The 121896-nt window shown below is 42.8% G+C and overlaps 1 protein-coding gene across 9 annotated transcripts; it reads left to right on the plus strand.

Moving 5' to 3' along the window:
• The first annotated feature begins 32230 nt into the window (after positions 1-32230).
• EYA2 (EYA transcriptional coactivator and phosphatase 2) lies at positions 32231-121682 on the plus strand. 9 transcript variants are annotated; one of them, XM_038158495.1, is made up of 17 exons: positions 34192-34314; positions 71175-71293; positions 73184-73228; positions 74987-75035; positions 75636-75778; positions 78863-78979; positions 91339-91406; positions 93343-93520; positions 95208-95335; positions 95803-95886; positions 107990-108079; positions 113544-113602; positions 114405-114565; positions 115534-115648; positions 116228-116349; positions 117132-117232; positions 120779-121682. In XM_038158495.1, exons 1-17 carry the CDS (start codon positions 34250-34252, stop codon positions 120857-120859), a joined length of 1725 nt encoding a protein of 574 aa, XP_038014423.1. In that variant the 5' UTR covers positions 34192-34249; the 3' UTR covers positions 120860-121682. The 9 variants fall into 9 exon arrangements, with proteins under 9 accessions (XP_038014418.1, XP_038014416.1, XP_038014417.1 ...); XM_038158490.1 differs by lacking the exons at positions 34192-34314; positions 73184-73228 and adding an exon at positions 32231-32326; XM_038158488.1 differs by lacking the exons at positions 34192-34314; positions 73184-73228 and adding an exon at positions 32825-32964.
• Positions 121683-121896: the final 214 nt, after the last annotated feature.

A 121896-nucleotide genomic window follows, 5' to 3' on the forward strand; every position in this document is an offset into this window, starting at 1 on the left:
TTTTGCAGTAGCCTCATAGTTTTGGTGAAAATTTAGTCTTAATTGTGCTGCTTTGCAGATACACTCTGGGTGTAGGAAAGCCTGAAGGAATTGAGATGGGGCCTAAAATTGAGCAAATGTTAGACAGCTGCATGCATCTTTCTGAAGTAAAACAGATACTGAATGTAACTGCTTGGAAATGAAGATTTTCTGCTTCTGCTATGCTTGTCATCCTGCAAGTTCTTCTTGTTTCATTTATCAGTTTGGATGCACCTGACCTTGTCTGTTCCATCTTGAAAACCTCCTTGTGCAGAAACAGCAGCTGGGCACCCATCCCACTCACAGCCCTGAGCAAACCAGCCAAATGACCCAAAAAGTCTGTCCATCTGTTTGTTTTGAATATTGTTTAAGTAAAAAAGGAGGAGGGAACTCAGTGAGGTTCACGAACCCTCCCCAGGAGACATGCAGAAGGAAAGAAATCCCTCTGGGTTCTCAGCTCACTGCCATTGCTGCCCTGTGGCTCCCTCTGACCTGACCACCCTGTCTCCTTCCTCCCAGCTGTCCTTACTCTGATGGAAAATAAACTCATCTGGGGAAAGAAAACCCTAGAGAAGGAAGGAAGAAGTCACTCTTTGTACAAATTTCTGTCCTGCTGATGAAAATGTGAAATGAAAATGCATCTCCTCTTCAGCCATGGGGTGGTGTCAAGGACTCAGTCTCTTCTCCCTGCCCTGCTCCCTGCAGTGCCTGTGGGGTGATTTGGGGAGCTCTCCCCCAACCCAGTGGGAACCCAAAGGAGCTGTGGCTGCACACCCCAGCCCTACCCTGAAGAACCCTCTCACTGCTGCCAAATCCTCACCAGGGGACTTGGTGTCCCTTCAGGCTCCCTTCAGGGATTGGCATGCATCTTCATTGACTTCAGCTGAGAACAAGAAGAGATCCCCTTGTATCCAAACTCTCCCAAGCTGCTGAGGAGTGCTGGCCTGGCTCTTCCCTCCTCTCTTGATCTCCAGGCTGGTGACACCATGCACCTGTGAGCTGTATCAGGAGAAATCCTGGTCTTGTGCTCTGCCTTCTACATGTACTTGGATGGTGAGACTAAAGAGCTTTATTTCATCTGAAGGAAAAAGGGTTGGTGCCCTGGGCAAATGCAGAGGTCACTCAAAGGCAGAGGCTCCTGGCCCTCAGCCCTCTGGAGATCTGGCTCCATTCAGGACCTCTGGCCTTGCAGAGATTGAAAATTGAGGTTGGACACCCTCCCATGCTGTCCTGTCCCCTGAAGCAGTGTGAGTGATGGACCAGGGTCATCCCAGCCCTGGCCCAGCCTCAGCCACAGCCCCAGCCCCAGCCCTGTACTCTGCAGGAACCACAGCTGCTCATCTCCTGTCTGTCACCACAGGACAGCATCACTGGGGCATCACTTCTCACCTGCCCTGCCATGTGGGCTTTTACACCGGGGAAAGGGCCTGCAAAATTTATTTAGAGCAGAATAACAACAGCCCACATCTACCATACAACAGGGAAATGAAAATGTGAGCATTGAAGAAGCCAAGGATCAGTCCTTTCCTACACAGTAAACAACTTTCCCATCTTCAGGATCATTTCTTGGCTCCTCTCTCTTTAAATCATCAGTGTCACAGTGGAAAAACCAGAAGGATGCAGTCCCTTAAAGCTCTTTCCTCTTTTTGCCTGTTGTTTAATTAAATTATCCTATAATGAAATCTTTCCCTAATGAGTCAGTTTTTAATAATTTATTAGCCACTGAAGCCCTGCTTGGAGTCTCATCAATTATGTATCACAGCACCAGGCACTTTCAATCTCTCTTTTTTCATTTGTCATTCACTTTATTAAAAGCCCCAGCCTTGCTGCTTCTGGGTTTCAATTCACTTGCTCGGGCATGGAGGTCAGTTCACTGATACCAGTTTTGCCCAGTGCCCACCAACAGATGTGTCTGCATGTGCTGCTGGGCTAAAATTACACCTGGCATCTGGGTACACGTCTGTGCACAGGTGGGACAGAGGTGGGTACCTGCCTTTCTGCCTGGGAGCAACAATGAGCATTTATCTCAGATTTACAAAGATTGTCATCTTGGTGCACACGTAAATGTGTTTGGAGGTGTACAAAATCTGTTAGCTCTTGTGCAGCTGCATCTGTAAGGCCAGATTTGCTCACATATCTGTGAGGAGCATATCAATACTGGCATTCCTTCCTGGGTCAGCATGTCAGCACACCCTTCTAATTGCAGGGAATTCATTTGTCTTATTCTGCCATCTTTTTTTTTATTTTTGGTGTACTTTAAAAATGCACAGATAACCCATAGGAATCAGACAGGAAAAACTCATGAAAGACAAGGAGTTGATAGCTACTGAAGAGATTGGGAAGGGATTACCAAGCACACATTGCTGCAGTACTGACTGCCACCCATGGGGCACTTTGGGGAGAGGAGCTGGCTTTTTAATGAGGTTTCCCATCCCATTCACTATCAACCTTCTGCACTAATCTTTTATATGGACCAAGCTCCTCCAATGACACACAGGTAATTCTGGAGTCACTAACCCAGCTAACTGTTTAACCTGGATGCATTTTTCTGTGAAGAATTGTAAAAAATACACTGCCATTAAAAAAACCCAATAAACCCCCCAAAAAACCCCAAAAACCAACCAACCAACCAAAAACTAGTCCAGGGGAAGCTTTCCTAAAGTATTGTTGGCCTTGGAAGAGTTATTATAAAACATTCCCCTTTTGCTCCAGCTTGTTTCTGTGTCAGATTTTTTCATCTAGCAGAAAAACATAATTAGTTTAATCTCCATTTTGGGAATGGAGAGTTGCGCTCAGTCGTGTGAACTCATGCAGTGTCCTGGGTAACCCTGGTGTGTTGGAGAGCTGGGGCAGGAGAAGCACCTGGCTCCACACAGCAGTGCTGGGAGCACAGCTCAGTGGCACTGGCAGTAGAAGAGCAGATCTGGTGTTCAACTTACACTGTCCTGCAGAGGCAGAGAGTTCTTTGGTTTCTCTTCCTGAGCAAAGCCTTGCTTAGCCCTCCCTGGATCTGAGCACGTGGAAGCACCACTGATTTATCCTGGGTTGGGATTCTGCAACTGCAGCAGGTCTGAGGTTTTGGGTTCAGAATGATGCTTTTTACATTGGCCATTTGAAGAGAAGAGCAGAGCAGCCACAGTGCTGGCTGCCTTTCACGGGGTCGGATTCTGACTTTGTCCAGCTCCCCAGCTAAGCCAAGAGAGAGGCAGACCCACACCACCTGCACTGGGTCACCACACACTCCCAGTGACCAGGAGGAGCCAAGGGCAGAGGGGATCCCTTCTCCTCTACAAAACCAGCACAGCCTGGCTCTGCTTCACCTGGCACTGCCCCTGGTAGATCAGGGCTGCTGCTCCTGTCCCTGGTGACATGAGGTGGGGTATAAGTGCTGCTCCCACAGTTCCCAAGGATGGGAAAATCACAATCACTCACACATACATGCATTTGCATTTTGAATACTTAACTAGACAGCTGTTCATGGGAAAGATTTTTTGATCAATTTATACCCTGAAGCACAAAATTTGATTTTCCTCTTAATTATCTTATCAAGCAGTTCTAGAAGAGCTGTTTGCTGTAACAATCTCATCAGGCCATTCAAAAAACCCACTGTGGTCTTGGAGGAGCTTTCTTTACCTAAAATTGCTTCTTTCCAAGTGAACACTTCCCTGTGACCATTGCAAGAGAATCTGTAGCAAACACCAATATAATGCATTTTACTAATTAAATCTTAAAAAAAAAAAAAAAAAAAAAAAGGATGCAGCCCTCCAAAACAACCCTGTATTGGTGTCTTTGAAACCCTGTGTTGCTTGTCAGTAAATATTCTGTGTCAATAGGCCATTAACTATTAATCCCAGTGCTGGCCATTTGAGAACTTTACATCAACAGTCTTGTTATTTTACACATTGCTTCTCATCTTATTAAATGGCTTGTGCATATGGACAAGGGCACAGGCTCTCAAATGAGCCCACATCAATAACACTCGGGACACCACCTCCGATAAGGAACGGAGAGAATCCCAAGAAAATGAATATGTCTGGGGCTATCATGGGTATTTATTTACACTGAGAAGAAAGAGAACCTGTTCTTGAAGAGCTTATTGTATTACCTAAGCTGAACTTCCAACATATGTTCACTCTCAACCACATCCTGGCTTCATTTTTTTTTTTTTTTATCCTTAAAGCAAATTTGGTGTTAGTGAAAGATGCCAGACTGACAGGCAGAGCTCCCTGTTCGCCATGCAGGCTGCTGCCCAAATGTGCTCCTCTCCTGCTCAGCTCCCTGCTGCTGCTACCTGATGCAGAGAGATGATTTCCAGGGTGAGAACTGAGCTTGCTGATCCCATCCTACACTATTACCAAGGACTATCACCTCTGGGAATGTGTGCTCCAGAAAGAGAGATAACAAGGGGAGAGTTGAATTGCTTTGATTCTCACCCTTTTCTTCAACATTATCTTGCATTAAATGCATTAAATGCAAAAAGCAGGAGCAACATTTTAATAATGAAAAATGGTGCATCAATTAACAGTGTTTTTTTCAAATTATTTCAGTATGCTGGACATTGTTCCTCCCAACAAATTTTCTCCAGGCACCTAATTTATGATCTCAAATCAAACCCTGACCTGCTGATTTTAACCTGACTCTTCTGTAAGTCACCCCAGAAATATTTTGATTCCCCAACTGGCTTTTCACTTCCTTCCAAGTAAGAGTCATGCAAGTCCACAAAGCTACTCCAAGCAATTATTCAACTGGACAAACTAAGAAATACAATATCCTGTATCCAGCTACTAGAGACGTCCCCATAGTATTCCTCAGGCTGTTACAGAAGGTGACTGACAAAAGTTTTGAAAAGTCCTATTAGTGACATATGTAGTGAGACTGAAGGGGAAAAAATACTCACTCCTGGTTTTCACTCTAGCAGAGAAATGGAAGTGAGGGATAAGCGAGGAACAGAGATTTGCAGTAGGTGTCAAGAGCATGTGGCAACATGGCAGCCAGAGGAAGGTGCGCACACGTGCACAGAATTGAATAACATTGACGTGGCAATTGCTGCTCTCTGATTGCATGGCTCTAGTTCCTGCCATTGAGCTGGCCAGAGCTCAGCGGGAATCGGTGTGTCTTCGACAGACAGAGATGATGACATTGCAACAGCTGTGCTCTCCAGTAAAATGTGCAGTGATACTCAGGTTTTATGGCTCTCTGGTTTGATTCCCAATAGCAACTCTCCCATTATCCGTGGTCCAGACAGGTTAGCACCTGCTAAAAGCAATTTCTCATAAATTAGTCTGTGTCAGCTCGGGAATGGCTGACGCCGAGGCCGAGGCCTGCGCGTCCCGCGGTGCAGATGGCCGTCCCCCCACAGCTGGGCTGAACAATCGGGCCCTGTGAGAGCCCTGCCAGGTTGTGCTGGCCCTTGTGGGGACCCACACCTGTGCTGGGCAGATGGTGCTCATGCCCCTTCCCTCTGGGGGCTGCAGAGGAGGGGCACACGGGGTGGCTGTGGGCATCTAACGCTGGGGATGCCAGCAGCCATGTGCAGGAGAGGGGCCAGCGGGCCTGGCTCACCACAGCAAGCAGAGCCCATGCTGTGCATGGGGTCCCTGAGCAGCCCAAGGGAATTGTTTGTGCCTGGCCCTGGGAAACGGCTCATCTGTCAGGAGTCAGCAGGTCCATGGCTCAGACATGAAGTGGGCCCCACCCGTCCATGCTAGATTAGTCATTATTTTTACATATTTCCAACCCAACACTTGAAGGTAGATTCTTTACCAAGTTGCCAAACTCAGCCCTAAGTCCATTGTGCTGTGAAGGGTTGAGAGCAAAATTTGAATCACTCAGCTGTAGAAATGCAGGTCAGCCCCCAGTTCCCCCTGTCCTTTGGCTGCTAGAGACCAACATGTGCTTTGTGCTCTCTGCACAGACCCAGAGATATCGATTTGTGCCCACTTCACATGCACATCCAGAGATGGCAGCAGGGAAGTTGACCCACAAGCAGCAGCTCTGTGGGCTGAGCTGCCAGTGTTGACCTTGGTGGGGACCGGGTGTTTGCAGGATGGCACAGATGGAACATTTCCTTGACACTGATATTACACAGAGTCCAGTAGGTCACTGTGAGTGCTTTGGATCAATGAGGCATCTCACAAGAGCCCATGCAAGCCCCCGGACTGGGGTGAAATCTGATCTCGTGGCTCAATGTGTTAGAACAATTTTTCAACTGCGTTGAAAACAAGAGGCTACAGGGAAAGCAGTTGTCTCTCTTGAGGAAATAGCAAGGAAAGGATGAGGTTTACATGAGGCATGTTCAGGATCACCAAACAATAAGTAACAGTTGTGAACAGTGGGGAGCAACAAAACCTGATGCCAGTGAGCTCGTCTGACAGTGGTCAGAGCGTGGATGATCAGCACAACCTGCAGTCATGGCCATTTCATTGGCCTGGCATCACGGAGCAGCATTTCCTGCAGATGCCACAATCATCACCTTGCAGCCCATGGAGCCTTGTTCCACCTGTCCTGCTGGGCTCCAGACCTTGCCTGTCCCTGGCCAAAGTCTCTCTCAAGCAGTGAGCACTGCAGGAAGCTGACAGAGCCTGCCCAAAGGAGGCACAGGGCTACTGGGGGGCACCCCCTTTCCCCACATCCATTACCACACTTGTTTTTACTCATTTCATAACTCGAGACTTCCTTTTATATTTCTGACAGTTTTATTACTTTTTTTATTATTATTTCCAGGGGATAATTTTATTTTTTCATTTTTTTTCCTGTGTATCTCTTCCTCCTACACAGTGTTTCTTGTTTCTTTTCCACTCAGTCCTACCACCACCTCTGCTCTGGAAACTGGACATTTCCACAGCTCCTTCTTTCTCTTTATTTGTGGGCAGCTTTTATTTTTAACTCAGCAATTTCTTTAGCTATTGGACAATGTACTAAACCCTACCAGAGATTTAGGTTTCTATCCATAAGGTAGGCTGAGCAGTTTTTTCACTCTTCTTTGGGGGCAGTGATAGCATGACACACTTTTCAGGCACAACATGGACGTAAGCAGTTTCAAATTCACATTAGCTAACAACTAAACTGACTGGCACACCTTCACCCACAGTCCTGACTCTTGAGAAAAACATTAAATGTCATTTTAAACAGTGACCACAGAGCAGACCTGAGCCCTGTTTTGGTGGTGTGGATATGCACAGGTGCAGAGCCCCAGGCAAATCTCCCCCCCTCAAAACCATATTTGCAGCACATCCAATTTCTCAACTGTTGAAACACAGTGACAGCAAAAGCCAGAAAGCAGACAGCACATATGCTCCAGAGTTAAATAGTCACAGGGACAGGTGCACCCACCACCCAGGACAGCGCTTGCCATGTCTCTGAACAGCAAAAAGTTACATGGAAAGTTGGAAAAAGCCAGGAAAGTCAATACAGGAAAGTCACGGTCAGCAGGAGCATAAAGACCTTGGTTTACAGCACCAGACAGGAGGAGGAGAAAAAAAAAAAAAAAAGGAAAAAACCCACCAGAGTCAACTTCATCTGTCATAGGCAAGCTGCAATCAATAGACACTTAATGGTCTCTCAGAGTCCCATCTGGGCAATTAGCAATGGCATTAGGCAAGCAAAGACGTATTGTAAGTCTGTTCCTTCAGTGGAAGTGACAGAAAATAGGAATAAGAAACCAAATTACAACTTTAGATCCAAATTCTTGTCTTATTAATACTGCATGAAACCCACTGTCACAGTCAAAAATGGAACAAAACTCAAGAGTTTTGTTTTCTTCCTGCAATTTTCTGGTGCTTTTTTTTATTGTTGTTGTTGGTAGTGGAGGTCTGTTTTAAATTCAAAAAATTCAATATCAGTTTCAAACTGTAATAAAATCTATCAAAGTTTGGTGATAATTATGAATGCCAGTGAAAGAAAGAGTGGCCTTTGAAGCCATGTTTATCAACAAATAAAAAATAATTATTTTGAATGCCCCAGATTTCACTGAAATCAAGGAAAATAATTTATATTTTCACTCTTTCAACCCTCAAATGCAGCAGGCATCCTTCCAGGCCTTCTGAGGATAAAAATCAGCCCTAGCAATAACTGGAAAAAGTAAAGTTTTCTGTACATCTTTTATTTCGTTCACAACAAACACTGAGGAATAACTTATTAATCAGGCAGAAGTATTTAGTGTGCTTTCAATTTTATTAAATATGACACTGATGCACTATAGATGACAACATTATATACTACAAGTCCTGCAACTAAATTACTGTCTCCCCTGTGATCTCAGGACACTTTTCCTGAGAAATGGAGCAGATCCTGTATCCTGCACAATTTTAGTTGATTATCCCAAATTTTTCTCTAGCAATTCAGCTGACACACTATTGTGCAAATTTTGACCTGTGATTTCATAGAAAATAAAGACTAAGGTTGTTGTTGGATTGGAGTAAAACTTTCTGTTGTAAGTTGTGTTCTTTTATTTACTATCCATCCAGATCTTCCAAAAATAACAGGGAAAGTCAATTATGAGTATGGGAAGTTCCTGTGTGAGATGTGCTTAATATTGCACAAGCAAAATGGGAATCTGTGCACACAGCCAGCAAACTGGGTGCACTCTTGCATTACAAGTAATTACCTGGTTTTGTGTGCCATCAGTGAACTTATACAGATGACACAAATTATCCTACAGAAGTCAAGTCTATAATGGAAAAAAAAATTTTGAAAGCTTTTTCTCAGCTCAAGACTTCAGAGAGTCAGTCAGAGTTAGACTGGAGTGTTAGACTCCACAAATTTTGGCAAGTTATTAGCACCTTTCTGTGTCCAAGTGGGGCTACCAGGATCAAATTTGCAGCAGATGCTTTTAACTTCATCTGTGGAATTTTGCAGACAAAACAGACAAATTACAGAAACGTATGTCAGTTTGCCAATGGAAAGTCATATCCTGTCTAAATGTAAGTTCTTTGGAGTGATTCAAAAGGACTGGTGGGAGATGCATTCCTTCTGCCTTTGCTTTGTGGCACAGCTCTGAACTGAAAATGGTAATCTCAGAATGATGGAGCAGGAAAACTCCCCAGCTCTGAGCATGCTGGCCCTGTACTGTGATAACTTTCTGCATCACTTACCAGTGTAACAGAGGCTCCTTTCAGCTCCGTGTTGCCCCTCTAAGAATCAAATTACATCTTAAACCTGCAGTGCTACTATTTTTCTTATCTTTGACCTACTGTAGGAAGCAACTTTAAATCTGCCCTTCGTGGACCTGTTTTCAACACACTTTTAAACTTTTGCACTGGTGGTGAGCTCTGAAGTCCAGAAGCAGAAACTCACTTGTAAAAGCTTAGTAAATCACTTTATCTGAAACAGTGGCCAGTGAGATAGAGCCTGTGTTTCTTTGCAAACTCTTATCTTAAAAAAGGTTCTTTATAAATGCTTTATTAAATACTGCAAGAGTGACAGACATAACAACTGAGCCACAACCAGATGCCAAGAGTCTGGCCATGGTAGCAATTATATTTGGCAAGATAGGTTGCTGAAATGCTTCTGGTCATTGAATTTCTTCTTGCAAACCCCTTCCTTTCCTCTGCCATAATGAGTTTTGCAAACATATATAAAAGATGGCACTGAGACAGCTTGTAACATATTGACTGGGTTAACCAGGTCTGCCTAGAAGGGTTTTCAGTAGGAAAGTGATACTGGAAGCAATCCTGAATCCTGGCTGCTCGCTCCTAATTGATTTACATAAATGTTTATGTGACTCCGATTTCATAAACATTACATGAAATGCTAAGGGATTTGTAGGACAGATTTCTACAGCTTTCCATTTGGTCTCCATTTATCAGCAGAGACAGAGATCAGACTGAGAAAGGCCAGAAGGAGAGGCAGAAAAGGACCAGGAGATCTAGTGTCAGAGGTACTATACATCAGCTTAAGTTCATAATTTTTAATGGGCTGTTATTAAAAGTTTCTGGGCTCTCCAGTACAACAGAGATATGGTCATACTGGAGGGAGTCCAGCAGAGAGCAAGAAAGGTGATCAAGGAACTGGAGCATCTGACATCTGAAGAGAAGCTTAGAGCCAGGACTGTGGAGCCTGCAGAAGAGAAGTTTTTTTGGGGAGCCTTATTAATGTGTACAAATATCTGATGGGAACTTGATGAGAAGATGGATCAGTGATCCCAGTGGTAGGACAAGAGGCAATGGGCACAGAAACAAACACAAAAATACCATTTCAACAGATGAAAATCTTTTTCTACAGTGAGAGTGGTCAGAGTTGCCTGGGGAGGTTGTGCTGATATCCACAACCTGGCTGGACGTGGCCAGAGAAATCTGCTCTGGCTGACCCTATCCTGAGCTGGGGCTGGATGTCCAGGGATCCCTCCCACCCTCAGCACATTTGGGTTCTGCTGTATGGATGGGCCTGAGCAGCAACAGCCACATTATGCTGACTTACACCATTGGAAAGGCTGGATCTGTACATTACCCTGCCTTACACCATTGGAAAGGCTGGATCTGTACATTACCCTGCCTTACACCATTGGAAGGGTTTTACCTGTACATTACCCTGCCTTACACCATTGGAAAGGCTGGATCTGTACATTACCCTGCCTTACACCATTGGAAAGGCTGGATCTGTACATTACCCTGCCTTACACCATTGGAAAGGCTGGATCTGTACATTACCCTGCCTTACACCATTGGAAAGGCTGGATCTGTACATTACCCTGCCTTACACCATTGGAAAGGTTGGATCTGTACATTACCCTGCCTTACACCATTGGAAAGGCTGGATCTGTACATTACCCTGCCTTACACCATTGGAAGGGTTTTACCTGTACATTATCCTGCCTTACACCATTGGAAGGGTTGGATCTGTACATTACCCTGCCTTACACCATTGGAAAGGTTGGATCTGTAGCAAGACACTGAAGGAAGAAATTATTTTTGTTACATTCTTCGTCCTGTAGATTAATTTGGTGGCATGCAAAATATGTTATAATTTATCATTTCTTGCTGTCAACCACTGTGGCAGCACTGGAGATAATTTTTTTTCCCTGAACATGCTGCGGGTGTCTGTATGTTAATTACAATATCCTGCACCTGGGTATAATTGTCATTATTACTACTGATGTAAATGAAATGTTAATTCTTGCTAATACATCAAATGATGAAATGCTTTAAGAGCAGAATTCCTGTAATAAAAGCAATTGGGCTGTTTCTTTGTAATTTGATGGCCCACAGAAGTGCAGAAACATGTCTTATGGCTTTACAAATCTGTGATAATTTCCTTCAACTTTTCCTTTTATTGCCTCGTCATTAAATTCTCATTGAGTTCTTAAAACAAAAATGTTTAAAACAGATGTGGCTGTTAAAGTTACAATATGAATTTTACAACCTTAAATTTTATGACACTGAAAGAAATTTCAGCCACCAAACTGACAAGAATGGAAGCAGAAGGCAGCTCTAAGGGTGATAAAATTCCATAATTGCCAAAAAACTTAAATTAATATAACACACAGATCATAATCTAATTGTGTAAATCAGTATTCAGAATGAAAATTATCCAAACCCTCATGAATTACCAGAATTGAAGAGCAAAGAAACAAGAAAATAAAATTTAAAAAAAAAGGGAAGAAAAAATAAAAAAGGGAAAAAATAAGAGAAAAAAATTCTCAGTTCTACTTCTGTCCTTTATCAGTTTCCTCCATGGATCTAATTAATTTGACCTAAATAGTTCACTTCACAGTGATCCATATAGAATTTTTCAAGCAATCCTAGGGCAAAGATTAATTTTTTTTAAAAAATTAGTCATTTTCATTGTATTTTGGAAAGGAAATTCAACTTCCATTTAATCTATCTATAAAAACCCTGATATCTGATTTCACCAGAAGTCTCACTATGGGTAGACAGACAGAAATGTAGACATGGTCTCTTTATGTCTTAAAATAATTCCCAACAAGTGCAGGAATGACCCCTCGCAGTATATTATCCCACACAATATGTTTTCTGAACTTTTATGTGAATTGCTCCATGCTAATTCCTCATTTCCTGGATTTAAGTCGGCGTGCCACAACCCTTCACCAGTGTGTGCATGTTTCCTTTGCTCCCTTTCAGCAAGAAACATCTTCCCATGCTGAATATTCTTTCATGTTGAATATTCTCAGTCAGTTCAACAGGATTACATCATGACTATCCCAAGTGAGAAAGGTAAAATCTGATTTCAGACTTCTTATTTTTTCTTTCTCTCAATTTTTTTCGCCTTTCCAGTTCTAAGGATGTCTAAAGCTTTGATCCTCCTAGCAACTGCATTTTTATTCTTTCCCAAGGCAATTAATACTAATGGTCATTTGCTAAAATTAAAGTCCACATATTTCAGATACAGACTAGATAGCTCTCTTTACAACGAAACATCCATAATTTGGTTTAAAACCTGTCTTCCTTTTGCTGTTTATCAACTTCTACACACTTAAGCTTTGTAATCAATTAAATAGTTTTAGTGAGGGTTTTAATCTTATGTTTAGAGAAAATGAAAATTCAGCCCCAAATAATCTTTAGTAAGACTGTATCATCTCCCTGTGTGCTGCAAGAACAACTGTGACGTTTTCCTGTTGGGTTTCAGTGGGATAGGTATTTAAATAGAGGCTGGTATCATCTAATTAACCCACGTAATCAAGTTGCTACAAAGACTGGTGTTTATTTATATAGTACCCAGGTTTAATGGCTCAGTTTTGTTCTTTAACCCCTGTCAGCAGCAGTGTCCCTGCACCACACTGCTCCGTATTTCTTCTCTCCAGCTCTCCTGCAATGAGCCCTGCAGACTTTTCCTGTTCCCCAACTCCCTGTTCTTGCCTGTATTTTGCTCAGGACTGGGCAGAGGCTTTCCAGCTTTGTTCTGGTCCCTGATTTACTGCTTTTCCTCCCGTGCACTTCGCAGGGACTTCCCCATGCTCCTTATTCCCATAGCATCAAGCACGTTCTAGGAAAGGCAGCTCTGTCAGTCAGCCACATGATGACGTACACTTTTGGCTTCAGCAGAGCAAAAACCTTCACCTCTTCCAGTCAGTCCCAGCTCCAGCCCCTCTTCCCCAGCAGCCACATTACCTCACGGTTTCGGCAGCCCTCCCTCTGATCTTCCCTTCTCCCGTGACTGATCTCAACGCTGGCCAGGTAACTTTCCATATTAGCAGCTAATCTCTCTGCTCCCATATGGCTGGGGTCAGTCATCATTTCCATGACTTATTTGTTTCAATATCCGTAGAAAGTGAGGAAGTCCTTGGCATCAAGTAGCTTTAAATGATGTCAGGGGTCAACTGTGCCTTTGTTCCAGCACCGTGGACGTTCCCCCGCGCCTGTGCTCCCCTCTGAGCACTGCCCTGCAGTGAGCAAAGGGGTAGCACAGGTGCCCTCCCATCTCATTTAATTTACTGCAGACATTATTATTTTATATCCATTGTGGTTCAGTTATTAATAATATGGTCCCTTTTCTATCCGCCAAGCATGAGAAACGTCTGTTAGGAAGGTGAGTCTGGGGCTTACAGGGAAATCTGATAAAATACTGACTCGCTTCCAGAATCACCATGTCAGCAAGACTCAAATCTGTCTCAAAGTCTGTATCATCCATGCAAGGTCACAAAGACAAAAGAGGGGAAAATAGATATCCAAAATGATCCTTAAAAAACCCAGAGATCTGAGCTCCCAGAAAACAGAAGCTCTGTTGCTAAGGGAGGATGTAGCTTGCTTTGACAGTCCAATTTGCTCAGCTCTATTAAACTTCACCTGTTTTTAAATTATTTTCTTACGATTTCTCATCCATTGCTTTGTAAAGGTGTTTAAGAACTATATATCCTTTTAAAAATAAAGTATATCTATCTGCCAGCATCTTGGCTCCTCAGTCCTCTAGACATGTTCAGAGAGGGATTGAATATCTCTGATTAATGCAAATGCTTGATTAGTGAACTAATGCTCTCATGGATGGTAGCAAGCCACCACATAGACAAAGTGCTACATGAAACATTTAAGAGACTGGAATAAGAAGATGATCTAATAGGCCTCTTAACATTTTGTTTTATTATTTATTGTAGCTAATTCATGTGCAACCTGCATACTATAGTGTTAACATGATTTGAAAAGTCATAAATCTCTTTTATATTAAGAGACTCATGCACATATATACAGAAATTTTTTAACTACTCTCCAGACATTTACAACCCAGCTATTGCACGTAGCTTCAGAAAAGGCTTTTTTAATTTTTTTTTTTTTGGGAAGTATCACCATCAGTTCCCATGCACAAATAGTTTGGTCATGATATAATGACAACAGTGCTTCAGCCCAGGCAGCCCCCAGATTTCACAGATGTGCTGTGTAACTGGCTGCCACCCAAGTGGTGATACGCTCCTGTCAGAGCAGTGCAAAGAGATTTCACCCAGACAGTCAGGCCAGCTTTTCCCTCAGACTGCAGAGTGCGAGCTGTGTTTGTCAGCACTGACCTGCATGTTTTCAGCAGCAGCAGAAACAGATGGGGCATCATCCACAAGTAGTACCAGCTGGGGGATCCTCTGAGACAGAACTGTTTCCTTTTGTCCTTAGGGAAAAAGAAATACACAAAGAAACTACGGGAATAAATTCCACCTGCCATTTAAGGACATTTCAAGAGCTAATTAAGGCTCTTCTAGTCACAAGCCAGAAGGAATCAAACAGGAGGAGGAGCTGAGGGTCTGTGTAAGGTTTTCCTCACATTAGGAAGCTCCAAGTGCTGCTATTCAGATCCTGACATCCTGACCCACCTGGATGATGTCTCTGAAGCTCAGAAACACTGTAAAAATAACCACCTCACACACATTTCACTGAGTTTTTGCCTGCTCCCATCTTTTCAGCAAGGGCTTGACATTTGCTGGTGAGGGAATGCCTGAGGTGCCTGGATGTTTTGCAGGCCCCAGTGTGACTACAGCTCTGCCTGTGTCTAACTCAGGCAGTGCAGAATTGTTGGTCTGCAAACACTCATCAGAGGCTTGTGGAAGCTGAGTGTCTGTCTTCTCTGCTTAGCTGTATAAGGGGGGTAGTAATAGGATTGGCTATTGCAGCATTGATGCAAAGGTGAAGTAATTGATTTTGAGAAGCATTCAGATAGAACGGTGATACCATGGGAATGTACACAACTATATTCACTTTCATATTCCAGCAGTATTGGAATAATGTACAGTACAAAACATCTGGGACCATGTATTAAAAGTGGTTAAAAAGTCCTGAATAGCCAGTGAGCTTCCAGTGGATGAAGCAGGACAGGATGATGTAGTTATGATTTAACTGAATCAAGCATAGGGGAAAAAAGTTCTGTGTTAAAGTTACAACATTAATTCCTATTCTCATTTTTGAGTGCTTGAATGAAGAATTTCAGCATATTTTGAGTAAAGTAATATAACCAATTTTGTGCATAGCTTAATGGCTTCAGTGGAAGTGCATGTAGGCTTGACTAGGCCGTGTATAATAGCCCTGACACTTCTCTGTTACACTACAGCTGAGAAAGTAGAGATATATGTGAAATAGATACAAACAGGCATCCATTTCACTTTCCAGCTCTGGCATTTAGAAGTACCTTGGATCTCAGCTCTGCTTCAAAGTTCCTGTGGAGCAGCTTCCCAGTTTTTGCAGCTTCCCTGATAAATGCACTCACAGAAAATGCCTGTAAGAAAACTTGATATTACGTGAAACTAATCTGGTTTCACATTCTGTCAAAGCCTCCAAACCAAGTACCTCCTACTGAAAGATTTGTGTACCTGCGACCCACTATTGTGCTGCCACGAAAACTGAGCAAAGACAGGAACAGATGCTTTAGACACACAAATGAGATGATTATGACAGTTTAAGCTAAGCTTAACCTCTGGATTTGGGCCACATAGTCTGCAGCTGAGTGATAGCCAGAGTAGACACTCTCTCACACATATAAACTGGGAAACATTTCTGCAGTGTCCTGGGAAATGAAATACAGAGCTGTAACTGGAGTCTTCTCCACTCCTTCTCGGTATGGAGATAACATCCCCAATGCCAAGCAGTGCATAAAGCCTGTCAAACCTGGCTTTGGGATGTGTCCCTGCAAACAGACCCTACAGGCTGCTGAAATAGCCTGGACTTTTGCTATGAGCATGCAAAATGGAGCCACAATTGCAGAGATTTTATTCTCACACATTCATCCTGCCTCCCTCACCCATGAAGATGGTCACTGACCCCTGCACAGCCCCTTTGACATGAGCAGCTCAGCAGGCAGCAAAGAGGGTGACCAAAGTGATCATTCACTGATGTGTTCATGGCAGCACTGGCAAACAGCCTTCCTGTAATTCCCTCTTGGCTACGGCAGAGAGCACATCTCCCTGGTGTATGTTCCTGATTGTCCCTTCTCCTGCCATCCCATGTCAGACCTGGGGACAAACACACCGTGTTCCTTTACAATGGAGCAGCCCAGCCTGGGCCAGGCTGAACGACTTTAATGGAGAAGATCAATTTTTTAGTTAATTTTCACTTCCTGTGAGGTGTGCACATGAGAACCCATCAGTGTGGCAGCGGAGGCAGAACAAGTTTGGTTCTGTTTGGCCCTGAAACACCATCATGGAGTGATGGTGTTTCCTCCTTCTCACTTTGCTTTCCATAAAAAAGCATATGTAATATACAAGTAAATACTGTAATAAGATTTGCATTTTCAAGACTATAGTCTGGTCTGTGTGTGTGAGTTTCTTCAGCCCTATACCTTTATCATACATTACTTTGTGTTGGTTAAATTAGAGTCTCAGCAATATTTATGGTAGCCCACTTCCTTAATGAGTTTAAACAGGCAAATTCAGTGAACTTGGATTTGGATCATTCAATCTCAGTTTGCTGATTCTCCACTGGCTTTTGTTCTTTCAGGCTAAGAAAAGTAAAAATCAGTAAAAACTTATTTTTGGCACTAGAGACAGCGGGTCTGACTGAATACAGAAAAACAGGAGATTGACTGAAATGGTTCCATTATTACATGGTCATTTTGAATGTTGAACTTCACTTCAAGCCAAAGAACATGCTAAAGAAAATAAAGCTTGAATATATTGTTCCCACATTTGCAAACCACTAACATAGGAATATTTTTGAGCATCCTAAATATTCACCATTTTTGGCTATGACTTTATCTCAGTCACCATCTCCAGTGCCAAGTTTATTTTTAAAGAGCAGTCTAGTTCCTGCTCCTTCAGGTTTCTGCAGACAGCTGTTTTGTTTTGCTCTTCCCATGCTATGAAAAATCTGTCATTCAGTATTTAATTCTAGCACCTAACTGCCTCTCTTGAGACAACAGAGGAGCCTCCAACAACTATGAACCCATCAAGATTCCCAACCAGGATAAAAAACCCCAAAGTGAAGGTTAAAGCAAAACAGCAGGTCAGGAAGCTCAAAGGCTTGTAGCATTGATTTCTTTGGCACAAAAACCACTGGGTTAGTCCAGTCTGTCCTCTGATTTAAAAGGAATTATCCTGAGGTAAAAATAAAGGAATGCAGTGGTGAATCGGGCTCATTGTCTGGGTGTAGCACGGAGCTGAGATGAAGGCGCTGGTGCAAGGTGAAAATGAACAACGCGTGAGCAAGGCCTGATCTGTTCCTTATGGCGCGTGCAAAACTCCTCTCAGATGCTCTGCTCCTCTGCACAGCTCCTCAGGCCACACAACACTCATCTGTTTTCTAATAAAAATATTGAGCTGATTCATCAAGACCTTGAAAAACCATTGGAGCCAATGCAATGAGACTCCATCATTTCTCTGTCAAAAGTCACTTTTCATTTGTGAGGGTTTAAGGTTGCAAGCTCATGTTTGTCAACATGTACTTGGAAGTGGTTTGCTGTCCTTCTTCTACTACTTCTCTGTGATTGCCCAACAGCTACATTTTAAATTTCACCCCTTTTGAAGGTTATGGGGCTGCTTCTGCTGCTGCTGCTTCCCTCCTCCAAAGCAATTGCTGTTTTCTGCCCTGAACAACCTGCAGAAAGCAAGGCTTTGGCTGGCCAGTCACACAGACTGCAAGGATTCCTGTGGGGAGAGGCTGTGGGGAGAAACCAAGCTGGGTAAGAGCAGAGCTCATAAAGTCCTTAATGTGGCTTTCAACAAATATTGCTCCACTGTGCTTTATATCCCTCAGGAAAGCTATTGGCAAGTGACACAGCCTGAGTCAGGCTGTGCTAAACTCTGCTCTCTGTGTATCACACATGAGCAAGGGGCTTATCAGACCTTCTGGGTGTCCTGCAACAGGACTGTTGCACCCTCATGGTACAAAAGCTTGTCAATTAGACTGGCATTTTTGAGAATTGCCTCAAACAGTTTTTTAAGAGGGGCTCTCAAGACAGAGATAACCAGAGAAGCCCCCACAGAGCTTTTCCCCAAACATTGCAGTGTTTGGAGTGCTGTTTAAAGCACCAGCCCTAATGGTCTGGCTCTAGATAATGAGATGTGGCTTCATGTGAAATACATAGAGTGCATCAAACATCCTCACAGCCATGAGGACAGTCTAAACCCCCAAAAGCTCAAAGAGCACATCACAATTGTTTTAAGCATCAACTGATCATTCCTTACACTGGTGAGGGAACCTCCCTGTGGTGCTGGAGCTGTGGGATTGGCAGCATAGCCTGACTTGCAGGGACCATGACCTGGGTGCACCCAAGACTCCCAGAGAGGCAATGACACTCCTTGAAGCAGCTTCCTGCCTTTACAGAATTCCTCTTCTGGAGATTTTCATATCTCACTATAATCTGGCTGCATTTTAAACAGAAACTTAGGTGAAAAGGGGCTTCTCACTGTGTTTCACAATAGCTGGCACTGGTTGTTCCAACAGTGAGCACAAACGCCCTAAGAAAAACACTAGTTCAGCCATAATTTCCTGTCTTTCTGTTTCTGCTTTTCGGGGTTATGCATACCATTACCCAGGGCTTAGAAGTGTTGTGAAAGACACTAACCAAGTGTAATGACTTGGGGAATTCAGCTCACTTTAGAGTTTCCAGAAATCTTTCTCCCCCAAGAAGATTTTCCAGCTATTTTACAGGCAGCAGAAGGAAAAACAGTTTGCCCAGACAGCAGCAGCGTGAGCTATCTTTGGATCCACGCTGTCAAATGCAGAAGGCATTTGCTGGGCAACTCTCAAAGTGTGCATACCACAAGATTTAATCAAGGAAACTCAAGTTCATGTCCTATTTTGCAAGAGGTATATTCCCCAAAAGGGCTGGGCACGCCTCCAGAGAAAACTCATCACTGCCACGGAGCAAAATAGAGATGGCAAATGCTTTAAGGTTGGAAACACCCATGTGCTGCTCCTGCACTGCCTGGTGACCCCTGGCCTGCAGAACTGGGACCACAAACTGTGCCTGGGCTTTTGCAAATGGTGGGGCGCTGGAACTGCTCTCAGCATGGTGTTCCTGGCAGCCGCCCATGCAAAGTCCCTTGGTGCATCATCTAAAAACACAAGAAAGCCATTCAGATTTGTGAAAAGTTGTGACAAGTGTTTTTTCCCTTTGTTAGGCAGATAACTTTGATTTTAAAATGCTTTTTTAACTCAGAGACAGATTAATTTGGGAAGCCCATTCTGTCCCACAAATGACATTGGGGTTATACCAGCCCAGCTAGAAAAACTCTCAACAACCAAGACAGAGAAGAGCAGACAGGTTCTGTTATCTTTGCTCACCTAAACTAACAGTTCTATAAAAATAACCCCATGGAAACAGACAGTTATTGAACAAGAAAAAGATTAGTATTAAAATAATATTCAAATAGCATGAGAATCCCTCTTTTAGAATATAAAAAATTAATGTCAAGTGTGATAACAATCAAAACTAATAAGGAGCAAAATGGGCTTCTTTTTAAAGGGAACACATCTGCTCTGCTTTGTTTTTTCCCTGATCACTGTGAAAATAGTAGGTTTTGCCTCAGGAGGTAGAAAAGGTCTCATTCCTCTAGCAATGCCTTCATTTTTCTTCTGACCCCTTGGATCATTTAATTGGGCTCCTTTTAAAGCCAGTCTGTAGGTAAACTGCATGCATAATTAGCCAGCTGCGTCCCCTGCCAAGAGTGTGTCATTTAGTATCTGTGGGTGCCAGCAGGGTCAGGCGTGACACATGGTGCAGCTCTGAAAAGCAAACAACCTTCGGGTCCCGTCCATAAAACAGGGAACACGTTCAGGGCTCTTTCAGCAGTTTCTCATGCATGACCAGAGGTGTGGATTTTATGTGCAACTCATAAAGAAAACTCTCCAATTTGCACGCCACAAGCACTAGCAGGTGATGGCTCAGGGTAGCACAGGAGGTGAAAAAAACTTTGGCAAAGACATTAAACTGTGTCTGCATGTAAAGAATACTCTTTTCCATTTAGTGCAGGCAGCAGTTGCCATGTGATGGCTTAAGCAGCTAAGCAGCAAGTTAGAAATAGCTTTGTGAATCACTTCTTTGTATCCCAGCAGGACTAGCCCAGACCCTTTGAAAGGTGAAATTTCAGGAATCTACCTGTAAGTGCATTTTAATTTTAATGAAATGCTCTGGCAGGACCTACCCTTTGCTTTCAGTGCCAGGGTGGTGCTTTGCTCAGCTGGCAGAGAGTTAATGGTGCCTTGGCCACACGGTGGCCCACCCTGGGTGGATCTTGGAGAGGGTTGTGTGTAAATTGAGCTCCAGGCATCTCTGCAGCCACTTGGAAAGCCCTTGTAGTACCAGAGCTGCAGTACACTGTGCTGGGCATTACCTGTGACTGTAGGGTCTGCAGCAATGAGACACACAGAGATTTATCTGGATTTGATGGACAGAGAGTTTCCTGACCACAGCAGAGTAATCTCAGCGTTATTATACCACCACTTCCATCCAATCACTCTTCCCTGAAGTATCTGCCTTGCCTTCCATTCATTTCCTTCCAAAATCCAAGTGAGACTCACACAGGTGCAGAAGTGTTACCTGCCTGCACACAGCGTGGAGCCATCAGACACCACCTACGTCAAGAGGTTCCCATTTTCATCAGTCACCTCTGTTCACCCTGGGTCAGCTGTGACTCTATGAGACTCTAACAGGAGTTACCCATTCCTTGAGGGTGTCTTGTCAAGCCCTTTTTTCCTAAACAAATGCATTTTTTGATGAGGAGAACTTTCACACTTCATGCAGGAAACGGAACATGGAAATCACTCATAAAACCAGTGATTTAGGTATGTGGTGACATTCTTACCCTGCTCAGGACAGACCCCAAGTCAAGCCCCAGACGTGGATCCCAGCAGTTCTTTACTTGTTAAGCCCTCACCTTGTGCCTCTTCCCAGCCTTGCAGCAGCTCTGTAAAACACCCACCCACCACCTGTGTGATTCCAAAGAGCCACAGGTGAGGGATGAGCAGGAATTCCTGAAGCATGCCAGCATCCCAGGATGCCCACACCACCTCTTACCACTGACAGTTCATTATTGAGGACACTTGATAGGCCACTGCTTTTATTTTCTGAGGGATGGACAAACTTGCAGATTCAAAATAGAAAGACCTGCCAGATCTGCCGAATCAGGAACTGTTACTTCTTTGTATTTTACTATTTGAATCTTTCAGAGTCTAATTCCTGAGCTTTTCTCCCCAAGCAGCAACACCAGTAGCTCATCTGTGTGCTTGCTTATGTAAAATACATGGAAATGCTGACAAATTCATTGATTCCAGAAGCTGGAGATTCAAGAAAAACACCCGGTTTTGTGAGACTCTCAACAGTCACAAGACTTTGATGTTTTGAATGATGGAGTTTCCACCACTTCCACTGGAGACTAGTCCAAACCAGGCCCTTGTATACTCATGTTGCTGTTACTCAGCAGTTTTGTATTTTCACTACAAAACCACTCCTTTCATATCATTCTTGACATCCCATACAGAGGAAATCCAGAGAATGGAGGTTTCTCAATCCTTCAAAACACTTAGGAATATGAGATTAATACATTCATGTGGTCCATTTAAGGTTATCACGGTTATTATTGTCTTCAGGAAATGAAAGGGGCAAGAGCTTTCATACAGTTTTTAAGCATATATAAAAATAATTATTGAAAAAAAAATCTCCAATCTTCCTGTTTAACAAAGAAGATATTGTTTGGAAGATAGAAAATAAATTAATTTTCTACTATGACCTCATTAAGATTGGATTTAAGTTCCAACCCAAAAGAATTTTAGAACAACATTAGTCTCCTGCCCTTAAATCTCCATCTATTGAAGCTGGTCTATTTATTAATTTCCCTGCTGGAGAGCATATTTTGACTGGCCTGCGAGCTGAGCAGACAGTCTCTCCCCAAAAGCTCACACATGAGGGCCATTTCCTTATTCATTTCTTCTCAGTAAAAGGGTGTTTCCAGCCATATCATTTTTAATCAAAGCACTCTTGACTCAGACACAATTGTTCACATTGATGGACAGATGGGGATTTGATCCAGACCCAAGAAAACAAAAAAGCAGAAAGGGCAGTGCCTCTCTTATCTTCAATGAATGAACAAGATTAACCATAACCTGTTCTCTTCTCACCATACAACAAATCCAGTGTGTGCTCCCAGCACGGCCACAGATTCACATCTTGTAATTTTTAATACAAGACATATACAGCCTGAGGGAACAAATTACTCTTCTGTATTCAACATGCTTCAGTGCCTTCAGAGGACTGTGCTTGAGAAATACAGTTACTTGGCTTGGCAGAAAAAGCCTTTGAAAACAAAGGAGAGGGCTCTCTGTGATGAAAGTCAAGTTCATCCCAAAAGCAACAAAAGAAAGCAGTTTGGGAAGTTGGACAGGCTGTGGTGGAAAATTGTCCAGACACGAGTTCACTTTCTAAGTGGCACTGTGCAGCAAATTGGTTTTCTGTGCAATCCCAAAGCATGACTGTCTTTAAAAAACCCCAACCAAAACACAAAAACCACAGCTCAAAATGGGCCAGGCTCCATATCCCAGTTTTCCTGTTGGGACCCGGAGCTTAGCTGATGGAATGAGGGAGCCCTTCTCTTCCTTCTCCCCTCATCTGCCTATCTTAAAATCTCAGCTCCTCAGGAGAGGCACTGTGTTCTCATGTGAAAGTGCAGGAAGGCTGGGATCTCAAATGCTACTGAAATAAAAATTCCAGAGGGAAATGAAAAGCGTGTGGGTCTCTATAAATAAGCCTGAGTGGGCTCATTGGCTGCTACCTCAGCAGCTGTGCCAGCCCCGGGGGCACTAAATCACTGCAGGGCTGCCTCCACATCACATTGTGACACTCACCCCAGAATCATCAGATTTTAAATTCAGCATGAGTTGGTTTGAGCTTATGAAAGCCATGAAAACTAGAAACTTGTTCCATCTCAGAAACAAACAGAAAAAATGAAAAAAAACCAAACAAATCAAAAACCAAAGAAACAAAAAATGAAAAAAACCAAACCAAAACCCCCAAAACAAAAGCCAAAGAAACAAAAAGTGAAAAAAACCCAAACCAAAACCCCCAAAACAAAAACCAAACAAACATACAAACAATAATAATAAAAACCAACAAAAAAAAAACCCAAAAAACCCAAGGGAAAAAAAAAAGCCAAGAAAGAAAAGAGATTTGTCTGTAATGGCCTGACTTCAGAAACAAAACCCCACAAACAGTAAATTTTTACTGACCAAGGAAATGGGAGCCTTTTTTTATATTGAATATCTGACCAATCACATCAGATGCTCTGTTCAAATTTTTTTCCCCCAGGCTTTTCCACATGAAAATTTCTATAGGACTGCAAATGTCAAATACAGAAAATGCTTCTATTTCTCTGCCTGCACTACTCCTCACTAACCATTCTACAATACTTCTTTTTTGAAAGTGCTCTTCATAAGAATATTTTTCAAGAACAATCCAATTACAAAGACTGCAGCTTTTCTGTTTCCAGAACTGTTTTCAAATATGATATAATTCTATTTCCATTCTAAATGGTCCAACTGAAAATATCAAAATATTGCTGCTTTATACTGCATCCGTTCAGAATATAATTCTAGGTTTTGGCAACTGAACATTTTTGTTTTCCACCTCTGTTGGCAGGGCAGGAGGGTTTCCAATTTCCTAACTTTCTCCCTCTCTTCAAAAAAACCCCAACCAAACCAACAGAGCTTTTAAGAGGCATGAAAAGAGAAGTAAAAAGGTTAAATAGAAGAAAGAGTGATATTGCTTTGCCTAGGGGATGCAAATGATGTTTATTTACCCCCTTTGTCTCTAAAATCTTGATAAGATTTAATAAGAATGACATTTTCAGGAACAGCTTTTTTTAAAATTACTGAATTGAGATTTTCTTATGCATTAAAGTCCAACATTCAAGTCCAAACTACAGTCCTGTTATCTCTTAAAAAATGTAGCTAGTTCTAGATGCCTCTCTTCTTAAACAGTTCCTCGGGTTTGGGAACAATGCAGGTTGTATTTTCCAGTTTACAAGTAATAAAGTGTAACTTCCAGGAAGGAAACCCAGGATAAAGTATCCTGTCATCTCTCTGTGCAGTGTCTGGTATATTCATTTGCAGAACAAAGTATGCAAAAATATAAAGAGACCAAATCAAATGTCATTTTAGTGCAGACACAATTGCATAGGGAATGATAATACCTTGTTAGTTTGTGGATGTGCTACTTTTTCTCTAAGTGCAATGTTTCTTAGATTCTGAATTCTGAATTCACATACAGCCAAATTGCATTGAGTATCTTCCTTGCTAATAATTATCATAACAACAAAGAAAAATACATATGCAAGAGTTTACATATGCAGTGCCTATTAACACAGAGTCTAAAAAAAGAAATATTGCAAAATTGTATATATGCTCCCTGCAGTGGATTTGATTTTGTCTGGCCTGTAACTAAGGTCCCTTGATACTCCAGTTTTATGAGGGTGTGATGTAGTGGTAAATCAGGGCCATACTGATGATCTAAATCAGAACAACCAGCATGTTTTTCATTTCAGAAGAAAAAGAAAAAAAAGAGTTTGTGAGAGAAAGTTTGCCAGTTTCAGCACTTCCTGGCCGCCAAGAACATTTACTGAAAATCAATGGTCTGTCCAAAACCTAATGTGAGCAGGAGTCGTAGTGCAGCTGTTCAGAATCTATACTGCTTCCTAGGCAAAGTTTCTAAGCCCTTTCAGTCCTTTAGAATAATAAAAATGATTAATGGTCTCAAACACTGTGAACCAAGTGTTTTGAAGTGTAACCTGCTACTTGTAATGCACTCAATATTTCTGATCTGTATTGTACTGGCATACAGCGCCTCTGGAAGTTAATGTTAGAATGGGCAACATTTGAAATGAAGGAAGAGAGGCTCATGAAGCCTCATGGCAAAATCATTTTCTCACAAACCAAGATATTATTTCCCATCAGTTCATAAAGGCAAAAAAAAAAAAAGTGACTATAAATATATAGAAATACCCATTATTTTCTATAAATGTGCTCTAAGAGAGCAATGTGGGTATCTCACAATGCAGAAGGAAAATGATCCATCTCCTTCAGTGCTCTAAAGAGGCATCAACTCGTTTTGGAGAAAAACAAGCTGGGTCTTCGCACAGCCTGCGTGCAGCAGAAAGAGTTTCAAAAACTTCATGGAACAACTTCCTCCATCTGGGCCTTCCCTATTCCTGCCCCAGTTGGGCACAGCCCTTGCCATAAACACAAGCCAGTTAGGTCCATGCCAAGAGTTGGTGGAGTCACGTAAATAAGAGAACCCAGTGAGGCTCAGAAAGTCGCTGGTGGCCAGAGCCAGCCGGTGCCTGCAGGGCAGTGACACAGGTCACCTGGGCACTGTGCTGGGCACAAACCCATCTCCAGCTGGCACACACCTGCCTGCCAGCTCTGCCTGCCCCGAGGCTGCCGTTGCACAAGAAGCTCCCTCACAAGGGCTGGAGCCAAGCCCAAGCTGTCGCTTGGCGCTCTGTTTGTCCCGGCCTGTTTGCTCATGCCCTGCACCAAACTCCAGCAAACAAACAGATTCATTTGGACCACAGCTATTTCCAGATATTGGCAGCACCCTGGAGGTGTGGAGTCCTTAACTGCTCCGAGCAGCCTCACCTGGGCCTCCACCCACAGCCCCTGCCCATGGCCCAGGAGCTCTGTTGAGGCTCAGCCCCAGGGTACCCAGCCCCTGTCAGGGCTAGAGGCATTTGTGTGTCCAGCCTGGAGCCCTGGGGGAGCGTTGCTCCTGTGCTGTGGGTGGTTTATCTCTGGTGTCCTCTTTGCCCCCTCCTGTCCCCACCTGCGTGGGCTCCCTGGATGGACCCTGGTTCATTGCTCCTCACCTCTGGGGTTCTAAATGGGCCCCACTGCTGGCACCCATCACCGCCTGGGCTGCAGCCACACTTGGGTCCTGGGCGCCCTTCCCTTAGGAATCTGTTGGCATTTGCTGCTCCCTGAAAAACATGACATTGAAGTGAACAGTTGTTAGGGAAAATACCTACCAAACAAGAGAAAGCTTGTCCACTGGATTGCCACTTCATCCTGGCTACCTGTACTCCCCTGTCTTCTTGTTGGGTGCAATAGAAGCTTGGGAAAGCATTTTTAGGAACACTCAGTTAATGTTTACAGAGAGGTAATGTGCCAAGTTCTTTTATAAAACTTTCAACTCTAAATTTACAAGCCTTATATGCTATATTATTTTGGGGACAGCATATTGTATTCATTAGATATTTAAAATGGTATAAACAAGGCAGTAGAAGTACTCAAATTGCTGCAAGCCAGATGGAGATCTTATCATAATACCTCCCACAATTTGGAATAACTTCTTTTTGAACGTTTCTCTGCTCACAACCTAGCAGAGGAGTGGATCTCCTGGGCCAGCACTGATCTGGGCTGTGTAGGGCAGACAGTTGCCTGTCTCCTCTCTGCCAAGGAAGGACATGAAGTGCTGCTCCTCTGCACTAGTACATGGGAGCAGAAGGGGAATGTAGCCTTAAACAAAAACTAAGTAAAAAATTAGATCATGCAAAGTCACATTTTTGGAGCATACGGGAACATTTTAGTCCAATTATCTTCTTGAGCACAGAAAGAAAAGGAAACATTTTACCAGAGTCAGTTTTTGAAAGAATTATCCTGGGTAAATTGATCTGCAGAGAATTGCCCCCAAAACTATAAATCATATTGATTTTCTTGCTTTCCACTCCTAAAGGGTGACCAGTGAGTTATTGGAAGGATGCATGGAGCTCTTGGCATCAAAGATTGAGGATGGGGCTTATTCCTGCCTGTAATATGGATTAGCAAGATGCAAATTATCTCTGTCATAATAAAGGGAAGGGAAGGGAATTATTGTATGCTTGACCAAAAAATTGAGAATACACTATTAGTGATTTCTTAGCACTGACTGACTAGATCTGACTTTCTTGAATTTCGCTGTTTTTGCATAGGAGTTAGGAAAGAGCACTTACTCTTTTAATTTGGGGTGGATTTTTACAGTTTGTAATCCCAAGCAATATGAAATGCAGCACAAGTTGCACTGTGGAAGCACATCTCCCTTGGTACATTCCACTTCTTCAAGCATCTGCCCTTTCCTTAGTTTGTAAAACAAATATAAAAGTCCAATGACTACTAATGATGGGAAACTGGCAAAATGCTCTTAGGCATCTATTGTATTCTCAGATTGTTTCAAAATACTTAACAGCCATGGTTTGGAGCAATTTTTTTAATATTGTGTTAAATTTCTAATTAAAGTTTTGCGGCAGCCAGAGTGGCTTATCTGAACAAAGCCATTGGTTTGGCAGAATTGACTCATGGTCATTCTACCTGACAGCATTCCCTTTTGTGGGAATGTAACTCTTACTGTGAAAATGTTGTACTAAGCAAACCTTAGTTCCGCTCGTAAATCAGTTCGATGAAAGGTTTGAAAGCCTGTTTCTATGGTGCAGCTAAATTACACTCAAAGTACAACTGAATTTGCCCCTACTTTTCCATCAAGTATAACGTGATTTAAAGAAATGTTCTTTAAAGACGGACAACAGTTTAGAAAGCCAGATGAGAATTCCTGAATGAAAGTGGATAGAATTTAGGTAAACATTCTCCAAGTTTAAAATAACAGACTGAAGCATTTGTCTTTGATTATCAATTTTAATGTACATAATAATGAGACTCATTCCCACTAGGATAGGCATGCTAAAAAAGTTTTGGAGTGCTTGCATTCCAATTCCTAAAATCAAACTCTTCCTTGCAGTCAAAATCAAGAAGAATGGCTTTTGATTCCTGTGTGATTTAACTTTCAAAATACTTGCAGTTCTACAAGATAAATTAGATGAAATATTTCAGTGAGACTGCTCAGGCTCTGTGTCCCAGCAATGCTGCTGAGTTGCTGCTGCAGCTGCAGCTAGGGCACTTTGATGCTGTTGCATCAAAAGCCAACCAGTGTCTAATTTGGAGCCCACCCAAAATTCAGCTTTTTTTGGCTTACTGAAGCATCAGCTGCCTAGAGAGAGATACAACTTTATATGGGTCAGAGGCAACTTCCAATTATGTTTTGCCTCATGCACACTGCTCCAGTCATGATGAAACAGAGCCAGAAGTTGTAATTCATGAGGGGGTTTGCCAGCCTATGGAATTCATAAGTCTTCCCTGAAGAGGAAGCTGATATCTACAAAATATTTCACCTGAAGTGTAAAGAAAAAAAATTTTTAAAGCTAAGGACCCATAAGAAAATAGCTGCTCAAATCCCTTCCGTTTTTACTCACAGCTGCAGGAGTGGACCATGTGTCTTCTTTTAAGATCACCAATGCATATTAGATTCAAAGGGAATGTGCTTTTATTAAAAGTTAATATAGATTTTATTCATCTGGCTTTTGATGCACACATTGATTAGAATTGAAAATTGGTCATTTCTCAGCTCTGCTCTAGTGTAAAAAAATCCCCCCAATCCTGCACCTCCTCTCCAAATGAATCAATGCTCAAATTCTTCCCACTGATTTTTTTTTTTTTTAATAGCTGGTAATTGAAATAACATCAAACCTTAACTTTAAAATATCGCTTTAGCTCAGGGGCAGGTTTTCAAATCTCTCCTGCAGACCATCATTCCTTCCACCAGCAGAGCCATGGCATTTCCCATATTCAGATCTGGCTTCGTAACTGCACGTGGCAAAGTGAGTCAGCAGGAACCGTGTATTTGCATACAATGCTCCATGCAGGCAGCACAAGACAAGAATTTTAGTCTCACATTATGTTATTAAAAGAGGTCTTGAAAAAAAGCTCATGAAGAAAAAGACCAAAATGGTCATAATACTTATTTTTCATTTTAATACTTTTCTATGCAAACTAATTGTTTTTCAGCTGTGCTCAAAGCTGAAATTTGGTGTACTCCTATTGTGAGAAATGCCTGCAGTAAGAGTGGAGGATCCCAGCCTGAAACAAATCACACATTTTCTGTCAGTGGATGTTTTATTTGTGAAGTTGCATTGTCTGCACAGTCCAAAACATTTTTCCGCTAAAGCATGAGGAAACAGGAAGGATGGAGTAGAGGGATCTACTGTTTCTACAGGAGAAATTCCAAGCAAAATAGTGGGAGAGTATTGGAAAAAAAATAAAAAAGGGAAAAATTCTGGTTTTTTTTCATTTCAATCCAGTAGTGGAAATTGATTAATGAAGCCCGTCTGCAGCTGGTACAAAGGGCCAAATCTTCAGCTAATATTAAATAGCAAGCTTCTGCTTTTGAAAACCAGAAAGAGGAAGGGGACATAAAACTAAAAAACAAACAGGCATACTTGATCATTTAGTGGTGAATAGATCAGGCACTCCTCAGTTGCAGGGTTTTATTTTTGTGCATTGTGTCAATGATTAGAAACCATATGTTTTAAGACCAGCTTCAATAGTATCAGTAGCTACAGTCCTGCTCTCAGATTACTTTTTACTGCCTGCCTAATTTTGAGCTTTAATAGCTAACATGCACTTTGTTTATCAGTTACAAATGTTCTGAATGTTGATGAAACAGGCTAAACAACACATATTGGCTTATCATCAATACCAAAGACTGAGATAAAATGTGTTAAATGTTGTGGCCTGTGACTTTGCAAACAAAGAGTTCTTAGGAATAAGAAGAATAATCTCAGAAATGATGGCTCTGGTTCTGAATGTGAGATGTTAGCACTCAGATCCTGACACAGCTCTTGTTATCCACAGAAGAATCCATCCTACAAGGAGGAGAGCCTTTTGGCCCCAAAAACACAACCAAGTACAGCACAGTTAAGCCCCCTCGGATGGCACAGTCCCTTATGAAATGCTTTATTGCACTGGGGGCAGTAGGGTGGCATTCAAATGAAATATATTTAAAGTATTTCCAGAATCAGACCCTTGGTATCTTGCAGGCCTGAGCACTAATACATGAAATAGGTCATTTTTACATAATTCTGTTTAGCTGCACAGCAAAGAAATTCTAAATAGTCTCTAGATTATGTTATTTGTCCTCTAATTACTTGAGGACAGGGTACCTCTGCTCTGTTTTTAAATTACTGCATAAATTAACAATGTTCCAACAATAGCAGCAGCAGCAATTCAGGACATTTACCAGAGAGAAAGCAACCATTAGTCTTGAGAATGAAATTTCACTGGAATCCACAAAATATTGTGTTAGGAAGTATTATGGTTGCCAACTTTCGCAATTTTGTTGAAAGTCTTCTAAAATGTGAGGGTTGGGGTGTTTGGGGTTTGTTTTTGTTTTTTTTCCCCACAAAGCCTGAGCTCTGGCATCATGTGAAAACATGAAAATGTGAGATTCTCAGTTTTAATTTTAGAAGACAACCAAGTTACTCAGCATTGTGGTTGCAAACAGAAATTGAAAACATGAACCCAAGGACCAGAGAACAATTAGGAAGAGCCCAAAATGCATTTTTTTAAATTCTTACACTTTGTAAAGCGATTTCTGACTCGGGGTGTTTCTATGCTCAGGGTTAACCATATTCAGTACCCCAATAAATCCTCTGCATCCTTTTCGAGGACTTCTCACCTCGGTGTGTGACAGAGGGTGACATCACATCTGAATTGTGAAGGAGGGTGATGAAGTTCAATACTGGCTAATTTCTTGTTTTTAAAAACAGAACCAGTTGTTTGTATTGATGTAGTTCTCTTCATTTTGACAATGAGGTCAACAGCAGAAATTGGTAGTGTTTCCTCAAGGGAAATGCATTTCCATAGTAACTAAAATTTGGGATCTAGCTCTTCACTGTCTCCTCAGAGAGGCTGAGGTGTGGCTCTCCCACACTATGGGATAAACCCTCTGGATCCCAGGGTCTGGCAGAAGACAGCTCCCCATATTCCCTAAGGACAGGGTACTGTCTGCCTGCTCAGATGGCAAAGGAGGACCATTATCTCTTAAATCTATGCAGGACACTGGCACCCAGCCCACGACTAGGAGCATTTCCATTTGGAGCTTTCTGCACCGTTTCCATTTAGTCTTTGAGTTTACAGTATGTGGAGTGAGCACAGAGTAACCAGTCAAGCAAACCACCTTCTAAACCCACCTTGGTTTTTGACCAAAAAAAAAATCCACTGCTCTGAGAAATCCCTGGCACTGTATGGCTAATGATGCCCCAGCTTGATGAAATTTGAGACTTTTTATCAAGTCAACTACAAGGAGTGGCTCCTTGTCTGTCACCTTGCAGCCTGTACCCCATGCAGCTGTCTGACCCGTGCACACCAACTCACAGTCCCACTGATGGGGCAGAAGCCATACTATTCCCTTGCCTTTCTAGATGGCTTTTAAGATCTGCAGGTATTTTCCTGGATACTAACAATGATGAAAATACTTAAAATACCGAATTGAAAAAAATATTCTTTATCTTCCTCTTTGCCCACCCTTTTCCCACTGTGCCTTTATTACTTTTCTAAATATTGCATTCAATGTTTTCGGTAAATAAGAAGGATATTAGAGTAGACAAATAATGTTTACTCACCAGCTCAAGAAAGGTGTTTCTGGCACTGATTCACAAGTTACTCACAACTTACAGAAATTACTTATACTGAAAGGGACAAGGAGTGTCTTTTTGTGTGCAGGTTGCTGAACAAACAATGAGGTCCTGGTCCCTGCCTGGCTTGCCGTGGCATTACCACAAACAATACTAATTCTTAAATACCTGCCTGACTTTAAGCACTTAGGTAAATAATTGTATTGATTGTTGTAGGCCTATTCACATGCATAAAACTAAGCATATATTCAAATATGTTGTGAAATCAGGGGTCGGGAGAATTTTGCAAACAAGGCATTTTTAGATATGAAAATTTACTTGTTAAAACCAGCTTCAAAAGGAGCTAATGTGGCAATCAGGCTTTTGGGCACGGCAGGTTGAGGAAGGAAAAGATTTATTTTCAAGATGGATCCAAGGACTTTCTTGCACTTCAGAGACTCCTCACCAGAACCCCAATTACAGGTGAGAAAGGCAGCGAGGAAGTCCCCCCAACCAGTGAGTGCTCAGAGTTTAGTGTGAGAGCAGTGTAAACTCAGAACTGCAGATAATCCATGGGGAAATCAGGGGGTTAGTGCCGAGAACTGATGGGGGATAACAACTGAAAGAGCTTTGGTTTTTCTAGGCTGGCGGGAGGTAGCTCATGCTAGGAAGCCTGCCAGCTCCAAACTGATGCTGGGAGCTTTGTCTCCTTTGGATTGTAGGAACACACTTTGCAGTCAAACTGATCTGAGAGATTTTGATAGTAAAAACAGCTGTCTCGTTGCAATGATGTTTTTGTTCCATTGTCAAAATTTTGAGTTAAATCCATGAGTGGGCTGCAGCTTGTTCAAACCCTGAACTCAACACCCTTTGTGCTCCTTTGGCTTTTCCACTGCGGTTCATGGGATATCTCCTTCCTGAGGAAAGGGCTACGTGTAATAAAAGCTGTCAGGACAAGGAATTGCAGGTCTCCCCTGATGCCTCCCCAGTGCTGGAGAGACAGAACTGGAGGACTGCAGTCTGTCCCAGACTGGTGAGGAGGGGAATTAAGGAGGAAGAGCAGGGTGTGGAAATGAAACACTCCAATGCTACTGTGGCCAGGCTGCATCCCCAGCGAGCAGGTATGCCAGTGGAAGGGGGAAACTGTCTGGTACCTGAGCAGGGACAAGGCCAGCATGGGCAAGGGGAAGCAGTTTGTGGGGTGAACAGCACAAGGGGATTCAGGGAAAGGGTGTGCAGTGGGATGTCCCAGCCCCATCTTCCCAGCATAAACCATCTGAAGGTGCCTCCTGCCACTCTCTTGGATGTGCAAACAAGCAGATGAGGTGTCTGATTGAGGCATCCAGCACATCAGGCAGGAGCGCAAGGGGCACATGCCAGATTGCCTCTGTTTTTGTGCTGACATGAGAGACAGCACAGCACCTCTGCACGGCCACAAATCCATTCTGTGTCGCTTGAGGTGATGGGGACTATGGGCAGGGTTTCACCCTCTGGGGCGCCAGGAGTAGTGCGATGCTCTGTGACTGCAGAAGGGTGGCTTGTGTGAGCGATGCTGTTTCTGCAGGACCCATGGCTCTGCAGCACTGTGCATGTTAAGACAAAATAGATGTCAACAAAAGCCTTTCCTTTTAAATTGATATTTAAAAATTGTCACTAGAGACCCGTAACACAAGGACTGTAGTGAAAGTGACTGTTTTCATGGAAACAGATGCTACAGACAAGGTGGTATTCACATGGTATTCAAGGGTCCAAGTTCTACCGGAAAAAATTCTTTCAAGGACTTGCAGCTCGATGAAGGCTGATAGCGCCAACATACAACCATAGCCACGGGCGGGAGCGAGCGCGGCCGGCGCGTACCTGCCGCCGGTGAGAGCGCAGCCCGGCCCGCGCCCGGGAGCGGCGGCTCCGCGCTCGCTGCGGCCCGGGGGGCGCGGGCAGCTCCGTGATAGTAGCGGGGGGCTGCCGGGCAGCCCCGGGAGCCGCGGGAGGCTCCTCCTCCGCCCCGGCACCGCGGGCAGCGCGGCGCTGCGGGCGCCGGGACGCGCCGCGGCCCCACGCGTGCGGTAGGTGCGCCCCGACGGCGGCGGCACGGGGGCAGCCCCGCGGCGCTGCGAGGCACCGGCGGCCCCGGGCTCGGGCTGCCGCGGGGGGCGGAGGGCCGGGTGTGCCGGGCGAGCAACAGGGCAGAGGAGCCCAGGGCAAACCCCCCGTGCCGCTCCGTGCCGTGCCGCGGTGCGGTGCGGCCGTGCCGCTGCGCTCCGCGCCCCGCGCAGCCCGCGGGCGGCTCCGGCGGGAGGCGCGGCGGGGAGGGGGCGGGTGGGCGCGCCCGGGGCGCAGCGCGGGGCGCGGAGCCGCCGCCCCGCTCCGCTGCGCTCCCTTCCGCGGGCATGCGCGCCCGCCTCGCACATGCTCACTGCGCCCGCGGCGGGCGCGCACACTCCGCAGCGCCGCGGCTCCGCGCTGCACCGCCGGTGAGTGGGGCTGGGGTCCTGCGCGCCCCCGGGGGTGCGGGCCGTGCGGGCTGTGCGGGCTGCCCGGCGGGGCTCCGCGGGCGAGAGCGCTGCGCGGGTGCGGAGCCCCGGAGCCCGTCGGGGGGCGGCTCCGGCGGAGCGCGGGCGCGGAGCGGCTCCGGGGCAGCGGCGGGTCCTGCGTGCGGAGCCGCGACCCACAGTTAGCGCGGGGAGTTCATTGCTGCGCAGCGTGCGGTTCGGTTTTACCGTCCAGCGAGCCGCGCTTATTCACGATTCTAATAGCTGGAGCGTGCGTTTAAATAAAATGAGCCACTGCGCTTTCCCGCGGCTGCTTCCATGAGGAAAACTTGTATGTGATTTATGCAGTTTAAGTAAACTTTTCTGAGTGTTAAATTGTGCTTGAGCCCAGTGAATGGCCTCTAAAGGAAATTATTCACGGTATACAGCTACTGTTGTTCGGACATTTCAAATAATGATATATTCTGTTTGTATAAAGTTGTGATTGCTAAAATACATGCAGTGAACCAATAAACAGTTTATTGGTCTGTATCAAATATTAACAGAAATTTTGTTCAGCGCGATATCAAATCCACGCATCCCTGAGCGCCGTTAAAAGCAGTGGCAGGAATGGTTTATTGTTTTGTCTCTCTTGTGGACTTCATTAATTTACTGAGAATTTCTTCTCTCTGCAATGCCATCCATGGAAGGGTCCCTCCCCTTCTTCTCCCCCAGTTTATTGAGAAAGTATGTCTAAATTTCTTCGTGCTAGTCCACATCTGTGTGTATTAGGGCAATGTGGTCCACAAAAGATGGCATACATTTAAATTACTAATTCTGTGTCTAAAGTAATGCTTCTTAGATAGTTTCATACATTTAGCATTGCAGTGTTTTGTTACTTGTTGCTTCAGACAGGATAAAGTCTTTCTCATCGTCCTTTTTAACGTGGGGAAACTGTTTCCATTCTGTAATAAAGTTGAATTTTTTATTTCTGCTTTGAAATTGAAGGCATCGTGTGCCCTCAGATGTAACACAAGCGACTAAGAAAGACTCGCAGTACAAATGCCTTGAAAATAATCAGTACTCGTAACGTTGGAGGCATTCCAGAAACTTTTTAAGCATGTTTTGAAAATGTACTTGAAATGGTACAGCAGCTGATAACTTGACTAATTGTTCTAACTTAAAACTCTTAATTTAAAAAAAAAAAATCTAAATTTATGGTGTAAAATTGAATTGTGTAGTTACAGACTCAAACTGTCCACGTAATTCTTGTGCCTCTTCTACTCACCCACCAACAGGTCAAAACATTTGGCTAAATAACAAGTGGTGTATGCTTTTGGTTTTACGCTCATCGATTTGTTTTGCTTTACTTTGCTTAGCCCACTCCCCTCAGCTCATTTTCTTTTAAAATAGTACATGGAGACTCGATTCCCATGACTCGCTAATCTTATCACCATTATTTGGTTGAAATTTTTGAAACGGGTTCCTGTTTCAAATACCTCACAGCATTGGCAGCCTTCGGTTCCATTAGAAAAGCTTCATTAGGGAGAAATAAAAATGTTGTTGATAACTCCCCCTCCAACAATAAGCCCCGTATTCAACTCCACGGTGTGTGCGGATATGCCTTGAATTATAAGAAGGAATTAAACTCAGGTATTCACACAAAGAACTTGATCTCAGAATATCACTTAAAGAGTCTCGTGTGTTGCTGTGTTGCTATGCATAGCTGGCTAATATGCTTTTCTTTTTTTTTTCTCTTTCCCTGAAAATGTAATAATTTAGCTATTAATCCTGCAAATATTAGTTGCATGTTTAACTTCAAGCCTGCGAGGCGTCGGGCTGAATTGGGCTGAATTCTGCGTGGCTGTGTTTGTGTGTCAGTGTGTATGTGTACACAGTGCTGACAAAGAAAACAATTAGAGACGTTACTAATTTTCTGCTGTCTTCCCAACTGTTATTTATGATGTGTAGTAGTACAACAGCTATTCTGAAATCAGCTATAATTCTCTTCAGTAAGATTTGTTTCTTCTGTGCCAAATTTTGCAGTAACCAGATGGTCTTAAGGTGTCTTCAGTCGGAGACCAAGCATGAGCAGTGCTGAAGACTAATTATTCCTTGCAGTAAATTCCTTCTGCAATAAATTCACAGGTTGTTAGACCTAATCTGTGCAAATGATTGTTAAGATTGCTTATGCAGTGAAAAATGCTTTTATAAATCTGTGAAAACTAGGAGAAGTTCTTTGAATGCTAAGAAAATATTTTTGAGTTAATTTTTTCCTGGCTGGGGTAACTTTTATTCGGGACAAACTGTTAAATCAAGTTGCAAATTCAAAAATCCTTTTCATAAGCCATGCAACACTGCAGTTTTAATATGAAGATTTTGAATGTATCCTGTCAGTGGAGGGGTCATTTGGTAGACCATGTAGGGAAGGAAATCTCATACAGCCGTTCCCAGTTTAAAGCTAGTTTCCCTGTACCTGTGTATTTTTCACAGCAGTAGCAATTTACATTTGGTTAGTGCATGGAGGAGCGTCCTGGATTAACAATCATGTTATTTTCATTAAATTTCACATTGTACTGCACAGGACAGAAAAATAGTTAGGAACAAAAAATATATTCAGAGTTATAAACAATGGTGTATATAAAAGTAAACCCAATGGTGTATATATATATATATATATATATATATAAAGTAAAGCCATTCAGGCTTAAATATGTCCTCCTTTTTGGTGGCTTAATTTACAAAAAAAGACAAGATATTTTAAAATTGTTTTTTAGTATATGTGTATAAAAAAATGTAAGTACTCAAACCTCTTGGCATTTTCCTCACTTTGATATGAGTAGGGAGAACTTGTCAAATCTCTTTCCCTTCCTGTTCTGCTGAAAATCCTGGTTGGGACTGTTCATTAAGAGATCCCATCAGAAAACAATTGTTTCGTGGCAGTCAAATTCTTAAAACAATACTTCATCTTTATTTGCAGATCTTAACGCAAGTAATGATGTTTAACAAACACCTTGTTTTAATCAGGTGAGGATAAGCCCTTCAATTAGGATGCAAATAATTGCTCCTCTTGGTTGGGTCATTTGGGGCCTGGAGGTGCTGCCATTTGCAGGTAGATTTGGTGCTACCCAAGGTTTGAAGCAGGAGAGAGGAGAAATCTGGAATAAGGATTTAAGTCTCGTGCAAAATATTTTTTTATTGCAGCATTCAAAACCCGATCCAGCTCCCTTCTTTGTCAGGCTGCTCAGATGATCTTGATTTACTGCTGCAAGAGGTGTGAGAGGAAAATTGGAACCAAAATAATGTTCACTGCAGAGATGGTTCCGGTGAGCGTGTCACAGAGTGAATATTTAATTGAAAATAGTCAAACCTCTTTTCACTCAATCTTTCTGCTTGTGCTTTAATTATGTATTTTAATTATTTCAAAGATGTGTAAAATGAGATGAGAAAGATTACGGGGGCATAATCCTTCCCATTTAAAATTATTTGTCTGCAGCTGCCTAAGTCCTGGCATTAGGAGTCACATACAAACATGTTTATTTAACATCAGCGTTATCTGTTAGATTGTACATGGTTCATTAACATGGAGAGAATACTTTTTGTTTAGTAGTGTGTGGGAGCTGCCAGAGGTCAGGAAGGGTTGTTTGCCTGAAGTGGAGATGGCATCTTGGCTTTGCTCTCCTTGTGTTTGTCACCTCTGCTGTGTCCGGAAGACGCTTCCTTAGTGCCGTGCTGAGGTATTTTCCCTGGTGTTGGGGTACAGAGGCTCTGTGCAAAGCCAGAAGTCTGCTGCAGGGTTGTGGTAAGGTTTATGGGGAATTTCAAGGGAGGTTTGTTGTAATTTGTGGGGGATTATTGTAGTTGGGGTTCGGTTAGGAAAAGCAGCTTGGGAAAGGATGGAGCGGGAGGGGACAGAGGAGCCTGGGATGTTGTTGTGGTGCCCACAGAGTGTGTGGCTGGGACGGAGGGATTTTACAGATTTGGGGTGATGGCTTGGGAAATTGAGAGTGTTTTGTGTGCCAGTGAATAATGTTTGGTTGGTGTGGCTGGGTCAGAGCTGGACTCAGGACAGCACCTGGTGATGGTGCTGAGCTGCAAGAGGTGGCAGCTCCTCTGCAGGGGCAGTGCAGGATGGGACCCTTCTCTCTCCACAGAGCTTGTGGGGGGTTCTCACTCTTTCTACTGCTGATTAGAAACATGCTTGGACATAAAACCATATCAGGGACTCCAGAAATTCAGAATTACCCGTGGCCTCAAGTTTAAAAAGGTCAATTAAAATGTTTTACCGTGACTTCTGTATATAAGGTAATAGCCATGCACTGCATGCAGTATTGGAAGAGAGATGAGCACACCCATCTCCATGCACAATTTTAATTTTCATTTCAGCTTCTTGAAAATGTTTCTGAATGTTTCCTACAATTTCTCCACCCTCATTTGTATGATGGGGGCTCTTTGGGCTTTTTGTGCCTTGGAGGGAGAAGATAATTTAAATTTCCATTAGAAAAAGGTAGAAAATTGCCTTCTTTGATTTTTATCAAGCAAGGATCCCTGGTAGATAATAACCAAAAGGCGTAGAATACAATGAGCGTTATTGTAGAATTTAAAGTGCAGTGGAAGATGCAATGTGACTGAAGCATACCGCAAATGTGCAGTTTTTAAAAAGCATAACAGTAAAAATAGAAGGGCTTAAAAAAATAAGCTGAACTACTGTGTTGATTATAAGTTGTAGCTGAATGACTCTTAAGGCCTGGATATTGTTTTTTAAAAGCCAGCAAAACATCTATTTCTAAAAAAATAGCAAGTTCCCTCAGAAGGGGGGAGAGAGAGAGAGAGAGAGAGCAAAAGTGTTATCTTGGAGGAGGGAATGTCTGGGGTAGGGTTTTTTTCCTTTGAATTATTTTCAACAAGTACTTACTCTGTTCTGTATTTTTAAGAAATTATGTGGACAGCAATTTTGTTGCTTTACCAAGGCAGTGAAAACACCAAGAATCCTTTTTATAATTTGGAAAGAATGTCAAAAGAATGAAGTAGTTAAACCTAAGTGTATTAGATCATACGCCTTAAATGCATAAATAAGCATAGCTGCAATCACAGAAACCAATGTTAAAACCACCAGGAAAACTCACCCACAAACCGTAATGACTTAAAGGGAATGACCTCAGCCATTGTGAAATTTGTGCCTATTTGTTGACTGACATTTATTTAGTAGAAGCAGGGTGTGTGTTTTGTTGGGGTGTGGGATTTAGTTATTTGCAAGACCGCTGGGGTTTTTTTTGTTGTTGCTGCCAGGTTTGAATACAAAGAGTGAAAATGGGCTCGAGGCTTGAGAGCCTGGATATCGTTTGGGCCGTAGCAGTTTGAAAAGCAGGTGAAGGGTTTGTTCCTGATGCACAGAGTCTGGTGAAACTGAAGTTTGTTGTTCAGATGTTAGAAACTTCCTTGATGATAGCCCACTTCTAACTTATTCCCAGCTGGTCTTCTGTTAAGGAAATGAAGGTTTAAAGTATTTGGTTACAAACCTGAGATTTCTTCACGTCCATGTCTTTGCGTGAGTGCTGCATGAAATGTTGCTGTCGTTCATCTCCCCTTTGCTTTTTGGAGAGGAAGCTGATGCATGGTAGAACCTCAACTTGCCTTTGCTGCAACACCACTTAATAATTCAGGGAAATGGAAGTCTTGAATTATTTTAACTATAATAGATTTCTTCAGGAATGTTTTTACATAAACCAGCATTACAGACTTCAAACTTGACCAGAGCCATGTCTCTCTGCAAACAGGATTTCTCACTGCTGCCTGCTCCTGGCTGTAGGCTACTACTTTTATGGGCTGCAATAATCAAAGAAGTTCCAATTTTAATTGTCCCTTCTTAGATGTGCAGAGAGATTTGAGAAAATGGGTAAGTTTGTGCTGTTGGCTTGAACACCTAGACATTCAGTCTCGTTGTGCAGAAATTCTTGTTTGCCATCCCTGCTTTTGAGAAGGAAAGTGGCCCAGCTAAATAAAAATAATCCTAAATAAAGAAAATTATTTAATACTGGTCAGCCCAGATACTAATTGGTCAACCGGTGAAGAGTTGGTGCCACTGTCTGTGCTGAAAAGAGCAGAATTCACAGATAAACTCAACCAGAGCAGGACTTCCAAAGACAGGGGGACGTGGGGAATGTTCCTTAAACTCAGCAAATGCCTTAAAAACTGGACATGCTTCTAGGATTACTCAGGCACCCACAAGAAACAGTGAGGGGAAAGTGGGGCAGGCATCTGAAATGTTTTTGTTTTTTAAATAGGTTGAGTAAGCAAAGCAGTCTGGGGGCCCCAGTTATTTACAGCTCTGTCTGTGCACCACGCAGAGAGCCTCATCAGCTGTCTCAAAGACAAGTTTTCCATCTATTGCAAATCGTGTCTTTTGGTGACACGTTTGATTTGGCTGTTTGCTGTGTAATTGTCCTACAGCTACTTTGGAAATAACTTTGATCAGTTTTGAATATAGATCTGTATCGCTAGTTTTGATTCCCCTTGCGACTGCTCCTCTGTGCTCAGTTACCATCCGTAGAGTTTAATTGCAGCTATCTGACAATTCTTTGTTTCTAAGACAAGTCAAAATGTATTTACAAAATACTCTATCCTTCGTTAATGTTGACAGTGAGTACTTCATTTTTGTAAGCTATGTAAATTTATTATTTTTCCCCACTACTGTGGGTGAAACAAGACAAAATCTTGTCTAAAATTGAGCAATACTTTTATTTGAAAAAGAGAGATTGTTTTTCCACCCCTTAACAAACTAAAAAGCACCATTTTTTACTGAAAGATGACACTTTTTTAAGTAAAACATGTGAATGTTATTTTCACTGTATCCAAATTTTCCTTTTTATTCTTCTTTTGTAGGCTGACTTTATTTTTGAATTTATAAACCCATGCTTTTTGCTAGCTTACATTTGATAAGTGCTGTGTTGATACTACCCCTCTTCACTGAGATAGAGTTAGAAGTAAGTCAGCCTTAATGCTTGTAGCAAAATAGATAAATTTTCCCCTTCCTTGTGTTCAACTGTGCATAAATGTATTAGATCCAGTTGTGCTCTCACTGCAGTTCCCAATAATTTCACTCAAGTAAGGGTTGAACCCTTATTTAGTGGGAGCAGTTTTAAACCTTCTGTACTTGTTGCAAAAGTGCATTTTTAAATTTTTTTAAATGCCATCGTAACTGCTGCCAATGCAAGTCCAGCTGTCTTCTTCAGTGCCTGAACCTTGCAAAACCAGAGTGGGAATCAACATCTTTCTGTGCTGTCCACCCTCAAATGCCTATTTGCAAATCAGCAAAGTTTCCAGCAGTAGTTAAAAAGCTGATAAATCTGAGTTGGGTGGAGAGAGGGAGGTACCACAGCCCTTTTGGTACCAGTGGTTGTAACCTCCTGTACCAGATTTGCAGAGATATGACTCAGTCTGTATCACATCTCTGACCTGGTACTCCTAAGTGTATTGATGGAGTTAAATGTGCAGCAGGAAAATAAGGCAGCCACCATTTTTCTTTTTATTTAATCAAATAAAATTATGAAATCCTTATTCTGTGTAGCCTTGGTGGCCTGTTGTGTAAATACCTATGTTAGAGGAATCTTGTTTTTAATAAAATTCATTTCTCTCTGAATAAGAGGCAAGCTTAGGTCTCTGGCCAGAAACACATAATCATTCAGCAATGCTGTAAATGTGTGTAACCCTGCACAAGGCAGTGTAAGATTATGTTCTGTATAGCCACTTTCATAGACCTTTGCTGTCTTTCCCTCTTCAGTGGCTCTTCACCTGAAAACTCTTAAGTTGTGGTTTGAAGGAAGGCGTGTTCTGCCTATTATATATGATTTCATATTGTTTGTTTGGCAGCCATCCTTCCTGTTCACTGCAGCAGATGAATATAATTTGGGCAGGAGAACTGGATGGGGAGGGGGCTGAGGAAGCCAAGTGAGTCTGCTGTAAAATATTTGAGATGCAGCAAAACTTCTGGGCTAGATTAGTTCTGAAACACCAGTTATGCCCCCCCTGGAAATTAGGGCTGGGGTGTGGAGACAACTGCTTGGTTTCTAATTGAGTGTAATAAAGGATGCTGCTGCTCAAAGTCAGAGGTGTTGATGTTGGAGCTTGATGCTTTCCCTCTTAAAGCCCAGGGCTTCTCCTTGCCCCGGCTGCCTGCCACAAATCAGCATTATTCAATCCTAGCAGAGGTTTAACCATGTCTGTGGTGGAGCAGGGTGGTTACTGGGTGATGCACAGAAGCATTGTGCCCTGGTTTAGGAGGGGAAGTGGAAAATGAATATTGTTTTGAACTTGAACTCTGGGAGCAGACAGAAGGTAATTATTGGAGCTGGAACTCCCCTGGGAGAGGCGGGGGAGTGATGCTCTGCACTTGTAAGAACACTGTGGGATCTTAAATATCTCGTAATGTTTAATGCTTTGGTTTTACATTTCTGCTTTTTAATTGATCCTCTGCTCTTCTCTTTTCTTGGCAAATAGAGGAGGAAACAATTGAATGTAGACTTAGTGTGCTGTATTTGTTGATAGACACACTTCTGCCCTCCTTTTGCTGGTGAGGCAGGACTCTTAAATTTCAGTCTTGGTGTTACTTTCTGTTGTAAAATTAACTCCTTTGCTGCTGGCTTACTTAGTGGACCCATTATAATTTGAAAAATTAATTAATTGATGATTAAAAGCACATAAACGCATATGAAGCCATTTAATTAGAAGCTGTAAGCCACTTGTGTAGTATTTAGCTTTGGTTATAAATTTATCTGTCTTATGAAGTACAAAACTCCACTGAAATGACACAAAATCTGCGTGGCTGTAAAGTTAACATTTTGAGAATCAACTTTTTAATAACATATTACTACTAAAATAGTAGTAGCCTTCTAGAAAAAAAAAAAAGAGGTAAATCTCTGCCTTCACTGAATATTTTGCTGTATTTCAGTGGCCTGTGGCTTCAGTAATCTACCTAAGTGTTTTTACGTTTTTTCCCCCCCTCTTTTGACCTCTACTTTACAAGTTCTTCAACAAAGAATAGTGAGTGCAGTATTTCTCCCTTTTTTACAGACTGTGTGGGGTCTTCTGGAGGTTTTTTTAATACTGTTCCTTATTAGATAATTAAACAAGGGAAAATATTTTTCTGTTAATTTCTACCTATGGTAGTACATAGTTTTTCTTCTCAGAAAGGAATAATTCCATATTTTAAAAACACCATTTAAAGTATGAAAGTGAAATCACATTAATTTTCAAAGTATAATTAAATACATACTATTTACTATAAAGTCCCCCTGACCAAGTTCAGAAGACTATTTCAATGGTGATGAAGTTTTAGAGCCAGTAAAATTTAGTCACTTTAAAAGAAAATTGTGTGATGATTTATTGTAGCAGAGCAGGTGAAATTCCTCTCGAGATTTTAATATCTTCCACCTGGTATAGAAATGAAAAGAAAATACTCTTTAGCTGGTGACTAATTTGTCACTAATGCCCAGGGGTTCCTTCGTTACAATGCAGAGATGTCAGTTCTAAGAGAAACGTACAGTGAAAAAACAGAGTGCAACTTCCCGTTGGAGACAGTTACAAAAAGAAGGAAAAATAAAGGTCTGGAAAGCAGCCGAAGTCGTGTGAAGGAAGGCTCAAAAGCTATCAATCAGGGCAAAGTGCTTGGGGAAGGATTTTACCTGCAGGCTTCAGTGGAATTCATGAGGACACGTTTGAGGAGGGCAGTCACTGGACAGGACTCGCGAGGAGGAGCTCTGGCACGCGGCTGGCGCTCAGTTCTGCTCCCAGCCGCTCGTCCTGCATCCTGGGGATTGCTGGAGGAGGAACTGGATCGCTAAAAACCAAAAAAAACACACTCTGCTTACTGATGGCTTTTATTCTTTATCACGGTGTTAAATGAATTGAATCCAAGGCTTGGGTGAAAAAGCTGCTAGAGAATATCTGCAGCTCGAACCTTTCAGCAGAGAGCGCGGTGTTCCTGCCGCATCAGTGTTTTGACAAGTCACTTTTCCCAACAGAAAGTTACTCCAGTGTTCAGAGACTGGTGTGGTGTCCTCACTTTGCCTTTTGCTGCAGTAACAAAATTTTAACTCCGCTCTTGTCCTTCCAGTGCTGTCGTTTCCAACAGCTTGGAGTGAGGGGGATCATGAGCCAACGCAGTCCCAGGGGAGAGTGAAGTAAGGGTTTCAGTCTCTCTCCCTTAAGAAACAAGCTGCTGACCCTGCAGCAGCAGCACTCTTGCTTCTTGAGGGCTTTCTGGTTTAGTCCAACTCAAAAAGTTTGTGGGGAAGATTGTTTGCAGTAGATGTCTCTGACAGAAGTGGTGATTCAGTGTTAGGACTCCAGTGGTGGTAGAGATTTGGGAAGGAGAAGTGAGTGCTGCACCAAACAACAGGAATGTTGGAAACAACCTGCCCAGCAGCTTTGTGGTGGAGGTGTTTATGTCACAGGGGGAGCCCTGGCATGTCCTGCAGACTCCAGGCCATGGTAACACAGTTCTGTTTCTCACTAGGAAGATTTAATCTCAGCTGTTCTATGGTTAGTTGGAGAAATGGAAGATTTTCTGTTCTGTCAGAAGGAGATTATTGGAAAGGAAATTTATGGGATTTGCTGCATTTCTTCCAGTTATAGTGTATTCTTCAGTCAGAGCACTGAGGTGAGTAAGAAACACTCTTGCATGTGTGCTGGGTTGATGGTGGCCAGATGTCCACCCAGCTCCTCACCCATGCCCCATCCTCAACAGGTCAGGGGAGAAAATATGAAAAAAAAGGCTCATGGGTCAAGATAAGAACAGGGAGATCACTCACTATCTCCCATCACAGGCAAAACAGACTCGGCTTGGGGAATGATTTTGATTGAAAATGTAGTTGTACTCATATAGTAACATGCTGGCTGTGAAATGTGTTGTCTTTTACATGAATTCCTGAACTAGGGACACTTTTTTTTGCACGTTCAGGATCTTATATTTCCTAGATACATTTTCTTAACTGTGTGTTTTTTGATTTTAAGTTGCCAGAAAATTTGTAACTGCTCTGAAGACTGGAAAGGTTCCTCTAGGGGACTTCTCCTCTTCTCTGCCTCTCCAAAGGCCAAATCTTCTTTAGTGTTTGGAGGTTTTTGCCTGTATTCTATTAATACTCATATCTAAAGTGTAGAAACAGATGAGATGGTCTTGCCAACAAATGGTGGACATCCTCTTGATTTTAATCATGTATCCAAGGCTTAAATAATATATAAATTTTTCTTGATACATTTGGCTTCAGGGCTTTTCAGTCATTAACCTTAAGCTTGCTTGGCAGCATTTTTTTACCTTATTTATGCTCCAAAGGAAGGCATGTTCAGTCCCTTAAGAGCCACTTGTCATTCCTGATGGTGATGGCAGCTCTGTGCCTAGGAAGAGTCTGGAGAGTGCAGGGCAGAGGTTTTCTGAGGAGGTTGAATGATCCTGCTGTTCTCAGTGGAATTAGATTTACTTTGAGAGGGATCTTGCTGAAGATTTGCCTGTAGCTGCTAACAAGGTGGTAATGAAAGTGCTGCTGGTGTTATCGCACGTATGAATGTGCCAGATGCTCTGGCAAGCTAACATTTTGTTGTGCTTCTTTTTTCTCCTCATGATAGCCTTACATTTATGTTCTTGATCTGGGAAGCAAGTTAGAAAAGTCATTTGAACACCAGTGAGCTCAGGAGAGAGCTCTATATAAGCATTTTTGTGTTTAACCTGACAAGCCAAAGCCTTGCCCCAAAATGTTCTCTGCTGCTCTCCAAAGGAGCTGTCAGCCCTTCATTAATCATTTAGTGGTCCTTCAGCTGCACAGTAAACAAAACCCACCAGGCCTGTGTTGTCCTGCTTGCAGCCAATTCTCTTTTGCTCAACACCTCATGGAGAACTTGGTTTGAAACCCAATCTAGCGAGGTGCAGCCTTCCCCAGCACACTGCTCTTAATGGCCCAGATGTCCCCTTAATGAAAGGGTTTTGTTGTGCCAACACGATGCTCTCTGTCTTTCCTCAAGTGGATGCTCTCATCCTTGATGCAAATACCATTACCAGAAGAAGTAGAATGGAACCTGCAATGTTGTAGTCTCTGGAACTCAAAATTTTGTAATTACTCTTGGCTTATACTCGGGGAAGTTATTTCATACAGGCGTTTGTCAGCATCACTGAAAAGCAAGCTCCAAATTTTCTCGTGTTTATTTCTGTAGTGCCTGAAGTGGCTGATACACCCTTGTGACTTTTGGAAGTGCAATTTGGATTCTGCAAATTAAATGTTAGTAAAGAAGAAATAGCTGGGATGTGATTTGTTGAGGTGTTTTTCACGTGGTCCCCTGACAGCGAGCAGTCGGGTGCTCAGATGTTGGTGTATTACTTATGCAAAAGGAAGTCAGAGTTTAGTTGCCAAAATCTGATTTCTTTAACTTGTGAGTGGGTGGAATATAGGTAGGCTTTGCCCTGAAGCCATAGCCTAGAAGTTACACAGCAGTTCCCAGCACGGTAAATTTGAAGATTTCCAGGCTCACTTAAGTGCTGTCAGCCAAGGCTTGTGTTCAGTCTTAAGCATTTTTCGCTTCACTTAGGAGAGCCCAAAATAATCAGTGCTTGGAAAGGAAGCTGTGTTATCCTGACATGAGTTTAAAAGAAATATTACTCCCAGATTGCATATGTCTAAAATACACTTCTCAAATTTCTTCTGCTGAATGTTAACTTACAATGGTGAAGGTAAGTGACTGTGAAGATAATTTTCATGTTTAATTAGTTGTGTGCATGATTCATGTGTGTTTTATTCTCATTTCAGTTTCTTGCCAGCCTTGTATTTTTATATTGCTGTAAATCTGTGAGTGTGTATTTGGAGGCAGTGCTTGTGAAGTGATGGCCACCAGCTCTCATCTTGAATGTACTAAGTGCATTTTTAATCTGAGGATTTTAACCCTCTAGATACTGACAAGGCAGATTTATTTTTTTCTAATACAAAAGAGATACAATGCATTAACAATGCATGTAATCTCAGAAGAGTAAATCCCAATGCTTATCCCTTAAAAAACTCTTCAGAGAAAGAATTGCTTGGAGGAAAGAACCTGCTAAGCTTTCTTTGGCTTAAAAATGCTTGCAAGTACCCTGAAGCCAGCCACTGTGTTCACTGATACTAAATGTCAGTGAGCAACCTCCCACCCATCCCTAAATGCAATTTAATTTTCTAGTTCTCTAGTTGAACTTTTGGCTCTGTTTTTAACTGCAGTAGATGGCTGTCAAGCTGTAAGCATGACAAGAAGTAAACACCCAAAGTGCTGCAAATACCTAAAGTAGATATCAAATAGGAATTGCTTAAAAGTCTGTGTATGATTATAATTTATGGATTGTGTGGTATGGGCACAGTCCTCAAAGCCATTAAATTGATCTGTTTGTCAGGTAATATTATAATAGTAAAATTGGTGCCAACATCAGCTGTGTTGGAGTATTTAATTGTAATCCTGTGTTTACAGGGAAGTGCAGGTAGCTGTCACCTGAACAGGGGGGTAATGTGGGTTTGTCTTAGGTGGCAGTGGAGCCACAGTCACCCCGTGGGCAGTGGGACTCTCCTGAAGCAATAGTGTTGGATAGATCCCATGTATGACAAAGATAGATCACAATTCCAGACTGGATTATCTGACTGAGAGCTGTGTCCTGCTCAGCCTGGCTGTGTGTTCCTGTCTCCTCCTCAGTGATGATGCCATTGATGAGCTGCAGGCTGATCAACTTGCTGATCCAGCTGAGCAGAAAAACAGTAAAAGATGAGTTTGTTGTTCACTGCAGGAGGTCGTGGCTGGCCCACGGTCAGGTTGTGTCTTTGGTTAGTTGTAAAGCCTCTGAATGTTTGCCATCAGTGGGAGTTAATCAAATCCCAGGATAGATGATGATACAGTTTTCCAATTAGCCTTGATAGCTGAACTTCCAGGCAACAATTTGGGAAAGAAGCCCATTTGCAAATAGTCATTGTAGCTGTTGAGGATTGATCAGCTTAATACTTCGGTTTACATGGGGGTTTTAATGTTCTCTTTTATTCACTTAGTTTATAAAATTTCAACCTTTACCTGGCTTGAACTTCCAACAGCATGTGCCAAGTCCTGTCCTGTTCATTCACCTGTTTCCCAAGGGCAGTGGTAGGTAGGTACTTTTGAAATGTGCATCTTAAACACATTCCAGAGGAGGTTCAGAGGAAGATGTGAAGTTTACTGCTGCTTTCTTTTGTAGCAACTGGAGAAGCTGGAGGAGAATCATGGTTATGTGTTGAATGAGAGGAGTGCTTGCTCCAGTCATAGGAAGCCCAGGACAATTTCCTCCAGGTGCAGGCTGTGTGAGACATCCTCAGTGTATAATAGTAACACACTGATCCTTATTTAATTCCCATTTGGAATCTTGTCAGAAGTGGCTTGCCCAAAATCTGACACCGTATTAGTAGGACAGTGATGAAAACCAGGTATCTTTAATTTCTGAAGTCATTGGTGCATTACCTACTTAAGACCTCTCTGAAATGAGCTGTAGCAATCCCAGGTTTTTTGTTGCAATTTGTGAATTGTATTTTAAAATAGCATTCTCTCTTCCTTCAAGGGGGGTTTATAGGATTGACTGACAAACCATTTTAATTACTGCATATATACAAGGAAAACTTCTCTCTGACAAAAACATATTATATCTTGGCTCTTGGTACTAACCAGCTTAACTTAAATTTCACATCTTGCTGCCAACAGCTGCCTTACTGAGACACAGTGCTCATAATAAATGAAATTTCATGAAAAAGAAAAATGAAAACTTTGTTCCAGCTGGATTGTAAAGGCAGTTGGAGCATTTCTATCATGCATATAAAGCTGCCATCCACATAAACATTGCAAATTAGTTTTTCATTTTTAATAATCAGGATCAGACCTTTTCCTATTATTGAGGCAAATGCAAGCTATTAGAACCATACCATTTCATTCGATGTCCATTAGCTTTTGAATCCTGTCCAGAGTTAAGTGTTGGAGTGTTTGGGGAGAAACTCACCTTTTAGTTTCAGGTTTTCAGGTTTCTGACAACCTACTTGGATGAAGACCCTGAAATGAGCAGGCTGCTCTGGCCCTGCTTGGTAGCACTCAGAGGGGTGTTAGTTACATCATTTGTTCTTGGAGCTGTTGCTGTGCATTGTTGAAAGCCCTGCAGCTGGTGAGTGCTTGCCCGGACTACCAACGGGAATCTCAGCTGAATTATCACACACCCTCTCTGCACATGGAAGAGATTAATTCTTATAGCCACAAACAGAATGAACACTTTGTACTTAGTACCATCATGTAAGTTCATGCTGAAATACAGTGCCAATAACCAACTCTTTAACCAATAAAATCACAGTTCTAATAACCATGTATTTTTACAGCATCCTCATCCCAGAGGATCAAAGCAACATTGATTTATTTAGCTTTGGGTCCCATCCCCTGTTGTTCTCACTCCTTCCCCTTGCTCCCCATGAGCTCAAAAGAGCCATATATGAGCTGGAACCCAGCTGCTGGTGTGTAGCCCACAGCAGGGAGGGGACACTCTGCAAAACCACACCAGAGAACATTTTAGCCAGTAGAAGTGACAGGCAGTGTTGTGGGCAGACAGAACACAAACACGAGAGCCTGTTTTGGCCGGGGGTCAATATCCCACAAGACCAAACTGCTATAAAATTTGTTATTGACAGTAAATGGATTAAAAGTTTTAAAATTCAGCCTTTAAAAAATTACAGTGCATGTCATGTACAACTTTGCCTCTGTATAGAAAAGTTTGTTAAAGACAGAGCTGACCTCTGCAAAACCTGGTTGAGGATGCCACAAACAGTGTTAGTTCAAGACACGGGAGGGGAGAAGTGTTGGTGTGAGTGCCTGTGGCTGCAGGTATACATTGTGCACTTGGGGTGCCAGCAGCAGAATTTTGTCCTTGAGTAAGAAAAGGTGAATAAAGCTGTCGAGGAGCTTTGCCACCCCATGGCTGAGCTATTGGTAATGGGATCATGCTGCTGCAAGGGCCCCTTGTCCTGCTGCAAGTGTGTGCTGAGCCATGGGGTAACATCTCTCCTAAGCAGTCCCTGGGGGGCTCTCAGGGCTTTTTACCTCAAGGGTTTCCACAGTTGCAGGGCTGGTTGAAGTTCCTCATCAAAAGGCAAACTCAGTACAAGAAGGTTTCTGCAAAATGGAGTGGACAGAACTATTTAGCATGCAGTGCTGAGTCTACATGACAGAGTTTTGTGGTTCAGTGTGTGGTGGTTGTTGATTACAGCAGCAGGTAGAGGTCCAAGACCTACTGTGAACGTAGATGTCATTAAAATGCTTCTTGCTTCAGAGTACTTATTTCTTATGATCAGAGAAAAAACCCATGTGGGCACAAGATACAAAATTGCCATGACCAGGTCACTATTTTGTTGAGAAATAAACCAAATATTTGGGGTTTGCCTCTGAATTATAGATCTTTGGAAAAGCTTAATAATTCCTAATGGCTGAACATTCTACTTCTAAGCCTAAAAATTCTGCTTCTGACTAAAAATAAAATCCTCTTTTTGAAAAAGAACCTGTGGCTGTACAGCTGCAACTTTCACTGTTTTAAATGCTTTTCCATCCTACCTTAGATGAGTGCATGAAATAGGTTGCATGCTGGCCTGTGGGTCTATCAGAAGTGGCAGTTTGTCAGGGAAAAAGAAATTGATACACTGCACAAAAACCCTGTCAGCAACTGGAGAACCATCCTATTCTGACATAATTCTTACTCCCAAGATATTTCTGCTGCTGGGGAATATTGTCACCTTGAGCTGTGCCTTGTTTGCTGCTGCCTGGGGTCTGTAAAATAGAGATTGCAGCCAGTACTTGGAGCAGTGTCAATTTTTGTTACCAGCAAGAGTCAGTGTTGTTGGGAGAGAGGGAAAGATTATGTTTCTGTGCTCAAAACTGTGTTTCTTAGGTGTTTGTGGAAAGAGAGGGTCCAAAAAGTGTTTGCTGCAAAAATGTCACTACTTTGTGTCTCTGTGGATGAGAATGGCAGAATTACTTACATGTGTCTGTTTCTAGGGAAAGAATAATTGTTGGAAGTATTTGAAAATGAGAATGATTGAGTATCTAAAACTGTTCCCAACACAAAGTACAAATCTTTTTTTTGACATTTGATGTACAGTGTTCATAGATCTTTTATATACACAGAGGGATTTACTGCTTTGTAATCAAGCTGCTGAAGAAAAACGTTGTCCTTTTATTCGCTGGGGATGACTGTAACAAATTAAAATGGTTTCCCATTAGCCTTCCCTACTTAGCTGAACCACTTAAAATTACTTGGGACTTTGCCCTTTTCCGACCTCCTCACCTTTGCTCAAGCATTTCTGCTTCCAGGAGTGCAGCAGTGTTGGTCCCACGGCCTCACCTCTGTGCCTGGAGTTACAGTTCATGCTGGGCTGCGAGCAGAGAGCCAAGACAGAGCCCAGAGTGAAAAGAAATGTTTCGTTTTCAAAGCCTCATGCACTGCAGGTGATCTCTGACATCAGAGGTTGCTGATGGTGTCAGGAGCTAATTGTAGCTTGAGTGCATGTGTATTTTTCAGTCAGACTGTGCATGCAGATGAAGATAGGTTGTTTTGATTTTAGGTTTCTGTGGGCTCTTGGGTTTGTTTGTTTGTTTGTTTGTTTTATTGCTCCTGCAAGGTTTCTGTAGCAATAATGGTTTTACCAGCTTGTGGGCAGAACTGTAGAGCTGAAACAACCGAACCTCTGAGGCTTGTCTGAGCACAGAAGTACATAAGTACATTTAAACAAGTATATGTAAAATTATCTCTTTCTCACGTTTATTAAATGCAACCAGAGTTACGCTGATTTACAAAACAAGCTGCAGGTTTGAAATGGCTTTTCTGTCAAATGTGCAAGTCTTGTTTTATAACTGACAGTACCCTAATGTTAAGTGCACACACAATAATCGGTTTTTATGATAAAGTAAAAAGAAGGCCAATATTTGGGTAGTATATATGCAGTTCAATTCCAGATTGCTCCAATTATTATAGAAATGGAAGGTCTGAAATTCATAACAAATTCCTAAATCTTGTTTGCTCCTGCCTGTTACTTCTCTTTGTACCCAGGTTCTAAATTCAGATTTTATACCTCTCACTGGCTTGTAGTAGTAGCTTGGAAGTGATGTGAAGTTGTCTTAGTGCAATGTCCTAATCTGGAGAGCCTTAGAGAAGATTCTACACTTGGAACAGGGCAGAGAAATACATGGCATTACTGAGTTGCTTGTTTGAAATATTTCAGTGACACAAATGTGCACGAGGAGTAGGGACAGGACCGAGAAGTTTTTTACCAAATAAAAATCACTTGTTTATGGAAAGAAGCCTGAGCAGATGGACTTGTTTCTGTGCTGGGAAAGAATGTAGGGCCGGCCTGGAGTGACCCCAAGTTTGTGGCGTGCAAGGTGGTTCAAACATCTGACTTTGGAGGCACCACGAGTGGAAAATCCCCCTGGCTAACCCTGGGCATGCACACCCCGAGGGATGGCATGCTGATTAATGCCTACAAATTAATCTCTTCTTTTAGAGACAGCAAAGCTGGATAGAGCTCCAGCTCTGTCTCAGCACAAGTAAATGCAGTGGGGAGAGAGGCGGCTGCACCCTTTGGAAACAGAGCACTCTTGTGGGAAGGCAGCAATGGGAAAACAAATGGAACTCAGCAGAGGTGTCTCGTGGTAGCCTGCTGTTACAGGAATTAGTAGCCAATGCCAGCCCTTAAGGTTGAGGAAAAGTTCCAAAAACTGTCCTATCAATCCCAACTGTTCCAGTTTTGAAGTGTTTTTGTTAAGCAAGGGCTAACTTGACAGAACAAAAAGAGCAGCTGTAGGATTCTTGGCTGGTCGTAGCGAAGATCTCATATCTTAAATATTTTCAGCTATCTGTGGTTATTCCACATAGGTAAAAATAACTTAGAGTCTGCATAAATGTGGAGAATGAACACAAGGAAACACAAGCTGTGACTGCAAATGTTGCTTGTAAAAGAAAAAAACATCATCTATGTCATTGATCAAAGGAATAAAATCATAGCTGAGGGCAGTTGGGTATCACTAGTGTCTTCTGGTCAAGGGTGTGCTGGGATTTGAGTAACTCTTGGGGTGTTGTGGGTTTCAGGTGGGTTGTACAGCACAGGCAATGTTTGGCAAAGAAACATGAAAAACTTCTGAAGTTTCTGAGACTGCATTTGGATTCCCTACTCTTGTATCTCCGGCCACTGGGGTGCCAAGGACAATATTTTGAGCAGTTGAGAAAAGGAAACGTTGCCTAATTTTGCAATTGCTGGTGAGTGCTTGCATCCTGGGAGGAGAACAGCCCAAACAGAGTGTTTGCCTAGTGAGGCTTGTCCCTGCTCCAAAGCACACTCTGAGCTTTTTACATATGGAAGTATGCAAGAATTCATAATCTGACCCTCTCTTTTATTTGCGTGTATACATAACCTGCAGTTCATTACAGAAATCCTTGCTCTGCCCTGCCCTGTCTGAGAGTGATGCACAGTCTAGAATGGCCTTAGAAATTGCAAGAGGTTTCATACAAAACCAAGAGCTTATCACTGGTGAGAGAATGATCTCTGGCATTTCATAAATCATCAGCAGGACTAACGTGCTGTTTGAAGATTTGTATCCTTAGCAAATTAATCGTGCTCAGGAACTCTTGGGTAGCAATGTTGGATGAGACTCTGTGCAACGCCTCTCTGCCAAATAAACTGCAGGGAGAAGGGAGAAGGGCCTGGGGGATGGGAGGTGGAGAGGAGCAGCCAGGCTCAGCTTTCACATTACCTCAGTGTTGTCCTTGATAGCAGTCTTTAAAAGTATCAGTCTTTAAAAACTGTTAAGCAAAATGACAGTGAAAAGCTTCTCAGCAACTTGCCTTGCTATTGGCAGGATATGGAGTGATTTCTGCTTCTGATACCATCAGTGTCATTCCTCACAAGAGTTATCCACGGGAGGTTTTTCAGTTGCCTCCCAAGTGTGTAACATCTCAGCTGTCCTCCAGCCCTGGAGAACGCACAGTCATCAGGATGAGTGGAGGTGTTAGGAGGTGCCACAGGAAAACCTCTTTTTGGAGTGAGGAAAACCTCTTTTTGGAGTGAAGCTCCCCTGGAATTCCACCCACCTGAGTGCTCATGTCAAAAACCATAGAGCTTTTCTTGGCATGAACCCAAAGTTTTGGTGTGACCAAGGGTAATTTTGCCAGCCTTTCTAGAATTTCATTTATATGCTCAGTTATTAATAGATTCTTGTGGTATTCACACAACTGTTTTTCCCTTGAATTCACCAAACTTGACATTTGAACTCTGACCCAATTAGCAATATTTGCCATACACTGCAATCTCAAATGCATACTTAGATGTAAGTTTCCATACAGCTAAAGATGCTGTTTATCTGTCTGCTTCTCTGATGTTATCTCCTTTGCCCTTTAAAAATAAATACAAATATATACCAGGATCCAGAAAAAGTGTTGGGCTATTAAATCATGCCAGTTTTTCAGTTGCTGTGTGTAGCCTGCAAATTCATTTCTCTAGCAATACAGAAGACTAATAAACCCATTGTGTGCACAGGTATTTGATAAACTGACCTGTATATAGCCTTTATTGGCTTTTTTCTTTGACTCCACTTTTTTATTAACCAGACTGGAATGCTTCCACTAAGAAGCAAAGCAATTAATTTCAGCATCCTGGAGCCAGGACTGTATTTTGGGGGTTGCCATACATTGCATTAATGTAGAGACCACCACTGCTCACTCAGTGTTCTGGTATAAGTCAGATAACTACAGCTAATGACTAAACCCTCGGTATAAATCTGCTGTGTTTCCAGACAGCTGTTAGATTAGTTCTCTCAATTCTTCTGCTGTGCCAGTGGATGCCAGCAAGTTCCTGATTTAAATGCTTTTTAATGCTTTGTGTAGCACTGGACACATTTTATAGAGCTGAGTAGGAGATATGCTATATTGTGCTTAATAAACTATTCTTTAAAATATCCATGATTCAGCTGCTTGCATGGAAAAATGTATGCTTAGCTTTGAGAAAAATCTTAACTCTTACAGCTCTCACTGCCAGGCTTAAAACTTGGACTTTTGCTTAAGGTGTGTGTACGTGCTTTTTGTAGTATTTGTCTCACATATTTACTGGCAAAGTGGCATGTGGCAGGACTAGGAAAACGTTGCCTTTTTCAATTAGATGTTAACTTCTCTTCAACAAGCCAGAAACTCAGGTTTTTGTGGGCAGTCCGCAAGAATTAGAGGGAAATAGATGGAGTGTAATTCTAGCAGAAACTTGTTTTGTTTGTTTAGAAATTGTACTGAAAGTTTTTGTGGGTTTTGTTTGGGTTAGTTTGGTTTTTTTTTTTAATCCAGTGCAGAGAAAGGTTTCAGAATTTCTGTTTTTCAATAGTACTCCACAGCATTTCAAAAGGCTTTTCTCAAGCCCACATCCCAGGAGCTTTTTTTCTTCTGTGTCATACATTCTTCTTATTTTGTGCTATTTGCCTAATGAGTTTTGTCTTTCTTAGCTTTCACCCACTGGTGCATGAACACTAAGGAACAGTTCCTGGATGAGTTTGGGAGATGGAGGTTCTGGCACATTTTGTCCTCCCCTGTGAGACCTTGCAGTTTGGGATCTTTGCACCCATTTACTCTGCAATATCTGTTGCTGAAAATGCACCCTGTGAACCTTCAGGAACTGTTTGACGTGCAGGATTTTAAGACATCAGATGATGCCCCAGTGCTAGTTTGTGATTAGAAGCCAAACTAAGCAAGGCCATTTCTCTTAATTGCGATGTTTCAATTCCATGCTTACATTTGCAGCTGAACTGAATGAATGCAGTTGCTGGGCTCCTAAAGAATCAAACCCCTCCAAGCAGGCACACAGGCAGTCTTTGTGATGACAGCCTGTAAAACCAGCAGCTGTCCAGGGGTTAGCACATTGGCCATGCTCCATGTGAAGCACGGCAGGAGATGCACAAACCTGGCACCTCCTGCTCCAGAGAGGAGCAGACCAACTGGAGTGACGTGACTGGGACAGAAGAGTTACACAGCCAAATGTGAATTAAAGGCAGAGTTTAACCGTGCAGAAGTTGGGTGCTGGAATGAGGAGGGATGATATGTGGTCCAGGAGGAGACAGGAATGTGAGACTTGGGCTTCTGTTTGGTGCTGACAACTGCAGGCAGTGCCTGCTCCCTGCACAGTCACAAGAGCAGAGAAAGGGTCTGAAGTGGTAAGCAGAAGCCAGAAATATGGCTGGTTTCATGGCATTTTTCATAGGTGTAGGGCTGCTTTTCTGTCTTTGGTGTTTATATGTTTTTCTTCTTCATATCCTTGTGCTGATTTACCTGAGTGCTGCACATTGTCTTCATAATTTTGAGCTCAGCATGCTCAGAAGTGGAAAAATGCAGAAACCCCTGTTTTACAGAGGAGGGGAATAGAGGCAAGCAGGTTACATAGGAGTTGGCTTTGTAAAGCAGTCTGGTAACAGGAAGCCTGTGGCTGACACAGGACTGAATCCAAGTCTCCCTTATGAGAGCCCTGGCCACTGGATCATGGCATCAAACTTGCCATTTCTGACAATTCCACTCAAGAGAAATAAAGTAAATTGTTTTTCTAACAGCAGTTCTATTTGTGTTACTATTTTAAGGTGGCTCTCTAATTAGTCATTGAGGGAAATTAATGTAGAACTGTAATTGGCTTGAGCTCAGATACCTTTGCTCCAATTTATGTATTATTCCTATCTATGCACTAATTAAAAAAAAGACAAAACACAATCTGAAATTAGACACAGTCTCCTTTTTCCTTGTTTTTTTCACTAGAGTTATCTGATTTTCTGTGGATGGTAAAAAGGTGAGCTGCTGTATTTCTTTTGGAAGCCAAGCACTGCATTCATATATTTTGCACTGTTGATTTTATTTTTTAATTTTCTGGTAGCTCATTGCTGCAAACAGTTGGAGTCAGCAAGAGCATCTTTTCATGCTGCTTGTGAGTGAATTGGATGTATCTGTAGTAGCTGGAGGCAGGAAATGACTTTGGTTCTTTTGTCTGTGCTAGAAGTTACTCCATAAAAGTGTCAGAGAGAAGCTACACTGAAGGTGATGAGCTGAAGTTAATCCAATGTCAGGAAACACATCCACTCTTGAACCAGGCTGTCAGGCTGCTCCTCTGGGCTGTGGAAAGGTGAGGGCCTTTGAAGTCCTGTGTGTGAGAGTGAAATTTGCCTTTAGGCTAAGGAAAATGCAGATCAAATCTGAGTTTTAATTCTAAGGCAGTCACCTTGTCCATGGCACATGTGAGCTTGCTCTCAAATATCCAAGCAGTGAAAGTTGGCTTTTACTTGCAGCTGGATTTTTTAATCTGTGCCGATGATAAAACTCTTTTCTTAGATTATCTGAACGAACTCCAGGAGCTGCCATTTTCTGTTCCTGCAAGGAATTATCTGGAATTATCTGTGAATGACACAGTTGCCTCTTGCTGGTTTGGATCCCTCTTTTTCCCAACAGTCCCAAATTGTGCTCCAGTGGTTGCTGTTGACAGGTGGCCTCAGAGGTGATGAGCTATGTCACAGAATAGCTCGAGAGTTCCACTGGGGCTCCCAAGGGTAATATGGTGGAGGAAAGCACTCATTAGAGAAACAAAATGGGCTTTAAGATGCTAGTTTTGTCACTGAAGCTGTGAACATCTAATAAAAGTTACTATGGTTTGTGGTCATTGAAAGTTGCCCTTTGTTTTTGAATTTGACAGGATTTTTGAAGAATTTGAAGCCATCAGAAAATAAGTTAGGTCATAGTAATCAGACCCTATTTCTTTTCATTTTGTTTGATTTTTGGTAGTGAGGGGGGAAAGTACATTTTCACCTTGAAACAAAGCTGCAAAAGGAGTCTGTAACTTGTGTGTGCCTCCCTACACAAACACCATGCTGGCTATCCCAGCTATCCCATTAGGAGTGCTTGTTGGTACTGCTGGGGAAAGTTACTGCTTGAAATCTGCCTTGAATGTTCTCACATGTTTTAGTGCTAACCTAGTGACAAAAAGCTGTTACAGCACTACACATGCTTCTGACTTTTACCTGACAGGTGAAGGTGGTCCCTTATTTGAGAGTTGGTGCTTAAAGATTTTTTTAAATTTAGTGAAATTTGGGGTGGAATATGGAGTTCTTCTGCTAGGTAATGAGGTTTCTTAAGGAAAAAAAAAAGAAGTAGCAATTGAAAGATGCTGCTATTACACGGCTGTCTAGTTGTCTGTGTGAAATAAGCTGGTGGCATCTGTCCAGTTGCAGACAGATGTCCACATCACAAATCATCAGACTCCTTTTATAGAGCAGAGAAAATCAGCCCACGCTCACTCAGTTGAAGCCAGGAGGGATACAGTGAGGAAACCTTGCATTTCTCCTCTGTTCCATCTGCATTTAAAGAAGAAAAACACACACATGTGCCTCTTTCCAGAGAGCTGTTCCAGCATTGCTGAATGGGAGCAAATGTCCTCCCGGGAAAGCATAACTGAAAAGTACTGGAAAGAGAAAATTTGTTGAGACAGATGTGCTCTTGCATAGATCAAGTATTTTTCTTTGAATAATCTGGTGGAACTTGCAGTTGTGCATGTTAATTCTCCTGGCTGACAGGTAGCTGGCTGGTGGGTTTTGTAGGCTCAATTTGGTGTGATGGACAGATGAAAGGCACTGTTATGTTACACTTTGGTCCCTGCTACTGCTGCTAATTTTGACATGCCATTGTAAAACTCTTTACTTTTCATATATGAGAAGGTGTTAGATTAAGTGGTTGGCTAATGGGCATCTTTGTTCCAGTTACAAACTCACAGTCTCTTTCAGCACTTTTCCACTTACTGCCCTGACTGCTGTTTATGGCAGCAGTGGCAAGAGCAAGGCTGCCAAATTTATTTTAAAGATCATGGTGCATGGTGCCAACCCTAATCTCTCTTGGTGCCAAACTTGGCTCCAGCAGCAGTAGCTCTACATTGTTATTCTTGTGCAACACTTGCATTGCATCATGGTGAAAGGAGGAAAAGAGATTTTAAAAATTTCAGTTATTCAAATGCAGTATTCACAGTGGGGAAAAACAAGACGGAAAACGAAACTCCTGCAGTTCAAATGTCAGTGTCCCTCTGTACTTTGTTAAGTTATTTGAGGCCTGTTTAATATCATAAAATGGCACTTCCAGGAAGTGTTTTTCATTATCAGATCAGGCTTTGCAAAGGAAAACAGGGACATTTTGTGCATGGCATTGGGTTGGTGCATTTGTTTTATTTGGGCTTTTCACTACTGTGCTGTCCTCCAGAGCATCAGTGACTGGGTGGCAGGATCTCTGTGACTCCTCTTTGTTAATATCCTCTGGTTATCCCTGCAAAAATTCCTTCCCTCTATCTTGAAAATAAACCTAACAGCCAGCAGATTGGGAAGTCAGGCCCAGTTTAACTTTCACCTGGGCTTAAAGAAAAAAGCTTCAGCCTGTTGTCCCAGCAAAACTCGCAGGAAATCAGACCTTGGCCCACCTGAACATACAAAGTGAATCATGCTGTCCCATTTGTTATTCCTCTGTTGTTATTTTAGCCTGACTTTCAAATACCCACAGAAACAAATTATTAATGGAGTTAATATCAAGGAAAACATTGTGAGCATTTGCTCTGAGTAGATTCCTGTTCCCCTTGGCTGTTTCCACACTATTAATTGGTATGAGTAACAAAGTGCACTTTGCTCAAGCATTGCTTTTGATTATTGTCCTTTTTTCTCCTAACATCTCCAAGATGAGTTGCAATTACATTTTGCTACTTTGCTCACTGCATTTGTGCTGTAGCTCTTTAAAAGAAGAATCTGCTGCACTTTTATCTATAAACTGCCACTGTCAGCCAACCTCTTGATTCAGTTTGTCCCTTTTGAGCCTTCTAGTTTTAGACAGAGGAATAAAAAAATTGACATTTCAGTATTCCTACTGGTGAGTTAACCAACTTTCACTACAGAAATATTATTCAAAGTAACAGTTGATTTTTATTTTATTACAAGTCAAAAACTGAGGGAAAAGGTGGCTTTAGTTGTATCTGGGAAGAGGAGGAGGGAAGGATAATTTCTTGAAGTTCAGCTGAGTGACAGCCTCTCTTCCAGGACTATCCTCTGCTCTTCTCAAAGAGGAAGGATTGTGACTAAGGGAATGTTAGAAGTTCATTAATTTGATTTATGCAACCACATATTCACTAAATCCAGATTGGTAACCTGACTTCCTTGGTATCTAAACAGGGAAGGTGTATCTGAGTAGAGTTGGTTTTCCTCATGCAGGCCATGCATTTGGGAAGCAGCTTCGGGGTTAAATGGTATTGAGTGAGCAGCTGGATTTGCAGTGCCCTTCACAGCAGCTGCAGCAGTGCTGGACCAGCCTTGCCTGCAGCACTTGTGGACAGGAGTGTGTTAAGCAGTATCCAAAAGGAGGGGAGCAGCTCTTACTGTATTATAAGGATTAACTGGTTTGGCTCAACATGTTTGAAGATGACCCAGCCAGAAATTAACTGTTGATCACAGAATGGTCCAAACTTTGTGAACCTGGTATTTCCATAAATTTGTAGCACTGACAGAGCAGTTCTGTTCAGAAGTGCCATGGTCATATCACCATCACTGCTCTTTTATTGATAAGGAAAACGAGGCATTTAGAGATTCTTCAGCCTTCTACACACACAACAGCTCTTTGCTCTTCTCTGCTTGGAGAAAGTCTGATTTGAGGGATTTAACCAGGGAGAGAGTACGTCATTCTCACTCCAGCCTCACCTGTACTGTTATCCTAGACTTTTCCCTCACGTCCAAAGTCCTTTTGCTAACTTACATTTCATAGTTCTTTTCCCATAGCTCTTTCTGAATTATTATTCCCCAAGTGCTCCTCCTTTACAGGCTGAGAACGGAGGTGCTGACACAGGCCTGTTATAAAGGGGCAGCCCTACCTTTCTTAGTGGGTTGCTGGAGCCATTGCAGGACTCTGACAGCTTTGAGAAGTAAATCAAAATGGTGAAGAAATTCTCATAGTCTGGGAATGGAGAGATTTTGGACCCAAAATGAGTGAGAGAACATGCCCTGAAGGACAGGTCTCGTGCCTCACCTCCTTCTTGGCTGTCTCATGTTCAGGTTGGTCATTATTCATTGGCATGGATATCAATACTCCAGCAGTGGAACAGATTCCACCTAAAGATTTCAGAGGACTTTCCAGCCCCTAAAAAGAGCTTAATTGGCAATTTATACTGTAGTTCCCAGTTTTACAGAGGCCTTAATGTAGTCCTGAGAAACTTGCCCAATCTCATAGAGATTGGAAGAACTCAGCAGTGTTCCTTCAAGGTAAACTGCAGCCCTAGGGAAAACTATACATACATACATACATATATATATATATCTTTTGTTACTGCAGTTTATTTAATGCTGCAGTGCCTGGAGGTCTCACAGAGAGCAGGACAGCATTGCACTGGTGAATGCTTCACTTGCATAAAGAGGAACACTTGTCCTGCAGCTTCTCCAGGGAAGACACAAAGGGCAGGAAGCACAGTGGTGGCACAAAGAACTGACCCAGGAATCAGCTGAGTTACCAGGGGGAAACCAGAGAGAAAACCCCAGGTTTTCTGAGTCTCAGACCAGGGTTTGATCTGCTGTTTCTCTGTGACAGAGTTAATCTCATTGTGTCCTCTGTGAGAGCTGTTCCTGTGTGAGTGAGCACCACTTTTTCTTGCACACACCTGTGGATTTTAATAAGAGCATCACATGAGCAAGTATTTTCTAATACATGGATTTTTCTCTGGGAACTTCATGGAATCATAGAATGGCTTGGATTGGAAGAGACCTTAAAGATCATCTTGTTCCAACACCCCTGCCACTAGACCAAGTTGCTCACACTCTGAGGCTTAGGACAGCTTCATGAATGGTGCATCACTGCCTTTTGAATGAGGAGGTTTTTGTTAGGATGTGGGTGGTATAAATGTTCTAAACTTTCTGGAAAATGTTTTCCCTTGGCACTTGTTCCAGCTGATGGCCAACTTTCACTGCATTAAGCTGTGCAGGGATAGAATTCCTGCTGCCCTGCAGCTCCAGCTGTGTGCTGTGTGAGGTGCTTTCCCTCCCAAGCCCTCTGCAGCTTGGGATGATTTGTCTTGTCCTGCTGCATTAAATAGAGTTTCAGAGAAGTTATTACTTGCCTCATTGCATTGAATAGTTAGTTTTACAAAAATGATTTCCTAGAAGTAGTTTCTCTCATGCCACTGGGCAGGTTACCCAAGGCTCCACAGGTAAGCAAGGAAAGCTCTGTTCTCTATTTGTGATTTTCCACTACTTTTTGAAGCAGATGGTTTTTTTTCTGTGGTGTTCAGTGCTTTATTGTCTCTGCTTCATCCTGGTATGGTAGTAGAGCTGAAGTAGTTTCTGGATGTTTAATTTTGCTTATGTAACTGCTTCATGTTGCAGTGTATTGATGATGTAAATGTTTTACAAAGCAGGCCCTGCAAACACACACACCCGAGAAAGAGTGTTTGCCTGGGAACACCAGAGTTTCATGTTCCAGCATAGATGCTGCTCTTTGCTCACCATGATGTGAGGAGAAAGCAGAAAACTGAGGGGAATAAACTCTAATTTCATAGATATATATATATATCTATTTGTGTCTTTAGTCCTTGTGATTCTGAGGAGGAGTAAAAAATGTAGTTCTTCAAAATGAAAAGAGGTGCCTGAACAGTGACAATTGTCATGAGCTGGGCTCTGCAGCCCTTGGTTTGGGAAGCTCTGACTCTGGAAGCAGGTTTTTTTTTGCATGAAGGGCCCTAACTCTGCAGCTGGAGCTGCTGGAGTGGTTTTCTGCAATCACATGCAGCCCTTGCGTGCCTGGGGGATCTGAATAGGAAGAGGTGTGATGAAATTAAAAAGCTTGTGAATGTCAAATAGGAATGTGGAAGCTGAAAGAGATTATTTATGTACTTTTGTATGTATGCATAACATACAGCTTTATATTTCAAATCACTGTAGGCTGATTGAGCTCACAGTGTTTCCTTATCAATGTATCCTGTTCTGTGTGGTACTTGCTTGTTCACAGTAAGAAAGCTGAGTAATTTTATGCTTTGGGAAGTAATATCTTTGCAAGGGTTGCTCCACTTAGCAAATAGATCCAACAGACCAAAAAAAAAGAGGCATTGTGAAAAATTCTACTTTCTCATTTTGACTCAGAATAAGTGAAATACTGTTGTTGAAATGAATTTTAAAAGATCCAGTGACTCCAGCCAGTGTCATGATGTGTTTCTGGTCAGGCTGCCAGGCTGAAGCTCTGTGGTGTGAACCCCATCATGAGCTCACTCGAATTCTCCAGCTGCCTCTCAGGGTGTGCTTTCAGAATGAATGGTGAAGGTGCCTTGTCCGGGGTGGTTTTATGGGCACTGAATCCCCTTTACTGTGGACTGTTCAGCCAGAAAAGGCTGCTGCTCCCTCTGCTCTATCTTCCTTCAATCTCTCCCATTTTAATTGCAGGGAAGGCAGGGGAATCCCAGCCCAGCTCATGCCCTTTTTTATCTCAGTCTGCTGTGTCTGCAGGGGGGATCAGGAAAACAGCACCGGAGAAGGCAGTAGTGAAGCCCTGCTAGGAGGAGGAAGAACATTTATTTATATGAAGGCACCCTACTAATTTTTTTTTTAATTAACAGGTCCGAGCCAAAAAAAAAAAAAAAATACTGTATTTAAAGAAAAAAAAAAGCAATAATATATTTAAAGAAAAATCAATGAAAAGCAGACTGGAATAGCAGGTGATGAAGTCTGGTGAAGCAAGTCAGTGCTTCTGGAAATTCAGGACTTCCAGGGAAACAAGGCATGCAATTATTTGTGCCGGTTCCAAGCACTGAAAAATCTTAAGGCTGACTTTCCTTCCAAAAAAGAAAGAAAAAAAAAGTTAATGTGGCTCAAAAAATTCATGAGACAGGAATTTTCATCTGTTTTTCACTGTCTGGTCTATGGGTTAGAGCAAGACAGAAAACTTCCAGTGAAAGTAAAATTTTGATAAAAAAGACTGTCTCATTTAAAGAAAAAAAAGACAAAACACAGAAACCATGTGGGGAAAGATTTTAAAGCTGATGGAATACTTTGGTTATTTTGAAACAATAGCGGTTTCAGAAGTGTGAAAGAATTGGTCTATTTTGTTATTTTTTCTCAGTTATTTTTCTTAAACTTGTTTAGAATTAACACTTTAAAAAAAAGGCAGAATTTGAAAATCTCACTGTTAACCCCAACTATTTTTTTCCTTACCTATCAGATAACTTTTGTCTTGTTTCTCTTGGTTTCATCCTCAGCCTGAGGTAGCACATGCTGGAGTCCTTTTTCTTTTGTGTCTGAAACAGGCTGGGCAATGATAAATCCAGACAGGTACTGCTGCTTTTATTGTGCAGTTACATTGGTAAAAAGCAGCTCTCAGGAGTATAAACAGCCCAGGGCATCTGCCCTGGAGGTCACCTTGAAAGGATATCTTGTCATCGAGGCTGTGCTGTCAGTCTTGGACATGAGCGTGCCAGCCCAGGTTTAACTTCGTGCCTGTTCAGGCTTTTCCTGCATGCATCTATCAGATGTGCTTGTGGGTGAACTAAGACTCATGATAAAAGAGAAAATAGGGTCGTGGCTTTCACCTGCTGAAGCATTTCTGAGTTTTTGAAATGGAACAAAGAAGCTATTATAGATCGAGAGAAGAACGGCCAAACAGTGTGGGGAGGAATGTACTGACAGAGGAAATGAAATTACTTTCCTCTGCTTTTGAAATGTGTGGATAGAAGTAGCCAAAATCTTGTGTGGGAGATTCCCTATGATTATACCATGTGGAAGGTGGCTGCAAGATAATACTGTTTTCTTTGCTCATGAATGATTCCTTTATTTTTGTACAGGAGCAAAGCAAAATTGGGAGCAGAATTTTGCTACCAAAAGTCCTGGCAACGCTGCCTAAGCTACTATGCTTCCCATGGAGTTAAAACAGTAGAAGTTTTAATTCCCAATGAAAATTAATGAGGCATAGCAGGTGCTTTTGAAAATTTTATCCATATGGGGAAAAAAAAATTAATCTTGCATTTCCTAGGAATGAATCGAACCCAAACTTTTTAGGACTGGGATGGGTTTTGTTTGTTTTCTCTGAATCAGAGAGTGACAAAGCCATCTTCAGATTTTTCTGCATGTGATTCACTTCTGAAATGAAGTGGGGCTGTCATCTTTTTAATGATGAGTACCACTGGAATCATCAAGTATTTCTTAGCAATCTGCACCATTTTTTAGCGGGGTAGAAAGATGAAAGCCGTTGATCGACTAATTAAAACCAGATAAAGTCACAGAAGCAAGACAAAAATGTTACTCTTGCAATTCTGCTGCAATCTCTGTCTCTACTCCTCCCCTTCCCAGCAGAGCTAAAAGCAGAGGACTTGGCTTGTACCACTCCTGCCTAGGGCTCTGTGTTGGCATATGCACATGTTTAGGAAGACCTAGTGGTTTAAGCTTGTATTTGGCCTCCATCCAGATACAAGTAAAAATTCTTGAGAAGATCATTGCATGGGATTGTTGCAGGGAGCATAATTTCTGAGAACCTTTGCAATTTCTCACTGCCTTGAAGTCCTTATCCTTTCCACTGTAGGCTCTGGCAGGTTTTTCCCGAGGGGAGGAGTTTTGTCTCTTTCACCTGCAGGGCTCCCACCTCTTCAGTTCCTTCACTGATGGCAGATGCAGAGCTCATTCTCCTTTTTCCCACACCCATGCCAGCGTTTCCCCCCTTAGTGTCTTTTACTCCTGACTGTCCTTTCTGTTGCTCAGATGCCCTCCTGCAGACTGCTGTCATTTTGGGGAAATGCCCTGCTCTTCCTTGCACGTACTCCCTCTGAAATCTCTCAATCACTCGGCCACTGAGTTTACCCTGGTACCTCATACTACCCAGGTGTCTTATTTGCTGAAAATGCCCTGAAAGCTCTCCTTTGAACATTTTTTTTTTACCATTAGGGAACATTTTGAAGCTGGAATTCTGCCTTCTCACCCCAGAACTGGAGTAGAGATGAGTGAGAAGTGCAGATTCCCAGGCACAGCCCCACTGCCTGCACGGGGAGGGTGGAAGTGCCCTGAGCTGCCTTTAGTGTGTTGTGGGGAGGATGCTAATAACAAGTGGGAGCAGGCTGAGAGAGGATTGAGGTTCTGCCTGAGCAGCAGAGCTCCGAGCTTTGGAAGGAGACTCCTTGATCTGTTGCTGGTGCCTTCTGGCTTGCCAGCTGTGCTGGGCAGAGCTGTGGTGAGGTTCATCTGCCCACGGTGCTTTCCTCTTCCACCCTCTCAAAATACGATCCATGGAGCTCTCCTCACCTTGCCCGCCTGATGCCTTGAGAGGCTACCTAGAACACAGGCTAGGCAGTGTTTAAGGAGTAAAGTAGGGATTTATTAAAAGGCCTTCACAGGATACTCCTTGGGCAGTACAAGAGCCTGGCCACAGCTCCATCCAAGGTGGATGAAGGATCATGAGTTTTCACACTTTTATAAGTTTTGTTCCATTTCCATATTGGGGTCAATTGTCCAGTTACAGCTCCAGGTTCTGCAGTCCCATCCTCCCAGATTGCTCTCCTCAGTTTGCAGTTGTTTGCACTTTTTGGGCCTGAAGCTGTAATAGTGTCCTCAGTTCTCAGGCTGGAAAAGGATTGTTTTGTGTGACTGAACTGTGAGGAGAACTTGCTAACACTCTGTGTGAAGTTCAGAGTTATGTACTAAAGCAGAAAAGAATCTGGAAAATATGAAAGCTAAAACTTAAGGCATCATACCAGGTCCCTCCATGGCACTGGACACCCATTTGTGAGTATTTGCTGGAGAGAGATTAGGTCACTCAGGAGTTCTATCTTCAGCACACATTTGACTGCTTGACTTGGAGTCTGGAATCACTGCCTTCAAAACATCACTGTAAAAGAATAGAGGACTTGCCAGTTGCCCCAACACCTCAGTCAAAAATCTGAAACCTTAAATTGTTCAATCTGGCATTCCTAGCTTCATAATGACTGAAAAGAAAAAAAACAAAACAAAACAAAAAACAAACCTTACATTTCTATTTTTTCCTTCCTAAGCATTAGAAAAAAGTTTTGGCAGAGATTTTGTGGGCTTTCAGGGCAAAGTACTGGGGTTTGAGTAGGGGGTTCTAATGGAAAAGCTGAGCAACAAATTCACACAAGGTTCTTCTTAATTATAGAAGCCAAAAGCTCTTCCAGATGTCTGTCAGCCCTGGATGCTAGATGCTGCCATCACTGGTTTTAATAAAAGCTCATATTCAGCAAACTTTATTACTGATTTACTGTACACTGCTTAAGCCAGAAAATGTTTTTTCTCTAAAAGAAAACAAAGACCTGATATTTTCATCAGTTGCACTCCAGCATGTCATTTACTGTGTTAAATACCAGCCCTGTTTCATTATTTGACTGTTTTCTGTAGCTTGCCATCATTAAAACTGGAATTTCAGAAACTCTTGTCAAGAAGTCCATAGGCAAGAAATGCACATGAATAAATCAGTAAATGGTGCGTGCAAAACAGGCAAAGCCACTAACAGCACTCAGACGTGACATGCACAGCCAGCCAGGCAGTTCTGTGAAAAGTTACCTGTTTGTACATGCAACTAATGCAGACTCTAAACTAAAATGAGAGCTGAAAAAACCAGGAAAATATGATGTGACTTTGTGAATACAAAAGTGAACAGAACAAAACCAGTAGAAAAACCATCAGGCAGAGAGTAGCTAATGAAATCTCTGAACAATGATGTAATTAAAGTGCATTAATCACTATAAAAGATCATTTCCCTTTAAACATCTGCTCCTGTTCACTTGGCAACAGCCTGGGCAGTGTCATGAATGATGGGGGTTTGGATTATGCTGAAGGGCATGTGTTATCTGAGAAACAAGGTGGAAGAGCCCCAGCTTGACAGGATCTGGGGCAGCAGTGCTTTCCCTCAGCTCAGGGATAGCGCTGAGGAAGCAAGGGGAAAAGAAATGAGATGGTGTACAGAGTGGAAAGGAAAAGCTTGTATAAAATGGAACCCCACCTTCTCAGCCATGCAGACAAAATTTAATTGGGTGCTAGTGGATTTGAATAAACGAATTCCTTAAGTCCTCTGGGAAACGAGCCCCTGCCCACCCTGCTGTTTCCCAGAGAGCATTAGGAGCCATAGCTCGTACCTTGTTCCGCCCCACTGAGAAGCACCACAAAATTCTCCCCGAGCCCCTTCTCTGTGGCAGCCTGGCTGTGCCAGCAAGAGAGTGCTGGCTTTTCTGCTGGAAAAGCTCTGGCACAAGCTCAGTGTGCAGAAGAAGGGTTGTGACCACCCCTTACTGCCCTGCAGGCTGTGCATCAGTATCTGATGGAGCAGAACGTCCTGCAGTGCTGAGTGAAGCCTCTCATGAGCTGTGTTCTGAGCTGAGTGAGGAGTCGTGGACTATTTCAGCTCTGTCACTGGGCTGTGTCCCTTGGGCAGGATTTTTTACACCTGGGGAGTATTTTTTTGTATCTTTGCACTCATCTGCCTCCTTGTTGCATGTCCAGCTGTTGGTGGCTGGGCACTGGCTGTGGGCACAATTGGTGGCCCTGTGCTTCTGCATTTTCAGTTTGTCTGTATCTAAGGCAGGGAGGGGGAGCCTGCTGTGCTCCTCTTACAGGGACACATCTGAAGGTGGAACCCTGTGAGACCCACTAGCAACAAAGATGCAGCTGCAGAGCACGGCTGATTTTTATGCTGCTCTGGTTTCCTTAGCAGATCTGTAGCAGGTAGCGCTTGGGGACAAAGGGATGACACAAGGATTGCATCCAGAGCATTTCTACCACACTGGTCATTCATAAGGTCTCCTTCACGGCACATACTTGGGAAGCCTTTAGCAGCCTCTGGAATTGAGGCTGTGTTGGTGATGAGATACCCACATGGATTTCCAAGGAAGGCAGACAGATCCCACCTGGAGAGAGGAGGATTGGGGTTGTGGGCACTGGACATGGTTATGCCTCTTCATGCCTATTTTTGGTAGTTCCGTGAATTCACAGAGGGTTCATGTTTTTTTCTGTCTGGGCAGCTGTCAGGTGAGAAAGTGAAAATTAGTTTGGCTTTGGTTTTGCTTAGTTACAGATGAAATAATCTGGTTTGTGCTTGTTCTTAACAAGCTTGTCCTCCCTCACAGGCACTCGCAGGCTTTATAAAAGGGATTGAGAAGGTTCTGATAAAAAGTATGTGGTTTTCTGTTTCTCAAAGCTGGTAAAGCCATACAGGGGTATTTAAACAGAAAATCAAAACAAACCTCTTGGCTTCTCCCAGCAGCACATAGATGGGTATTGCAGAAGCCTGACGCTTTCAGCTTTATGTGCTGCTCTCTGTAACTTTGGGATGTTTTAGGTGTGCTGTGGATTGTCAGCAGCCAGGTGCTGCCTGCATAGTCCAGCTCGGGGAGGTGCCAGCCTGGGAGCAGGGATGTGCCAGCTGCCTTGGCAGGCACATCCAGTGATGAGGGAAGGGAGCCTGAGCAAGCTGCAGCCAGATCCACTCACCACCAGGTTCCCTCTCCCCCATCAGCTCTTGCTCAGGCCCTGCTCTGTCCAAGAGCACAGTTTTGCTTTCCCCTAGCAGCCCTAATTCCATCCAGTGACTTCCAGGGAACAGAACTAAGGTTGTGCTCTGTGTGGCCATGGAAAGCAAAGAATAGCAGAGAATCTTTGAGTTCTCTGTTCATCATCTGTTCTGGGCTTGAACCAAAAGCTGCAAGTTTAGTCTTGGAAAATCCAAATAGGTTTCCATTGCATTGTGTGTATTTAAAAAGAAATAAAAACAATTAGTTGAGAAATTTAGCTCCAGGTTTTCCTTGCCCAGTGGGTTCTTCAGTTCTAGACACAGGCAGTGGTTGCACAGGGAGCAAGGGGAGAACATGATGGGAGTAAAGGTTTCAAGGAAACCTGCCTTGCATAAAAGGAGTTGTGCAGGGATCAAATGTAGCAGACCTTATTGTACTCACCTCACTGTCTTCACCCAAACTTGCAAATGTAGGTGTGTAAATCTGTGCACTTAATGACATTTTGTACCCATCCAAAACATGCAACACTTCTAAGGGAAGCAAGCAGCTGCACAGGTCTGTAGTTGCAGGTGGGCACATGCATTGAAAGTGGTGGTGTGTACAGGAATAGTCCTATTGATTTTATACATGAGGTCTGAAATAAGGATTTCTTTTCCTTCTTTCTGGACTGTTTATGTAATGCAGAGGTTGTAAGCTTTCATGGTGGTGTGGGTCATGTGCACACATGAAGATGATGTTTTTCTTCAGAGATGCAAGTCCTAGATGTCGTTAATTTGAAGTTTTTGGTTGCATCAGAGAAGGTTGCTCAGGTGAAAGGGACTGTCCTCGTATCACTGCCACCTAATGGCCAGGACGTTGTAGTTGGGTGTCTGGTTTGGGTGTCCCCTGAAAAACTGATCCTGTCACCAGTCCTGACTTTATTACCGTGTAAGACTCAATAATGAGCTTACCTGCCCTCAGCTTCATTTCCAGCCCGTTACAGTCTGTTCTGCAGCCTCACTGGACACTGGTGTGTGTGTGTTCTTGCTTTGATGGCATATGAGAGATCTGGAATTTTGTTTTTGTGTGGCAAAATCCAGGAAGAAAGGGAAATCATTAATCAGATGGGTGTAATCTCCAAGGAAGCAAGTACTGCATTTTAATTCAGCATTTCCCTTTGATGAAAACTTTAGTGAATGTTATTATGTGGAATTTATATGAAGCCTGGGTTTAGGTAATCAGCTTTAATATTTATACTCTTAGGGAAAAAAAAATTGAATCATTAGCAAGCATGCATAATTAATGAATAAATTGTATTTTTCCTTTGTTTTCCTTCAGGTATAAGGAAATGCTAGATCTAGTGATATCACCCAGTCTGACTGTAAATAGAGAGTGCCCTGACAGACTGAAGCTTAACCTTTCTCACATTTATGCCACAGCTCCAGATGACATAGAAGGTAGGCTGCTCTTCTTCTTGCTGTTTGCTGCTTTAACATAAAATATATGAATATATGTTACCAAAGGGAGCTGGCCACTGCAAGGCCTCTGCTTCTGGAAATTAGTTCTACAGTACAGTGAGCAACTGAGATTTCTGAGTTTGGTTTTTTGGTGTTTTTTTGTTTTTGTTTTTTTTTTTGTATATTTGCCAGTTGTGGTTGAATCCTTTAGTTCGACAATGGAGCTAAATGATTGAATGCAAGTGGAATAGAAATATTTCATATGTAAATATATATCTGTGTATAGTTGATGCCTGCATTTAAACACATGCATGTGTAGATTTTTGTTCCGCTGGAAGAATTGCAGGTGTAAACTGTATTTTTTGTAGACCTGGTAGTTTTTGCTGGAGCGCCAGTGGTGATGTGAATGCGAGCCCTGGGCTTTGGTGGCTGTGCTGCTGCTAAGGTGGGGGCTGTGGGAGCTCCCAGGCCCAGAAATGTATTGAGCAGCCTGAAAACCTCCTGCCAAAGCAGCTCTGTGCCCCAGTTTGCATCACTCTGAGCCCACTGCTGCCATCCCCAAATGGTTAGCCCTGCTGGCCTCTGCTCTGCAGTTTCACATTTGGCAGGTACCAGGGACAAATTCTTTCAGTGGTTGAGGCTCTGATGGAAATTTATCTGCTCTCCTCCTTCTCCCCCCTGCCCCATCGTACTGTTCAAGTGAAGGAAACAGAAGAATGTTAAATCTGCTAAAAAAATTATTGGCAAGTGATGCAGCTGAACTAGTTCTTGCTAGTACAATCCCAGCTATTGTTTGCTGCGGTCAGGATCTGTCAGCCTTCCTGTTAGAGGGGAGGTAGGAAAAGGCACTGGCTATTATGTTTGAGTAGTATGTTTAACCCTTCATTTATAGGCTCTTAGAAGGCCAGGAGATGTTTTGTTTGCATGTTTGCTCAGGCATTAGGAATTGCGTGGTTAAAGCACGCCCATCGAGGCTGCCTATTTACAAGAGCAGCAGAAGGGATAACAGCCTAAAGGAAACATCCTTTTAAATGTCCCTGTTTGCAGAAAAGATTAGAGCTAGAAATGATTTTTAGGCACATCATTTTGTAAAAGCCTTGGTGCAGGAACTGTTTTTGTTACGTGGAATAAATACGAGCCAGCACAGGAGCTACTGTTGGACACCCCTTTGCCAGTGACAGCTCACGTTGATTTGTTTCTTATAGAAATATTATGGTGTTTTTTCTACAGAATGATCCTCTGTGCTACCAAGATTGTGCTCTTTCCCTTGAAAATACCTGTGGTTAATTTGAAGAACAGGAAAATACTTATGTGTTTGACAGCTCTCAGACTGACAGAGCTCTTCATGTAATAAATGCACACAAATTTATGCTCTTACACATAAAGTATTAAATTTAGCAAGTCTAGTCATAGTACTTACTCATTTAGATGTCCATGTAGCTGTCTGACCTGTTGTTTTCATGGGTGCTTGTCATGAAATGTGCAGTTATATCAATATAATTTTCAATATAATTGAAATATTATATATCTAATGTATAATTTGCACATTTTGCCAATAGGATCAACTTTGCCTTTTCTTGTTAGTGACAGCAGCATATTGCATATTCACACACAGTGAATTCCTACTTGACGTTCTTGGCAAACTTATTACTCTGTACCAAAATAAAAATTTGATGCTGTGGTGTTTTTCAAAGAGAAAAGAAATGAGGCTTGTGCTCAAACTGTTCTGTTGGTTTTTTTGATGTAAAAGCCATTAAGAATTAAAGAAATGAATTGTAAAATGTCTGTTTCTTCAGTGCAGTTCTGTTTGGTAATGAGGGACAGACAGAAATGGTGTAGTTCTTGTTTTCACAGTCTGAAAATCTAATTTTCTAAACTGTTGTCTTTCAGGTAAGTCAAAGCAAATTTTTCATAGTGAGTTTGAAGATGACTCAGGTAAGCCCAGTTTTGGTTTTAAATGCAGTCTTTTTTCTGTGGATGTGTAAGTGAATAGATATGTGTGCATAACATTATCCTTTGCCAATAATATGTGCCACTGTCCTTTGTCAGTATTTTAAACTAAACATCTCTACCTGTTTCTTGGGTAATAGATTACATTTTATAATACATTTTATAGGTTCAGAAACCAAGGTAGGGTTGCATGTGGGTTTTACTTTTCCAAGGTGTGGGAGTGTTGCAGGGGTTTGAAGAAAGAGTCTTTCTGGTTTTGTTTCTGTCAGTGATTAGGATGATCCCTGTTAGTGATTAGGCATGTAGAGGTTTCATCATTAATTACATAAATTAGCATTCTAAAGAAAGAATTATACCTAGTAATTAGTATTTTTAGTAAGGACTCATGATGATGCAATTTTTATTGAAATTTAGTCTAAAAAGTTACCAGATGAAATGGCAGTGTTTTTTAAAAGTGTGGTGTAATCTCCATGTTATAGCATAAAATGATCAAGCCACGTAAAATGTTGTGAAAAGGGGTTGTGTGTGAAAGAACAATTTCAAGAGAGATCTAAATCAGGGAGAACAAACATTTGATATGTGAGCATGTTGGATCTTTTTGGTCATTCTGTCCATGTTTACGGCACGAATTACCCAAACCCATAGAGCTGTTTGCATGCATTTAGACTTTATATGTACTTGCTTATTTCATTGAATGAAAAATGGTTTAAATGTTTAATTTGCCAGCTGACCAATGTCTGAACAAAGGAAATTGTGCTGTTTTGGTCACTGGAGGTGGGTGCAGAAGCCGTGTGCAGTGAGTCTGGTGTGTGCATTGATGCAGCCAGGAGACAGAGGCTGAATCAGTTGTGACTTGTCATTATTGATGATTGTGAGAATGTTTTGGCATTTGTAGTGCTGAATTAATGATAGCTCCAGCCAGGAACCAAGGAGAAAGTTTGGATGGCACTGTGGAGGCAATCTGCAAAATGTGCATGGTGGTATTTTGGTATAACATTTTCAGTACAACTTGCAGGCAACTTGCAGGTTTTAATTTAGCTTTTTTTGTTTGGTTGGTTTTGTTTTTTTAGTTTTTAATTTGGCAAATGTAAATTTATCTCTAAATAAAGCTGGTGGCACATTTTTCTTTGGTAGTGTTACAGAACACAATTGCTTGGTCCATTAGAAGGCATCTTGCACATATAGCTTGCACGATAGGTTTTCTACTGATGTAATTTTTTGATTGCTGGTAGTTCAATAAGGTATGCTATAGTTAACTTAAAAAATTCAAATTACGGAGATTTATGATGTTGTATTTTTAATATTTACAATTATTTGATATATTTTAATGGACATTAAAGAAAGTGAGTCATGGTCTAGGAGAGTACCAAAAAAAGCAAAAGATCAAAATGTGCAGTGAGCTTAAATCACTTCAGCAATCATAGTATTGGCTTTTATAGCCTTTAGCATATGAGTCATTGCTTCAAAGCCCAGCTTCATGACTGGTTATCAGTCCCATGAGAAGAAGAAACTGGTAGTTCAATCAACTGGTATCACCCTCAATTAAAAACTAAATCTATATTTGTTGTTAAGCAGAGAATATCTTTCTTACCTATCTCAGCTTGGGAATATTAACTAAAAAATAAAAAGTCTTTTGATTCCTGTATATTTTTCTCAAACCAGCAGTGGTAAAAACAATTGTATCAGCTTGGCCACAGAACAGAACACAATGAAAATCTAAGACCCTTTAATTTTGTTTTCCAGGCAGCAGCAAAGCAGCACCGCAGTGTCCTCTCCATCTGTACACCACAAAGTGAGTGCTCGTGCCAAGTGCTGTAATTTAAAATCCCTGTTTTGCTGAACAGCCATTTTGTGCAGACTTCTGTCACCTTAAAAAACATCTGCCCTAAGCCCATCCACCTGTTCCCCCACACGTCTCTGGCACAGGGAAGTAGCTGGTTCTTAATCTTCTTGGATATGGAGTGAAATAAGGTTAGAGGTACTGTGAACTGTGTTTTTGTACCTCTGGGTATCCAAACCTTATCAGTTTAACATTGTTGTGTTTATGAGTAACCACAGAGGGGATGTGTCGAAATGTCTGAGGTTTCCCTCTCACTCACTTGTTTAGCAAACTCAAAAGGAAACATGAAAAATCAGTGTTGATTTTTTTTTATTTTATTTTTTTAACTTGCATGTATTTTGCACTGTCTTAAAGTCACCATGCATTTAGCTGGCTTAATCTGATAGTTCATAAAACACACTTCTGCTTCGGTCCACTCAATTCCAAGTTCCCAAAATGTTCAGCATCCTGTGTTGAGCGTTATTTTAGCAAGATGTCTAGAACTGTTCTGCTCTGGAAGATCACATGCAGTAACTATTGCCTTAAACCCTTCTGTTTCCTTGTTCTGAATAGACATTATCCCCATATAGTGGCAGTCCCGTCCTTCCCCACGATGGCAGCCTATGGACAGGCTCAGTACAGCACGGGAATCCAGCAGGCTGCTGCCTACACTGCCTATCCCCCCCCGGGGCAGCCCTACGGAATCCCCTCCTACAGTGAGTACCCAGAGTCCTGGTGCCTGTGAGGGCATCGTCCTCCTGCTGCTGGCAAAATAGGTTTGGAGTCTTTAAGTTTTACACTGAGGTGTCATTTGTGTCTCAGCAACGTTGTCTTCTTAGGCTTAGAGGAAAGTCTGACTTTAATTTGGGTTTCCTTTGAACTACATCAGCTTTAAACCTAGCAGCTCGTCATACCATGGGTTATGTTTTTGCAGACTAGGAAAGTTTGGAGCCAGTCAGTAGTAGACTATGAGAAATTCAGCTTCAGTAGGATGTGCCACTTAGGAGTAACAGCTCGTGAGTGTTCCCATGATTCACTGTCAAGACAAAGTACGGTAAATATGATATTTATGAAAACTACACTTTGCCACCCTTGATTCTTCCTGAGGTTTCAATAACACAAGCTACTTTGAGAAAAGATTTGTGTATATTGTTACAGAAGAACCAAAATGCAGAGCAGAATTAGGCACGGGTGAGACGTTACAGAGTACCTTGGTTTTGGAAGGCAGTTTGTGTTTAAATGGGCACTTACTGGCTATATGTGCAGTCAGCATTTCTAACCCCAGTCAGCTTTGTTCCCTGCTTTTCTGCACAGCCTGGCCAACAGCTGTGGGGAGACAGTGCTGGGCAGGAGCAGCTGGGGGATTCGCACAGGGAGCTAATTAAACCAGCACTCCTGACACAGGAATGCCTGCTAAACCCAGCCTTAAGAGTCCTCAAGCCCTGCATGGGATACCAAGCTCTTGAGGAAGCTGAAATTTCTTTCCACTCCTAAAGACCAAAGAGATGTTGCTCTTGTTTAGGTGCAGCTCCTCCTTCTGGCTGCTCCCATGAGGGCTGAGTCTTGCACCATTAAAATGGTTTCATAGTTTTGTTTCCACTCCTGTTTCCTCTTGTGCTCCTTAACACCTTTGTTTACTTGGCAAGTACATTATCTCTTCCCAACAAGAGGTTTTTATTCAGACAAAGCTTTTACTGAAGGGAAGTTTAGTGCAGCGCTCTGGAAGGCTGGGGAGGTGGCCTTGGCAGAGCCAAAGCTCTACCAGGATGATGAGAGGAACGTTTTGAGACCCTTTCCTGGAGCTGTTTGTGTGTTTGCATCAGCTGGCTGACTTCCAAGGAAAACTCTGAACAGTTGTCCTGTTAGAGCAGGTGAAAGCAGAGCCATTTGCTGCTGCCTAGAGGCTTTAGGGCATGCATGTGTCAGGCCCATATGCTGCTTATAAATCCTGTGGGTGACCTCTTAGCATCCTTGAGCACTGATTTCCCTCCCCCAGCCCGTACACCCTCTCTAAGATACTCAGTACAGCATATGAAAAACTCCACCTGGCTGACAACCAAGAACAATGAAGCAGTATTGTTTTTAGGCACAAAAAATAAAACTCGGCCAGCTCCTAGACAAAACAGAACATTATGTGGAAATTAATTTGGTGCTAAGGTATTTTGCTGTCTGACAACAATTTTTAGGCTTCCAAAGAGGCCCATTTGCTGAAGATTAATTGTAACTGGGGTGGGCAGGTTGACTGCTGGCCTGTGGAGTGCTGATGGAATAGAAAAGCACGGGATGTTGGGAAGAGGGGCTTCTCTGCACCCTCTTCTCTTCCCCAGCAGTGATGAAGTCCCACATTTGCACCAGAATTTGTCCCTTCACTGTCCAAATCAACTTCCTACCCTTCACAGTCATCTTGTTATGAGCTTGTGCTCAAACTGCATCACAGTTCTTCTCACCTAAAGCTATAGTAAGTGATTTTTATTAGAGAAAACATTATCTGGGAGAGCTTACTCCAAACCTGAGCAAGCTCAGACTTGCTGCTTCTAGTTCAGCTAGAAATGAGCCTGTTTGGAGTAAGGCACCTGAGTTCAACTTGTCTGCAAGTGCTAAAAGATGACAACAGCATGGAAAGTGTGTAAATCCAATGTCCAAACATCAGCAGGGTCTTTTTTTTAATCCCAGCACCCAGGGAGTGTCCATTGGCCATCTTTTGTTGTGCAGATAGGATGCAAAGGAGGGAAGGATCACGCCCAAAGGGTTCATAATATGTTGCACCTTTGAGCTGTTTATTTTAATAATACAGCTGTACAATCTCAGCAGCATCTCAGAATAAAATATCAACTCCTTTCATTACCAGCAAGGGTTTCATCTTGCAATGTTTAATTCAGCTATTGCCGTTCCCTCTGTAAATTGTCAGTTTAATTGCCTGGTTTTAGAAATGAAAAGATTTTTGTGGCTTCAGGGCTTACCTATTGTTCCTGAACTCTATGTTATATCCAACTGAGTAGATGATAACCCTCCTGTAGGACTTGCCAATAAATGTTTTGATACCAAAGCTGAAAATGCAATGCAAGTAAAAAATAACTCTTTTGAGAACAGAAATCTTGAGGTTATTTTGCTGAAGGTCCTGTTCCATTGTTAATCATTGCTTGCATCTGATAATTCTTCAGGAAGTTTCTGTGTCAGTTTCTTCAATTCTATAACAAGAGTTTCTTCAATTCTATAACAAAACAATATGTTCAGAAATTGCTTTTGAGAACAGTATTATTCATGGTTGTTTACCCATCGTAGCAAAAGTGCTTTTGGTTGTGGATACGGGATGTAGCTGACTTAAATAAATTAATAAATCACAAAGAAATTTGTGATGAATTTGTTTAGCTGTCAGGAGACCTGTTTGGGTAATGCAAATAATTAAACACACACACACATATCTATCTATCTATCAATCTATCTATCTATCTATTTATCTATCTATCTATCCATGTGTGTGTTTGTTTTATATATATATATATATATATATATATATATATATATATATCCCATATACATATCAGATAGATAGATATATCTCTAATATGTATATATGTGTGTGAAAGTGTAAAAAAAGAGAGCTTATTAGGTTAAAATCCAGCTGAAAAATCATTAATGTGCCTCATAGTACATGCTGCAGACACCTGTGTTGGATGTGGCACCAAAAAAAAAGAAAATAAAAAATTAAAAGGAAGCCTGTGGGTTTGGGGTTTTGGATCACCTGCTTTTTGTCCATCTTTACATGCCAAGCACTCATGTTTTGCTCTTGGCTCCCCAAGGCATTAAGACAGAGGACAGCCTGAGCCACTCTCCAGGGCAGAGTGGCTTTCTCAGCTACGGCTCCGGCTTCAGCGCGCCCGCGGCGGGGCAGGCGCCCTACACCTACCAGATGCACGGTGAGTGATCAGGGCTGGCAGCGTCACCTGGGGCACTCACAGCGTCACCTGGGGCACTCACAGCCCCACAGCCCCGTGCTGGACCCATTCTCCTCCTGCAAGTGCTGTGGAAAGCTTCTGGTGCAGGCAGTCAGCACAGGGAAGGAGGTGAAGTCTCTGCTTGATCTGTTTTGCTCATCAAGGCATTGGTTTCTGGCTGAGGGACTGGATTTAACAGGGTTATGTCCTAGCAGAATTTCACCTATGATCAATATGAGCTTTGTCTTTCTGCAGAAACTGTGTTTTCTTTCTCTTAATTAGTTCTGTGACTGCATACCTGGGATTGTTGTGTTGGTGTGAGTTCCTGCATTCTGATGGAAGCAAAACAAAGGTGGTTTTACACTTCATGCAAACAGTCCTGTCAGTATTATGCTTCTTTCTGCCTTATGCTGACCTGAACAAACTGCTCTGTGCCTAAACTGCTGCATATTCTCCCTAATAGTATTTATTTAACAGCCTGATACTTTGATACTAAGAAAAATGAGAGTGGCTCTTCTTGAGGAGAGACGAGTGCATGAGGATAAAGCTCTGCACTTGCTTTGTCCATCCCTCTGAGATTTTCCCAGGGTTGGGAAACCAAAGAGGAATTGCATGGCATTCCCAAACTCTTGTAGAAGCTGTTGAAGAGGAGAGAGATCACTTTGCTTTTTGATATTGTTGAGGGGTTTATGCAAAAGACCCTTTTGTGACATTATGCTTAGCTGTTCCCATTGCAAAACTTTTAGTTCTTCTCAGTCCTGAAAGGTGAGCATACACATCCACTTTTATTTGAAGTATGAGACCAACTAAAATCCTAAACAGTTATGAAAAGACAGAAAACAAGGTAAAATTCATTTTATTCCAGATATTATCTAAGAAAGCTGAAGACTAAGAGTTGACCCTTGGCTGAGACTTCACCTGCTAGTTTTGTTAGAGCACATTATCTCTATCACTGAGGTGGTTTTGGGGGCTTGAATACCTCATAGCACATGCTGAAGACACCTGTGTTCCTGTGTTGGATGTGACACCAAAAAAAAAACAAAAAAAGAGAAAAGGAAGAAGGTAAAGGAGGCCTGTGGGTTTGGGGTTTTTGGTCATCTGGACTTCTACCTACTTCTGCTCCTACTTCCATATGTGTTCTTTTGAGAAGACAGACTCTTGACTTTATTTGGACTGAGGTTTTTAAGGTGTCCCCATTTTCAAGAGGTTTAGACAAGCAAATTTTGTGCATCAACACTTGAAAATGTTACACTTGCAAGCAGCAGTGACACAGCCATGAGTTGTACCGAGACAGGCTGAGGAGAGCTCTGTGTGTGAGCATGAACATGCCCTAGGGCCGTGCTGTGCTATTAGGAAAAATCACTTCTCTTCACATATTTATTCCAGGAAGATCATTTCAGCCAGATCAGTAAGCCTTTAACAGAAAAGAAAACAGTTTCTGCAAGTGGCAGGTGCTTTGTCCAAGGCACAGGGAGCAGGAGTAAATGTGTCTTCCTGTAAACAAATATTTCCACTCTTCCTCTCCTGGCTTGTGAGAGGAGCAGTCTGAAGCTCCCTGACTGGATGGTTTATTTACCTTGCTGAGTGCTAGTGAAAGGTTTGAGAGAGGAGCCAGGAGCTTTCCTGTGCTGAGTGCTACTGAGGAATGTGGGCTCAGGGCTTTCCCACGCCACAGCACTTGGGGGTGGGGAGGTGATCACTGCCTGTGCCACCCAGCTCCAGGGCCACTGGGGCTTTGCTGGGGATGGGCTAAACCAGCTGAAAAGGGCAAACTTTTATCTATAAGTTTTTATTAAAAGTTTCAGGAGGGCTTTAAGAGTCAAGTTTCTAACTCCCAGTTCAAGGGCAAAATGTTTTTTGCATCATGTGGGAAGAGAGATCGTGAAGAGGGTGATGGTCAGGGGCTCAGCAGGAAAAGGTACCTCCAACTGCTGCTCAGTTTTCTATTAGCAAGAGCAAGGAAAAAAATTATTTTTTAAGCTATTCTCTGCAGGTACTGTAAAGAGTTCATAGCTCAGGTACAGAACTGAAATAAGTTTGTATTGTTTGCTTCCACTGAGGACCAGCTCCCAGAGCAACATAATGAGCTCGTTCATCTGTGGGTGAGGGTGGGTGGTCAGCTTGCTCAGCCCTCGTGATTCCTCCTCACTGTCCCCTCAGATATGAGTTACAGCAGCAAATAAGTGCCCACTGTAGGTGTTACACCACTCACCAAGGAATAGACAACCTCTTGGGTGACAAATTTTTGTCTCAAGGCTCTAGGATAAATGCTGTCCTTCAGTAAGAGCAGCATGGTTGGTGCTGGTTTGTTCCCTCTGGTGTTTGTTTGGCAGCAGCCCTGGCAGGCTGGGGTGCCTGTGAGCAGTAAATAGTACCTCTGAAGGCAGATTCTGCTCTCTGTTCAGGTGTGTTTGTTTGCAGTACAAACACAGGTGATGCAGGTGTAAAGGAGCAGCATTCAGCTTTTCATCCTGAACTCCAGCTGTCAGTTGGATCCAGGTCCTTGAGCAAGAACAGGATCCACTAAAGATCAAGAATGAAGACATAACATCCTTTTGGTCAGTAAGTGGTAAAGAGCTATTTTACAGCCAGCCAGAAGGGGAAATCTATTTTCATGCTTCCCTAGCATGAAACTAAATTGATTGTGGAAGAGTTTGTTAGCCAGATAGCTAATGCAATGTGTCACACTTATACACAAATATAGAAGACGAGATTAGCAAGTTCCATAGCTCATAAAAATGACACAAAACCATATTGCACAGGTTGTGGATTGAAATAAAGATTTTAATTGCCAAGTAACAGTGGATGTATCAGGCTTCAACTAACATTCAGACTGAAATCTGGTATTCATGTATTTGCTCTGAAGGAGTGACTTTTTTCCTCTCTTCTTTTTCTTTTTAACCTGTGCTGTGTAGAGGGTTGTTCCATGTCTTTATTGCATTTAGAAAATTACTTGTTTCGTAATGAAGAGATCTGAAATATGCATGTGGCAAGTCTGGGGATGGCACTCACTTTTAGAGTCATGAATCTGGAGAGGAGGTAACAGCTTGCATTAGGCTTTTGCCTTTAAAGTGGTACATTTGTCAAGCTGGGAAAGAAAGGTTTCTTCAAGGTTCATTTCATTTCTTAATCAGTCCTCATGTAAGTGTTCAATTATAGCTCCAAATCACCAAACACTCTGGGCTTGATGTTAGAAATGTATTTTTGCTTTTTTTACACATTTTTCTAAGTTTACATTTTCTGACAATTTAGCCATTCAGTCATTTGCTCAGACTTCTGGTAAAATTATTATTCAATGATAGAAATTGAACAGGAGACACAAAGATTATCTTCCAGTTTTGCCCCCAAAAACTTACTGTCTTAACTGGCAACTGAGGAAACTGCTTGTTGCTGAGGGTGGGGGAGAAATCTTCGGAATATAAGAAACTTAGCATTTAGTGAGCTATGTAAAATACAAAGAGAAAATTGTGCCAGCACATTAGCTAGCCCAGAAACCCATCAGCTCTGCAGAGAGTGCAATAACAGCCAGCTTATAGAGCTTTTCCTGTGGTTGCAAGAGCATGTGCTACCCCTTGATTGCACATTAGGCCATCTCTTCTCAGCTTGTCATTAATTCCTAGACAATGCCTTGCTCTTCAGTTATAATTGCTGAAATGACAGCTGGCATGAAACTATGGAGTTGCACAACAGTTTAAACTGTGGCCAAAGACCACTGTGGATGCTGTTGTTGGGCAGGAAAAGACTTGACTGCTTTTTTGGGGTTTTTTAATATCTAAATCTATCTACCCACAAAATACTTTTTACATTACAAAGGAAAAATCAGTTATGTAACTGGGATAACTTTCCTTTGCCAAGGAATTGCAGAACAGTGTTGAGCTTGGGACAGACATAAATTTGGGACCAAAGACCTATGCAGTGAAATTCTTTGCTACTGCTGAACATTTGTTTTCTTTGCAGAGCCCTTCTGATGAGCTGTGAAGTAGTGAATGAATAGAAATTAGCATTTCTTTTGTGCAACACTGATTTAAAATGGATTAATTATATATATGTTGCTTATGTTTGTGGAATGAATGGGTTATGAATTGTTCTCCTGGCCTGAGAACAAGTAAAATCTGAATAATTAATCAATTAAAATGTTTTCTTATGCTGAAAACATTTTGACCCTTGTTGATATCTGGATAATGTAGACAAATTTTTTTCCAAGAGATGCCAGAATTTCTTGCAATTATGTGCCAATTTGTGACTTAAAAATTCAATATGAGGTCTTAAATACCAATTTGGTATGAACAGTTACCTCTGCCTTCATGAATTTTGCCAAGGAAGTCCATGTTTGGTTTTAAACTTGATTCTTGAAGTACTTGGTGATGAAAATAGTGATGAAATTTCAGTCTACACCTGAGAAATGTGGATCACACTTTGGCATACAGATTGTGAATCCATGTGAAGTCCCAAAAATAAAGGAAAGTGAGAGCATGTTCTCAGCAGACTGTCACTCAGATGCCTTAGATTGATAAAATTAAAACCTCAGTAGAAAAGGAGCAGCCTCTTTCAAAAGCTTCTGCTTGACAGCTGGTTTGCATTAATTGCAGTCTCAAAGCGTGGCAGTAAAGCTGTGCTGCACTCCGTGGTGGGTTCAGCAGGGAGAGGCCTCTCTTCAGGAGGGGGTCAGACCTCACTTTTAGCAGTGTAAATACAAGGTTCCTCAGAATAACAGCACAGTCTCCCTTTCAAAGATTTTTAAACACCAGGGGCTGACTGTGCTCCATTTACTTTGTTTTAAAAGGAGCTGACTTCTAGGAGAGGGGAAGTCCGTGGGAGAGGCAAAGGTGTTGACAGTGATCACTGTGGGCTGCAAGGATCTGTGCTACTGCTGCCCAGGGGGAAAGCTCTTCCCTGCTCTACCTCTTGCCATTTAATGGAAATTAAATATTAACTGGTGCAGTCAAAACAGGAATCTTCTCTGAGGCAGAGCTTTTATTTTGGAGGTGTCTTGTGTCTCCTTCAGAGTTTGGTGTGACTTTGTCAGCAGGCTTGCAGAGGTGGCACTGGGGAGATGGGAGCAGCTGTGGCAGAGAGAAGCAGTAAGATAGGGGCAGTAATAAAGGGAAGATAAGGAAAATGCAGAGAAAAGTTTGTGTTGAGAAAGAGGGGATCTACAGAGAAGAAAGAAGTGACATTTCCCTAACATGCCGCTTAACTGCCTTGGGAGCATTGGTGGAAATCAGAAATCTCAAAATGTGGATTAATGAGCAAAATCAGCACAGAAAACTGTCACAGAGATGTTTGGATGTCACAGAGACTTCTCCTTGTGGATTTTATTTTCATTGCTTCTGTAGGATATAAAAAAATCCAGAATCATAGGATGGTAACAGCTTGGGAAATCATGAACTTGGCCTTGATTATTCAGCTTACAGTGCACTTGGCAAAGAATATGCTAAAATGTTATGGGAGCTTCACTGAATAATTGATTCCGTTTACCTAATGATTTTGAAAATGTCTAGAAGGCAATAGAAGAACTAGTGTAAAATTACACATAAAAATCTGTATCAAGGAACATCATACCTGCATAGTCAAGCATTTGAAAGTTAGGAAACATCAGATTCATGATGCTGAGCAGTGCTGGTACTGCTTTTGTTGTATCTCATCTCCAAGCACTGTGTGAGGTAATGCTGGGGTGGAAAACACAGAATTCAGTCACTGGATGAGACTGGGATGATGTTTGTGGACAAGTTCAGCCTGACCCTGCTCGAGTCAGCACAGGCTGTGCAGCTCAGGAGTTTTTGAACTGCTCTGCTGCCAGTGGTTAACACTCTTGCTGGGCCTTTTTATGTGCAGTTTGGATGCCCCTTCTGTTTATATTGGCAGGGTTTAAACACTGACATTTCTGCACTGCAGCACTGTGACCTCTGGAACTGGGAGAATACCTGCACTTTCTGAAGAGGAGCCCACTGAATTATCACAGATAAAAAGAGGAGGATGAAAATTTGACTTAGAAAGTCTGTAACTGGCAGTTTTATTGATGCTGACAAGTGATTACCAGGACAAGGATCACTCTACTGTTGTCAAGTGTCTGACATTTTTCTCTGTTGTGGCTCTTCTCCTGGAGCCCCTGCAGCACTGAGGCTGGAAAAGCCTCAAGACCAGTGCCTGGATCTAGAGTACTCAGTTGGGACTTACAGGGATCCTAAGTAATGAGTCAAAGAGTGGAGGTGTGCTAACCAGCTCCCTCTTTTTCACTGTTGTTTGGGGATTACTTTGCTCAAGAGGAAGAGAATTGCTAAATAACAGCTGTGCTGACAGGGCAAGTTTTTATCCCCAATGGCATGACAGTAGATGTGACGAGGCTACTTAGATTTGAATGGTGACCTGGGAACTGGAGGTTCATGGCCACTAACTAGCATAGGAGGTGGCAAATCCAGATTTCCTTTATCATGTCTTGTTATCCGTCAGTGAAGGATTGTGTCCAGGATGAAACTGCAGCTGGGGGAATCTTTATTCTTTGGTGTCACCCAAATAAAGTCAGTTTTGCTGGTTGTTTTTTTTTTCAACAAGAAAGAGTCTACATCCTTACTGTAAGGATGTTCACTTTTTGGCCAAAACATTTCCTTGTGATTTGTTTTTGAAGACAGACCAGTGTGATTTCCTTCTCTAGCTGTAGCATTGTTAGAGAGAAGTGGTTAAAAACACTTTCTCAGAGTACAGTAAAATCTAACTGCTTTCCCATGGTTCAGATCCTGAGAGTAACTGTAAACCATCCCAGCACTTTCAACACCATTGTTGATCTGGATTGAGCTATACAGATGACCAAGCTCCAAAGGATGGTAAAAGCCAGGCTCTTTAAGCTGCTTTGGTCATCACTTATTAAAGCTCTTTGGGTTTATTAAAGTTCTTTGAGGCTCTGTGGGTTGAGTGCTCCCAGGAGCAGGGGAAGAGCTTTGACTCAGAAAAGCTGAACTGTGCAATGTGCTTTATATCACCATGCAGAGTGCCCTCAAACACCTGGTCAGGCTGACAGGACTGCATGGGATTGTGGTGGGAGACAAATGGACTTATTTAGAATGGGGTTTGTATCTGAGAGTGTCATCTGCAGGAGGTGTTCAAATGCTTTTGGGAGCAATGTCCTTTACCAGACACTGCAGATGTCAAGTGGTGTAACACTGCAGAATAATACTTTTCATCTAGGTTAATGCAGTGTGCTCTTCCCTGCACTGTCTGAGCCCTTCCAGACAGAAATACAAGACTTTCTGGGGAAGGGTTCATTACGCCTAATGGCAAACAGTTGAGCAATCTGCTGCAAAGTACATATGGGTTGAGTTTTTCTTCTCCTTTAACAGGTCGGATAGTCTTGAAATGCCTCCACAGCTGACAACCATGCAAGGTTTTATGAGTCTTCTTGCCCAGTAAATGCAGGCAGATGTTGTAGGATTTGGAACCTTACAAGGCACTAGAGTATAGCTGGTGGGAGGTAATTTTGATGAGTGCTTAACCTCTCACTAAAAGTGTAGCAGTCTGGAGAAGGCAGTATTTACTGCAGGAAACATTAGCTTGTCAGAGAGCTAAAGCCCTGCAAAGAACCTCTCTGAATGACCATGGAAGCCTTCAGGCAGATGTTGTTCGTAGCACAGAGTAAAGCACACTGTGCAGGGAGGAGGACTGGGGCTTTGCCTTCATCACCCACAGCCAGCAGTGCTTCCTGCAGGAGAGCAGCCTGATGATGTCAGAGCTCACAGGCCATTGTGTGCAGGCTTGTAAAACACCATGCGATTCAGCTGACCCCTGCAGGCATTTATTTTATTAGTCCTAAACGGTCCTAAATCCTTTGAGAGAACTCTCTGTGGAACCATTGTGCGATTCATCTAAGAGTCAGAGGAAATACTTAGGTCTGAGCTTCCTCATTCTGTTTTTTGGGAGTTAAATCATGACTCAAACATACCCAGAAATGCCCGTGGTAGCCTCCCTCAGTGTTGCATCTTTTCAGTGTTCCTGGGCTCACAGTTGTTGCTGGCTGCCCAGAGAGCTGTGATAAACACTGAAACTGTCCAGCTGTGTTGAACCTGGCCATCTCCTCCTCTGACTGTTGGGTACTTCATTGAATGTTGGAAGTGCAAACCATCTGTTCTTCTAAATATAGCAGCTTATTCTCTTTTGAGCAGTACAGGAGGCTTAGAGAACACCTCCCTGTTGTCAGGGCCCCTCTGACCTGTGAAAGACGAGGACACAAACCTGATTGTCAGAGCTTGCTGTGGTTTTGATCTGAGCTGCACCACAGGCCCACCCTGTCTTCATAATCACCACTCCCTAAGACACCAGTATTCCTGTATCATTCTGTGCATTCATGAGCTGAAAAAAACCATTTTTTTTCTTAGCAAAGCCAGCACTTAGTTCTGAACAGACTGAAAATAACCATAAATATTCCTTTCTTTTCTTTACTTGCTCATACCTGGCAAGGAGGGGAAGAAATGCAGCCTATACTGCAGTGACTGAAAGACAGATGCAGAGGGTGAGAAGCTGGTATGAAAGTTTTTGCAGGCCAGATCACGCACCATTGAAATTATCATTGACCATGGCATAGGCTTTTTGGGAATGCTCGAATTAAAACGTGAATGAAGGGAAAACAGCAAATGAAATCCATCTGTTTGAGAGCAGGAATAGAACATTAATCAGCTCACAAAGAGTTTTTCTGTACATGTTGCCCTTGGACACTCCCACAGAGAAGGGCCACATCTACTTATCAAGGGGAAGTCGTGGCACTGGCTCTGCCTGGCATGTGGACGCCTTTCATGCGGTGTCTTTCCATGGGAGTGTGTTTGTGATAGAAATACTTCACAGGAACGCTTACAGTGCCACACATCTGAAGAGCTGTTCTACTTCAGAGTTCAGATTGTTTTATTATGAGCTAAATGTTCTTTAAGCTACCTGTGAATGAGGGCATTGTGACATTTAGCAACTGGCTTGATTGAACACAGATGTGAGCCATATTCCATATGGAGAAGATCCAAAGGGGGAGATCCTGGGCTTGTTTCTGATTTGCAGGGAGTTTGGATGCAATTACTTGGCATTGGGCTACCAGGATAGATGGAAACAAATCGCTTGCTCCTACCTCTACAGTACTGCAAATGTAAAACCAGCCTCAGCTTGAGAGTGTGTGTTGCCTTCAGAGGTCCATGGAAAAAAGCCAGTATTTGTGAAAGCAAAAGTCCTGTAGAGCTAGGCAGAAATGAGAGGGGGCCAGGCATTCATGCACATTGCTTACCAAGGGGCTTCCTAGAAGTGCCCCCTTCCACATAGCACCACTTTCAAACTTCATTCCAGTCTTCCTCTGAATATTACAAGAAGTGCTATTACCTGGGAAAGTGTTTGAGGGGGGAAATGGTTACATGGGAAATAGGGCTAATTTGCAATATCTGTTGATAATTTTCCAGTTTCTTGAGTGTTAAATTTACTGATGCAAAACTGAAATTGCACCTGGCAGAATTAATTTTGTTGTGGAAGTGTTTATTTCCTACCAACAACTTACTGAGGAAAAGCAAACATTTGGGGCTGGTTCTGGTATGTGTTCTGAACTGCTGAACTCTGCAAGGCTGCTCACAGAAATTGTGACCTGCAGGCCTCATTCTCTGTTTATGGAGGGAGAGGGTTTATCTCTGTCTCCATTGCCTGTGGCACTTGTTTGTTTTCCTGCCATTTGAGCTGAGGCTGTGTCATTGAAAACGAGGTCTCTCCAGTCTCCCTGTGAAGTGGAACAGGGTCTGAGCTATAATAGTTCCCAAGACAAATATTGCTGAACCTGAATCTTTTAAGAACTTTCTTTTCCATGCAGATAATTGATTTTTTTCCTCCCTTCTTTTCATCCTTGTTCAGCTGGGAAGAAATTCCAAGTGTTTACTGACTTGGGTTGTCCCCAGTGTCCTTATCTGTAATTATTCTGCTGTGTCACTGAGCTGCCAAGACATCCTGAGCTCAGCAGCTCTCAAGGTGTGCTGTGGGAGGGGGTTCAAATCTCTGAATGCACTGCTGGAGGGCAAGGAAAAGGTGGTGTTTGTTCTCAGTTAGACAAACAATGTTGAGATGGTAGTCCTCCTTGGTCAGGATACAGTGATGGGAGCCAGAAGAGAAAAGCCTGAGTTGACAGGCTGAACTTCAGTTTATAGGGAATACCAGTCTTCAGCACTTTCACAAATATTTAAGTATGTGGGCAAAAGATCTGTCCTTCCTTTGGAAAATCCCCTGGGCAGAGGGAGCCAGCCTGCAGTGGCCTGTAGGGACACCTAAACTTGGGTAGCTCAGCCAAAGTGGCAAAAATATAATTTACAAAACCCCAGTGTAAAATCATCCCACTGGATCCAGTCTCAGTGCACTGTGGGAAGCTGGGGAGTCATTCCCCATCCTCTCATCCCCCCATTCCTGCCGTCTTCTCCCTGCTCACTTACCTGGGTCTGCATGGACACACTCACTCCTCGCAGCTGGTACAAAGTTCTGAGTAAGTTCTGAGTAAGTTTAATCCAGCTGTGTGAATCTCTCCTTTCCTCACTCTCTCTGACTGTTTGGAAATCAGGAAGCTGCAGTATCATGTGCAGGTAGCACAGCAATAAACATGTTCTCATCACAATTTACACACAAAGCGTGAGTCCCTCGAGGTAACTCATCCCCCTCCTGACAGCTTTAATAAAGGATGATGGATTGTTTCTAAATGACAGTTTAGGAAAATCAAAAATTCCCCCCTGTATTGTTTCGAGCTCTGGTGTACAAGAGCTGTTTTGTCTTCTGTGGAAGTTGTTTTTGCCTGTAAGCACTGGGGCTCTATTACTCTCCTTCAGAGTGGTGAGAAATGCTGCTACCACAGGAATATGTTCCTACTGCTGCATGCCTGTGACTTTTGGCACACCTGCAGAAGCCTGTCACGGGTGGGAAGTGGGGAGATGCCAGGAGCTGGATGTGTTGCTGTCTTTGGGATGCTGCTCTGGGCAGTCTCCCCATGTGGGTTGTTGGAAGCAGGAGGGATTGGACACTGATCCACACAGAGCTGCCTCCAAGGCAGGAATGCCAGGAGAGGGCATCACCAAGGCCACCTGCGCTGGCTCAGCTCCCAGCCAGCACATTCTGGGCACTGGGGAGAGCCAGGCCTCCAGGTACCTGGCAGTCACCTGCACTCTGTTTTCTTCCTCTCTGCTATTTTCTTTTTAAAGGCCACATGTGGCAACAAACTAGTTCAGGAGGGCAGAATACTCTCTCTTGTTTCTTTTTGGCTTGAGATTTATTTCTCAGTGCATGTGCTTTGTAGCTGCACTTGGCAGAGTGGAGTTTGTTCAGCTGTCCATTCCCCAGCTAATCTGGTGTCCTAAAATAAAAACAAGCAAGGGGAACTTTGGAGGATGGTTGCCACATGAAGACGTGCAGAGTGTCACATGGTTAAAACAGCACTGCTCAAAGTCATTCGCACGGTGAGAAACCAGATGAGAAAAAAAGGCCAAAGGTCTGATTAGGGCTCGGTCTGATGGGACATCGAGGTGACAGAATGAAGCCAAGATGAGCCCAGTGCAGCCAGGCAGCCCCAAAATCATCCCTCTTTGACACACCATGTGAAATGAAAAATGCTGAAATCAAAACCAGCATAGAGCGAGGTTAAATCGAGGCTAGAACTTGAGAGGGGAGCAGAGCTTCTGGCTCTGCTACCTCCGGCCTGATGGGAGGCAAAGACAGACCATTCCTGTAGATCTTACCTGGACATTTACTTCTCCAAACAAAATCTTTGTGGTGGTGCTTCCTCCAGCTGAGGGAGCCTGGCTGAACATCAGCTGCTGTGCTTGGGACAGAACCATGTCTATCCTTTCTCTTCCTGATGTCCCAGAATGAAGAAATATCTTTGCTGTCCCAGAAATCTCAGCAATATTGTTCTCACAGTGGGAATAGCAGCACCAGGGAACAGATTTTTCTTCTGAAAACTCCTGGGTACCTGATCAATTAGGACAGATACCCGTGCATGAAACAGCTCATGTGGGAGGATGTCTATGTAATCTGAGGAGTTTCCTACAGGAGGAGAAGATAAAAAAATACTATTCCATTACTTACTGTAAAAAGAAGTAACTGAACTTTAGATTTGGGCTGAATCCTTGTGTTCCAGCTGTGTTTCCCAGCCCAATAATCAATGCTTTAGTGCATATAATGAATGCCTTCAGTCAGTAAACCCCAGTAACAGCCCAAAGTTTTTACAGCCTCAGATTTGTGCCATACTTTTTTGTAGTGAGCTGGTCCTTTACTTCCTGTTGGAAATTCCTTGAATTAACATACCCTGTTACTTTGGTTGCTGGTGGAGCTTATGACTGTGACTCTCTTTCCCTCAGGCACAACAGGGATTTACCAGGGAGCCAACGGGCTGACAAATTCTGCAGGATTCAGTGCTGTGCATCAGGTATGGTTCAGCACCTATTGCTGGCAACCCTGTCACTTATTTTAAACCACTTGGAAGATTTATAGATCAGAGAATTTATCTTAGTGTTCACATATATTTAAGGAAGGTACTGCTTTGTGTTTTGCTGAACACCATTCTGCTCTACTCCTTGGGCTGTCTGTTTGCTGGACTTCAGGATATCCTGGCTAATTTTAAGATGTGTCTCAGCACACACACACAGAGTGCAGTCCTTGCAGGAGCAGGGTGCCCTGGCAGTCTCTGGCTTGCTGCTGTAGCAGTGCCAAGAGTTTCCTCATTCCTCTGCCATCCTACAGCTTTCAGCTATGTTGTGCATCCTCTCCAGAGGGGATGGCATCTTAGAGTCCTGTCATCCCTGTGCTGGCACTGTGCAGTAAGTGTGAACTGTCTGAGAGAGGCCTTGGCAGCTCCTGGTGGATGTTGAGCCATCTGAGCTGTCTGTGCACTTCCCTCTTCGAGAGCACACCTGTCTGTGGGCTCCATGCCTCAGATACCTCGGTAAATGTGTGTGGATAAATAAAACACCAGACAGATGTTTTCCAGTAGCAAATGGCCTTTCTTGTTTGGAGCAAACAGATGACTACACTGTCCCAGAAAATGTGTTTTGGTTGGCCAGTAATTTCAGTTCCTTGTTTATAGGGTGATTGTTGGCTTGTATTTTTAATGGCAACAGTGGGCGATTTCTTTGTTGCTTCAGTTTGGGCTTCAAACATCAGCATTACTGACAGAAGTGCATTTGACTGAAGTATGGAGGTTGCCTAAACAGGGGGAAAAGTTGGGCTTTTTTCATTATTTTGTAATCTTCTGGAGGAGAAAACAGTGAAATTATCTCATTTCTTTTTCAGTCTAATTGTTCTTATGACAACTTGAGTCTTTGTTCTTGAGAGCTCCCTGGTGACTGAAAGTTAATGAAATAGCTGTCACAGACAAAGATGTAAGCTGTTAAGGAGGAAAGTGCTTTTAGTCTTTCTAAAGACTATTTATTATTTAATTTCATTTAATACCAGAGGCTAATTATAATTTCTGAGGAAATAAAAGCCTTCTGCTCAAAGACAATGCCCAGAGCATGAACACAGTTCTCTGTCTGGAAAAGCAAATTCAGTGGACAAGGACAGGAGCTGCAATTAAAACAAAAAGAAACAAATTAAACCTTTTATGCTTTGATTGTTCAGAGATGCATTTTATCACGTTTTCTAGTGTCCTGCTTTTCACAATGCACCCACCAAACATCCAAGGATAATGGTATGGGGTTTCTCTGGGTGCCTTAAAATCAAGGCAAAGAGTTTTGTGATACCTCAGCTCCCCAAGGTAACTTGCACCTCATATTTTTAGTTCATTTATCTGTAGGTAGGCAAGATCACTCAGGCATTTATTTATTGCTGAGATAGTTGGGCAGACTGTCCTGAGCATTGCTGCAAAAAATTGCTACTTTCTTTTCATTTTTTTAGCCTAACAGCTGATCAGAAGACGTTGCTGGTCATGGGAAAATGCAGCCTGTTTTGCTCCTTCCCTCGCCCAGTTATTCATTCTGTTCTTGCAATTTCTTAGGTATTTTGTTGTTTGCAAAGATTATGTGTTCCATCATGGCCCTTTTCAGAAAGCTGCCCACTCTTACATTAAATTGTTAAACTCTGTAATATAAAATGTGTCAGCACTGATAACTGAAATCCTATCAAAAAACCCAGAACTTGCCAGATTTCTGACCTCTTGTTGGTTATTCTATCAGAATAAAATAGGAGTATATTTGTGAGAAGCAGAAATGTTATTTCCTAAGTGAATGCAATGCAGTTCTTCAGTGAAATATTCCCGAGCCGAGACTTGCTGCGTGCACAAGTAACACAGCTTTTGTGGTGGCTTACTTGTTTGTAAGATAAAACCAGATACATGCCAGTTAGATGTTTCTTTTTCTCCCTCCAAGGAATATTCCTCGTATCCCAGCTTCCCTCAGAGCCAGTACTCTCAGTATTACAGCTCGTCCTACAACTCCCCGTACGTGTCTGCCAACAGCATCAGCCCCTCGGCCATCCCCACCTCCACCTACTCCCTGCAGGAGTCTTCCCACAACATCACCAGCCAGAGCACAGAATCACTCTCTGGTAGGTGCCTCTCTTGTGCTCCCAGCCTGGCAGCCTCAGCTATCTAGAGATAGAAGTGCTGTCCTCTTGTTGTTGGAGTTTTTTAAAATACGTATTGATTGCTGAGATTTTCTAGCACTGAACAATTCTTACGCAGGGGTTTGGGAAGAGATTGGAATGTCCAAGCTCTCTAAAACCATTCTGTGTTGGTTTTGTGGGTATTTGAGGTTTGATCTCCTCCAAGGTAGTGCAAAATGACAATGACAATGACATACCAGCCCCAGAGCAGCACTGAGGGCTGACATGGGTGGCCATGAATTCAAAACAAAGAGCCATACTCTGAAAAATTCTGTTTCCTCAGTGTCTGATGACTTTTTAGCCCATATCTTTGTCAAGGATTATATTCACCTGTTACAACAACATGTAATATTGTGCATTCATAAACAACAACATTCATGAACAGCTTCAAGAGAAAGTCCCTCTTTAAAAATCTACACAAACTGTGTGTCTAATATGAAAGTTCGAGATGAATTCCACGCCAAAAAAAGGCTTCAGATTTTGTGTCCTCTCTTTGAATGCCTAATTTTTAAAGTGTCAAAGCTTGAGTAGTTTGTGGAATTACTGGTGGATTATGATCCCCCAGTGTCCTGTTCAAGAGCAATCTCCAGATATCACTTCCCTGCTAGTTTTCATTGGCGTGCAATAACATTTATATAAAACACCACACAATTTGTGGATGATCACAGTACACACCCACTGAAGATCTGCTGTCTTAAAAAACAAATCTGAACATCTGTGGTTGCTCTAAAAGAAAAATAAACTAGTATTGTTATTTAAAAAGAAGTGATCACAGACTGCTCTAAAAGCAGTTGGAGGATTTTCCGTTCCTTAGATCTTATCTCAGCCTTTTTGGGAAAGGATAATTTCTAAAAGGCTTCCTAGGCACAATCCCAGCTTCTCTGAAGAAGAGTGTGCTTATTCTAGGAAGTTGCAGAGGCCACAACTTAGCAAGGTGTAAAGAAAAATATGTTTGAAAAGGATTTGTAATGTAAGGTGAGTGAAACCCAGACAGATCTGTGAAACTCAAGCCAATCAAAACAGATACTTTATACATGGGAAGTTTGCTTTTAACTGTGTCTTCTCAGTTATTTCTAAAATACTATCCTCGGAGAAATGGGGTAAGGCTCAACAGGTTAGTTCTGTAATTTTAAATAAAAGTTGATGTTGAAAGTATATTTTCAATCTTTTGCATTCATTAAATTAAAAAAAAAATCCAAAAAGATTTGAAAAAAAACCTCAGAAGTCTGTAATTGGACTTTCAGAAGTCTGTAAATTTCAGAAGTCAAGTAATTGTTCTTGGATTCTGTTTCTATTGCCTTTCTAATTTCTGTCTTTGAAAAGAATGGGGGGGAATAAAATTCCAAAAGTTTTTTCTTTCCAGTGAAAATTTTGGTAAGGTTTTTTGAAGTGACATGTCCTTTTTTAAAACATTATATATGCGGTTTTGGTGATTCTTGAAATTGTTTTAACGAATCTTAGGAATTAAAACTTTCTTCTCTTACTCTGTTAGGTATTGGTGAAAAGAGTAAGATTTTCTCATGGTGTTTTCACAGTGTTTCTGTTCCTTTTCAATAAAAGGTTGCATGCTCTAATTACAGTGATGCAATGCAAAATTTAGGTTTACAGTGGAATTTCTTTCTCCTAATAGGGGAATATTCAACAACACCAGCAAAAGATGTAGAGACAGACAGACATCACAGAGGGTCGGATGGCAAGGTACGAGCCCGCTCAAAAAGAAGCAACGATCCTTCCCCTACTGCTGACAGTGAGATTGAGGTAATAACTTTAATTTATATTCCTTTGGTACACCAGCAAAGATGAACAATTGCCTCTCTTAGCAAATCTGAGAGACAGAACAAAATTAGTAATACAACTGGAACCTGCAGGCACGAGTAGTCAAAACAATTGCTCAATTCCTGTGTTATCAGCATCTCAAACTGTTCTTCATACGTACTCCTTTTTTTTCCTTTGGGCTTTCTGTAAGTCTGATGTTTTGTTCCCCTGACTTGATAGGCAACAGGGGATTTCTGTGGTTGTTAGGAGAGCAGGCTCTTGGGATGGCAGTTCCAAAATTCCTGATGTTTCATTTTGCCTGCTTTCACAAAACATCCAGTCAGTGCTCCAAATGGCTTGAGATCTTAAAAATCTCTAGTCCAACAGGACATATTTCCTGACTGAACCTGTTCTTGCAGTTGCTTAATATGTAACTATATTTCTTTTTTCCACCCCATCTGTCATCACAGCGTGTGTTTGTATGGGATTTGGATGAGACGATAATTATTTTTCACTCCTTACTCACGGGAACCTTTGCATCCAGATATGGGAAGGTAAAATTTAATTTTTTTAGCATTACTGCTTGTCCAGCCAAATTGCGTCGGGAACTGTGGGGGCAGCTAATGAGCCAGCTTTTCAAACAGATGCTGCCTGTTTTATTCAGACATATTTGTATAAATGTGTCCTGTGGTATTTCCTCCCAACATGTGAAAATTTAATTTATCTCCCTTTCATGTTGCAAGTAGCCCCTTGTTTTTCCAAAGCTTGTGTTGTTCAGCTGCCACTTGCTGGGATGTTCTTCCAGTGTCTTTTGTCTGCAAGAGGGAGCATCGAGCAGCCAGACTCCATTAACTCCAGCCTGAATAAGCTGACACTTTTTTTTGTTAGACCAGTGTTTTCTTACAAATCTCAGACAATTTTTGAAGAGAGATTTTGTGTTCCTCTGTCTGGGTTGCCATGAAGAACTGGCTGTGCTTCCCGCATTGCTGCCCGAGCTCACATTTCTCAGGGGGCTTCAGAAACATGTTCAGCTGACCATACTTTAGATACCCTCTTTGAAATACAGGCAATTCCATTTTTTTAGATAACTGTGGCTGAGCAGCCTGAACTTGGCTGCTAAGGAGAAAACACTGGCTTTCAGATTTAGTACCACATGCTTCAATTTCTTCCTAAGGCAGCTTTTTATGATAAACACCTAAGTCACTCTGCATTACAGAATGTCAAGCACTTTTAAATGGGTAGGAAAAAAGACAATATCATTACCTAATTAGAGGTGGATGACATAGTTGGCAGCTGTTTCCACACATGGCTTTGAGCACTCAGCTTCATCAGGAGACTGGAAAATAACCCAGCTTCTCTCCAGAAAGCAGAAATATGATTTGACATCATTTCATGGCTTTACCAGCTGTACTTTTTTATGATGGTTATAACAAGCTGAAGGTGTAATTAGTAAGATAGATTTATTGTTCACTGTTAGATGTGCACAGTTGTAAAGGATATAAAATGGTGTTTGTGGTGTGGAAGTCTACTGCAGCACTTGGAATGCTGCTAACACTTCTAGCAGCACCCTCTGAAAACCAAGCACGTGTTTCCAAGCAGGGATTTACCCAGAGCCCTGTTGTACAAGGTAATTGAAGTGGTGACTTTTCCCAGAGAACATAATGAACGAGGTGTGCATGTGTAAGCTCAGACCTACTGCCTACAAACACCAGAAAGAATTAGGTAGGATCAGGAAACAAACTCAGGGTGTGCAGATCTGCTCTGTGGTCGAGCTCAGCCTCGGGTAGGGGCTGCTGAATTCATGTGGAGAATTCCCTTAATGGGCTGGCTTTGTCCTAGCACAGAACCTCTGAAGCAGATGCCTTCACCTGCTGCCTCCTGCACATGTTTAGAGGGTGTAGAGTTGGAATCTGCTGTGTGGGGGCTTCTGCTGGCTGTTTCCTTTATTCTAATTTAGAGAATTACATAAACAGGAATATTTTTTTGGAAGAATCAATCACCTTTTCTGTTGAGTTATGATGGGTTCCTTGAGAAACTTCTCTAGAAGGACTTTTTTCTTTGCAGTTCTTCATTTCTTTCATCAGTATTAAATTCCTCAGGACTCTCCTGTAAGGGAAATGGTTTATAATACTTATAAAACTATTATAGGCTGGTGGCTTGATCCAAAGACAACCAGAGGCTTTGGTGGGCTTTGGAACAGACCTTAAACCAAGAGGGAAATACAGCACACTCAGACAGGATGTCCTGGGAACTGTTAAATAGCAGCACAATTCAAAACCATCAAGTACAAGTGAAGCAGCCAGAGGTTAATAGTTTCAGAATCTCTTACTTCAGTAGTGTAGGAAGTGTTAATCTCCAAGTAAATTAAGTATCAAAACCAAAATTCTCCATAAAAGAATTCACATGCCTGTAATTAGACATGCATGTGCTTATAATTAAATCTCACACATGGAGATCTTGGTTCACTTTGTCTTCCTCCAGAAAAGGTGTGAGTTTATGTGATCCTGACCATCCCCTGGCCAACGTTTATCTCCCAGTATCATCCTGTCTGTTGCACTGGTGGAGCTGCAGGTGCTCAAAGAATTAGTCTGTAAAGTTGTTCAAGAAGAAGAATAACACTTCTTTCTGGGGTGATTTTTCTTGAAAGATGGGAGGAGTAACACCAACCACAGCTTCAGAGATTTGGGTGTAAATTCCTGTGTTCTTTAGCTACTTAATCACAAATGGTTGTGTCTCTTGCCCCTTTGTGATGGCAGCAACAGGCAGCTGTCCAAAAAACGAGAAAAAAAGAGGAGAAAAAACTAAAAAAATGTCATGTTATTAATGGTTGATGTTTCAATGCATGTTTTCTGACCTAACTTAATGGGAAATTTCTCTTTGTTTTCTCTGTGGCTCTTAACATAGATATGGCCTCCTCAGGGCATTGAGACTTACTCTCAGGTGTTCAGAAAATACTTTGCCCACAGCACCAATAGCAGTTAAAACCCAAAATTTACTAAAACTTGAAGCATGAATGAATAGCCCAGCCTAGGCTGTTCCTTTTTTGTCCTCTCTTCCCAAACCCGTGCCCAGGAATTGCAGAGTCATCAGAAAATTGGTGTTGATGTCTTTGCCATAGGGTGACAAGAAAAGGCAACTCCCCAGAAGTTCCCGAGGCAGGTAACCCTGGGTATTGTGTTCAGGAGGGCTTATGAAACCTGTTCTGCAGGTTTCTGATCACTGAATGGTTGCAGAATATTTACCATGTGCCTGCAGACCTCAGCAGATGTGGCTTTTTGTGGTGTCCACGGAGCCTTTTTAATCCCCTAGGTGTGTGTGATGGAGCTCCTGCTCCACGGGGAGATGGCTGCAGGCTTGGCCATGCCAGCAAAGATCATTGACTGAACATAGTGGGGCAAAATGGCTCAGAATCCATAACAGTGCTGCTGGCCTTTCACAGGAGTTGGGTAAAGGTCAGGGGGCTTGTTTGACACAGCAAGGTGAGCACAGAAAGACTCGTTTGGTGGTAGTAATTCAGAAACAATATGAGGAGATTGCATGCGGTCCTGTGCCAAAAATAATCATGACTCTATTCCTCTTTCCCCAGCTGGGATATTTGCAAACTTGTTCCATAACCTGTGCTGTCTAAGCCTTAAAATTTCTCAGACTGAAAGAGATGCAGAAATTTTTTGTTCAAGTATTATACTGCAGTTTCATTCTCATGCTTTTCAAAGGACTGGTATCAACAGGAGTAAATAATTCCAGCCATTTGATTACTTCAAAAAAAAAAAGGGAGCAGTGGGTGTGTTGTTTTCCCTAATTTGAGGGAGTTCTCTGAAGCCAATACCTTTTCTTAGTATTTTGTATTTTTCCAAGAATGTGTATTCTTGTTCTGTGTTGCATCCCCACTTCTTGGGATTGAAGTGGCCAAATTACTTGTGAGTAAAGTAAAAACTGGAGTTAAAATTCATCTTTACATGAAAGATACTCCAAAATCCTTGAATCAAATGACAAGGATCTAATTTTAGTCTGGACTTAGAGATTTGAACACATAGGACAGTCTAAATTCTTGAATTGTGCTGCATCTTTATCAGCACTTTGACAGTGCCTGCTGATACCTGGGAGTTCAGATCCATAAAATTCCCTGCAAGAGCCATACAATTTCTGAGACTGTTCAGCATTTGGAATTAGCTCAAACTGAGAAATAAACATACTGCAAAAATGTGTTAAGCACATCATGTCCTGGTTTCGAATCATGCAGAGCCATGCTCTGGGTGTTGGTTAACCTTCAGTGGAAGGGGGGTAGCTCCCCTGTGTGACCCTGTCCCCAGGAGCTGGGGCTGTGTGGTTGCTTTATGGGGAGCAGCCACTCTGCATTCAGGGAGGGCTTGCACTGGGCCTCAGAGTTGCTTGTTTGAAGCAGAGGCTGGTTTTCTGTGACAGCCACATTTTTTTAATGCTGTTGTGTTTCAGAAGTGGCAGCATGAGGTTCACTCAAGCCGTGAGCAGACAGGTGGGGGTGACACAGGAGATGCCCTGAGCTTTCCAGCCTGTGCAAACATGGGCTTGGCCTCTCTGATGAGAGACTTGCAGTCACCCAGGAGAGGGTCCACCAATCATAGCAGGACCTTTTGGAGAGAGCAGCAAAAGTTTCTGCTTAGCCCAGTTGAGGACAGGACATAGATATGATTTTCTAGCATTGGAACAAATGTTATAGCTGCTGTATGCTGGCTGTGAACTGGACTGTCTTGTTCTCACCAGAAATGATGTTGTGGATCTAAGAAACCTTATTCCTCAAAAGTTTTTTCACTGGTTGTTACATGTTCTTATGAGAAGTTTTCCTTTGAATGAATTATAATTTCCAATTTTAAAAAAAAGTCATTGAAAAGTTCCTCCTTGGCTCTACTTGAGATCCTTGTAAAACCCTAGGTTTGATTTTTTTAATTTCTTTTTTTTTCCCCCTTCCCTGGGGTTTCACTGAATGCATCAAGTAGCTTGTGCTTTTCCCTGCTTTGTTCTCTCACAGGACCCTAAAGCCAGGACCTGATTGAAACACCATGGGGATTTAATCAAATCTGCTGGTGATTCATGCTCCTAATGGCCGAGCCTGTCCTTTACTACTTTACAAACTGAGAAGGAATAAAACCCCATTTTATTGCTCGGCTGTTAAAAACTATTTGTAGAAGTTGCTAAGGTTCAAATCAAAAGGGGCCTCCCCTGAGAACTATTAGTTAATTCTAAGTGCCAGGGCATCGCTTTTTTCCCCTTCCCTCGCTTGAGATGTGGCCTTATATCATGACTGCTGTTCAAACATCTGAGAGTTTTCCATTCCTTTGACAAACATGAGCCAAAGTGCTTAAGGACATCTGTTTATTTTATTTCTTTAATGAGAAAACCTTCCAATTTCTTACTGGCTCAGCTGTGTTTATTTACATTTTGTTAGTCATATGTGTGGGGCACCTTGGGACGTTCAGAACCTGCAGAGGCCTATGCTGAGGGCTGCTAGCAGGCATCCCGGGCAGAAAGGCAGAATAAGCCCTTCCTAAGGAAAACACAGCCCTTGGAACTCCATAAAGTAGATTTTCAAAACAAATAGAGCCTAATTCACTCAGTAGATCATGGATTAAGTCAAGATGAATACAATTTGGAAAGGATTTTCTGAGGAAGTTGGAGATTTTTTTACCCACTGGAGGCTAAACCTTGGGTTTAATGCCTTTTTAAGTTAAATTAAAGAAGCATTCAATCACTGCAGGTAATAAAGAAGTCTGTTACTTTAGACATGCTGCTATATCAATTATTTAGCTCATTATTGGAGAGAAGGGAGTAAATAATTCCAGCCATTTGATTGTTTCAAATGTGTATTTCGGGAGCAGACATCTGTGTTTATCATCTGGATGAGAAGCAGCAGCAGGAACGGCAAAACCAGATCCCAGCAGGCTGGAGGTGGGCACAGAGATGCTCTGAGCTCCTGTGGATGTAACCTCTTGTCCTGGAGCTTAGGGGAGCAGGAGGGCTCTGAGCAAGCTGCACACGTGGCATTTGGGGCTATTAAAGGATCATTTTTGACATAAAATAAATAGCAGAAACAATGCTGGGTTATTAAACGAGCTCAAGGAAAGGGAACCTGCTTTCCAGTGTGGTTGAATTGGGACTGGAGTTTTAAGGGGAAAAGTTTGAAAAACCAAGGGGACATGACTTTTTTTTAGGAAGCTGCGTGTGCAAAATATGTCATTGTGCTGAGGATTACACTCCATGGTGTGTTTCCACCAAGCTTTCCAGAAGTTTTGTGTTTTTCACAGGGCTATCAAGGGCTTTCATACAGAAATACAGTGACTTTCCTGTGCTGAGGGGAAGGAAATGAAGATTAATTTGGTTGAAATTCCACTCCCTTTTCTGAAATGCACGCCACGTACAGTAAAAAGAAATTATTTGTAGGTTTTTTGGTCATGAACCTTTTGTATTACTAAAGAAAAATAATTCCCATTTATCCTCAAGCATCATGGCCCAGCTTTTAACCTGTATTTAAGTACATATTCCCACAGGACTGGAATCCACTTCAGGCTTGATGGGTTCAGACCCTGGATAAATTAGTGTGGTCCTTGCTGCCTGTCCATAAACAGAGTTCCTTTGGAGAGGGAGGAGAGCCTTTTCACCCTCTGTGTGACCCTAAATGTGAGGATTTAGTGACCTGTGTGCCCACTTGGTTACTGGAATAATTTCCAACCATTTGTGAAGAGACATGACAGTAAAAGGAGTTGTTCAGTAGACACTAAGAACATTTAGAAGTGCCCCTAAAATCACAGGAAGGGTGAATATGAAAAGGTATCTGAAGAAAAGGGTTCAGTTATATTTGCTCTCCATCATGGCCTTCCCACAAGGTCACCCTGTGCTGTCTTATGACACTGATCATTTAAATTCAGTAAATTGTCTAATAAACCTGGATGTATCAATGTTTTCATAAACAATGACTTTATTTTGGAGAGAAAAAGTTTGGACCCTGAAAAACTGAGAGAATCTATTTGAAAAGGGGTGGTCCTTTTCAAAAAAGCCTGAAGTGTAGTCCCTTAAGTAAATCACTTCTGAAAATGGCTTTTGGGTCCTCAGCTACTTTCATTACTTTAAATAACTTTTCTCACAAATACTCTCGCTGGGAAAGCTCTGAGAAGCTCAGTCTGCTGTAGCCTGTGTTATTAAAGAGATAAAATTGCAAGCTAAGCTACTTAGGTGTAGTTAGTAAAAGAGTGAAATGTGGTTTTTTCCTGAAGAAGACATGAATTTACTTGAACTAGAGCTCATGCACATGGTTAATTTCCCATTCTTCTGGGAAAGTCATGTTCACGTCTCAAATTTTGATCAAGGTATAAAATGTTACAACGAAAGGATGATTATTCTCACAGACTTTTTTTTGTTCAAACATGTGGCCCTGGTATTTGTATCTTTGAATTTTTTTGATTATTATTTTTTTATGCTACAACCGAGCTGGTCCATTTTCCAGGCGTTTCCACGTAATTAAACCCAATTAAAACTATTAAATTCTTTCTTTTGGTGACAACTTTGTTATTAACAGATAACCACAAGGAGGAGATTTAACTTGGAAGGCCCTTGATTGCACACTAATCCGTCTCTCACCTCTGGCTGACACCTGTGGCAGATAAACCCTATAGAATGGGAGGCTGCTGAATACTCTTAATTAATACTTTCTTCCTTGTAGAAAAGTAATTATTTGCTCACGGCATAAATAGGTATTTGGCAGGGGTTTAAAAGGACTGATTAGTTTTAAATACTGGGGCTTTATTTTTGGTGGGGTTTTGAAGGGGAGGTGATGGTGTCTGAATCCAAGATCCACGCTCAGAATGACTTTGTCCTGACAATCCCAATGTCGAGTTAATTGTCACGTTGCTGAAGAGAAGCAGAGTCAGACAAGAAGCAGATTTGTTATCTGTCTCAGAGGAGCCAGCTCTGCCCCTTTGCTAATGGCCTGCAAGTCTGAACAGGGAGCCTGCAAGGCAGAGGCTTGGAGAGGGCTTTGGATGCAGGGCTGGAGTGACTTGCACTTGAGAGATTGCCAGAGATAAGTCTGCTTCCCTCTTCCTTTCCGAATCACAGTGTGCAGGAAGGGAGAGCTGGCTGTGGACATGCAGCTTGGATCAGCTGCAGGTGTTAACAAACACTGTGTCTTTTTAGTGCATGTTCCTAGGGCAGGTAGAAGCAGTGCGTGACAAATCAATCGCTGTGTTCCAGGAGATCTGGGGAAGGTGGTTTTCATGCAGAGCCCTTTGGAAGGGTGCTGGTGGTGCAGTTTGTGTGACTCAATGCCCAAGGGCTGCTGGGGAGGTGGAGCCAGCACTCTGGCAGTGAGGGCTTCTGTGCAGGTCAGCTCCTGGAGGGGCTCTGGGGACCAGCACAGTGCACATTGCAGCATCCTGGCAGCAAGTGAAGCTAGTTTGGGTGTGCATGCACGTTCTGCATTCCCTCTGCTCTGCTGAAATACAGAGTAGTGGGAGTTTCATGTGGTGTGAGCAGATCTACCTTCCCACTGCTTGCTCTCCTCCAGTTTTCATGGAAATTGCCTTCAAAACAAACTGAAGGCTGTTCAACAAGCTTTTAACAATCTTCTGTCATATTATTACTTGAAACAAAGGTTAAAAATGAAAACTGAAACAGAAATTAATTTTGGGTGAGGTGTTAGTAGCTGGGAGAACACAACTGAACTCAAATTGTAGTTTTTAAAACACAGTTCACTTCAAATGTAGAGAACTAGTTCAAGGGTTAGAAACGGTGGCCAAACTAAGAGCAGCACTGGCAACCAATATGAAAGAAAATGTGCTCCTTGCTAAATGGACGCTTTAGTCTTCCTTTACAACATGTTCCACAGGCTGCTGCTGCCCATGTTTTCCTCGAGCAGGAATATGTGCTGAACAGGCAGCAAAATTCCCCCAAGGAAGTGGATGTGGAGCTGGGGCTGGCAGTGCCTCACTTAAAGTGAAATTGCCTCCCTCACAAGGGGTGGCCAGTGCCAGCAGTGGCAGTAGCCCATCAGAAACAGCAGGGACACGTCCAAGGATGCTCTTTAGAGAAAGCATTTCTGATCAAAATGTTGAAAAGGGCTGACTCTTTGTATGTTTTGATCACTTGTTGTTTATGAAGCAGCAGTATGGAGTGGGGGCTTTTTTACCTCTTGGTTCTCTCGAGGTGTGCCCTGAGGAGAAGTGGGCAACTCTGAAACTGTGACTCCTGGTCTTTAGAAGTGAGAGCGAAGGGTGTGTTGAGAAGGAATGAATAATTCAGAATGATCCCTTCCCTCCTGATGCTTGTCTCCCCCAGGCTTCCATGGCAGGCAGCTGCTGATGCAGTGCATGGGAGGATCAGGAGTGCTTGGTCTGCCGAGTCTGAGCACCAGGGGCTTGCACTAAAGTAATTTGTGGGGCTGTTTCATTTTGACCCTGAAGGAAACTCCACCAATGGAGCATGGCAGAGATGAGGCGTGTGGGGATACTCTGTGCTGCTGTAAGTGTTATTTACAAAAGGAGTTTATTGCCTGTTTTCCACCCCTGCCTCTCATTGTCCTTGTTTGTGAAAGCATGACTCGTAGATTAGCACAGGGAGGACCTCGCTCTTCTAAAGTTACTAAACAAGCACTGAGGGTTGAGTTTTTAGATTAATCTGTTTTCACTGCAAAAAGTGGTTCCTGGAGGAGATTTGATTTCAAGCTGTCTGTGGTCCTTGGGCTTCACATGCATCAGGAAGCATTGGCTGGATGTGTTAGTCAGGAACTCGTTCCCAGGGCTCCTGGGCACACTTTCCCTACAGAAGGATGTTAGCAGGGATCACTGGGAACTTCTCACTGCTCCTACATGGCCACCACTGGCAGCACAGAGATGTCCTTTAGTGGCACAGGGTTTCTGTGACTGGGAAGAGCACTCCATCAGCATCTTCACACAAATGTCATAATCCTCTTTCTGATTATTTACACACTGTACAGAGCATTTGGATATACTGATCTCATTTTGGTGCAGCCTGATTTTCCTGTTTATTCCTGCTTCAACTGACAGCTGTAGCAGCTGTGTCTTTCCTCGGGGTGGGCACAACTTCTGACACTGTGGGGTTTAAATCTGGGACTGGTGCTTATAGATGCTGCAGCAATGCAAATAAATAACTGCTGGAGGAACCCTGGGCTCGTGCCTCTAGTCACCTCTGTCACACTGGGAGTGCTGGTTGGCCTTAAAACTTTATCAGCCTCTTTAGGACTTGAAATTGTGCCTTGCTGTGGAGGAAATGTCCACACTGTGGAAGCAGTGGTGCCAAATCATTTCCCCAAATGACTTCCCCTCTGGGTGGTAAAGTGCATTTTTCTGTTTTGTTTTCATTCCATCATATTCTGTATCTCAAGAGAAAGATTTTTTTTTTCCCCCACCCCCCCCCCCCCCCATCTACAGTTTGGTTTCCATATTGTTTAGTTAAAGAGAAGGTAACTTCATACACTGTGGAAATGTTTCCTACTCCCCATTAGTGATTAATACCAATAAAGCTAAAATGAAACTTAGACGATAAATGACAGATAGCAACCAATGAGATTTCCTGAAAGAGTTTTAAATGCTAATGATCCTTGAAATGTATAAAAATAAATTGCTTCATTAAAAACCATTTTACAAAATAATTTCTTCCTAGCAGCATATTTTCTTCAGAACAGTTCCCCCGTGTAACTACACCTGGGTAGTAAAATTTGATTCAGTGCTGTTCCTATGGGGCCACAGTCAAATGCCCTGATTTAGGTCTGTGTCCCTGTGCCTCATCAAGTTTGGGGCTGAAAATGAGAGACATGTTCAAGGCAAGTCTGCTGGAGTTTTTACTTTCTGCCCAGAGCCAGCGCCCTTGTTTGTGGGACAGCAACAAGCGCGTTTAAACGTGAGTGACAGAGCTTCTCTGTCATGGGCACAGGGCTTGTGAGTCACACATGGCTGAAACCACAGCCATTCTGCTCTAATTAAAGAGAACTTCACCAGGAATGTGTAATAATTAGCTTGGTGTGCACTACACCATCCATGTCAGCAGTGTCTGCCTCAAAGGTTGATTGAAATGTGCTCACCCTCCCTACATTGTGCTCCCTTCAGAGCTCCTCAGTCAGTTCATTACTGTGCTGTCATACACAGGATCCACAGAAATCTGCAGAAAATTAGAGCAGAGGCTCTGTTTAACAGGGGGGTCACACACCATGCTAAAGCAAGGCAGATTTATACATCAAAATGAGATCCCTGACCTACTGAAGATGAATTAACAACAAAAAGAAAATTCTGTTGTGGGAATGTGGCTTTTTCCAAGTTGTCTGTTGTTCAGTTTGAACAGGCACAATGCTTTTGTGCTGTGACTGTTTATCAAATTAAATACAGATTGTTTTTGCTTCTGTTTTTGAACTGTTTAATGAATAGGAAAATGCACTGCTGGTAACTTTGTTTGCATCAATGTGTTTTGTGCTCTTGCTGTGGATTTAGGAACAAGGTTATTGTCTGGGGGCAGGAGGGGTGGTTGGCTTGCTGACTTGTCACAGGCTCAGTGGTGTCTTAGCTGGGAAAAAACATTCATTTTCTAGGATGAATTAACCAAACTCACTTCAGTAGAGCTGCAGGTAGCATCATCCTTCTCCGGGGGAATTCACTAAAGGTTTTGTCACTGATGTTGGCAGGAGCAGGATCTGGGTGTGAGAAAGTGCACTTGTGCTTATGAAGGTGCAGGAGATATTTTAGAGCTGCCAGCACATGCATTTTCACATTCAGTGGTTTGAAAATGCTACAGACAGCCAGAGCTTCTGCACCATGTCCTTCCTTTTCAGGAATCAGTTTGGGACCCTCCTGGGGAGAGGTCAGACCCACAGGTGTTTGGGCTGGGAGCTGCTGGGACAGGAGAATCACAGGGAGCAAATGTGCACAGTCAGGGGCATTGGGTGCATTGCCATTTCCAACACCAGCTGGAGTGACACATGAACCTATCCTGAATTTGTGCCTTTTTTTTTTCTTTTTTTTTTCTTTTTTTTGTAGATTTTATGCTATTTGGGTTATTTTTAAGCAATGTTGTTCTTTGGGTGTAGCTGCAGTTGGGCTGCAGTTGAGGCTCTGCAAGGCTGCTGTCCTGAGCAGCAATAGTTGTATTGGACAAGGATTTTACTGTGTAATAATTGGGTTTCCATGGTAGGATGGGGCTGTTTAAACTCTGCTGATGCTGGTAATTAAGTAGGCAGCCTCAGTGGGAATGGAATTACTGGTTTGAAGGACAAGTCAGGAAAAAAATCACCCTCTGCATGTTGTGTTGCTGGCTAACTACCCCCAAACCAGTCACTAATGATGCTACTGGAAATCAATTTTTTGTCTAACCTACTGAAGCAATTCTCACATAGTTTCAGGTGTTTAAAGGAGCTTTATATCATCTGAAGTGTGTGGGCTGTTAGTGGTCAGGGTGAGTCACAGACATCCTTCAAAGAACAGAATTTGTTCATCTAGGAGAGCAAAAGAAAGGATGGGAAAATCATGTTAATGTTAAAATACACTTGGGAAGTAAAATTAATAAATGTATCTTAGAAATAGGAATGTGTAGATCCTGAATTTGGTGTAAGATCTCCCACCCCCCACACCTATCCCCAAGAAAGACAATCAAAGTGAATGGAAAAAATCTGATTTTCCCCAACAGGACACCACAACGTCTGTGAGGATAGGTCTCATGATGGAAGAAATGATCTTCAACCTTGCAGATACACATCTGTTCTTCAATGACCTGGAGGTATGTGGCTGCTTATTTTATTTAACATCTTTCTCTGTAATCATTTGCATGTGGTCTAGAAACTTGGGGGAGTTTGGCCAAGAAATTTTTCATTTTTGACCCCAGAGAAGTGGACCTTAGTTGGCTTATTGGAAGCATCCCTTTGATATTTCCATTCTATTCTGATTTATTTTTTTTTCTAAATAGTCAGTGAACAATGATGGCTTTTTGCAGATTTACTAAATGTAATAATGAGGACATTGCTGCTGCTTCTCCTGAAATTTGCTATTTAATAATTTTATTCAGCTGAATTGGCATAGATCCTCTGGGGGCAGACAGCAATTAGCTATGAGCCAAAGCAGAGGTTTTGAAAATGTTGCTCTGTTCTTGAGGAAGGTTTTGCACAGACAGAGCAGGAGGTCTGCTCAAGCTCAGGAATACTGCAGGATGAAACTATGGGAGTTTCACTGTAACACACCAACAGGAAGAATTTTTCCTGCTGGTGCCATGGTTAGACATGACTATCTGTGATACAAAGCAAAAATCCTTTAGAGTGTGTGGTAAAACGCAGGCAGAGTGGTGCTGGCAGAATGCTGAGCAGCAGCTGTGCAGCAGGGAGGGAAATGTGCTGGCACTTGCAGGCAGAGCACTCAGCCTGAATGGATCAGGTACAGAGTGATGAGGTGGGGATGGAGCTCTGGGCACCTTGGAATCAAAACACTGCTTGGAGGCATTTGGAGAATAAAAACCTGGCATCCCTGGGCAGACTTCTGTGGTCTTTTATTTTTGTATTTTTTTTCTCTTCACTTGAAAAAGGAAGAATTTGTTTCTGTGCCAGATGAAAGGAGAGAACTTTTTCTGTGCCTGAGGAGTTCAGTGGGAATTTCTGGTTCCTTCACTGCTTGATTGCACCGTGGTCCCCTCTGTCAGGGGAGGCACAGCCTTTCCTGCCACCTGGCTCCCTGCAGTCTTGAGGTGTCACTTGCTGAGAATTTTTATTTCCTTTCAAAGACAAGCACCTGAACTGACAGATTTTTCCTCTTTCAACTTTTTTCATAGAGGGAGTTTGTGGTGAGGGCATGGAAAGTACAAAGTTGAATCTCTCTCTTAGGGGAAAAAAAAATACAGAGCTCCTCTTTTAAGAGCCCAGGGCATTATTTAAGCAGTGATAATATTTACTACAGAACCATCACCTTTCAGCCAGCAGATCTCAATATGTGATGCGACAAAGTCCCATGTCCTGCACAATGACCCTCCAAAACCCCTCTGCCTTTCTAGACTTTTGCAAGAATTACCAGTTTTAAAATAAGTTTTCTCCTTTTTTCACTTACTGCCCTAAAATTTTAAATGAAGCAGCAAATTGTCTGGCCTTCATCAAATTGTGCACATTTGTCAGTCAGAAACTGCTCTGGGCATTGGTGGTTTGGTTTTAGCTGAGCTTTTTCAATGAAAAATTGATGGATGACAGAGAATTAAAGAAAAGTAAATGTGCATTACAGAATTTTACTTTCCAAAAAAGCCATGTCAGTTTGGAGGAATTTGCAGCAACAGAGTCATCCAGAGTTACCCACCCTACTCCTTCATTTAGGATGATAAATAAAAGCCACTTTTGTGTATTCACAGAGTGGTATTTAAAGATAATACATCACTGACTACTGGGCTTAAAAAATACAGTGAATGACATCCTTAAAAACCAAAAAAAAAAGGATTTGTGAAAACCAGCACAGGAATAGGTTCAGTTGCAGGCCCACAGGCATTACCATATACATGAGCACCATCATGTGGTGCAATGCTGACTGTACCAGACAAAATGAGCTGAAACTGCACAGGGCAGAAACCATCTCTGAGCATCTCTTGAGCTGGGGCAGAGTGGGAGGTGCTGTAGCTGAGAGAGCAGGGGGACAGTTTCCCATCTGAAAACAAAGCAGGAGTTCTCTTAAATGCTGAAAATGTTTCTGTAGCACAAATCCAAGTTCAGCCATTCTGGGGGGTGCAGCAGACTGGACTAACCAGAGCATGGCTGGCCTCAGAACTGACAGTGGAATAGGGGGAAAGAGTGGAGAAAATGTCACCCATCCTTTCCAGAGAGGCAGGATAGACAAGGAAATCAATTCCCTTGCTTTAGCACAGGGGAATGATTGGTTCTGCTGGCTGCAGTTTGTGGTGCTGTGCAGAGGAGAAGGTGCTGCCAGGGTGCAAAGCCCTTCTGAAGCATTCCCAGGATTTGCCTGATGAGGACAAAGCATTTGTCCATAGATACAGCAAGTTTTGCACAGCCCTTGGTAGAATTTGTGTGATCCTCCTTAGTCTGGTGAGGATGTGATGTCACCTAGCAAAAAATTGTCTTCAGAATCTGAGGGAGGAGCCTGAACTGGAATTCAACCTTTTTGCTGTCCAAAAAAAAAATTTAAAAAAAAAAAAAAAAGATTCTGAAACTCTGGTTAGCCAGGGCTTTATCTTTTCTTAGGATCTACCCAGAAGGGATTCGGGTAATTGTTTCCTGGATGCATTAGCTGAATGCTTTTGGCTGTGCAGTTCCATTCAGATGGATCTATTCAGATCCATCCTGCTTCAGCCCATCCTCTCTCAGTGCTGCAGTGCAGTAGGCAGGTTCCAGGTTCCAGCTGATTCACCCCAAAACTCAGGGTGGTTGTGTGGGAGGAGGCTGATCTCTGGTCCCCAGGGCAGGGGGTGACTGCAGAAGTCTTAGACTCCTACTGAAAACTTTCAGTCTTTTTACAGAAAGGGATTCTCTGTCAGCAAGTTCAGTCCCACAGGCAGATGAAATCCCTACAGTCTGCAAGTGTGAGCCATGCAAGGTGTGTGCACAAAGGGCCCTGATCATGCTGCAGGGTAAATCAGCAAATATTCACCTGACAGGAGATATTCTCCCTCTCTGCTCCCCTTTCTAGGGGAACTGGGGAGAAAAGAGCTCACCCAGTGTTAAAAATCACAGTGAAGTTAAAATACAAACTCTGGCCTTTCCAGGGTTGTGCTTTTTTCCCCAGATGCCTTTTGTTCACAGTACAATGCTGGCTAAAGAACAGCACCTTCCACCCCAAGCCCTCTGGAGATATTATTGTCTAGCTGTCTGGAAAACAGGTATTAAGGACAGGAGGGCTGACAAGAGGATGAGGAACTGACAAACAAGGGGATTAGTGTGTTTACAGGTTGCTGCCTTTGGGAGCCATCCCTGGAGGTTTTGTGTTCTGGGAAGTGTTAACCCCTCCTAATGAGGGATGCAAGCTCCACTGATCAGTGAATCCATGAGATGTTTAAAACTCTCTAGCACACTCCTGATCCCCAAATAGACTGTGTGCCTTTGTAAGTTGTTTTTATATCTGCACGAGACATTCCTTGGGAGTATTCAGGGGGAGTGTGAGGGATAACAGAAGGAGCTCTCAGGAGCCCTGTATTTCACAAGGAGGCAGCAGAGGCTTTTCTCCAAGCCAGCCGTGCCATTTAAAACAGCTCAGGCTCCTCTAAATGTGGCAGCTCCTGCCTGGAGGCAGCACCCAGAGATACTCCAAGAGTAAAACCAGATCAGTGCCCAGAGCTGCAAGGGCTGACTGAGGTCTCACACACCAGCCTGAGGTCCAGGCTGGGTGTGCCACACACCCTCCACCCTGAGATCCCAGCTGAAAAACCAGCAGGGATGTCTCACACACCTTCCTGAGGTCCAGGCTGGGTGTGCCACACACCCTTCACCCTGAGATCCCAGCTGAAAAACCAGCAGACGCGAAACCCGGCCAGGTCCCCATCACAGCCTTCCTGCCATCCCAGCAACCTCCTCCTTTCAGCAGCTGCGGTACCTCGGTGTGTTTGATTCCCCTCTCACTGGGGTGGCAGGGGGTCCTGCAGGGACGAGGGCTCAGCCCGTGGGCAGTGCTGGGGCTGCGGGAACGCGGGGGGCGCAGCCGGCGCTATGAGGTAGCGTCTCAGCCAGTGTCAGGGTGTTTTATTAACTCAGAAATGTGATAGCTACTGTTGTCACACTCCGGCGTACAGAACAATCCATTCACAAACGAGAAAAACAGATCCCTGCACGAATGCCTTTCCCCTGACTTCATGCAGTCGCACAGCTGAAGTGGAGTGGGCTGACCCCAGCGTGGTTCACAGCAGCTACTGGGAGGGGGCCTGGAAGTGCTGGGTTGGAGGAGAGAGGTGCCAGCAGGGATCTGCTGTTCAGCTGCTTGGCTGCAATTATATACAGCGATATATACTCCAGTGATGGGTTGATAAGAGGGCTGATGAGATGAGAACAAGAGTCAGTTGTGTGCCATTTTGAGAATTATCTAAAGTGCTGCAGAAAATCTCATTAATATGGACAAGAGCTATCTGTCATGTTTTGCTGTTGACAAAGAGTTTGGTTACTTGTTGGGGGATTTATTTTTTTTCATTTTTTTGCAAGGGGCTAGTTTAAAGTAATTCATCAAACTCATCATTGTGTAAGGAAGGTAAAACAAATTTGTGGTTTACAGAACACTGAAGTGGTGAAGAATTACTGCACCTTGGTTAGCTGCAGTTGTTCTGACTCCAGAGTCCTGTGGTACCAGGTGTCACAGCTTTTAAACTCTGTTGAAAAATCAACCAAAATAAAAGATAGTGTTCATCAGCTTGCAGGCTTTCTGTTCTGCTCTCACCTGTAAGGCTCATGGAGAAAGGAGAGTTAAGGTACAGGGGGAAACTTCCCAATTTTTCTCTTTCTAATCTTAATGCTGAGACTGGGAAAGAAACCAAAGGAATAACATTTCTCACATTTTTGAGGCAGGGCCTCCCCCATTGGAACAATGAGGGATTCTGGAAGATAAGATCTCGAGCACATACTTCATGCAGGCTGAGCTCCAAGTGTATATTCTGGTTAAATTTCCTGTGCATAGATTTCCTCATTATTGACACACATTATTCCTCAGCCCAGTCTGGGGCTGGGGCAGTGGAAGAGTGTTTGTTGTGCTTCAGCCCAGCTTCCCTGCACATCAAAGGAAGCTCAGCCCCCTCAGAACAAACTGGGAAAACACCAGCAGGACAGGCAGGACAGGCGTCTCTGGAAATCTCCTTGGGACAGATCTTCTCCCCTGTAATTATGTGGGCATACACCTCCTGTCCAGAGCAGAATTCTCACAGGGGGAAAGGCTGCCAAGTCTCTGCCTTATCATGCATACAGAGTAGAAAAAACTCAGCTTTCCTGGCTAAAACACAAGCATCTCCATCTCTGTCTGCATAAGGAGTTCCACTCACTGTGTTATTCAAGAGCTGTTGTGCCCTTAGATAACAGCAGATCTCACACACACTCTCTGTCTGTTCATATTTTGTGCAAGTGCTATGTGATACTTGTTAACAATTAACTGGCTAGACTACAATACTAGCAAATTGTAAGATTTTATCTCCTTGATATTACGCTTAAAGTAATTTTGCATTATATTATTTCCATTTTTTTCCACAACATTTACTCACTATTGTATTTTCTTTTCCATCTGCCTCCTAGGACTGTGACCAGATCCACATAGATGATGTATCATCAGATGATAATGGTCAGGATCTGAGGTATGGGGTCTCCCAAGCTGGAAGCTGCAGGACAGGCAGTCCCCAGCCACTTGGAAGTAGCAGGGGGCTGGCCAGTGATTCTCAGACCTGCACTGTCTCCCCTCCTGGCTCCATGCTGTCTGCATTTATTGAGCACACACAAGTACAGAGTCCCCTTTCTCACATTGTTGTGTCTGTGCCTTCTCTCAGGCCCTGACTGTGCTGAGCTTTGGCCCATTCTGGGAAATACATCTAAATTAGGTTGAGCTCCAGTCATAAATGAACCACACCAGGTTCATATATGATTTAACCAGACAATTGTCACAGCTGTCACCAAAATGATTCAAAACCAGACTGAAAGGTTTCCCACTGTCCAATCTGTAGTGAATGGGCTTAGTAGTGAGGAGCTGGACTTTGCCATGCCAGATCCCTGTTGAAACTTGTGCACCAAACATTACCATTACCTGTGTAAGCTGGGTCATCGTGTTCATAGAACTACTGCAGTACAGTTCCATCTGCTTTTCCCAAAATTGCCTGCAGAGCAACAAAAGGAAAAGAATGAAGTGTGCAGAACTCATACAGAGCTTTGCAATTTGTGGTTTTATGGATGATTATTGTGAGAAATTGATGCAGGAACAGAACATTTTTTCAGATCTGTTCTGGTGATTGTGCTGAAGATGAACTTCAGTTCTGTACAGCGTGTCCCGTGTGTGCCTCTGCTGCCACTTGTCTCCACATTTCTTTTCAGCCCTTTCCCCTCCCTGCTGGCACTGTGCAGGCTGTAATTACACTGACCTCTCCCCTTCCCTCCTCCCTCTCCCAGCACGTACAACTTCTCTGCAGATGGCTTCCACAGCTCCACTGCCAGTGCAAACCTGTGCCTGGGCTCGGGCGTTCACGGCGGAGTGGACTGGATGAGGAAACTGGCGTTCCGCTACCGCCGGGTCAAAGAGATGTACAACACCTACAAAAACAATGTGGGGGGTAAGTGCCCGTGGCCAGGCCACCAGCAGGCCTTTCATCCTCCCAAAAACTGCAGAGCCTGCAGGGCCATCTCTGGAGGAGGTGGAGGGAGCCCCATGATACGAGTGCTTCACGGTGAGCTGAGCAAGCGCCTCCGCAGTCACCCTGAAACTGGTTCTGTACAGGGTTTGTGGGAGTCACACTAAAATGCCTGGTTAGTGGTTTGAGAAGGACTCAGGTCTGAGAGTGGGGCTTTGTTTGGTAATTTATTTGGCAGGAAAGCAACCTTCTCCAGTTTTCCAGAATGTTTAGCAGGCAAGCAAACAGTTCAAAACTAAATATGCCTTTTTTTTTCTACACAGCATGTCTGATTGCTGTCTGAAGGCTTTCTTGTATTATAGCTGCTTGTTTTTAACTCCCCTAAAACAATACCACCAGAAATCAGCATTCCCTGGCTTCCTTCATCTCACCTAGTTCCAGACAGTTCTTCCAAGAGACTCAGCTTCCTTTTCAGTACATCAGTGCAGGTTTCCCTCTGACTAGAAAAAGAAAAGCAAAACTCAAAGCATCACCACAACTTATTTATTGGTTGGAGGTCAAATCTATCCTGCATGCACTGGAAATGGGGCATGGCTTTTCAGGAGAAACAAAACCATCCTGGCCTCAGGTGTCTCTCTGCAGGTCACTGCCCACTTTACACAGCTCTTCCATCTTCTGGCTCGCTTCCCGTGCAAGCTTTATGCTCACTCCAGGAAAGGTGTTCCAAGGAACCATTGACTGAACCATTCCAGCAGAGGGGAAGGAAGCTGAGCTGCAGCAGCAGAGGATTGTGCAGCAGCTGAGCCTCAAGTGACATGGCAGTGACAAAGGGAGGCAGTGGCACCAGGGCCAAGAGAGGCAGTGGGAGAGTTCAGAGCACAGGCAGGTGCCCTTTGGCACTGTGCATACAAAGCCATGCAATTCCCTTTCTGTGCTTTCCCTGCTTGCAGGTTTAATAGGAGCTCCTAAGAGGGAGACCTGGCTGCAGCTGAGAGCAGAGCTGGAGGCGCTGACTGATCTCTGGCTCACGCACGCTCTGAAGGCGCTCAATTTGATACATTCCCGGTAAGAGCAGCTCCAAGAACTGTCTGTGGGTTTGATCCAGGAGCTCCTTTGCTTCCCTTGTTTTCCCCTCTAAACAAATTGAGACACATTTACAGGACTTTGCTGGCCAAGCCTGTGGGAGGCCAGTCTGCACATGTTTGCCAGGCTGAATTATCAAGGGTTGGGGTGAGCTTGGGATGGTGAACTGAGCAAAAGCAAAACAGTTCTTGTCCTTGCCTTTCCTTGGCTCCCTCAAGCAGGTTTACAAAAGAGGAGAGGGAAGGAAGAACCCTTCTGTCCCTGGATGTGCTCACTCACAGAACCCAGCATGGACATTATTACATTGTGTTTAAATTCCCACCAAAGAGATCCTGGCAAGCTTGCAGTAAAGCTGCATCACTGCTGCTAGTTTGGTTGATGTTTTTTTCATTCTACTGAGCTGATCAAAAGACATTTCTGGTACTAACATTATCTCCCTCTGGCTGCAGAATCCCCCATTGGCTCGGGAACTTCCAGTGGCAGGAAGGGTTTGCTTCCTACCATCTTTCAGGCCAGGGTGAAAGAAATAAACCCAGATTTCTAATAACTTCTGTTTCCTAGGCCCAACTGTGTGAATGTGTTGGTCACCACCACTCAGCTTATACCAGCTCTGGCTAAAGTGCTACTCTATGGGCTGGGCACTGTCTTCCCCATTGAAAACATTTACAGTGCAACAAAAACAGGTAAGAACAAACTATCTGAGGCCTCACCTAAGGCAGGCTGAAGTTTTGTCCCTAAGTCATGCAATGAGTGAGCTTTATTTTTAGCTCCCTACTTACAGTTGTCTAAATCACATCCTGACTCCCACACAACCTAGTACAGACTGCAGGGAAAAAAAAATCTAAAAAACACTTCTCAAGTGTCTCCAAAGGGAAGTAAGCCAGATATATGGAAATGTACCCACCCTATGGAGCACTGGCTGCCTGTGGGATGTCCAGCTGCACCCAGCTGGAAGGAAGGTCTGGTTGGACCTGGTACAGAAACACTCTTTGGATCCTCTTGCTCTTGCAGAGGGGTCAAGTGTGCTGAATGAGCTTTGTGAGTAGTAAGTACTGATAGGGTTGGCTTGGGCCTTCTTTGTGTTCTGTTCTTTCTGGTTTGTTTGAACCTCTGAGGATTGCATTTTCATGTTTTTACTGTGACCAGAATGAACAGAAAAGGGCTCTGGAAATTGAATGCCACGAGTGCCACATCAGTCTGCCAGCTGGTGGCCTAAGCAGGGCATCACAGTCACAAAGCTGCAGAAAACTGGCGGCACTTGCAAGTCCTTGGCTGACAAACAAGTGCTGGTAACTGCCATGAGATGGAGAGGATCTGCCTCAGAAGAAGATCCAGTTTGAAAAGAGAGCAAAGAGTGCTGCAGCCAGTTCAGTTAGGGGATAACTCCAGGTCCTGTGCCTGCATATTAGCTCTGCCTGTGGTGTGTGTCCAGATAAAAAAATGTATCTTCTCTTGTGTTGCTCAGGGAAAGAGAGCTGTTTTGAAAGAATAATGCAGAGGTTTGGAAGGAAAGCCGTGTACATTGTAATAGGAGATGGTGTTGAAGAGGAACAGGGAGCAAAAAAGGTACAGTTTGTGGATGCCATGCTGGATTCTTCCAAGTTTTGATTGCAATGACCCTTTCTTTATTTAAGAATTTAATGAAGCTCCCTCCATTTGAAGCAGCTTAAAATTGGTCTCATTTCTTAATATGTAAAATACTTAACAATCACCTGGTCAGAAATTCCGTACTCTAGATCCCCCCCACTTTGGCAGCTGGTACAATATTTCAGGTAATTGCTGTGTCACATGTTCCAGGAATTATTCTTGCTTAATAAAGATGACTGTAAAGACATGAAAAGGGGAAATTCCAGTGTGTGACTTCAGATGAGCAGGCAGAGTGAATTTCTGATCTACACATGCTACTTTTGTAAATTCTAACTTGTTGGAATTAGCTTTTAATTACTTACTAGAATATGCCTGTATCCATACATGTGTTTGTATTTATGACTCATTGAGATCACGAGTGTAACTTCATTATAGCAAATACCAAAGGGCTTGTACAGAGTTGCTGCCTTCATCAACAACTTCTGGATCAGTGTGATTAATTTCACAAGCAAAATTAAATTAGAAAATTGTACTGAATACAAAGAACAGAAACTGCAAAAGCAGTGTGATCGTGAATAATGAGAATTGGAACAGCCAAAGTTTTCATTTCCTAAACTTTAGAAGAAAAACATGCCTGGAACTTCCATTTATTTGCCTATACAGGGCCAGGAATACAATTTGTTAATTGCAATTAGTATTTGCAAGATGTCTTTGTGTATCCTGGGTCTTGTGCTCCTCAGGTGACTGGAGAAATGTGATGGAGCTGCCTTTGCTCCAGGAGCATTGCACATGAGTTGAGATGCAGGGACTGGCTGAATGAGCTCCATCTTCAGCAAACTTTTAACAGATTAATTTTTTAACAGACACACGAATGACTGGTGTAGCTCAGGTGCTGTTGAAATATTATATTACAGGGGCTCAGCTGTTCAGGTGAACCTTGTGCTGGGGGACCTGGTATCTCATTCTCACTGAAGATCCTGCAAAGACTTCCCAAGCAAATTTGAGCTCTCTGGTTGCACAAGCCCAGTAACAAAGGGATCCCAGAAAATAAGGTGGGGGGCACATGTTCTATCCCCAGAACTGAATCTCAGGTTATCTTCAAAGCAGCAGAAACTCAGGGTTTTTTATAGTGTATTTTTCCTGGCCAGTGGAAGCAACAGTATCTGCACCCACCTTGGAAAACCAGCTAAAACTGAAGATGGTTTTGTAGCTCAGGAAGGGTTAAGGAGTGTCAGGAAGAGCCCAAAAGCACGACTGGGGCTGAAGTGACAATGGTCTGCTGCTTGTGGCAGCTCAGTGCCACACTTCAAAGGCAGTGGGTCAGTGAACAGAAGTGCATCAAAGGCTGCAGGGGCTCCCAGCCTGCCTGGGGAGGTGGGGAGGTTCAGCAGTCTCCTCTGCTGGGATTCCAAGGGCCTCCTGTCTCCTGGCCCGAGCAGCTCAGCCATTAGTAGAGCACATTCTTTGCTGGGCTGTTGCCTCCTTTGATTGATGACAATCATTAATCAAACCTTCTACACACCTGAGCTTTATACAGAAAAAACAAAAAAAAAGGAGGGGACGGGCAGAGAGCCTTTTGCTGTTCTGCTGACAGCACTGATAACATCTCCAGTGTCGTGGGTCATTTTTCTTCACCTGTCTGATGAGTGATAAATCTGTAACTGCTGAACAACAGGAGTGGCTGGGAGGCCAAGTTTTCTTCTGGTTTAAGAAAGAAAAACAGATAATTTAATGGAAGGGGTTTGATACAAACTGGGGGAGGGGGAAGGAAATAACTTCTCCCCTTAAAGTGAAATTGCAGAGCAGTGGATTTCAGTCTCTTCAGCTGTCTTGGTTTGCTTGCTGTCTCTACACACACTGATAAACAGCTCAAAGAAAACATTTGTTTACTGGTAGGCAACAGGCACCATACCAGAGAGCAGCTTTAGTTGTATTTAAAGGTTATGGGAGTGTAAAGAGACTCTCTGTAACATAAACATCTGGAACCACTGGTGGTTTTGGTACACAGGTAGGTACAGTTGGAAAAGGAACACCTCCCTTCATCAGGATCTGTCTGGGAAGTGCATGTTCTCTGAAGCTTTGTCAAAGCTGTTTATGCAGGAGCAGCATGGTTACAGGAGAATTCCTGCAGTGATAAAAGACTCTTAGCAGTGTTCTGCCCATGCTGGAAGGGACTAGGTGCTGTCAGTTCAGGCTTTCTGTACATTTATTACTGCATTAATTCCACTGACTGTGCAGAGACTGACATTTTGGGAGAAGGCAAAGAAAATCAGAGTCCCAAATGTTACAAATCCCAGTGCAGAAAGGAGCTGTGCCTTTGATTTAACTGCTTTAACAGTTTTGGAGGACAAACAAATCCAGCGCAACCCCCAGGCTCACCAGAACACACCAAAAAAAGCTGTATTTAACATCTAAGAACATGTTCTAATTATTTTGAGGTTCTCTCTGTGCAAGCAGCCAGGGGGATCACAGCTTTTGGTAAGGAACTCAGCTGTTCAGGGATCTTTCAGGGCACTCTGGTGACAGGTAACATTCCAGGTCCTCAATGAAATTCAACTGCACTTGTTTCACAGCAATTAAATAGTTGACCTTTTTTCCTCTTTCAGATGCAAGTCTTGCTTTCCTACTGTATATTTATAATTTTTAGGATAATGATCAGGATATTATAAAGAAGTTAGAGTAGGTCACAGGTACTGACCTTCCAGATTTTGTCCAGATGCTCAGATTTCAAGTGGAACAGGCTGCTTAAAATTTGGACATGTGTGTACAGGCTTCAGATTTATCACAGCAAATACAAATTCAAAAACAGGGAGGCAGAGGAGTAATTGAAGATAATCTCCCATAAATATGAGTTAGGAAAGTATTTTGGGGACAGGCTGTTTTATAACCCTATTGCACCTTCCCCTGAGGCAACAGGTTCCATTAAATGAATAATTGATTGAGCAATGATACCAGTTCCTACATTTACAGAAAATGCAGTATGACCTACAGTTCCAGTTCATTGGGAAAGGGAATTGTTAGAAAGCATTTTGATTGTGTGGCATTTTATCCCTTTATTTACATTTTTATATATTTTAATATCTTCCTTTTCCAATAGATGACTTTAATTTACTTGTCTGTGAATCACTGATAACAGCTTCCACTACTGATGTTCGCTTCAAACTGTTCTAGTAACACTGCAATTCTAGAAACATTCCTAATAATTTGTGGGGGGAAAAAATAGGAGCAAGGTTTGGCATCCAGCCCACATCCTCCATCAGCTGTGAAGCAGGATACTCCTGAATCGTGGAGGATGTGTCTTCCTGTCTGCATAGGAGAGACAGATCAACAGAGACACCTCCCACTTTGTCCCTCCCTCCCTCCCTCCCTCCCTAAGATGAGCCTCCTTGCCTCTGCCACTGTGTCAACCTGGTGGCCAAGTACAAAACTCTGTTCCTGAGGGTACAAGCTAAGGAAAGTTGTTTTGATCTCAGTATTTTACAAAAACAGAAAAAAAAACCCTGCACTCTTTTGGTTTCACTCTAGCACAACATGCCCTTCTGGAGAATCTCTTGTCACGCTGACCTGGAAGCTCTTCGGCACGCCTTGGAACTTGAATATTTGTAGCAGACCCCAACATCTTAGCACTGGGAGGGCTTCACTCAGACTCTTACATCGGTTCCAGCTATTCCTCAATGTTTTCTTAGTAAAAAAAAAAAAAATCCCACAGCAACTGCAGTTTTTCTTTTTTTTGAAGGAGAACCCTTTCAGTGGAAGCCTTTAAGAACTTGCAGCCAAAGAATATTGTCTCAAGTCCTCCTTCCTTTGGAGAGAGGAAAATGCTCCTGCTCAGTCGCTGGGATGCTGCAGTTGCTGGCTAAGGTGGAGGCACAGAGCTCTAATGGCCTTTTTGCCATCAACAAGGCAAATGCTACAAGTCTGGGTCTCCCTGTCAGCGTTCTTGGTTTTGAAGGGGAAGAGGACACAGCAAAGAGTCTCTGCACAATCCATCACATCACACAGGACCTTCAGAAAATAGGAGTGAAACTGTTGGTTTTTTTTTTGGTTGTTTTGTTTCTTTTTTTTTTTTTTTTTTTTTTTTTGTATTTTTTTAATTTATGAACTAATCTCATTACTCTGGTATTAAGCTCTGTACCTGTTTTTCATCTGGCTTTGGGGGTTGGGGGGGTGGGGAAAGCCTTACTGTTCTAAATTAATAGTTCATTTCTCCAGAACAAACTCTGGGGAGAATCATATTGTGTACATGAGTAGTAAGGACACATGGTACTGCTGGTAAGAACTCTGGCTGTGGTTTTGAACCCTACCAAGAGGGTACATGGACTGTGCCTGTGTCTACACGGTGCCTTATGCTGCCATCTTGGGGCTGAGGATGGGGGAAAGTACCTTGTGATGAGTGAAAGGCATTAAATAAAAACATGTTTACATTTTGGGGGACTGGAGTACCTGCCTTCTGTCCCAGCACTCCTGGATCTAAAGGTAGCAGGTGGAATGTGTGCTCCATGTTTCAAGGCTGGCCTGGTAATGTTGCTGTCAAAATATTTCAGTTCTCTGGGCCTGGATGGATCTCTCAGTTTGAAAATGACTGATTGTTCCTTGCTGTGGCACCAGGTAAGGTCAGAAGGATCAAAGCCTCTCTGGAAGGG

The sequence above is a fragment of the Motacilla alba genome, chromosome 20 (genome assembly GCF_015832195.1).
Source record: "Motacilla alba alba isolate MOTALB_02 chromosome 20, Motacilla_alba_V1.0_pri, whole genome shotgun sequence".
Lineage (NCBI taxonomy): Eukaryota > Metazoa > Chordata > Aves > Passeriformes > Motacillidae > Motacilla > Motacilla alba.

Coding starts and splice junctions, on each gene's coding strand:
- EYA2 (XM_038158495.1), top strand. CDS start 34,250: ATGCTCACTGCGCCCGCGGCGGGCGCGCACACTCCGCAGCGCCGCGGC. Junction 93,521..95,207: donor GAGCACAGAATCACTCTCTG/GTAGGTGCCTCT, acceptor TTCTCCTAATAG/GGGAATATTCAACAACACCA. Junction 115,649..116,227: donor CTCAATTTGATACATTCCCG/GTAAGAGCAGCT, acceptor TCTGTTTCCTAG/GCCCAACTGTGTGAATGTGT.